Source organism: Corylus avellana, chromosome 5, assembly GCF_965113065.1.
Source record: "Corylus avellana chromosome 5, dhCorAvel1.hap1.2, whole genome shotgun sequence".
Classification (NCBI taxonomy): Eukaryota; Viridiplantae; Streptophyta; class Magnoliopsida; order Fagales; family Betulaceae; genus Corylus; species Corylus avellana.
Window position 1 is genome coordinate 17,976,346 of NC_142494.1, and position 144,179 is coordinate 18,120,524.

The window sequence follows — 144,179 nt, forward strand, 5'->3', positions numbered from 1 at the left end:
TCTACAGGTGAATAGACCTTTATTAATGGGATTGATAACTGCCTATCAATCAATCCTATCCAGTTCAGAGCCACGTTATGTAAATAAGACCAAGAGCACAACATTAAACCGAATCACAATCGACTAAACATAGAGGGTAAAATCCTTATGGGCATTTAAATTTGCATCAACCATCCGAAATAAATCATTTAGAGGGTTAAGGCCAAAAAAATTAGAAGGGCCCACATGTAATAAGGGCAAATCCTCAAAGTTGAGTTTACAGATAAACCATGGGGCCATAAAATTCATGGGGATTCAGCAGAACATGATATAAACTAAAAAGATTTGATGAATCCTTATACAAATCATCAAAATACAAACAATTAAACAACTAGATTTAAAACAATCAACAAATTAATTCCCTGCAGAAGAAACCCAAGTGATTTAAAACAATCAAGAAAATATTTCCAAATGGTGAATCCTTATATATGCTCTTTTTCTGCTTCTTCTTTTTTTCCGTTTTTATTTTTTGGGAGCAACTTATTTATCTTTTTTGTGAAAAAGGAAAGAACCTGAAGTGATACGATGGGTGTGTAGCCAATTAGATCCTTTGCTTTCGAACAATTGAAAGATCTGCTGCAAGAGAGGAGTTTTATTCTTGAAGGTGTCAACTGCGGAACCTTCATCCCATATGGACCTAACAGCCTATATGTACAATCCACCAAATGTGCAATTGGCATCATTACAAAGGCAGGGATCTTTATACTTGGCCTGCAAACCACATGGTTCAGATAAACAATTACGTAACTATATTTATTCCCTAGTTTTTGGGGAAAAAAATGAAAACTGACTATGCCATAAAAGAAATTGCAGGTTATTCATTTAAAAGAGGCTACATGCTATACAGCAAAACCCAATAACTCATGGACCAGTGCTCAGCCGATAAAAAAGGCTAACAAGCAATCCTCTTTTCCTCCAAAAGCGAGAGAAAAAGAAAATGTTCTCATCTTCTAGAAACAAAATGATCAAGTACAAGAATTTAGTTAGCAAGCATCTTACATTGTGCCAAAGGCCAATTGCATCATGACCTAAGACCAGAACAGATGAGGCATGTGCAGGAAGGGTCATAAAGCATGGAATATTATTTTAGATAAATAACTCAATCTTATTAAAAACGCAAAGGGGCGCAAGTATGCAACTTAAGTACGCAGAAAGTATACAAGAGAAACACCCACTAGGGAAAAGATAAGGAACATAAATCCAAAAATTCTACAAAATTAGCAAAGTGAAAACTATTGGTACAAACCATGCACCCATAGTCTTGAACAATGTCTTTTAACACTACTGCCATTCTCTCACAATCTTCAAAATTTTGAAAATTGCGTCCTCTCCAAATGCACCATATCATGAAATGGGGAGCCATCCTCCAGGTTTCCAAATTATGGTGACTACCAAACTAGCCAATCCAACTAGCCAATAACTCCACCGATTGGGCATTACCCACTCTACCCCGATGAGACAGAAAATTGAAACCCATAATTTTCTAAGAACTCCAAAATAAAGCAAAAGATGATCAATTGATTCTCCACTATTCTTGCACATGCAACACCGGTCCATCACTATTAAGTGTCTCTTTCTTAGAGTATCCAAGGTCAAGATTCTCCCTAACGCAATTGTCCAAACAAAGAAAGCCACTCACGTAGGCACCTTATTTTTTCATATGCTCTTCCAAAGGAAAGAAATACCAGCCGAGGGATTAACCCCACAATAAAAACTGACCTCGAAAGTTTCCCTTTTAGAGGGGATCCAACATATCCTATCCTTGCCTCCTCTATTCAACCTGATAGAGTACAAGAGAATGAAGAAAGAGATGACCATCTCTATCTCCAAATTATGCACGAATCTGATGAAGGTGATATTCCACTAATATGTGTTGTTCACAACCTACAAATGATCTGACACCAGGGCCTCCTTAAAACAAGTGATACTATACAACGTTGAGAAAGCTTCCTCTAGGGCCTGATCTCCACACCAGACATCATGCCAAAATCGAATCTCAAGCCCATCTCCCACCTCATATCTCACAAATCTCGAAAAATCCCCCTATCCTCTCATAATGTTTTTCCACACCCGCACCCTATAGGACCAAAAAAACCACAGTGGAGCACTAGTGCACCACCATCCCCACAAGCTCTCATATTTAGCTTCCACCACCAATCTCCTCAAAGCTCTCTTTGAGCCATAACACCAAAGCCATTTCCCAAGAGAGCTCAGTTAAACAGAATAAGTTCCTAACCCCCAAACCTCCTGAGGAAGTCAGAGTACAAATCTTGAACCAACTTACAAGATGGAATTTAAATTCATCATCTACTTCGCCCCACAAGAAATCCAGCTAAATTTTCTCGATACAATTAGCAACACCAACTGGGATGGAGAAAAGGGACAAAAAATACGTAGGCAAATTGAGGAGTGTGCTTTTAATGAGTAATTCTACTACCCTTTGACAGATAAAGCTGCTTTCATTCTGCCAAACGACATTCTATCTTTCAATTATGTGATCCCAAATAGATTTTGCCTTAAACGAAACTTCCAACGGCATGCCCAGGTATTTCATAAGCAAAGAGAACACCCTGCAACCAAGGATACAAGCTAAGCCTCCCACATCTTCCAAGGTGCCGACGGGAACTAATTCTAATTTGGCTCGGTTAATTCTCAACATAGAGCTTCAAAAACATAAGAAAAAGCAGCACAAAAAATTGGAGATTAGACAAAAAAAAAAAAAAAAATGTTTTCGCCTTGAATGGTGAAATAGTGGAATTCTAAGATGTAACACAACTAACAAAGTACTGGCTAAGTGGACACTAAGTAAGACAAAGATCAAAGAAGAAGAAGAAGAATAAAACCAACACACTAACAACTGGTTACATCTACTCAAAATGAAAGTATAAGAAAAAGAAATACCTTTCATAACCAAGACCTCCAAGAATAAGCGAGACAAACTCCCAAAATTTTATGGGTTCCATATTGGTAACAAAATATACCTGTGAAACCAACCTCCATTTAGCAAAGAAAGCAAAAACCCACGCATGAAATCCTAGCTTGACAACCTCTTTCTCCCATTCAAATACTAATCCAATGGAAATTAAAAAGGTACCTGCCCTGCAGCTTTTTCTGCAACCGTCCCTTTTGATGCAAGAGCTCGCTCCGCACATACGTGGGCATGTGCCACATTTTCAACATAAGTGAAGTCATAAATGTTGTTGCCATCACCAATAATGAACTGACCATTTGAAAAAGGAAAGGAATAAAAATCAATATTAGTTTATATTGAAGAAAGTCTGCACCACAAACACTATTAAGAAAAACCAATATATGTTGTTGCCATCACCAATATATATATATAGAGAGAGAGAGAGAGAAAGAGAGAGAGAGAGAGAGAGAGAGAGAGTAATGCTATATACCATCATTTTATCCCCCAAAGTTAATGTAACTTTTAAAATCACCGTAATTTTAAAAGCCACATCAACTTTAAGGAGATAAAATAATAGTATATAACATTACTCTATATATACAGAGTACATATTATTATGATCAATATTTTTAAGTACTCAAAACCTGTGCTAAATCATTTACTAAGCACTTCTGCATGACACTCACTCTTCGCATACTATGACAGATTATTCAAGATTAAGTGTAACATAGATGACTTGTGATGAGATATACTAGGTTCACGAAGGCAATGACACTTAGACTGATGAGTCGATGTCTGATTTTGCCTAACCACATGTGTAACACTCCGGTCCTATATTGGAAAAATGAGGAGTAGCCAACACAAAGTGGGTGATTTGTAAAGATAGTCATTAGTTCTAAGTCTCTCATTGCCTAGTTACTAGGTGAAACTAGAATTTATAAGTGATTCTAGGAAAGCTCTAAGTTGACTAATTCTTTTAGGAGTGATGGAGCAAATGTGCCTAGCGACTTTTCCTGTGTCATTTCAAATGGTATCAAGGCCACCCAGTAACGCCAAGCCATGTGGTACGGAGCACTGCATGACATGGCCCTAACGAAGATGTCAGGAATTTAAGAGAGAGAGTTTGTAAAAACCCAATCTCATATTGAAAAGATGAGGAGTAGCCCACAGAGAATGGGTGGTTTATAAAGATAGTCATGAGTACTAAATTTCTTATTGCCTAGTTACTAGATGAAATTGGGCTTTATAAGTGATTCTAGGTAAACTCCAAATTAACTAGTCCTTTTGAGGTGATGGCGCAGATGTGACTAACGTTTTTTCCAGTGTCATTTCAACATGAGTATACCTATATGTCTACAATGTGCCAAGAGAACAAAATGGTCAGGGATTACAAACCTAGGATAACTCTTCCTGTTATGCTATAGTAGTTTCAATAGGGGAGTACCCTAGCGCAATTGCGGGATACTCCTAACGGATAGGGGACTCAGCATTGTGAAATATTACTATAGTATTAACCTCAGATCTCAAACTAGATTTCCTCTTCACAAAAAAAAAATAACAAAAAAAAAGGCAAATACTCTTAAACATAAGAGCTATTTCATGGTTTGAAATGAAGGTTTATTACAGGTTCTAGTGATGTGAATAAGATAAGATGAGCATGTGAATAAGCCAAACATGGCTAATGTAGTTCAACAATAAACACATAAATCCACTGACACAGAAAGTATCCATCAATCAAAAAATGAAAAACTATATGAAAGCCCCTAACAAAACTATCAAGAATGCATTTTGGAAATAGAGCTAAACAAGCAGTTGTCCAAGTAATGAGAGAGAGAGAGAGAGAGAGAGAGAGAGAGAGAGAAAGGACTTGAGCTCCTCCAAAGTCCTCTCTTAGTTTTCAAAATTTTTGTCAACTCTCTGCTATAGCCTTGATTATTGCTTGAATTTATTCTTAACCCTTTGTAAGCATCAATTTTCTTGAAAGGTGGCATCTTTGGCTGGTTCATTTCAGATCTACTTTAGATCTAAGTTCTCCTCAAGGCATTAAGTGGTATCATAGCAACAAATCCTAGATCAAAGCAACAAAATTCAGATTTGAGTCAAAATTTGCAACTTTAAGCTATGGTTGGTTGTGGTAAAGAAGGTCATGGGGGTAGAGGAAATCAAGGCCGGCAAACAGAGATGGCTGAGATGAGGCATATGATTGAAGATTTGTCACAAGCTGTATAAACTCTTCAATGAGAGGAACTAGGGGGAGCCCATATGGAGACATCAGAAGGCGGCTCGATCCGTTGGACATACCAAAAGGTGGTCTTGAGGATGAGAGTGATGATATAGAAGATGAAAACCCCTTTCATAGCGCCGGACCCATAGAATATGCAGCACAACGCGGATTGGAGTATTGGTTTGTGTGTGCGCTTGACTTAAATAGTGAATGAATCAAAATAGAAGTTGTTGATTTTATTTGGCAAGACGCATACCAAGGATTATTTAGATTAGGATGCTAGTTTGGAGACTTATTTTGAGTGGAAGCCCATAAGTGAAGACAAAAAGGTGCTGCTTGTGAAGCTTGAATTGAAGAGTACTGCGCTTCAAAGGTGGAAGAGGGTTGAAGAGCAACGTACTTGACAAGGCAAGCCAAAAATTACCTCTTTTGAGTCATTGTAGGGTCCTTTAATTCTCTATCATATGAAATTTCATATCTGAGTTCTTGGACTCTTTGGAGCCTAGAAATTGATCTTATATTGTTCCAACTTCAGTCTTATCTTCTTCTCTTTGGTATAGCCTTGATTATTGCTTGAATTTCTTCTTAAAACCTTTGTAAGCGTCAATTTTCCTGAAAGGTGGCATCTTTGGCTGGTTCATTTCAAATCTACTTTAGATCCAAGTTCTCCTCACTGCATCAAAAACTTCTTGGAAGAGATGAACTGACAAGTGAACTTATTGTAATGGTTCATAGTCATGAACTTTATATTTCATTCTGTAAAAAAGTTTTTGAATTTCTTACAAGCCAGAAGAAGCCACTAGTCCATATTCATATAGAGAAACTTAACAAAAGAGGCTAAGCACTATGAACCTCATACCAATATGTAATTGGCAGTTGGCCCTGTAAAGTGGAACAGGAATTAAAAGTTTATGGTCGCACAGATTAATTCTAGGATGAAATGTTTTATGTTATGGACTTTAGTCATTAAAAAAAAAAAAAAAGGGCACGTTTTTCTAAGGCATCCAATCAATTGGTTGATCCTACGCCACTAAGATTTAGATCATGAAGCAGGAATTAAAAGTTTATGGTCGCACAGATTAATTCTAGGATGAAATGTTTTATGTTATGGACTTTAGTCATTAAAAAAAAAAAAAAAAAAAAAGGCACGTGTTTCTAAGGCATCCAATCGATTGGTTGATCCTACGCCACTGAGATTTAGATCATGGAGCACAACTGATAGATATCTCAGCCTTAAAAAATAATGTGCACGTATGTGTCATTCATGTACCCTACTATGGATGTGGAATTTGTATATCGTATGAATAACTAGAAACTGAAAAGGAGGCAAATTCAAAATTAAGCAGAACAATGAACATACTTGCCTTAGATTTCCCTACCCTGGCAGCAGAAACTAGAGATGGAACAAACAACTTATCGCCAGGGCCAAAAATGCCGCTAGGACGTATGCAGCATGTTAAGAGTCCTTTAATCCCATTCGATTTGATGACCAATGCCTCTCCTTCAGCTTTAGTTGCTGAATATGAATCTATGTGCTGAAACAGGTGATGACAATATAGGCATTGATTAAACATTCTAAGCAGTGGCAGGCCAAGAAAAAAAAAAAAAAACAGACAAGCAAAGATATTTTTCGAAATAAAACTGAATTTAAACTTGCTTTATATCTATCCACGCAAAAGAAAAGAAAAAAGAAGGTTGTAAAAATTATGTGTTACGATGCATAAAAATAGCACAAGGGCTGTATCGCAATCACGTTTTATAACTGGCGGTAAGCAGCAATAACAACAAACTTGACTCTGGAGCAATAATAAACTTGAGACTCAGTGAAGTGAGTACCTTAGCTGGGTACGCCAATGATTCATCCCCGTTGAAAATCCCATGAACCCCATCAAAGACCACACTAGAAGAGCCGGTATAAATCAATCTCTTTACCTTTACCTCAATACAAGCATCTATAACATTCTTTGTCCCTGCAGACCATAGTTGACTCATAACATAAAACAAACAAGTTCGAAAGCACATCAAAAGCAACAAAGTCAAACACCCATCACGCAATACCTTCCACATTTACCGAACGATGTAGCTGATAATTGTTAATAGACGAATTTGGCGCAGCCATGTGGAACACAGCCTCAGCTCCTTCACATGCTGTTAAAAAATAAAAAGAAGTCTTTAAAAGCTTTACAAATTTTCAGCTGGGCATTTTGTCAAGTAGTTGAAGTAGAATGATAGTTGAGACCTTTCACTACTTGCTCCTTGATTCGGAGATCAGTGGGAACATATAGTGCGCGGCCAGAGCGCAAGGCTTGGCCGAGGGGTCCCTTCTCCTCGACTGGTTGTAGGTCGATGGTGGGGCCCAAGTCGGCAATTCGGACGGAGAACATATCGTATGTGAGAAGCATTTCCACCAAATGCCGCGCAGCAAACCCTCTCCCTCCCGTCACCACACACCATCTCTCCTCACCCGCCATTCCTTTTTTTTCGGTGAGTGATTTTGGTCTTTGGTTTCTCTCTACCGCAGCTGTAACCGATGGGATCAGAGAGAGATTACAATTTAGGAAACAGTCGAGAGAGAGAGAGAGAGTGACGGAGCACACCATGGGTTAAGCTCACCCACATCTGGCCCGGTCCGAGATCGGGCCCAAATTTGGCAGACGCCGAGTTTTTTTTTTTTTTTTTTTTATGATTGCTGATTTTTTTTTTTCTAATTAAAAAGGTTAGGCGGAGAAAATCAATTGTAGCTATCTTATCTAGGCGTGATCATAATAGCACCTACTCGCAAAGAGTCGTCCAGGAGAGACCTAGGAGATAGGAACTGCAATCGCTCCCTTATTTTTTCACAATTGCTAATTCAAATGTTGATTTTTATTGCTATGTTATTCAATTATATGACAGATTATTAAAATAGCATTACTCTTTTGAGAAGTTTCCATAAGTCTACTATCATACAACTAAATGAAGTGGCAATAAAAATCAGTCATTTGATCAATAATTGGTTTTGCATTTTTTTTATAATTGTTGATATAATAGTTAATTTTTATTGTTATATCATCCAATTTTATGACACTTGCACATAAGTCTACTAAATAGTATTACTCATTTTTAAGTATTAAAAATATTAAAAATAATGTTACATACTCAACTCTTATTTCATTTGACTAATTTAACCGTGTCTATCCACCCTTAAATCAACGTTTATGTCCAGTATGATAGTAATATAATATAATATTTAAAATTACTCAAAAGATTATAGCTGGAATGGATACTTGGCTACTACTTTCGACAGTCGACCCTACTGTCTGCTTAAACTAGGAATTGCTTTTATTCTCACATTCAAGTTGAAAGTTTAAAACACCTAAAAAAAAACAAGTTGAGAGTTTAAAACTAGTGCTGTATAATATAGGTATAATTATCTAAGTGCAGCCTATTCAGTTAATGCATTTTTGGTATGCTTTTGCCCACTGGTCTTAGTTAAGTTCACGTGCTAAGAAAAGCTGGCAATCATCCATCCATTAGAAAATGTAGATCCAAGTCAAGAAGACTGGTGGGTTATAATAATAATCAAATCATAATGATAAATCCATGCGGTAGCAATGCACATGGTATGATATAAGCATCTCTTTCCAAACATGTTTTTCTTAAACCAAAGCTGGCAAACCCATGTGATTGTGACACTAGTTGTAACATTCCGCTTCAAGTGGTATAATATTATCTATTTTGGGCCAAGTTTGTACGGTTTTATTATTGAGTTTACCCCCAAAAAGCCTTGTACCGTTTAAAGATAGCATATTCCATATAAATACATCATTTTTTTCACACCCAGACAATGTGAAACGTCATACTAGTATATGCCTCCTTTGATCATATCCAACTTCAATGTCCTAATATGATCATCACAGCCTTATGACATCTTAAGCTAGCCTATTTGAGTTTTGTAGGAAGAAGGGGAGAATGATGTAGGATGAAAATTAAATAATCGGATCTTATTGTTTTATTAATTAATTAGGTTATTAAATTCAATAGTGGACTTGTTCTAAAGTCAGTCAAATTAACATTAAGATTTTTGTTAGTGTCTAATTAAGTGTTTTTTGTACTCCAATACACTTTTTTTTTTTTGTAAGTTGTGGTTACTCTCCTCTTGTGGTGAGACATCATTTCCCTTAAGCGAGTATTATAATATTTTATATTCTCTAATATTATGTTTCCTTCTAGGGTTTATTCCCTTTCCATTGTCATTCTAAGGTTACTTTCTCATTACTCATTGTCACTCTTTAAATTGAGGCCTATGTAATATTGTTTCACATAATTCAATACAATAAAGGTGTAGCCCACATATCTCTCTTCAATGCCGCTTTTTATTCTCTCTTTTCATATTATTTAATATGTCATATATTTCTACACTGTGCATGAGCAATGTTGGAGTTATATGCAAGTGTAGATTACACAGTTCTCTGTTTACTTTCGATCTACTAAGGCAGAATGGAGAAAAAAATATTAGTTTAGACTTTATAGTTAGTATGAAACAGTTCTATTTAATAACGGGCTTGGCCCAAAAGTCTCTCACATTAGGTTATTATTAAATACAAACCCTTAAAATATAAATGAAATATTAAAAACAATTACAAAATAATACTAACTCTAAAGCCTAAATTAATATTCTTTAAGCGGGTGTTTGCTAGTTGTTATGGTAGATTTTGAACCATGAACAAATGTTTTCAAACTATATATAGAGGAGGAGAAGGAGAAGAAGAATGTGGTTTTCTTTGTTCCAAATTCTTTGGTTACCAAAACGTAAGGCTTTGTTCTCCACCAAAGAAGCCTTACGCTTTTCAAATTGCAAGTTCTTTAAAGACCTAATGTCAAATAATTTATTTTTTTGTGATTTGGTTTAAAATCACACATTTTGTTTATAAAATTGCAATGTCAAATACTCTAATATGTTTTCCAAAAAATTATTAAAAATGTCATTTTTAATTATATAATATAGAGCTAAAGGATTGTTAAAATTAGTTCATATTAAAGGAACTGAATATTTATTAATTGATGTAAATAATTTATGTTTATTCTCTTACCACCATCCTCGTCATCAACTTCTCTCATGTAGCCTCAGACTAGGCCTCAGCCCCTATCTTAGCCGACATAAGCAAGCAGCTCCTTACTTTTCAGAATTTGACTGCATTGAAGACATCAAGATGTGTAAATTATTATGCACACTATGTTGCTAAATTGGCTGCTTCAAACTGTGTGTTTGGAAGCATTTCCTCTTACTCTCCCTTTCTCTCATCTTTAAGAATTTATAGCAAAAAAATCCCCTTTGTAAGAGCACTCCTTGCAGCCTCATTAAAACAATTTTTTGATTATTTTGGTGAGACAATTTAACAAAAGTAGCTTAAATCTCCACTTTTCAAACTCACTACTTTAATAAAAATAAAAAAATAAATAGTGAAGTGAATGGTACTCACCAAATATAAAAAGTACTGCTCACTCACCTATTGATTAAACAACTCATTTCTCTCTTCTTTTTTGCTTTTAGTTTCTCTCTTTTTTTTTTCTAAGAATAAACAAATATTTAAAAAATAATATTTAAATGAAATAAAAAAAGTGAATTATTGAAATAGTGAAGCTGATGTGGGTCCTGTAAAAATGTAAGTTGTTAAAATAATTAAAAGTGCACTTTTGGTTATTTTGATGAGTAAAATTTAGTAAAGCTGCTAGGAATGCTCTAACCCCATTTTTCCTCCTTTGCATAAAAAAAATAATAAAAATAATAAATAATAAATAATAAATAAAAATAAATAAAAGAAAAGAAAGAAGACTATTGATGTAAATAAACACGAGAAATGCTACACTGCAATCAAACCTCCACATTTTGCCCATTAAAACCTACGTGGCAAGCATTTTAAAATGAAAAGAAATATTTCTTCTCTCTCCCTTGTCGGCATCTAACAAAAATTTCAAATGAAAAGAAAGTCAGGCTGGTTAACCCAACCAACCAGCAGCTTAGTTAAAAGAGCAATATTAATTATATTTAGCTATTATTGCTCTTTTTTTAGCTCAAGATAGTAGCTTGTCATTAGTTAGAATAGCTATAGTGAATAGCAATTTGGTGCTATCCATTGTAGCACACTAGATGAATAAAATATTATTTACTTTTTAAAAAAATATATTATTTACTTTTATTTTGTGTATTTTTTCTTTATTTCACATATTTTCACCCAACATCTTTTATTTCTTATGAACACTTCTTCACATCTGTTACGTCTCTCTCTTCACCCAAAATTTCTTCACCTAAAATTTTTTCACACAAAATGATTCTTTATGGTTTTGTTCTGCAAATGATTCTTTGAGGTTTATTGGTTTTCTTCTGCAAATATTTTTTGGCTCCTCTGTACAATTTTTTTCTTTCGTGGGTATAGGTTGTCTTTGACTCTTTGTCAAGTTATCATTTTTTTTTTTTTTTTCGTTATGTTTGTTGAGTACAGAGGACACTCCATTTCATTTGTACAGATCAAAGCTTTTTCATTATGTTTTATTTGTTCGTTATGTCTTTGTACAGATCAAAGCTTTTTTTTTTAATGTTCATGTGTCCCTACTATATTGGGTTATTATCTAACCGTAATATGCCTATATTTATGTTTTTTTTAATATGAAATTAGTACCTGCATGTAAGATGAATGTTCATCATATGTGTTTATTTTTGTTTTTATAAATGATTGCTATATATGTGTTTGTTTTTCCTTTTAATTAAGTGTTGGCAATAATATAATAAAAAAAAGAATGCGAAATGATATTTTAAAGCAAATAGAGAATGGAATAGGGAATTTGTTGGAATATATAGTGAAAAAACAACAGTTAAAGTAAAGAGTTGTATTTTTTTCACTAAGTAAAATACCTAATGCTAATGGAGATGCTCTCGTTAGGGTTAACCCAAAATCCCAAATCTTCCAACCCTCTCTCTCTCTCAATTTCTCCCAACCCTCCCACCCACATCCGACCGCCACCACCATCCACCACTGCTGGCCACACCATCCAGTGGCTACGCCGCCGCCCACCACGAAGCATGAGCGCTGGCCACCACGAAGGAGAAGCAGAAGCAGCACCTACACGAACCAGTTTCTCTCTCTCCCAAACTGCTGTAACAATCCAATACATCAGCGCCGACCATCGAAAAACTGGCAGGCCAAACACTACCATAACCTGACATTTGAGGTAGGCTGAATGGGTATAGGTTTTGTTGGTCTGAAATCTTGATGAGTTTTCTTGTTAGGACCGATTATAGTAAGAATTGGTGGTTGTTTGTTTGATTTCGAAAATTGGTAAGAATTTTTGGGTATATTTTGTTTTTCACTAGGTAACCGATTATGGGTTTGGTTCTAATTTTGTGATTTTTTTACTATTTTGATGGAATTTGAATAATTGATTTTCGGATGGAAGGTTGATTTTTGTTGAGTCCTAATTTCCTTGGTCAATGTGTTGAAATTTTTTGGGAATTTCTCTATTTAAGCTCAATGGATTTGGGAGAAGCTTTCTTTGGTTATTCTTTGGTTTTGGTTTTATTTGCACAAGATCAATCTGCTTCACTTCTCAATGGGAATTTTAACTCTTGGTTATTGGGCTTAAATTTGATTTTTTTTTTTTTTTTTTTGTTATACCGTTGTAGTTGTTCAAACATACTATTAAAATAATTAGAGAATATAAGTATAAACTGAATATTGTATTTTTATGTGTATTAAACTGTATACAAAGAGACATATTTATAGTTGAATAAGGCCAGATAAAATAGGAAATACAATCAAGAATTAATTAACAATATTACAGAATCAAATCAATATATATAGGGAAAGGGAAATATAGATCAATTAGCAAATACGGTGAATATTAGAATATATTTTAACATCCCCCCTCAAACTCAAGGTGGTAAGGTAGATGTAACATCCCCAGCCTGTTAAGGCTGAGTTTGTCACTTTTCTTCTTTTATAACAAAATTTTTTGCAAAGATCTATAAAAGGTCTATCAGAGTACTTAATTTTAAAGGATACGATAAATGTATAAAACATTCTTCAAAAGATTTTATTACAAGCGAAAATAAAAAATAAAAAAATTAAAAATTAAAAAAAAAACATTAAACTTTAGTTGCGGAATATCATGTTATTACAATAACTGCTATGAAAAGACTTTGAAAGTTAATAATTATTCCCGTCCCCCATTTCGGCCTCCTATTCCAACGTCCTTTCTACTTGAAAACAATAAATAAAACTGAATGAGCCCAAAGGTGATGTGAACCTCAATCGACACGCTTTGAGACCCAACAAACAATATTGGAAATTAACCCAAGAAAGCTAAAAATCAGATTTTAGATAGAAAACCCCGACCCAACGTTTATAAATCAAACGCGAACCAAAGGTATAGAAAGTAACAACCTTCGACCCAACGTTTATAAACGAAACGCGAACCGAAGGTATAAAGTTTGAACGCCACAAGGAAGAATCCTTGATAAGTTCACAAGTTCTCTGAAGAACTAATAGAAGAAGCAAACCTCACTTTTGTATTTTCATTCATGATTTTCATTACAATGAGTGCTAGAGCATGGCTGAAAATATGACTACCTACTTGCTATGGAATGGAAATTAAATTGGTTCCAACATTGGAAAGTAAGTAAAGTAAAAAAGGACTAACTAATAAAAGCCTAAAATTAAGGTTGATTTGGTCTGAAATTTGCAGCTCCTCCATGCCAAAAATAGACTGAGATTGGCAATTAAATCACGCCTAAGGAAGGTCTTGAAATAGGTAAGTCAATCAACCAACTAATTGGCATGTAATTTGGCAAGTCAATCATCCAATTAATTGGTATGTAATTGGATAGTCAATTAGCCATAATCAACCATTAATCCATGTCATTGCTAAGGAAATTTTGTGCAATCTGCTCCATGAATAGCTTGGATCAAATTTATTACGCCTTCATCTCCCTTTGGGCCAAGCTTGGAATGCCCCATTTTAGAATCAGCCCAAATCTCTTGAATCAGCCCATTAAGTGCTTCTTTGATCTTCTTGGATCTTGCTCTAGTAATAGGCCCAACTGGAACATGCAACGGATCCTTTAATGGTGCTTGTTGAATCTCATCAAAAGGGGCCTAGCAAGTAAAGTCCACAACCATACATAGTTTTACTCATTGTCCTCAGTTTTGAAAAAAAAAAAGTTTTCACAAATATATATACAACCAACCACAATAATATATGTATGTACGGTTGCATCTCCTGTAGCATATACATACTATTACATCTAGTAATAAATCATCGTCATAAATCACCGTTATAAATCATCATCATAATGCATCGTTATACATCATCATTGTAAATCATTATAGTATATCATCGATGAAATTATATTATCATTTTCTTATATTAGGCCTCATGTACACTGTTACCCCTGTGTATGAGGGTTGCGGGTCCTTGTGACCATGGAACTGAACTGTGGCCTCAGCCATACCTGACCATCAATTAACTCTTTCTTGGTGCACTCAACGGCCATGTTGATGGAATACCACCTTCTTGCATAGCCTCCCTTAGTGGTTTCGCCTCCATCCGAGTATCGGTACTGAATTCCTCTCATCCTTACTTATTTTGGGGCCAAAAAACTCTCCTCCATACATTTGCCTTCATTTCATAAACAATTAACTCATTTCTTGTACTTTTTTTTGTACTTCTTTTGATGCATCTTAGGACAACATGAATGAAGGTTTATCATTATTCTTATTTCTTATAATCAACATCGTTTCACAAAATTCTTTTCTCAAATCTTTCATGCATGCCACATAACTTCATAATATGTAAATAAAAATAAATATTTACAAAAATACATAAATTGCATGACATGATAATTTTAGAAGAGGTAGTGAATTTACTTACCTCTAGACTAAAGCTGTGAGCAGTCTTTAAACTGCTAATTAATCATCTTGAAAAATATCTTGTTGTTCTATTCTGTTTATTCACAACTAAATTAATAACAATTCACGAAAATTAGTTAACTCCAGTCTACTCCTTTAGGGAAGTTAACCCATTAAAATTCAACCGAAAACATCTTATAACTTAGCCCAAAAATATAGAATCAACTCCCAAAACTAATTCAAAATTCTCAAGAGTTAAACCACCCAATATCATCCTGATTAAATTAAAAGGTTCTCATCTACGACCCATTACTCAACTTAAAATCAAATACCCATAGCTAAAGGAATAAGAATTTTACCTTTGAAGAACCCATTTTTATTATTTTGCAAATTTTTCTTTTGGCCATCCTCTAAATCTCTGTTTCTCCCCCTCAGCATCTCACCCGCTTTCTCTTTCTCATGCTTCTCTGTACATCTCTCACTCTATTGCAACATTCTCTCTCGCCCTGTCTTCTCTTTCTTACATCCGTAAAGCTCACTCTCTCTATCTTCTTGTTTCTTCCTCTCCGTTAAGTAATAAAGCAATGAGAGTAGGTGAAGTCAAGAAAATTAAAAGAAAAGTCCAAAAGTCGTGTGGTAAAAGAAGGAAGGAAGAAAAATGAAAGGAGTAATGAGCGGTAGTAAGTGACACTAGGGAAAGTGGGGGAAGAGAGGGGTTGGTGTGCTGGTAGAAAATAAGAAAGGAAGAAAAGAAAGTAGGTGGGGGCCTCATGGAAAAAGAGAGGGGAGTGTGGAAATAGAGAAATAAATAAAGGAAAAGAAAGAAAATGGTGTGAATTATGCATGAAGGGGTCCGGTCCTATATAATAAGAGATGAGCATTATTAACAACACCTTGGGCCCACTCCGTATTAAAATTATATTTAATCTCATCTAACCATTTTCACACCCTTCTTCGTTTGCTAACACCAAATCAACTATCCCTCAAAGCTAAGTCTGAAATTAGCAGCTCCTCCATGCCAAAAATAAACTGAAATAGGCAAAAAATCACGTCTAAGGAAGGTCTGAAATAGGCAAGTCAATCAACCAATTAATTGGTATGGAACAGAAAAGTCAATCAGCCATTTAATCATTCTAATTCTACGCCCACTCAAGCCATAATAAACCATTAATCTACGTCATTGCTAAGGAAATTATGCCAAATTAAGCAAGATCAACCCCATCAATAGCTTAGATTAAATTTATTACGCCTTCATCTTCCTTTGAGCCAAGTTTGGAATGCTCCATTTTAGAACCAACCCAAATCTCTTGAATCAGTCCATTAAGTGTTTCTTTGCTCTTCTTAGATCTTGCTCTAGTAATAGGCCAAACTAGAACATGCAATGGATCCTTTAATGGTGCTTGTTGATTCTCATTAGGTGATCTGCCACCACATTCTCACTATCCTTCTTATCTCTAATCTCAAGGTCAAACTCTTGCAGTAATAGTACCCATTTGATTAATCTAGGATTTTCATCTTTCTTAGCAAACAAATATCTCAAAGCAGCATGGTCAGTGAATACAATAACCTTAAAACCAATTAGGTATGATCAAAACTTCTCCAAAGCAAATATGACAGCTAGTAACTCTTTCTTAGTAGTAGAATAATTTAGCTGAGAGTCATTCAATGTTCAAGAAGCATAATAAATAGCATGAGGTATCTTATTGATTCTTTGACCTAAGACAGCTCCCAAGGCAAAGTCATTGGCATCACACATGAGCTCAAATGGAAGGTTCCAATTAGGTGCCATCATTATTGGTGCAGATGTGAGCATCTTCTATGCATTGGCATCCTTGGCTACCAATGCACAGAAGGGTCTAGAGATCTTGGAGAAATTCTTTATGAATCTTCTATAAAACCTAACATGTACAAGAAAACTTCTTACACCCTTTGTTGTTATAGGAGGAGGAAGTTTGGAGATGATGTCAGTCTTAGCCTTATCTACCTTAATACCCTTGCTGGAAATAGAATGACCCAACACACTGCCTTGTTGAACCATGAAGTGACATTTTTCCCAATTGAGCACTAAGTTGCATTCTTCACATCTCTTGAGGACACTCTTCCTATGATTGAGGCATTCATCAAAATTAGAACTAAAAACACTAAAATCATCTATAAATACCTCAATGAATTTCTCCATCATTTCTGAGAAAATGCTCATCATGCATCTTTGAAAGGTGGCTGGTGAATTGCATAATCCAAATGGCATCCTTCTGTAAGCAAATATGCCAAAAAGACATGTGAAGGTGGTCTTTCTTAGTCTTCTGGTGCTATTGCAATCTGGTTATAGCCACTGTATCCATCCAAGAAGCAGTAGTATCTATGACCAGCTAACCTCTCTAGCATTTGATCAATGAAGTGTAGAGGGAAATGATTTTTTCTGGTCACCTTGTTCAGCCTTCTATAGTCGATGCATACCCTCCAACCAGTGGTTATTCTTGTAGGTATCAGTTCATTGTCTTCATTCTTCACCATTGTGATCCCACTCTTCTTTGAAACTACTTGAACTGGACTTACCCACTTACTGTTTGAGATGGGGTAGATAATGCCAACATCCAATAGTTTCAATACCTCCGCTTTGACTACCTCCTTTATGAGTGGGTTGAGTCTTCTTTGTGCATCCCTAGTTGGCTTTGCTTCGTTCTCAAGGAAGATTTGATGCATGCACTTGGCTGGACTTATTCCCTTGATGTCAACAATAGTCCATCTCAAAGTAGTTTTATGCTCTCTAAGAACTATCAACAGCTTCTCTTCTTCCTCAAAACTTAGATTTGCAGTAACTATCACAGGTAGTGTCTTATTCTCTCCCAAGTAGGCATATGTCAGATTCTCTGGTAACTGCTTCAATTTCAATATTGGTGCTTTTCTGATAATCATATTGTGATGCTTAACTTGATTAATTCATGTTTTATTGAATTTCTCATATGAATGTGTGTGATCAGCATATGCATGTGGTATGTATTAGTTATTTAAGTCAATTTGGATGATCGAGTCTTGGGCTTAATAGAGTAACAAAAGAATTCATCACGGGTTCTTGGGTTAATTAACATGGAAAATCGGGAGTATACACCCATGCCCTAGGCTCCATGTGTTTGTCAATTTCCATAGATTTATACTTTCTGAAAGAACAACTTAGCATACACCCATGTTAAATCCTTTAAGAAAGAAAAGAATTAGAGTATACACTCATGCTTAATTCGTTGCTTAGGAAAATCTATAGCTTAAGGAGTATACATTCATGCCCTTAGGTTGGCAAACATTAGGTATTCATAATATGATTAAAGCATTGGCATATTGTTATATTATATGAGCATGATTAGTGGTGGATATCAAAGCCCTACCTTTATTTTTATTAACTAAAAAATCAATCTTTGTTTTGTTTTAATTATGAAATTTATTTTAAGCAAAATTTACGGCAATCCTCGTGGGAATGATCTCGTACTTGCGCCCTATACTAATATTTTGACCTTGTGTTCTTGCGAGTTAAACGTACATTTATTTGCCTATTAATTTAGGTGAATATTTGCACAACAAATTTATGGCGCCATTGCCGAGGATTGCGTCAAATTTTGTTTAGAATTATTTTTCTTTAGTTTTGTTATTTTTAATTCTATTGTTATTTTTTTTTTAAATCTAAAATTTTTTTCGTTCTTTTTCTCTTTTTTTTGTTCTATTTCAATTCTACGACATACTGCATTCTGTTACTGCGATCGAGCGTAGACCGAGTGTGATCGAGCGTAGTGCGATCGAGTGTACTAACCTGCGATCAAGCGCAGTTCCAGAGGGCATCCGGACAGTAGTACTGAAATTGTTGTGACTGTAGAGGCAAATCTTCTAATGCTAGGTCGTCGATCTCAGGCCTCAACCATCCTTCCACTCAATCCAAAAATTGAGAGGACCATTCGACAAAGGCCTAGAGACAACTCCAACACAGAAGAAGATGAAGAAGTTGAGGAAACAATGGAAGATCTGCTAGAGAACCCACCACCAGTGCGAAAACCATGAAACAGTCTTTCATCCCGCAAAACCTCAACCAGTCATCATGCATCGCCTATCAACCGGAGGTGAAAGGCAATTACTATATATCCCCGCAAATACTCAATGCTCTGACTCACTTCAAGGGCACAGCTACTGAGGATCCACACTTGCATCTTAAGGAGTTCTTTGATCCCTGCAAGCTTCAGCACATCCAAGGCCTGACTCCGGAGGGAATTAGGTTAGTCCTATTTCCTTTTTTCTTGAAAGATAATACTAAGTTGTGGTATAATTCCTTGCCTACAGATTCCATTCATACTTGGAAAGAGTTGTCTAGTAAGTTCTTAAAGAAGTTTTTTCCAGCTCAAAAGACAAGGCAGCTTAGAAGGGAGATTCAATCTTTTCAACAAAGAGATGGAGACCTTTTCTTCAAAGCATGGGGACACTTCAATGAGCTGCTTCTCAAGTGTCCACATCACAATCTACCTCAAGATGATCAGGTGCAAGCTTTTTATGAAGGTTTAAATGACATTAACAAGGGTATTGTTGATTTAGCTTGTGGAGGTGTGTTGATGGAAAAGAGAAGTGAGGAAGCCATAGAGCTCTTCGAGACATTGAGTGAGCACTCTCAACAATTCTCATCCAGAGGGAGGCAAGGAGTAAAGAGCAAGGGCATGTATGAAGTAAACACAAATAGCGGAGTGTAAAATCATATGGTTGTCATGTAGAAGACATTAAATATGCTTGTAAACGACATGACTACTCAGAACATCTCTCCCATTCAGCAAGTTGCCCAACTCCAGGTATGTGCCATATGTTCTCATTCTGATCACACTACTGAGACTTGTCCCTTGTATTCATTTGCAGATCAGGAGTAAGCAAACTATGTGGGACATAACAGTTATCCTCCCAAGAACAATCCATACTCCAACACCTACAATCCAGGGTGGCGAAACGACCCTAACTTCTTATGGTGTAACAATCAGAGTGCTCTGAACCCTCAAAGGCATCAAAGGAACTCCCAACAAGCAGTCCAACCAGTTCAAGAGTCAAAGAAGAATGACCTGGAGAGTATGATACTCACATTGGCGACTTCACAACAACGAATGAAGACTTCACAAGAAGAGTTTATGGCAGAGCAAAGACAATTCCAGACTGATCAAAGACAAGTCAATGCACAGACCAGCCAAGCTATGCAAAAACTGGAAGCACAAATGGGGCAAATGGCTAGGGAGCTGAGTGAAAGAAAGCAGGGTGAAATTCCAGCCTAAACAATACCTAATCTAGGGGGTCATCAGCAACTGAAAGCTATAACAACTCTCAGAAATGGCAAGATCATAGGAACTGAAGAGACAGCTCAAGCATCTCCAAAGGAAGTCTCAACATCCAAGGTAAGTAAAATGGAGAAGGTGAATGCATCATCCTTCCCTCAAAGGTTAGTAAAGCCAAAGAAAGAAAAACAACTTCTTGACATTTTTGAGACTTTGAGAAAAGTAGATATTAACATTCCTTTATTAGATGTAATTAAACAAATTCTCTCATATGCTAAATTTTTAAAGGATTGTTAGACTCATAATAGGGAGTTTTAGGAGCATGAAATAATGGCTTTAACAGAGGAGGTAAGTGCGGTGTTGTTAAGAAAACTACCACCAAAGCTAAAAGATTCAAGTAGTTTTACCATCCCTTGCAGGGTAGGAGACCATATTTTTGAGCGTGCATTGCTGGATCTAGGAGTAGGGGTCAATTTACTGCCATACACTGTATCTAAGACACTAGGTTTGGGGGAGCTTCAACCAACTTCTATCACCTTGCAATTGGCAGACAGAAGCCTCAAAAGACCAAAAGCTATACTTGAGGATGTCTTGGTAAAGGTAGGTGAATTTATTTTACCCGCTGATTTCATTGTATTAGATATGGAAGACTCCCCTATGCCATTGCCCTTGCCTATCATTTTAGGAAGACCCTTTATGAGAACCGCTGATACAAAAATTTGTATGAAAAATGGTACTATAAGTATGAAGGTAAATGGTAAGAAGATAGAATTTAAAATATTTGATGCATTGAAATTACTTCAAGATAATCTGGAACGCTTTAATGTCTGTATGATCCAAGGTATTGTTGAGAAAGTTTTTCAGGCCCATCACATAGATCCATTGGAGGCCACCCTCACTCACAGTTTCACAAAGCAGGACATTAAGCCATATTTTGAAGATGTTATTGATGACATCATTGAAGTTGTGCACCTCTTGGGGCCTCTCCACCACGTTCAAGTAAGTACATTCCTCCCTTTGAAACTCTTGTGCCTACTAATACTACTCTTGTCCCTTCTATTGTTCAGGCACCAAAATTGGAATTGAAGCAGTTGCCAGAGCATCTAACATATACCTACTTGGGAGTGAACAAGACACTACATGTGATAGTTGTTGCAAATCTAAGTTTTCGGGAAGAAGAGAAGCTGTTGAGAGTTCTTAGAGCATAAAACTGCTTTGGGATGGACTATTGCTGACATTAAGGGAATAAGTCCAGCCAAGTGCATGCATCAAATCTTTCTTGAGAACGAAGCAAAGCCAACTAGGGATGCACAAAGAAGACTCAACCCACACATGAAGGAGGTAGTCAAAGCGGAAGTATTGAAACTATTGGATTTTGGCATTATCTACCCCATCTCAGACAGTAAGTGGGCAAGTCCAGTTCAAGTAGTTCCAAAGAAGCCTGCGCTCGCTTCTTGACATTATCTGGTAGTGTGCTTGAGCGCAGGTCTACTGCGATCGATCGCACTATTAGAACCTCTAGCTTTTTCCAAATTTGTTCTTTAAGCCCAATACTTCCATAAATGCTTCATTTTCTTCCAAAAACCTATAAAACCAAGAAAATATAAAAAGAAAATAAAATTGCATAAACTAACACAACTAAGGAATTAACAAATATAAATTGAGGAACTAAAATACATATATTTTAGCACTTATTAGTATCACTAGCTAATCGAACGAGTTTCAACAATAATGAGCGAGCTTGTACAGTGTCGAGTTCGAGTTTAGGTCGAGCTTAACTGAGCGGGTATTGAGGGAGCTGTCGAGTATGTCGGCTCATTTACAATCCTATAAGTCAACAACTCCTTTCCTTTCAGAATTAGACTGCATTGAAGACATCACGATATACAAATTATTGTGCAAACTATGTTGCCCAATGTGCTGCTTCAAACCGCTTCAAATTATTCCCTCTTACTCTCTCATTCTCTTGTCTTTTAAGAATTTGTCATTCTCTTGTCTTTTAAGAATTTGTAGGAAAAGAAACACCCTTTTGTAACTCTCTTTTTCCTCCTTCCGAGAAGAAAAAAAAAAGGGTTAAATACCTCAAACCCCCCTAGGGTTTAGCAACTTTATTTTTTTTCCCTGGAGTTTCACTTTTATCACAGGACCCTCTGGAGTTTTAATAAAGACCAATTTAGTCTATCCGTTAGTTGACCGTTAAGATTGACACGTGGACCAATCAGATGTTGACACGTGGCACCTATTAAATTTTTTTTAAATTATTTTTTTTTAAAAAAAAAAAAAAAGAAAAAGAAAAGGAAAAAACTGGGGGTGGCTCGGGCCAAGAGCCACCCCCAGTTATTTCCTTTTTTTTTTTTTTTTAAATACATTTTTTTTGTTAATTTAAAAAAAAAAAAAAATTAAATAGGTGTCACGTGTCAACATCTGATTGGTCCACGTGTCAGTCTTAACGGTCAACTAATGGATGGACTAAATTGGTCATTTATCAAAACCTCAAGGAGGTCCTGTGATAAAAGTGAAACCCCATAGGGGAAAAAATAAAGTTGCTAAATCCTAGGGGGGGTTTGAGGTATTTAACCAAAAAAAAAAAAAAAAAAAACGGTGGTAATGTGGCTGGGTCCCAAAAAAAAAAAAAAAAAAAATTGAAATTACCGCCCAAAATTCCCTCATCTTTGTCAAAACGCACGCCCCCCTACCAAAGTTTAATTCTCGAAAGAGGAAACCCACCCCCAATTTTCCCTCCCAAAACTTCTCCAACCATGCGACGAGAGGCTCCACCACCGCCGGAAAACTGACGCAACTTGGCGGCCGCTCGTTCTGCTCCTCCGTGCGACGAGGCTCCATCCCAACCATTGGCTAAGCGATGCCGCCTCATTGCATTAAGAATTCTCTCAAAACCTAATTTTTTTACTTGGTCTATAAGGTTAAGACTTGAAGCATTGATGGAACCCGATTCAAGGTTGGTGATAGAGTGCTAGAAAACGACGGCGAGCATGGCTAGTCTTTTCGGTGGCTGGGTCCTCTCCACCGGCAATGGACTCCAAGGTTGGTTCTCTTCGCCGTAGCTTCCCCTATCACCTTGACCAGATTTGCTCTCTCCCCCGAATGACGACAGTGGGATTCTCCTAGTAGTTGCACTTTCGAGTGGGGACACCAGCTCATCTATGAGGAGTGGAAGTATACCTTTGCAAGGATCCACATGGCTTTGAGTATGGGTCTAGTAGGGATGAGCTCTGTTTTCTTTTCCCACTGTCACTGATATTCGTTTTGGATTTGAGTTTAGGCTTGAAGGCGCATGACGACGACGACCATGGTCCTGACTGTATAACTTAGAAAACGAAATTCAAGAAAAATCAGAAAGTCCTTAATTACGTGTAGTGTTCCAAGTCTAACAAACATTGCTTTTGCAAGTTTCTGAATTTTTTTCAACTACTTATGAGGATCAGATTGATAGGTAAGCAAGTAAGTCATGTGTTTAACCAGAATCTGAAGATTACCCGATTGGGGAAATCGGGGCGGATTGAAGAAGCCATTCACGTTTTTTCACAGTTGACACAGAAGAATGTTGTAAGCTACAACTCCATGATATCTGCTTATTGCAAGAATGGTAGAATAAGTGATGCACGCCGGCTGTTTGATGAAATGCCTCAGAGAAACTTGGTTTCTTGGAACTCTATCATTGCTGGGTATTCGCATAATGATAAGGTTCTGGAAGCCTCTGAACTCTTTGATAAAATGCCTAAAAGAGACCTCTTTTCCTGGGCTTTGATGATAACTTGCTATACACGTAATGGGGAGCTTGAAAAGGCTAGAAAATTATTTGATTTGCTTCCTGATAAGCGAGACACAGTTTGTTGGAATGCTATGATTGCTGGTTATGTGAAGAACAGGAGTTTTGATGATGCCAAGAAATTGTTTGGTGAAATGCCGGTCAAGGATTTAGTTTCTTGGAATTCAATGCTAGCAGGATATACTAAGAATGCGGAAATGCATTTGGGGTTGCAGTTATTTGAGGAAATGGAAAAGAGGGATGTGGTTTCGTGGAATCTGATGGTGGATGGGTTTGTTGAGGTGGGTGATTTGGATTCTGCTTGGCAGTTCTTTAAACAGATTCCAAACCCGAACGTTTTTTCATGGGTTACGATGTTATGTGGGTTTGCAAGAAATGGTAAGATTGTGGAGGCTAGGAGACTTTTTGATCAGATGCCACATAGAAACGTGGTTTCTTGGAATGCGATGATTGCGGCATATGTTCAAAACCGCCACTTTGATGAGGCGAATAGGCTATTTATGGACATGCCAGAGAGGGATTCTATATCATGGACTACAATGATCAATGGGTATGTTCGTGTTGGTAAGATTGGTGAAGCAAGGGGTTATCTAAACCGTATGCCTTTCAAAAACATTGCAGCCCAGACAGCAATGATGTCTGGATACGTACAAAATAAAAGGATGGATGAAGCTAGTCAACTATTCAGTCAGATTGGCATCCGTGATGCTGTTTGTTGGAACACGATGATTGCAGGCTATGCTCAGTGTGGGAGAATGGACGATGCTCTTCGTCTTTTTAGACAAATGGTCAATAAGGACTTGGTTTCATGGAATACGATGATTGTTGGTTATGCTCAAGCTGGGCAGATGGATGAAGCCCTTAAAATATTTGAGGAGATGGGTGAAAGGAATATAATTTCATGGAATTCTTTGATTACAGGCTTCTTGCAAAATGGGCTATATTTGGATGCACTGAAGAGTTTTGTGTTGATGCGGAAGGAAGGAAAGAAACCTGATCAGTCAACTTTTGCATGCGGACTAAGTGCATGTGCCAATCTTGCAGCTTTGCAACTTGGGAAGCAACTTCACCATCTGATTGTAAAGAGTGGTTATGTGAACGATTTATTTGTTAGCAATGCTCTGATCACCATGTATGCTAAAAGCGGAAGGGTCTTTGATGCTGAACTTCTGTTCAAAGATATGAATCATGCCGATGTGGTTTCTTGGAATTCCTTAATTGGTGGATTTGCTTTAAATGGGTATGGTCAAGAGGCTGTTAACCTCTTTGAAGCGATGCTCATTAATGGAGTGGTTCCTGACCAAGTCACTTTTATTGGAGTATTGTCCGCCTGTTGTCACGCTGGCCTGGTTGATTGTGGTTTAGAGTTGTTCAAAAGCATGAATGAAGTATACAGTGTTGAACCTTTGGTCGAGCACTATGCTTGCATGGTGGACTTGCTTTGTCGAGCAGGGAGGTTAGAAGAGGCCTTCAACATGGTGAGGGGGATGAAGATCAGGGCGAATGCCGGAATATGGGGTGCACTCCTAGGAGCTTCCCGGGTACACCAGAATCTAGAACTTGGTAGACATGCTGCTGAGAAGCTTTTAGAACTTGAACCTCATAAAACTTCGAATTATGTGCTCTTGTCGCATATGCATGCTGAGGTTGGTAGTTGGGAGGAGGTTGAGAGAGTCAGGGTATCAATGAAAAAGAGTAGAGCGGAGAAGCAGCCAGGCTGCAGCTGGATAGAACTCAGAAATCAAATACATGCTTTTCTTTCTGATAATCAATTGCAGCCTAGAACAGCAGAGGTATGCAATACATTAACGGCTTTAACTGCACAGATGAAAAATCCAGGTGACTTATCTGAGTTCAAATCTTTACTTGACAATGATTGTACCATCACCTAACATTTATATCAGAGCAATTTTAGCATCTTGTACATTAGGGATATGCCATTTCTCATGTACTAATTCTTTTTCAATTGTATATATGTACATGAACTGTTGGGGGCTGTTTAATACTACTATCTTCTGGCGTCGCATAGTGTTGATCAGTTTTCATGAGCTTAAACAGTGTCTTCACCCAGTTTCTGGCAGCCACCAGGCAACTCATGCCTTGTCGGGGGGTCCACAGCCGAGCAAAAAATAAAATAAAAATAAAAATGATTCAAACAATACTAAGTTTTCTTTCTTTCTTTTTTGGCTATGATATGAAAATAATACTTAAAAAATATGTTCTGTTGTTGGGAATCATTGGAATGGTTCTTTTTGCTTGAAGGTAAATATTAGAAAGAGAGTGGAAGGGTGAGGCATGTTTTACAGAAACGAGTATGTGGCCCCCACTCTTTACACTGATTATTTTATAAGTAGTTCAATAAAAGAGCATAAGGGGTGCAACTCAAATATATTGGGAGTATATAAGAGAAAATACCCAATATAGTCAAGAACGAGAAAGGAGAGCACAAAAGTCCACAAAGTTAGAGATGTTGAGAAAGGCGTTTGTAGAGATCTATTCAAACAAAGATTTGGGGAAACAAAGTTATAGGCGTGAACTTGTCTTTTCACAATCTTTGAAACTTTGAGCATTCATTTCTCTCCAAATGCACCACAGTAAATGTGAAGGGATTAAATTCCAAACAATTTTAAGATCTTTCCGACTGACTCTTTCTTTCCAATGGCCCAAAAGATCCACTACACGTTTACGCATAACTCACTTTAAACATCTGAAAAACTAAGTTACAGAAGTCTCTGGCGATATCCCAAAGAAGGAGGAGATAATCAGGAGTTTTCCCACTCGTTTTGCATATATACCACCATTTTATCACTATAATGTACTATAATATGACGTTTGCAAAGATTATTTAGAGTGACCATTTTTCATAAAATTGTTGTCTAAGATTCTGTTTGGGATTATGTTTGAAGAATAGAGCTTTTCAATCAAAAAGTATTTTTAGGCAAAAGCCTCATTTTTTAAGCTTTTACCAAAAATGTGTTTTGACAATTTTTAGACTTTTTTGACCCTTAAAAGTGCTTTTAAATTTTTTACTAAACGAATATATATATATTTTTTTCAAACGGACTTTTTGAATGTTAAAAGCACTTTTAGGCCCCTATAACGCAATCTCAAACATACCATAAGTGAAGAAAGTCACCTTCAAATGAGCCTTTCCAAGAAAATGAGGAGTTAGCGTTGGAAATGAGGACTTTGGAAAAAGTTTTAACTTCAAAGAATCATCTTTTCGAAGGAATTCAACAAAATTTATCTTCACCTCCTCGACACATCCTACAAGAACACAAAGTACTGAAGAAAGAAGTAATGGACTCCACCTCCTAGCCATTGACCAATCTGATATAATTTAAGAGTATCAATCCACCTCATCGGTGTAGGTACACATATTGTCAGACACCAGAGCATCTTTACCCCTTACGATGCAAAATATCCCCAGAAAAGAGTCCTTCAAAGAGCGACTCCCACACAAAACATAATGCCAAAAACTAGTTCGATAAGCATTTCTCACCTCAACTTTAACACAACTAGACAAAGCATCCCGATCTCTTGTAATATGTTTCCAAAGACTCATTTTATTAAAATGAGTGCCACGTGTAGTCAATATTTTGTTGAAATAATCTCATGAAAATAAGTTTTCCCTCATATTTGAAAATCTCAACTTTCCCTCTATTTGTGTCTTTCACTTTGTTCCACGTTGAAAAGCTAAAAGAATTTTTAGTGCTTTATAAGGAATTGTCTTTCACTTAATCTCAATTGTAGTATCAATAAGTACACTCTTTCCTTTCGGTTAGTTTTTGAGAGTACCAATCTAGACCATCTTTCATGGCCCAAATATGGAGTGAACATATAAAGGCTGAGAACCCCCATATGGCATAGTGACAACATTAATGCACCAATTACTCACCAAACTACCATATTTCATATGGAACAGGATCCTCTCTGATTCAAATGAATCGAAGAGGATCCAATTAGTTATATTTGAAGAGTATTTTTGCCTTTTCACTTTTAGAGGTGACAAAATACCGCTCAATTGTAACCAACTAAATATTTTCCAGTTCAAATGAAATGAAAATGATCCTAATTCATTTTCATATGCATCACCTGTCTCCAAAAAGCTTATCTCTTCATAGAATATTCATAGCTACTTTCCCAAGAGAGCTTTATTAAAAGTAAGCAGATTCCTAATCTCCAAACCTCTCAGATGAAGGGGAGAACAAACTGCTTGGATTAGTGCTACTTTAAAACCTTTTTTTTTTTTTTGGTATAACATTTTGGTTATAAATAAAGTTGTTGCATCGTCAAATGAATAACTTGAACCCACAACAACTTAGCATTGAGTCTCAATCCTGGGAGGAATGTGAACTTAAATGTGAAGTGTAGGACACTTTAATGTATTTAGGATTTTGAGATTCTCAATACGTTTAGTGATTGCATATAGCACTTTGAAAACACTACTTTTCAAGATAGAATCAATAATCTCTTTAATATGAATTAATGAGATAAGAAATATCTTCTTGAGATAAGTTTAATATGAATTGAATATTTTGAGTCTCAGACTTGAACATTTTTGTAAGGAGTTACTCAAATAAATATACTCAATAGAATTTGATTATAAGATTATAAGAATAATCGAGAGATTAAATCATAGACTCCAGAAATAAAGAGGTAGTGAAAATAAAGTGATAGTAAATTTTTTAATTTGACTTTATTTCACTACGGATATTTTGTGGAAGGGTCAAATGCAATTATAATTTATTAATAAGTTAAGAGAGCTCTTGTATAATCAAAATCCTAGATGCTTTAAGAGCATCCCCAGTAGACTGATCAAAATAGTTTTTTAATTATTTTGATGAGCCAAATCACTAAAAACCACCATAAAAAAAAAAAAAAAAAACCCACCCCATAGCCTCAGCAAAATAGTGATTCTTGTTTGTTGAGTGATTGGTGAGTATTATTCGCTCACCAAAAGAATAAAAAAAGAAAATTACCATCATTTTTATTCTTTTTCACGCTCAACCCAAACGTTAACGGTTAGGAAAAGACAAACATTAAAAAATATATATGTTAGAGAAATACTAAAAAACTTTTGAAAAATAATATTTAAATGAAATAATAAAAACAGATAACGAAAATAATGAGGCCGTTGGGAGTGCTTTAAAAAAATTAGTAGTTAAAATATAAAAAAAAAATGTAATTTTTAATTATTTTGACTAATAAAATTTGGTCGTTACTATAAGAATGCTCAATTTCAAACTCCACGGTTTACCGAGTAATGCTATAAATCCCTCTTGTGTCACTTTTGTGTCATTCCAATAATGATGTGGCTCTTAAAATCACTATTGGACTTGTGATTGATTATTATTGAATTTTGATCAAACGGTAATTTTAAGAGCCATATCATTCTTGTAGGGATACAAGAGAGACTTCTAAAATTAATTTTGTTTACCGCATGTTTGAATTCATTTGTACGGAAAAGTAGTGCTTTGTGGGTTTGTCACGTGGTTGCTCTTTTTATTTTGTTATTGTACGCTATATATTTACTATATATTGTTGCTACCATTACCAATGGTGTGCCTGCTATATTATTTTTTATATATCTTTGCTACCACTACCAATGGTGTGTAGACTCTTAGATTTGTTGAGGTCCGAAATGGAAATTGAATTTGAGGCTCTATCATGATAATGCTATTTAGTAAATTTTTATGGGATTGCTAATCTCTTACACAATTATGATAATATGACATTAAAAATCAACATTTAGATCAACAAAAACTTATAAAAATAAAAATTAATAGTTGATATTAACATCATCATAGTTATATGAATCTACGAAATATTATTTCTCATCATGATAAGACTATGGTTTTCTTTTTCTGGTAAGTGTATCCATAAAACTTGAGAAAAGTACCCTTTGCTTTTCTTTTTCCAGTAAGTGTATCCATTAAACTTGAGAAAAGTACCCTTTGCCCAATCTCTGTGTTTGATAGGAGCGATGAATCATGATGTCTAATCATCATATAACAAACCCAATTTTACATACCAAAAAAGTGCATTTATAAATCATGCCATTGCAGGGATTAAGCCTATGTTGGAAGAGCAATCTCCATACTTAAATAAAACTAGGAATCAAAGTGTTGATGCTTTTCATTCTCCATTTTTTTTTCTGTTTTAAAAAATAAACAATCCAAATAGTTAACCATATTCTAAGTCAAAATATTAACAAAGGGAGCCAAATTTTATGTTTTCTAGGACATTTAACAAAGGTCTACATGTAAAATATTCAAATAAATCAAGCAATTACAAGGAATTAAGAATTCAATGACTACCACTCGAGTTTAGCACCTATAAAATCCCCTAAAACCTAAGCTCTACCTCCAAATAGAAAGGATCGTTTTTGTTTCTCTATGTTTTTTCCCCTTTTTCCAAATACACAGGAACAAGTTCAAAGAATTAACAACAAAAGTGAACAAGGACTAGTTCACTTGATGATGCTTCCACCTTCAAATATCTCCATGGTATATCATTATTAAACACAAACAAAATTCTCTGAACTCCTCCTCTTCCACAACATTTAAATGCAGCAAAAGCATGATGATCCCCATGCTCTCCCACCACTTGTTCCTGATCCAAATTATACTCATCGGATTCCATCACAGCAATTCAATCCGACGGCTGCCACGCCGAGGCGGTGAGCAGAGACAGATCCTTCCACCCTAATTTCAAGCACCCGTTCTCCTCCACCAGAGTATAACCCTTCCATGGGAACATCCCAAGCAACAAGCTGGCCTGGGCCGCCGGGTTCCCTCCAAGCGAGACGGGTTGGAACCCGACCCGCCTCAGCTCGTCCCCCCACCTCTCTACCTTCTCCTCTCCGGTTCTCTTGGGCCCACCCACAGCGACGATGTTCCTAATTTCGCACCCAAACAGCTGCTGCTCCACCATATGCCTCTCCACGCTGTCTCCATCCAATCCGTCCCCCAGCGCGTCGAACAACGCGCTGTAGTAATGCAAAGCCTCCACGAACCGCGCCAAGAACCCGCCCCCGTGGCTCAGATCCTGTTCCACCATCGTCATCACCCTCGGTCTCAACAAAGTCAACAATCTCAACGCTCCCAAATCGCTCCCCGTTATGTCGTACAGGCAGTGGTGCATCCAGTGCACCACGATCGCCTCGCTCGGCCTCACCCCGAGTTGACTCGGATCTTTCAGATTCCCGATTTTGCCCTCGAACGAGTGGAACTCGAAAGGCAACCCCAGCGAAGTAGCAAAGTCTGCAAGTCTCTTGCCGGTCGACTCCAACAACTCTGAGGAGGATCCGAACCCGGTGACCCGCATAGATCGGATCTTTCTACTTCGGGATGCCAGGATGTGGAACAATCCTGGCCATTGGAGGCCCTGCATTATGTCGAGATCGATGACGTGGACGTCCAGTTGGCCGTCCAAGGCTTGAAAAATGGCTTGGTTGGCAGTGAAGTGAGAGAATTTCACCAAGGGGCTGATGGAATTGTAAGATTGGAGAGCGAGGAAGATTCTCTGGGACTGGGTTAGGGTTAGGCTTTTGGAGCTCAGCGGTGTGTAGGTGCCCAAGCAGGAGGTGATCACCCGAGCCTGGAGTGCGTGCGCGAAGTACGCCCCCACGCGCTGAGGCGACGAGCCATACGGGGACGAGAGCTCCACAATTTCGGGAAGGAGATCGGTGGCGTCGTCGAGGTTCTCCGTAGCGACGCTCTCGGCGCACTGTAGCAGAAGCCCTAGGAGTCTCAGCCCGCTCGACTCGCTCCCCTCCGCTTCCTCGACAGCCTTCTCGCCGGAGACCGACGCCTCGTTCAAGAAAGTCCTCCGCTTCATCGTCGTCTCGTCGCCGGAGCTATCATCCCGGTCCACGCGCTTCGTCCTCATGGCGGAGCTATTGCTAGAGCTAGGATTAGGGTTAGAATTCGATATTGGAGATTGCGGAACCAAGCTTTGAAGCATGATCGATCAGAGATAGAAAAGAGATAGAGCGAGAGAGAGAGAGAGAAAGAGAGAATAAAAAGTTGAATAGCTTTCGGGGGGAAAGGGACAAAGGCTTGAGAGAAAAACAAGGGGAGTGACAACAGAGGAGTTTGCAGAGAGGGTGGGTTGTGTCAGAAAGCGGTGTTTGGGGAGAGAGAAAACGAGGGAAAGTGAGAGAGAAAGTGGGAGGCCGTGGACTGAGACAGACGGAAAAAGGCGAAGAACTTTTGAGCCGAGAAATGGGGGTCTCCTCTCCTATCCTATCCAATCCAAAAGCTAATCCTCATTACCTACTCCGCTCTTGCGTCCTTTCGTTAAGTCCGTTTGTTCGTTTCTTTGTTTGTTTTTGTGTTGTAAACAATTGTAGGGGTTGGTTTGATTAGACTCAATTAATTGGCTTCTTTGGATTCTTGGGAATAATCTAGAAGGAGGAGGAGGGGTTGTCTTGTCTTTGTTTTGTCTTTCGGATTTTGATGTTTTATTGTTTATGATTTAATTATTTCTCATGACACAACAATAGGGGACAGTTGGCAAGTTGTTGTCCAAAGAGTCTTTCCAACAGTTTAGACACTTTTTAAAAACCTAGGATAAAATTGTAATTTATTATTTAAAATCGTAATTTAGTCTTTTAAAATACAACTTTTCAAAAAAATACTCCCTTAACATTCTATTTTCTGAAATTTGATTTAAAATCATATTTTTTATTTATGAAATCGCAATACCAAACACACTCTAAAAACATGTTTGAGATTGCGTTTGAGGAGCCTAAAAGTGCTTTTAACTCTCAAAAAGTCAATTTGAAGAAAAAAGTACTTGTTTGGTAAAAAAATTAATTATGCTTTTAAGGGTCTAAAAAGCCTAAAAATGAACAAAATGGACTTTTGGCAAAAGCTTAAAAATGAGGTTTTTGCCAAAAAACTCTTTTTGACTTAAAAACTTTATTTTTTAAATGCAATCCCAAACAAACTCTAAGAATTATTTTAGCTATTTAAAAAGTCATTTTTTTTTAATTTTTATTTTGTGTAGTATTCTTCCGCCTTATAATTATAATGATATAGCAATAAAAATTAATATTTAAATCAACCCACTCGTATGTAGTCAATCTACTAGGAATACTATACTTTTTTATGACTTGATTCGGGGTGTGACCCAAATTACCCACATGCCCCAGCCAAGCCCGAAAGCTCCGATTATAATAGCGACCAGCCCAAAGCCTTAGCCCGGTATATTGGGTCGGTGGTTGATATCCGGTTGGGTCGAATAAATATATGAATTAGGATTCGATGTGGCCCAAAGTATCCACATATGCCGAACCGGAAAGCCCCGATTGAGTGAGCAGCCCAAAACCTTAGTCCGGTTTTCCTTCTGTTCGGGGTTTATAGGCAATTCCGAGTTCCGACAAGGCTCTACTCTCCACTGCAGAGCCGCGAAACGTAAAACAAAACAAGTCGAACGAGAATCTGAGTGAGAAATGTCTACGCCGCGAGTAGGGGAGGAGGAGGATGAGGAGCGACGTCGTCAAAGGAAGCTTGAAGAAGTCCTGGAGGTCAAATCCCTTAGGCGCATCGTTAGCGCCTACCTCAAGTACGCCTATTTCTCTCACATATTCTCTTCTTCTTCTTCTTCGATTGTGTCATTTGTATTTTTAATTTTTAGATTTTTTTTTTGGTTTAAATTGAATTCTGAGTTAATACTCAAGTTATATGGAACGACGTCGTCAGCCGATTATATGCTCTCCTTGTGCTCTTGGAACTTTTAAGGCTAAGATCAAGTTGATTCTGGTAGTTGAGTCAATTTGAGTCGGATTGGTGATTGGGAAGTCTAGTAAAAGTAGCTGCTCTTTTATTTTATTTTTATTTTTTTGGAATTGAACTGCGAGTTATAGCATCTTTAATGTTACTTAGTACTTGGAATTGATTTAGTGTTGGGAGTTTATGTTTTGATGGCCCAATTGGACATTTTCAGTCGTATGTGGTGTTGAAGATTGTTTCCGACAGTTTTGGGTTTAGTGTTTTTTTTTTTTTTTTTTTTTTTTTTAAATAATTTTTCGCCATTGGTTTAAGAGTTGTGAGCCTGTTTTATGTGAATCTGCTTAGAATTTAAGGTAGTAGAGCTTTCTTGTAGTTTCTAAGAGAGTCCTGGGCGCTTTTTGTATAGTAGCGTAAAAGTCCGGAATGGGGATATACTGCATTCTGCTTGAACAAAATTTAGAGCTTATGAATGAAAATTTGAGTTTTGTGTATAGATAAAGCCACGATTATCCAACATATTTATGCTGTGTTCTATTACTTTTTGTTTAATCACAAACTGACCTGTTTCCTTTAGTTTTCCTTCACTAAACTCTTATCTTAATAGCCTTCATCTCTTCTACCCTAACCATCATCTCTAATTGTGGAAACACCTAAATACATCAGCTACCATAAGACTCTGGCAGTATTTGTTCCAATTTCCTTCAAGATTTCAACTCTTCAACCCTTCACTTAGGGAGTTACTGACCCATCCATAAATCCTAATAACCCTCCGCTACTGGTTAACTCTTCTAACGGTGTAACCTATGTACCTCTTACTTCGTAGACTATGGTCTTTTATGTACTTTTAAGTGGTTTATGTATTTTAATTTCTTTTCAAGTGGTTTATGTGTTTTCGTGAACAAGTTAATTTTTTAGTGCTAGCATTTTATGTGCTTTTAAGCTCTTTGATCATTTTATGATGTTTCTGTTGATGCTAATGTTTGATAATGATGGGTTCATCATGTTTGGTTTAGTGGTGTCAGTTTTGTTAATAGAGCGAGAAACCATGACGTAATGCCTTAAAATGGTTCTTTGAGACATCTAGCTGGCAATCTTGAGAACTGTTGGTTGGATTCTTGCTGCAAAAACCATGAGTGCCCTTGAAGAGCTTTACAAGATTGCAAGGGCTCAAACACTAATTGCTCTCAGTGGCACAGTTCCTGACTACTGATTGCTCTTTGGGGCACAAAAGGCCAACCACATTGGCTTTGTGGCCATGTATGACCTTCTTTTTCGCCAAATTTGGGCCTAATAGCACTACGTTCATTGTGCTCGTAGAGATTTTCCTTGCAAGGATTCGATCAAGTTGCCATGGTATTTATGCAGCTTCAGGAAAACCGATGCAATAGAGGGAGCTTTTGGGTTCTTGTATGCATCACAAAGCCAAGACAAAGGAAGTTGTGTTCACATTGCTTTTGTGTACTAGGTCGGCATTGTCATGAGAAAAGTAGAGACGCTTCTTTTCTTTGCAAAGATGCTTCAAGTGCAAACATTGCCAACGATTCCACACTTGGTCCACCACAAGGGGCTCCAAGGGTGGTGTGACCACCCCTGGAGTTTTGTTATGGGTGCTGAGTCGGCCACCTGCAGATTTCATTCCATTTTAATAATTTTCCTTCCATTCCAGTGAGACCATATGTGTTGTCACCAAACTAAGGAATATGAATAACTATTTTGTTCCTTCTTCTTCCATTCCTAGTAATAGTTATTTACTTTCCTAATGGAATAGCCATTTTGCATACCAAACGGGCCCTTAGTCTCATCTTGGTCCAACCTTCCTTTTCCTCCATTGTTACCCACCCTGAGGTTGATTGTTTGAGAAAGCTTTTAAGTGAGAACATTTACCCATGGATGACCATAAACCATGTGATAGCAACTGTGAGGGTTCTGTTAAGCCGGATGGGCCAGAAAATGCATGTAGGCAATTTCCATGACAACTTCACTTGTACCTAATCAGTTCCTCGTATCCAAGATCAAGAAAAATAGCTTTTGACACATCCTTGTTTGATTGAATTTCTATGCAGATTCTAGCAAAAGAAGACACTTTCATGGTGCTGATAGGCCTATCCTAGTATGGGTGATTCCCGATGATGCTTCCTAAGTATTCTATCCACTTCGGAGTCCTAACAATAGCAAGATATGATAGAATTTTATCCAAACTGCTATACTTGCAAAACTGTTCTTGGAGAGATGCATGCCTGATTGCCACTTCCTAATAATCTGGGTTTCTTGGCAATATGATAGGAACCGGCTTCTATAATGGCAAGACAATTTTTCTCCCTGTTCATCTTGAACGCATAAAAACCATTGTCTAGAAGCTGGATATCTTCAAGCCTTTGCTTTTAAGCATTGACTACCCAATGTTTCACTAGATGGAATGTAAGAGCTCTATCAAGGAAGTGTCCCACTAGAGCATTTTTCCATTGCTAGTCTTTATCAGTGATCTCTATCGGAATGCTAACTCCATCTAACCTAAGCTCTACATTTTGTTTTTTTAAGCCTAACCAGTAGGGAGGCTTTTGTGTTAGTCGGTTGGAGAATACTAGACAAAGAGATTGGGTGATTTGAATTGGGCTGAAAGGTAGGGTTTATACCTTTTCATGTTGATGGGCTCCTTGCTAGGCCACTGATCTTAGTTGTACCAAACATTCTTGGCTCATAGAGAGGGTTGTCTCAGGTCCATGAAAAGGCCCAAGACTTGTGTAGCTATGGTCCACATGCCCATTTCTCAAAGGACGGGAAAGGGGGGTGGGGAGGTGGTAGATTGCATGTAGCGGTGATTTCCTCTCAAGCTTTCGAGTGGGCTCTATCTTCAGGTTTGGGGTTGTCTCTTGGCCCTAGGAAGGTCCACCAGGATTCATGGTTATAGGGCCACTCATGGTGCAAGACAGACCTGACTTCATGTTGGGAGGGGAATCTCCTCTAGTCGCCTTCAGTCAACTTGGCCGTAACACCCCGCTACAAGTGACATGATATTGTTCACTTTGGGCCTTAGCTCACATGATTTTGTTATTGGGTTTACTTCAAAAGCCTCATACCAGTTAGAGAGAGCATGCTCTATATAAACATATTTCCTTTCTCACATGCAGGCAATGTGGAACGCCACAATTACCACCTTTTGGGACCTAACATCCTCGTTGGGGACCATCATAGGCTTGTGCACGTTCCCCCCATCTTAGACTGGGCTTCGTCTCTGATACCACATGTAATACCCCGCTCCACGTGATATGATATTGTCCACTTTGAGCCTCAGCTCGCACGGTTTTGTTATTGGGTATATCCCAAAAGACTTCATACCATTTAGAGAGAGCATGCTCTATATAAGCACATCCCCTTTCTCACACCCAGGCTGTGTCAGATTTTCTAGCTAGGCTGTCATCTCTTTTAGAGAGTATGCTGCAGACTGTGGATTGTCTACTTTAGAATTTTGACCTGAGGAATTGGAGTGGACATTTCCCTCCCTTAGCCTCTGGAGCCATTCCCCCTTCAGTCTCCTCATTTTCACCTTTTGCTACTCCTACTTGTTCACTTTTGGATTCAGTACTAATGGAGCATGTGACATCATTCTGATAGAAACATGCAGCATTGGATGTCTCTCCATCTGTTCCTTCTCCATTTACATTTTTTTTTTTCATTAGCTGGAGCATTTGAAGATTCCAGACTTTGTCCTCCATTCTCACTCTCTTGAATGGTTGGAACATCTGAATATTCCAAACTTGGAATGTGGCAGGCATCCTCTCCATTCTCTACTTCCTGGTTTCTATTATCAAGAGGAACGGTTTTTTGTAGAGGACTGGCTGAGTTGCGTATCAAATCTGGACAGTCCTCATCGTAGTTCACTGAAACATCCGATTTTAGCCTCTGTGCCCTTCTTCTTAGTTGACTCATTTTAGTGGCAGAAACTCCTAACCAGTGCAATATTCTGCTTTCCTTGGCAAAATGGATGCCTTTTCTTTACTGGATGACATGTCTTGCGACGCTCATCTCTTCTGTACAACTTTTGGATCCTAGAACAAAGTTACTCCTTGTTTTGTTCTCCTCCTGTAGTAAGTTAAGGACTCTGGCCTCAAGATTATTCATTGGGTTAGCATCATCCTTTCAAGTTTTCAGCCATTGGTGGGTGACCGGGTTAGTGCAAGTTTTGCCTTTGGTGGGCACCTGAAACAGCTTGTTCATCTGTTGGATCCAGCCTAATAACGATAATTTAGATTAATGTCATTGTCCTGGGATTGGTGCGTTGCCTAATCATGTACATTTAGCTTATATCTGCAAGTCCATAATATATCAGCTTAATTCAAATCGGCTACTTGTTTACGGTTATAAGCTTTTTTATTTTTTTATTTTATTTTTTATTTTTTAATTTTTAATTTTTATTTTTTTAAATTAACTGTAAACAAAAGAAAAAAAAAAAAAAGAACCAAGAGAAATTTTGTTACTTATCAAAAAATTTCTCTTGGTCTTTTTTTTTTTTTTTTTTAAATAAAAAATAAAAAATTGTTGACAGTTAGCAAAGAAAAAAAAAAAAGCTTATATTTGCAATTCTGTATTTGGTTGTCATTTTTTCTCCTCTGGTCAGCCTTTTGACTTGTTTGTTGTGCATATGCTCTCCAACTATTTTCTAATCACTGATCTTTCCTTATCATTTTTTTTAGTTGTTACCTTTGGATAGTGCATGTCATCTCTCTCCCTAGTATTAATGCTAGTACTTTTCTTGCATGGACTCCTCACAGCTACCCAGATGCTTCAGAAGAAGATGTCAAAAGATATGAAAGATCTTATAAAAAGCTTCCACCCACCCATAAGGTAGTTCCTCTTTTCTTCTTGGTTAGCAATTTCTTGATGCAAGTGAAACCCTAGAGGTTGCAGTTATAACTATCACACTGAATTCAGAAGAAATCAAATTCTTAGGTGGCTATGTTTTCTCTGTCCATGCTTGTTACTGCTCTATGCTTAATCTTTGATCAAACTAGCATTATTTACTCCATGTATTCATTATAAGTAGTTTTTTTTTTTTCTCTTATATAATTCCATAAGCAACGCTAGAGAAGTTTAGAGTGCACATTTATACATTATGACGGGCTTCCTTTTTGTTTCTTCTATTTTTTTTTTCTTTATATACTGGTCGTCTCTTTTCCTTGTAGGACAACTTGTCCTTCCTTATGTATTCTTTTGTTTTCTTAATATCTTCTCGTTATGGTCATCAAGGGAAAGAAATTATAATAAAGATGAAGGGCCGATGTATGTGGAGTACTGCTTGAGATAGTACTGCCTTTCCCCTTGCAGACTAAGGCCCTGTTTGGTTTGCGGAATAGGTATTCCATTAGGAAAATGAATAGGTATTATTGGGAATAGAAGATGTTGAAATGAAATAATTATTCAAATTCTTTAGTTTGGTAGTAACACATATTTCATAATTGGAATTGAACTAAAATTATTAAAAAGCTCATTTAATTTCTAATTTTTCCAAAACTCAAATTAAAAAAAAAAAAGGTTGAATGTGTGGTGGCTGACCACCACAATGGGTGGCCAGCCACCCACAACATGCACTAGGGGTGGTGCGGCCACCCCAGAGGACCTCATCATGGCCCTATAGGGGTGGTGTGGCCACCCCCAAGGGCCGTTACCACCCCGATGTGAATCGAGGTGGCTAGGCCACCTCGAAATCTCACCAGTGGTGGTCTTGGCCACCCCTGATGGCCCTGGGGTGGCTGGCCACCCATTGGGGTGGTCGGCCACCCACTTGATTTTTTGGAAAAATCTTGTTGTTTCCCTCAGGAATAGCTATTCCTGTGAGTAAGGGATTAGTGATTCTCACCGGAATAACTATTCGTAGGAATATATTTTTACCAAACAAAAGAATGACTGTTTCATAGGAATAATCATTCTATTCCAGGGGTCTATTCCGCAAACCAAACGGGCCCTAAGGGGTTCACAGGCATGGATGGATTTGAAGCAAGTTGCAGGTGGTCTTTAGCGTTTTTGCCTACACAATACATTGCCACGCATGACCAAAGTCAATTGTGATCGAGGAAATATTTGCAACATATTTGGTTTCTTTTTGTTTCCCACTATTGTACTATATAACATTGATATTGGTTGAAGATGTATCCTGTGAGTGTGCCGGTGAGCCGTATGGAGATGGGAGATGCTGGTGGGGGTTCGCCGGAGTGCTTTGTGGAGATAGGCGGTGCAGGTGAGGACATGGGCTCTGCCCCAGATCAGTCTCCGGTGGTTTTTGCACCTCGTCGGTGTTCTGGGATGTTGACAGGGGTATGTAGGGGGGAGACTACGAATTTGTTGCAATCAGTTTATAGTGGACAGAAAGAAATTGGAATTGGGACTGGGTCAAATAGGGAGGAGGATAGTATCTCAGCAACTATCGGTTTGGAGGAACTCGAATCAGTAAAGTGTTCTCCTAAATGGGTAGTAGAAAGCTGTCTCAATTTTTGTCCAAAAATAGGTGTTTCAGATGAGGGGAAGAAGGAGGAGTTGGCAGCTCTGTTCAAGTCTATTGAAGATGCCAGGAAGCAGTTTGACTCTGACTCGGGGGATTTTTCAGGGAGTGCACTTCTTGTTGACAGAAACCAAACGATCTCCATGCAAGGTAGGGGTCGTGGGAAGGGTCAAATTGGTGGATCATGAAGCTTAACATCGTAGCATGGAACGTGAGAGGGTTGAATGCCCTAAAAAAAAGGTTGCGTATTAGGGGTCTTTTGAAGGAATGGAAAGCAGATATAGTTTGTTTGATTGAGACCAAGATGGAGACTATCTCCCGGGAAGTGGTTCACAATCTTTGGGGTGGTCAACATGTGGGGTGGAAGTATAAAGGGTCTAATGGTTTGTCGGGGGGGTTGTTAATGATGTGGGATAGGAGGGTGGTGGAGTGTAAGGAGGAGTGTGTGGGGCAGTTCACCTTGGCATGCTCTTTTCAAAATGTGGAGGACAACTGGGTGTGGGCGTTGGGAGGGGTTTATGGTCCGAATGAGGATGTGGAGAGGAGGGTCCTTTGGGAAGAGTTGGCTGGTTTGATGAATGTGTGGGATGTTCCTTGGTGTTTTGGTGGGGATTTTAATATTGTTCGATTCCCTAGTGAGCGCTCTAGTGCTTCTTATTACTCTGCGGGCATGATGGACTTCTCGGACTTCATCTTGGAGAATAATTTGGTGGACTTTTCGATCGTGGGGGGACAATTTACTTGGTCCAATAATCAAGAAAATGAGGCCTGGTCCAGAATAGATCGGTTCTTGCTCTCCTCGGATTGGGAAGATCATTTCGCTGCAATGTCACAAAAAAGACTTCAACGCATGTTCTCCGATCATTTCCCTATTGCTTTGGATTGTGGGGCTCATTGCGGAGGTAAAAAGTATTTCAAATTTGAGAACATGTGGCTCAAAGCCGAAGGTTTTCTTTACAAGGTTAGCTCTTGGTGGGGATCTTATTCTTTCGAGGGTCTACCGAGCTATGTGTTAGCTAATAAATTGAAATCCCTCAAAATGGATTTGAAAAAATGGAATGAGGAGGAGTTTGGCGATATTGGGAGGAAAAAGGAGTTGATGGGAGGCATTCAAGAGCTGGATGAATTGGCAGAGTCGAGAGGGTTAGATCAAGAGGAGAAGACTAGAAAGGCAGATATGTTGAAAGTTTTGGAGAACACTTTGTTGTGTGAAGAGATTCATTGGCGCCAGAAATCAAGAACTTTATGGCTCAAGGAGGGGGACCGAAATACTCGCTTCTTTCACAAGATGGCGAATTCTCATCGCAGGTACAATCGTGTGGAAGTGCTTCGTATTAATGGCGTTTTATCCGATGATCCAGTTGTGGTTAAAGATCACATGGTGCAGTATTATCAAAATTTATACTCGGAGCAAAGTTCATGGCAGCCTAGAATGGACAACCAGCCTTTCTTGTCTATTGATGAGGAGGATTGTAGGTGGTTGGAAAGAGAGTTTGAGGAAAAGGAGGTTTGAGAGGTGATAAAAGGTATGGATGGTGATAAGGCACCGGGTGCAGATGGTTTCTCCATGGCTTTTTTTAAGCTTGTTGGGGTGTTGTTAAACAAGATGTTATGGCGGTTTTTGATGAGTTCCATCGCAGACGGCAGTTGGTGAACAGCTTGAATGCTACTTTCATTTCTTTGATTCCCAAAAAGGCGGATGCGGTGGAGATGAAGGATTTTCGGCCCATAAGCTTGGTGGGAGGGGTGTACAAAATTGTTTCTAAGGTTCTCGCCTTTAGGTTGAGAACTGTTTTGGGCAAGGTTATTTCCTACTCTCAAAATGCTTTCATAGGGGGACAACAAATCCTAGATTTGGTTCTTATTGCAAACGAATGTGTGGATAGTCGCATGAAGCAAGGGGTGCCAGGTGTTATTTGTAAGTTGGACCTAGAAAAGGCGTACGATTTGTAAATTGGGACTTTGTTTTGTACTTGCTGCATAGGTGTGGTTTTGGGGAAAGGTGGAAGGCTTGGATAGAATGGTGTATTACGTCAGTAAGATTTTCCATTCTAGTGAATGGCTCTCCGGAAGGGTTCTTTAGCAGTTCGAGGGGAATTCGGCAAGGGGATCCCCTTTCTTCGTTACTTTTTGTGCTTGTTATGGAGGCGTTGAGTAAGATGGTGAATGCTACGGTTGACCAAGGACTTTTGACAGGCTTCTCGGTGGGTGATAGGGTTGTCTCGGATTTGGAGGTCTCTCACTCCTTATTTGCTGATGATACCTTGATTTTTTGTGAAGCTTCTTTCGAGCAAATCCGGTATGTGCGCCTCATTCTTTTATGTTTTGAAGCTGTGTCGGGTTTGAGAGTTAATCTTGGAAAGTCTAAAATTGTGGCTATTGGAGAGGTGGAGAAGATTGGGGTATTAGCTAATATCCTTGGGTGTAGTGTTGCCGATTTGCCCATGAAGTATTTGGGTCTCCCTCTTGGGGCGTCATATAAGGACATGATTATGTGGAATGATGTGATTGAGAAGATGGAGCGTCAAATGGCAGATTGGAAGAGGATGTACCTCTCTAAAGGAGGCCGTTTAACTCTTATCAAGAGTACGTTGTCTAATCTTCAGACTTACTTTTTGTCTTTGTTTCCGATTCCCATGAGTGTAGCTAAAAGGCTTGAAAAGGTCCAAAGAGATTTCTTGTGGGGAGGAATGGGAGATGAGGCTAAGTTGCATCTTGTAAAGTGGGATCAAGTTTGCTGTCCCTTACATTACGGTGGTCTTGGTATTCGAAAGTTGCATCAGTTTAATCAAGCTCTCTTGGGGAAATGGCTTTGGAGATATGCGAACGAGAGTGAGGCTTTTTGGTGCAAGGTTATCAAAGCCAAGTACGAAGAACAGGAAGGCGAGTGGTGCACGAAGGAGGTTTCGGGTCCTCATGGTGTGGGTGTATGGAAGCATATTCGTTAAGGTTGGAGTTCCTTTGCCAAGGGTTGTCGGTTTGAGGTGGGGGTGGGTTTGAAAGTTCGTTTCTGGCATGATACTTGGTGTGGGGAAACTCCGTTGAAGCAAGTCTTCCCTTCTCTGTTTAGCATTGCTAGACACAAAGAAGCTTGGGTGAAGGACAATTTAACTTGGAGGAGTGGGGTTATAGAGTGGAATGTCACTTTTGTGCGACATGTTCAGGATTGGGAGATGGATTTGGTTGCTCCTTTTTTTGAGCGGTTGTACTCGTGCAAGATCTCTGTAGGTATGGTGGATCGTATTTGCTGGGCCTCGTCTAGGAAAGGTAAGTTCGAGGTTAAGTCGCTCTTCAAGGCCTTGTCTAATTTTGGCCATGAGATGTTACCTTGGAAGAGTATTTGGTGCACTAAGGTGCCTTTGAGAGTGGCTTTTTTTGGGTGGACCGCGGCCCTAGGCAAAATTTTGACTCCTGATAATCTGCGGAAGAGGAACCTTGTGGTGGTGGAGTGGTGTTGTATGTGCAAAAAGTCAGGAGAGTCAATAGATCATCTTCTTCTCCATTGCGAAACCGCAAGAGCTCTTTGGCACACTATTTTCAGTCGGTTTGGGTTGCATTGGGTTATGCCTTGCAGAGTAAGGGACTTGTTCTATTGCTGGTGGTTGGGAGGTCGTGCTCGAAGTGCGGTAGTTTGGAAGATGATCCCTCTATGTCTTATGTGGTGTATATGGATTGAAAGAAATGCTAGATGTTTTGAGAACTCTACTAGGACTATAGAGAAACTGACTCATCTTTTCTTCTTTATTCTTTACTCTTGGACAGCCGCTTGGCTAGCTCCTTTAGTAATTAATTTTTCTGATTTCCTCTTTCATTTCTCTCCGTCTTAGGCGCTCTCTTTTATACTTCCCGTGTATATGAGTTGCGCCCCTCTGCGCTTTTGATATAAATTTTTACTTATAAAAAAAAAAAGGAACCTTTTTAGATCCTTTGGATGATATGTGATTATATTTCAGTTAGTACTAACGTTTATGTCACCATGTACGGAAACTCTCTTTTATTATTACAACTCCTGTGAAAATGTATTTCAAAAATGTTAAATTGTCGCCACCAAAGATTTCTTGAAATCTGGTCACTTGCTCAAAGAGACCAATGCCATTGTCATAGCTCTAATTCCTAAGGTTCCAAACCCTTCTTACCTCAAAGACTTTAGATCGATCTTTTGTTGCAAAACAATATACAAAGGCATTGCCAAAATCCTAGCCAACAAGATCAAACCATTCCTTCCTCAACTTGTGGGGATGCAGCAAATAGCTTTTGTGGAGGGTCGAAAAATTGCTAATAACATTTTACTAGCTATATTGTTGGTCACTTGGGTTAATTTAGCTCAACTTTTTTCCCTTCGGTTGATGCTTAGGTCAAGAGATTAATATAGAAGAAACAATCAATGTGTTGAGAATATTGCTAAAACAGAGAATATAGAAGAAACAATCAATGGTGCATAGAATGGTTAAGTGTTTTGGCTCTTTTGAATGCTCTCTTCTCTCTCTTGCCTGTGTCGGCGCGTGAGGGGCGCGTGAGAGTTGGTTTGTGCTAGTTTAGGTTGTATCATGGCTGGTTCGAGGAGGTGGTCCGTGGAGTCAAAGGAGTTTGAGGTTTTGATTAAGGTGGGGGCAGCTGGGGTAAGGATTTTAGAGAGGAGTAAAAGGTTCAAGAGGTCCATTTTCTTGAAAAAGGAAGAATTAGCGTGGATGGTGAGAATAGGAGAGGCGCTGGTGGCTGTGGACAATTCAGAAGTTTTTTGGGATCAGTCTAGAGCTGGGTATCCTAGGATAATAGCTCAGAAATGTTCAAACAGGCATGGATGTTTTCTGACAGTGGAGGAATTTGATGGAAGAAGGAGGTGCGGCTCAATCATCATCCCTGAAGGACGTCGTGGTTTTGGGTGGGATCGTTTCGTCGAGGAAATGCGAGTGGCAAACTCGACCCTCTGTGACTCTCAAGGTGTAAGTGAGAAACGAGTGTTTAGGGAAGACAAGAGAGATAAGGAGGTGAAGGAAAGAAGGAGTTATGCGGAAACACTGAAAATGCCATTGAAGTCAACCAAGGATTGCTGCGATTCTTTCCAAGAACCGAAGAAGAGAGTGACTAGGAGGCAGAAAGATGGTTCTGACCACAGGAAACAGCAAGCTCAAGTTTATGGCAGCAAAGGGGTGGTTCTGTCGGAGACCCATGGTTCGACGTCGGCCTTTGGTGTTTCTGGGGTGGGTCCGACGAAGTTGCTCTTGCTGGCGAGGTCTAATACAGGTCAGGTTGGGTTTGGTAGCAACAACGTGAAGAATGGAGGATGCATGGGAGCGCCGATAGGAGCTCCGGCGAGTCGCAATTCTTTGCCGGCAGGGCAGAAGGTATCAACGTCAGCCTCTGGGCAATTGAAGGGACGGGAGGGAGTGGTGAACCATGCTGGGCAGACCTACTCTGCTGTACATCTCGAGCTCCTCAACGTCAGGGAGACTTTGAGTTGTCTGAAACGAGAATGTGACGTGGGATTGCTTAAACTTGATAGAGTACTCAAGCAGCTGGAGGGCAGTGGGCTTGGGCAGGGAGATAAGAAAGGTGTAGGCCAGCAAAATTCAGTTTGGAAAGAAAAGGGAAAGTGTGGGCTGAGCTCAAAGCCCAATAGCAAGATGAAGGTGAAAAAAAGAGTTGTTTTTAAGCCCAAAGGACTGCTGGGATCAGGAGTGGGCTGCTCCAGTAGAGAGGGACTGAATTTATGTCTCTCAGCTGAGGTGGCACTCAGGGAGGAGTTTGAGAAGAAAGCGTTGGAGCTCAGACCTCACGTGGTTCAATTGGAGAACTCGTCGTTGCTGGCCGAGAAGTTTCTACCTGTGGGTGGAAGGGCTGGATCAGCGGAAAGGGGTATCTTTACAAAGGTTGCCGGCACCGCGGCTCGGGATGGCGTTGGGTTTATGGTCGGTGAGAACCCAAGCAACAGAGTCTCCACCTCGCTGGTGCAGGGTCAGTCTACCGGAAAGGGAAAGGGCTTGTTGACTTATAGGAGAAGGATTTTTGGGCAGAAAACATGGAATGATGTGTCGGGAGGCACGATTGCGGTTTCTGGGCAGGGGAAAGGGCTTCTGGGGTTGAGGCCGGAATCAACCCAGAGGGTGCCGGAGACGCAAGCTTCGCCGGAAAATGCCCAGAGCTCGCCGATATGTTTGGTGGAGACCGGAACCTGTCCAGAGGGTGCCGGAGAAGCTGGGGAAAGTGTTGGGACGCATGGGCAGGGGAAAGGGCTTCTGGGGTCGAGACCGGAACCTGTCCAGAGGGTGCCGGAGACGCAGTTTTGGCCGGAAAATGCCCAGAGCTCGCCGATATGTTTGCTGGAGACCGGAATCTGTCCAGAGAGTGCCGGAGAAGCTGGGGAAAGTGTCGCGACGTATGGGCAGGGGCAAGGGAGACTGGGGTCGAAGCCGGTTTCAGCCCAGAGGATGCCGGAGATGCAATTATGGCGGGAAAACACTCAGAACATGCCGATGTGTATTGTGGAGACAAGAGATGGGGGGGCAAGTACGGGTGTGGGTAGTGATCAGTTCTGTGTGGAGATACCCTCTTGTCGGAATAAAGGGAAAGTAGAGGGGAGCTGTTCCCAGGAATTCTGTCGGGGGGAGGCAAGCAGTACGAGTCCGCAATTATTTGGGGGAAAAAAAGGAGTGGAATGTATGCAGGCAATGGAGCCTTTAGGGACTAGCTATAGCTTGGAAGAGGAAAGTATCTCAGATTCTGTTGGGTTGGAGGAGTTAGGGCCAGGTTTGATGCCTTCAAGTTGGGTAGTTAAAAATTGCCTCAAATTCTGCCCTAAAATTGGTATTTCAGATGAAGGGAAGACAGGGGAGTTGGAGCTGTTGTTCAACTCTATTGAAGCTTCTAGGATTCAGGGCGATGCAGATTTGGGAGGCCTCTTTGCCTATGTTCCAGCCCCAACAGGATTAAAGGAGCTCAAGGATGGTGAGAGGGGCACGTTGGTGGATCATGAAGCTTAATATAGTAGCATGGAATGTGAGAGGGTTGAATGCCCTCAAAAAAAGGTTGCGTATTAGGGGTTTATTGAAAGAGTGGAAAGTAGATGTAGTATGTTTGATTGAGACGAAGATGGAGGATATTTCCCGAGAGGTGGTTCATAGTCTTTGGGGAGGCCAACATGTAGGATGGAAGTTTAAAGGGTCGAATGGTTTGTCGGGGGGGATGTTATTGATGTGGGATAGGAGGGTGGTGGAGTGTAAGGAGGAGTGTGTGGGGCATTTCTCCTTGGCTTGCTCTTTTCAAAATGTGGAGGATAATTGGGAGTGGGCTTTTGGGGGGGTTTATGGTCCGAATGAGGATGGGGAGAGAAGGGCTCTTTGGGAAGAGTTGGCTGGTTTGATGAATGTGTGGGAGGTTCCTTGGTGCTTTGGAGGGGATTTTAATATCGTTCGGTTCCCTAGTGAGCGCTCCAGTGTTTCTTACTATTCCACTGGCATGATGGATTTCTCGGATTTCATATCAGAGAACAATTTGGTGGACATGCCCTTGATGGGGGGTCAATTTACGTGGTCTAATAATCAAGAAAATGAGAGCTGGTCTAGAGTTGACCGCTTCTTGATTTCCTCGGATTGGGAAGATCACTACCCTGCAGTGTCACAAAGAAGACTTCAGCGCTTGATATCCGATCACTTCCCTTTATTATTGGATTGTGGGGCCCCTTGTGGAGGTAATAAGAGCTTTAAATTTCAAAATATGTGGCTTAAAGCTGAAGGCTTTGTTGATAAGGTTAGTTCTTGGTGGGGAACTTATTCATTTGAGGGTTTACCTAGTTTTGTGCTTGCTAAAAAACTGAAATCTCTCAAATTGGATTTGAAAAAATGGAATGAGGAGGAGTTTGGGGACATTGGGAGAAAGAAAAAGGAGTTGTTGGGAGGTATTCAGGAGTTGGATGATTTGGCAGAGGAAAGAGGGTTAGCACAGGAGGAAAAGGTCCGAAAGGTGGATATGGTGAAAGAATTGGAGAACACCTTGCTTTGCGAAGAAATCCATTGGCGTCAAAAATCGAGAACTTTGTGGCTCAAGGAGGGGGACCGCAATACTCGTTTCTTTCACAAGATGGCAAACTCTCACCGCAGGTTCAATCGTGTGGAAGAGTTGTGTATTAATGGTGTTCTTTCCGATGATCCAGCTGAGGTAAAAGCTCACATTGTGAGTTATTATCAAAGCTTATACTCGGAACAAAGCACGTGGCGACCTAGAATGGACAACCAGCCTTTTTTGTCCATAGATGAGGAGGATAATAGGTGGTTGGAAAGAGATTTTGAGGAAAAGGAAGTTTGGGAGGTGGTTAAAGGCATGGATGGTGATAAGGCTCCGGGTCCAGATGGTTTCTCCATGGCTTTTTTTCAAGCCTGCTGGGGTGTTGTCAAACATGATGTCATGGCGGTTTTTGCCGAGTTCCATCGTAGACGGCAGTTGGTGAGGAGCTTGAATGCAACTTTTATTTCCTTGATCCCAAAAAAGGCAGATGCGGTGGAGATGAAGGATTTTCGGCCTATTAGTTTGGTGGGAGGGGTGTACAAAATTGTTTCTAAGGTTCTTGCTATCAGGATGAGAACTGTGTTGGGTAAGATCATATCATACTCTCAAAATGCTTTTATTGGGGGCCGCCAAATCCTAGATTCTGTCCTTATTGCAAATGAAAGTGTGGATAGTCGCATGAAATCAGGGGTGCCCGGTGTTCTTTGCAAATTAGATTTGGAGAAGGCCTACGATCATGTGAATTGGGACTTTGTGTTGTATTTGCTGCGTAGGTGTGGGTTTGGTGAGAGGTGGAGGGCGTGGATGGAGTGGTGTATTACTTCGGTAAGATTTTCCATTCTTGTGAATGGTTCTCCGGAAGGCTTCTTTAATAGCTCAAGGGGAATTCGGCAAGGGGATCCCCTTTCTCCGTTACTTTTTGTGCTGGTTATGGAGGCCTTGAGTAAGATGGTGAATGTGTCGGTTGACCAAGGCTTTTTGACTGGTTTCTCGGTGGGAAATAGGGGGTTATCGGAGTTAGTGGTCTCTCACTCTTTATTTGCTGATGACACTTTGATTTTCTGTAAAGATTCTATCGAGCAAATCCGGTATGTGCGTCTCATTCTTTTATGTTTTGAAGCTGTGTCGGGTTTGAGAGTGAATCTTGGTAAATCTAAAATTGTGGCTATTGGTGAGGTGGAGAACATAGGGGTTTTAGCTAATATTCTTGGGTGTAGTGTTGCCGACTTGCCGATGAAGTATTTGGGTCTCCCTCTTGGGGCGGGGCATAAGGATAAGGTTATGTGGAATGATGTGATCGAAAAAATGGAGCGTCAGATGGCAGGTTGGAAGAGAATGTATCTCTCTAAAGGAGGCCATTTAACTCTCATTAAGAGTACGCTCTCTAATCTTCCGACTTACTTTTTGTCTCTGTTTCCGATTCCTATAAGTGTAGCTAAAAGACTTGAGAAAGTACAAAGAGACTTCCTATGAGGAGGGATGGGAGAAGAGCATAAGCTACATCTTGTAAATTGGGATCAAGTCTGTCGTCCCCTTCGGTATGGTGGGCTTGGCATTCGTAAGTTGCATCATTTTAATCAAGCTCTTCTGGGTAAATGGCTTTGGAGATATGCTAATGAGAGTGAGGCTCTATGGTATAAGGTTATCACAGCTAAATATGAAGATCAGGAGGGTGGTTGGTGCACAAAGGAGGTTTCGGGTTCCCATGGTGTGGGCTTATGGAAGCACATTAGGCAAGGTTGGAATTTCTTTGCCAAAGGTATTCATTATGAGGTGGGGGTGGGTTCAAAAGTTCGTTTTTGGCATGATATTTGGTGTGGGGACTCCTCTTTGAAGCATGCTTTCCCGTCTTTGTACAGCATAGCCAGACATAAAGAAGCTTGGGTGAAGGATAACTTTATTTGGAGGAATGGGGTTGTCGAATGGAATGTCATTTTTGTGAGGTCGGTTCAGGATTGGGAGATGGATTTGATTTCCTCCTTTTTTGACCGGTTGTATTCGTACAAGATATCCTTAGGTTCTATGGATTGTATTCGATGGTCTTCGTCTAAGAAAGGCAATTTCGAGGTTAAGTCTCTCTTCAAGGCCTTGTCCAAGAGTCGAACTACGTAGGAGGAGCCCTATTGGTTACCCTTGTTCACAATTTGCTCCACCAACACTTTCCAATCTGAAGCGTTGAGTTTAGAGGAAATGAGAAGGACATCAAAATACCTAATAGGGAGTGTTAAGGAGTTGTGACTTGACATGGGGAGAAACTCCACTAGTGAATGAGTTGCTTTCATCTGAGTTAGGAACTGCACCGTAGAGAGCTCCTTAAAACGCTTGATACAATCAACAACAATGGAAATAGAACCCGCCTTAACCCTACAAAAAATCAGGAGATCATTCGCAAAACACAAGTGGGTTATTTGCTCCTTGTCATCAAACCTAAGAAGATTGCCATAGCTAAGACAAAAAGGTAGGGTGACATAAGGTCTCCTTGTCTAAGGCTTTCTCTACCGGCAAGAAACCATTTAATTCTCCATTAATGTTGATAGAGAACCTAGTAGTAGAAATGCACTTTGAGATCCATCTGATAACCTTCTTCGGGAATCCTACAACTCTTAGGACCTAGAGAAGGAAATCCCATCAAACCAAATCTTACATCTTCATGAGGTCTACTTTGTCACATCCCCCGGTCTTGCTCCCCATTAGAGGACTTGACACATAGTCTTCTACGTGAGTTAATGAGAGATCAACCGAGAAAATATTAATCCTTAAGCTCTCTAGGTCTTGGGATATATATATTTCCTATTGTTGTGACATACAATGGAAGCCAAAATCAATACATTTTCCCCCTGGGTTAGGGAGATGTGGTTCAATGCTTTTTTGAGCATGGTTGATTTAGGTTCTATTAAGTTGACCTCATTTGTCTATCAAACCTCTCTCTCCCTCGTAGAAGGGAGTGCATGAGGTGAGCGACGGAGCGTGAGTAGGTGCGGGGGTGGTTTCCCTGCCTGACTCTTGGCTAGTAGTAGTTGTATGGGAAGAAGAATGGGGTACCTGGGTTCTTTTTACGTGGAAAAGAAGTCATGTGAGTTCAGGTCAGATGTGTGAGGGGGTGTTCGCTATGATACCAAGTTAAATTACCATTTATCTAAAAAATTTAAACTAAAAGGATGGGGTGAATTAATCAATATTCTAACATTAAAATAACCCCTCAGAGATTAGTGAGCACATTGTTGAGTTCTATCAGAAACTTTTTTCGGAGCAAAGTCGATGGAGGCCTGTGGTGGATGGCATCGCCTTTGATTCTATTTCGGAGGTGGAGGCTAGTTGGTTGGAGAGAGAGTTCGAAGACGAGGAGGTTCGAAAGGTAGTGTTTAAAATGAATGGTAACAAGGTGTCAGGCCCCGATGGGTTTTCTATGGCTTTCTTCCAAGCTTGTTGGGAAGTTGTGAGGGAGGACGTTATGAAGGTTTTTAGCGTGTTTCATGCAGGAGGGCTGTTTGAGAAAAGTCTCAATTCTTCTTTCATCTCGCTTATTCTGAAGGTTCCCGGCGCTGTTAATCTCAAAGACTTTCGGCCTATTAGCCTTGTAGGAAGCATCTACAAAATCATAGCAAAGGTTCTAGCGAATAGATTGAAGGTAGTCGTGGAAAAGATTATTTCTCAATCCCAAAGTGCCTTTATCAAAGGTAGGCAGATTCTAGATCCTATCTTGATTTCTAATGAATGCCTTGATAGTCGGCTGAGATCTGGGGAGCCGGGGGTTATTTGCAAAATGGATTTAGAAAAAGCTTATGACCATGTGAATTGGGACTTCTTGTTATACATGCTTAAGAGATGTGGTTTTGGTGGGATTTGGTGCTCTTGGATAGAACATTGCATCTCCTCGGTGAGGTTCTCGATTTTGATTACTGGGTCTCCTAATGGCTTCTTTAGCAGTTCCAGGGGTTTGAGACAAGGGGACCATCTGTCTCCGTTGCTGTTTGTTTTAGTGATGGAAGCTTTAAGTAGGATGATTTCGGCAGCAGTTAATGGGGGGCTCTTAGAAGGTTTCCAAGTTGGCAACTTTACGCTCTCTCATCTTTTGTTTGCGGATGATACCTTGATTTTTTGCAAGGCATTGCCCACCTAGCTTCGTTATTTGCGGAGTGTATTCTTGCTCTTTGAAGCTGCCTCCGGGTTGAAGGTTAATTTGGCCAAGTCGGAGTTAATTCCAGTGGGGATCGTGGAGCAAGTGGATAGGTTAGCCGGTATTCTAGGGTGTGGGGTTGCTTCTTTGCCGGTAAAGTACCTTGGATTGCCGTTGGGGGCCTCGTGTAAGGCTAAGCATATTTGGGATGGAGTTATCGAGAAGATAGAACGTCGGTTGGCTGGGTGAAAAATGTTGTATTTGTCGAAGGGTGGAAGAGTCACGTTGATCAAGAGCACTCTCGCCAATTTGCCTACATACTTTTTGTCTCTCTTCCCCATTCCAGTGAGCGTTGCTAAGCGGATTGAGAAGCTGCAGCGGGATTTCCTTTGGGGAGGTTTAAACGATGAGTTCAAGTACCATCTGGTAAAGTGGTTGAAGATTTGTACCCCGATTAAGGAGGGAGGCCTGGGCATCAGGAACATTTTGGTGTTCAATCGCGCCCTATTAGGGAAATGGTTGTGGCGCTATGGAGTTGAGCGAGATTCTTGGTGGAGGACTGTGGTGCAGACGAAGTTTGGTAGTGTTTGGGGAGGTTGGTGCTCTTTGGAGGCGGGTGGATCTTTTGGGGTGGGGTTATGGAAGAACATTTGGAAAGGTTGGGACATCTTCAAAAGGTTTATTCGGTTTGAGGTGGGGGTTGGGACTAGGGTCAGATTCTGGCACGATTTGTGGTGTGGTAATACGGCTCTCAAGATAGCTTTCCCAGGCTTATTCAGCATTGCATGCACCAAGGACGCCTCAGTTGCGGATCACTTGGAGGTGCTGGGTGGGTCCATTCAGTGGAATGTTTGTTTTGCTAGAGAGGCTCATGATTGAGAGGTGGATGTATTGGCCTCTTTTTTCCAGGTGTTGCATTCTACTAGAGTGAGTCGAGGGTGTGAAGATAGGTTGTGGTGGAACTCTTCCAAAAGAGGCTGCTTTAAGGTCAAGCTCTTTTACACCTCATTGGCATGCACCGAAGGGAGGGGTTTTCCTTGGAAGAGTGTGTGGCGAACACAAGCGCCGCCACGGGCAAGTTTCTTTGTTTGGTCGGCGGCTTTGGGCAAAATTTTGACCCTAGATAACCTCAGGAAGTGACAAGTGATTGTAACAAATAGATGCTATATGTGCAAAAGGAGTGAGGAGACGGTGGATCATCTCCTCCTTCATTGCGAGGTTGCCTATGCCCTATGGTGTACTTTTTTTGGTCATTTTGGGTTGTCTTGGGTGATGCCGAGACGGGTTTTGGATCTACTAGCCTGTTGGTGGTCCTCGGGGAGGAGGGGGAGTGCCGCAGTTTGGAAGATGGTGCCCACTTGCTTTTTTTGGTGTTTATGGAAAGAAAGGAATAGTAGGTGTTTTGAGGATTCAGAGGGGACCTTGGAAGACATCTTAGCCTCTTTGGACTGTGGCGCATGTCTTTCCATTGTCGATTACTTATGATGATTTTTTTTTTCGCTTTTCTTCTCGTTAGGTGATTCTGTTGTATACTCCCAGTGTACTTTGGGGCGCCTATACACTTTTAATAAAACTTCTTATTACTTATCAAAAAAAAGGATACTTAAGCTAATTTAATGTGGATTATGTGGGTCTACAATAAATTAATCAGGCTTGATTTGGTAAACGCCTGCAAGAAGAATAGATTTCATTTATCTAGTTGCTATTTTGACCATGGAATTGTTATTATGAGCATAGTTGACATAATGTGAGAATGCATACACTATTTTAGTAATGTATCCCTACTTTGGCACTTAAAGATCACTATGCTAGTGTAGTTTTTGCAAAAACTGCATTATATGGTTTTTATTATATTTTTTTTTATGGGACATAGGTTCTAGGTATGATTGATAGTTACTATCTTAACCCTTTTCCCCATCCTAGCAAATTCCCATAATCACATATCTTTTTTTGTTTTTGTAGGCTTTACTGTCGCATTACCCTTTAAAGTTTCAAAGACTAAGATGGTAAATTCTCTCTACTTTATTTCTTTTTTCATTGATCAATAACCATGATTGTACTTTATATGAGCTTTTTTTTTTTTAATTTTTCTCAAATGCAAAAGGTGGATGTTGGATTCGAGACGTCAAGTTAAAACTTGATCTGGGAGGTTTTTGTTAAATAGTCGGGTTAATTTCCTTTTTAGTAACTAGGTTTTCACGTTTTTTTTTTTACCAAAATTTCAATTTGTATCACAAATAGTACTCGACTTATGGGTAAATATCAATTTAGTACCTCTGTCACCATTCCGTTAGCCAAACTAATAGATTGCTATGGGGTGGTTTCGGCCACCCCTTGCGGCTTGTCTGGGGGTGGCCGAACCACTCCTAAGGCCCTTCAATGCCAAAAAGGAGGTGGCCGAAACCACCCTCAAAGGCCTTGGGGGTGGTCGACCCACCCCCAGACCGGCTGCAGGAGGTAGCTAAAACCACCCTCATTGCAGTTCATTAGTTTGGCTGACAAAATGGTGACGAAGGTACTAAATTTGTATTTACCCATAAGTCAGGTACTATCTGTAACACGGATTAAAACCTAGGTGAGAAAAAATAAAAATATGAAAACGTAGGCACTAAAAAGGTAATTAACCCTGAATAGTAATCTAGTAAGGATCTTTTATGATTGGTTTATTTTTCAGGGATTGAATAGAAAATTTTAATTATGAGTTATAGGTATTGCGTTGAGATTAGGTATATGGATGGTCCTGATAATTTATCACGCTAGCTTATATTTCTATAATTCATGGTTCAAATAAGCTTGAATTTTATGCTTCTTCTTCTCTTTTCTAGTCTAAACTTTTTGAACGTATAGATGGACTACACATTTATTTCCCAAATTAAAAAGAGATTTATCTTGATTCATATTTGTAAGATTTAGCTTAGATTGGCCTTTTATAGGTCCATGTTCAAAGCTGTCAAATTCTTTCTTCTTTTTTGGATGAGTTAAATTTTATATCTAAATGGAAAACTATACAAATGCAGAGGGGCACACCCCAACAATTAAAATTCGGTCAACAGGGAATGCCCTTCTCACCTAAGTGCTAAGGAAACAAAATTACAATAACGTGGTGTTTGGTTCGGAGAATCTAAACATTTCCTCAAGCATCTACATTCCCAAAAATGTGATGTTTGGAAATCGGAATTTTCGGGAATGAAACTAACCCACGTTTGGGAATGATTAGGAATCTTGAGAATATGATATTTCCAAGTTTGGTTTACTCTTGGGCATCTTGTAGGAATTATTTATGTATCCAAGAGTATCCTTATGTTTTTCTTTTCAAGCGCACAAGGTTGTTTGATACAAAATTATTTAAAAATTAATCAAAAAATGACACGGAAGAAAAAAAAAAATATATATAAACTATGGGTTTTTTTGTTTTTTTTTTTTGATAATTAATGTGAATATTATTGAAAAAGTGTAGAGGGGCGCAACCTTAATGCAAAAATATATAAAATAGAAATCTCTACGGAATATACAGAGAGCACATATTCAAGAACTTATCTATAGTTGGGACAACACTACGGTGATGAGCCAACGCCCACAAGTGTAGCATAGAGATCATATTCTTCCTCATCCCATCCACCGAACACTCCTTATCCTCAAACGTTCGGGCATTCCTCTCCTGCCAAATACACCATGTGATGCACAAAGGAACCATCCTCCAAATGACTTTAGAGATATCCCTACCCCCCACTTGATTCCAGCAAGAAAGCAAGTCAAAGAAACTTTGCGGCATGACCCACTCAATACTGAACAAAGAAAAAACATAGTTCCATAACCGAGTAGCCACTTCACAATGAATCAACAAATGATCTACGGACTCCCTATTCTTTTTACAAATACAACACCATTCCACTACTACAATACTCCTCTTTCGCAAATTGTTATGTGTCCGAATTTTGCCGAGAGCCGCAGTCCACCCAAAAAATGCTACTCGCGAAGGCACTTTAGAGCGTCAAATACTCTTCCATGGAAACACCTCCCAATTTGGAATGGACAAGGCCTTATAGAACGACTTCACCTCAAGCGTACCCTTTTTAGATGAGGACCATTGAATACAGTCTGCATTACCATAAGAAACCTTACAAGAGTATAGCAGTTCAAAGAAAGATGAGACCACATCCAATTCCCAATCCTGGGCGGAACGCACAAAAATGATATTCCACTCAACCATCCCATTCCTCCAACTAAAATTATCCTTCACCCACGCTTCTTTGTACCTCGCAATACTAAACAAGGAAGGGAAAGCATGCTTCAACGGTTGATCGTCACACCAAATATCATGCCAGAAGCGAACTTCCGATCCCATCCCCACCTCAGACCTCACGCCTTTCGCAAGTATCCCAACCTCTTCTAATAGGCTTCCACAAACCCACACCATAAGAACCTGACACCGCCTTCGAACACCACCCACCATCCTGATCTTCATACTTGGCTTTGATTATCTTGTACCAAAGAGCCTCACTCTCTGTCGCATATCTCCATAACTATTTTCCCAAGAGAGCTTGATTAAACTTATGTACATTTCGAATGCCAATACCGCCGGCCCATAGGGGACTGCATATTTGGTTCCAATTAACAAGATGCAATTTTTGTTCGTCTCTCATTCCTCCCCACAGGAAATCTCTTTGAAGTTTCTCAATTCTTTTGACCACACTCATAAGAACAGGAAACAAAGATAAAAAATAAGTCGGAAAATTAGACAACGTACTCTTTATAAGAGTTAATTGACCTCCCTTTGATAGATACAATTTCTTCCATCCTGCCATATGACGCTCCATCTGCTCAAGCACACCATTCCACATAGACGTAGCCTTGTGCATAGCCCCTAATGGCAAACCCAAATACTTTATAGGCAAAGCCGCAACACTATACCCAAGAATATTAGCCAAAATCCCAATGTTGTCTGCTTCTCCTATAGCAACAAGTTTTGATTTACCAAGATTAACTCTCAGCCCCGAAACTGCCTCAAAGCACAAGAGAATAAGGCATATGTATCGGATTTGCTCAAATATGCTTCACAGAAAATCAAGGTATCATCAGCAAATAAAGAATGAGAAACCACCAAATCTGAAAAAGCCCTTTCTCCCATAGAGAAACCTGACAATAAACCTCCTTGCTCTATCGTCGCATTCACCATCCTGCTCAAAGCCTCCATAACCAACACAAAAAGTAACGGCGACATTGGGTCCCCTTGCCGAATCCCCCGCGAACTATTAAAGAAATCCTCTGGCGTTGCATTTACCAAAATGGAGAATCTGACCGACGAAATACACCACTCTATCCAACCCCTCCATCTCTCTCCGAACCCACATCTTTTCAGTAAGTACAACAAAAAGTCTCAGTTAACATGGTCATAAGCCTTTTCCAAGTCCAATTTGCAAATAACACCTGGCACCCCTAATCTCATACGACCATCCAAACATTCTTTAGCAATGAGCACATAATCTAATATTTGTCGCCCACCAATGAAAGCATTTTGAGAGTTAGAGATGATCTTTCCTAAAACAGTTTTCACTCTAGTGGCCAAGACCTTGGATAAAATTTTATACACCCCTCCCACCAAGCTAATGGGCAGAAAATCCTTCACCTCTATTGCATCCGCCTTTTCTTTGGAACCAAGGACACAAACGTTACATTCATACTCTTCACCAACTGGCGTCTTCGATGGAATTCAGAAAAAACGGCCATAACATCGTGTTTCACCACAGCCCAACAAGATTGGAAGAATGCCATGGTGAAACCATCCGGTCCCGGTGTCTTGTCACCCTCCATACCTTTTACCACCTCCCAAACCTCCTCCTCAAAGTCTCTTTCTAACCAATTCTTCTCCTCCTCATCAATGGACGAAAAAAATTGATTATCCATTTTAGGTCTCCAAGAACTTCGCTCAGAATATAAGCTTTGATAGAACTGCACAATATGTTCTTTTACCTCTGTAAGATTATAGGACAAAGCACCATTGATACGTAAAGCTTCCACACGATTATATCTGCAATGGGAATTAGCCACCTTATGAAAAAACCTAGTATTACTATCCCTCTCCTTCAGCCACAACTCTCTCGATTTTTGTCGCCAATGTATTTCCTCAACAATAAAGTATTCTCCAATTCCTTCGACAGATCAGCCAATTTAATCTTTTCTTCCTCTACTAAACCTCTAGTTTCTGCCATAACATCCAGCTCCTGGATCCCTTCCAACAACTCTTTTTTTTTTCCTCCCAATGTCACCAAACACCGCGTTGTTCCATTTTTTCAAATCCAGTTTAAAGGATATCAGCTTATTAACCAAAACAAAACTAGGTAAGCCTTCAAACATATACGAATTCCACCAAGACTTAACCTTGTCAACAAAGCCTTTAGACCTTAACCACATATTCTCAAATTTAAAATACTTACGACCTCCACTAGATTCCCCACAATCCAACAATAAGGGAAAGTGATTGGAAAGTAGACGTTGAAGCCTTCTTTGTGACACCGCCGGATAGTGATCCTCCCAATCTGGTGAGAATAAGAATCGATCCATTCTTGACCAGGTTTCATCTTCTTGATTATTGGACCATGTATGTAGACCCCCTGCCAATGGAATATCCACCAAACCTTGTTCGGATATAAAATCCAAAAAATCCATCATGCCTGTAGAATAGTTCGAATCACTAGACCTCTCACTAGGAAACTGAACTATATTAAAATCCCCACCAAAACACCATGGTACCTCCCACACATTCATCAAACCAGCCAACTCCTCCCAAAGGATCCTTCTCTCCACATCATCATTCGGGCCATACACCCCCCCAAACGCCCATTCAAAATGGTCCCCCACATTCTGAAAAGAACAGGCCATTGTGTAACTCCCCATACACTCCTCCTTTTTTTCAACCATCCTCCTATCCCACATCAACAACATGCCCCTCGATACCCCATTAGACCCCTTATACATCCAACCCACATGTTGGCCTCCCCATAAACTATGTACCACCTCCCGGAAAATAAACTCCATCTTTGTTTCGATCAAGCACACAATTTCTGCTTTCCACTCTTTTAAATGACTCCTAATCCTCAATCTTTTCTTGAAGGCATTCAACCCTCTCACATTCCACACAATGATTTTTGGCTTCATAGACCACCATGTCGACCCCTCCCTCTTCCCTTACCTTGCTGGATTTCCGACCGGCCCCTTTCATAATTGATGTAACAGTCTGGTCTCTTCAGCTCCCTATTTCCTCTGGAAGCAGGGACACTAGAGGAAGTACCCACCACATCGATAACTGGCTGCTTACAAGAATCTTCAATATCATTGAGTAAAGCCTCCATTTTATCCTTTTCCCCCTCACAAGTCAATCCAATTTTGGGATAAAAGTCTATACACCTATCAATAACCCAGCTATTGGTAACCTTTTCTAGTATTGTCTCCTCCAAACCAACTTCCCCATCATCACAACTACCCAAAACCAAATTCCCCTTGTTTTCAACCATACCTGGACCTGACCTATCATCAGAATACGACCCTGACCCCTCACTGAAGTCCATCGGCGAGGTCTGCACCACCCTAGAGAGCTGTCGCACGTCACAAGCATCCCCCACAGCTTCGTCAGGTTCAATTGGATGATAATCCTTCTTCGGATCCTCTCCATGTGACCCTTCCCCACCAGGCTTTGGTCCAACTCCTCCCGGGATTTCTGCCCCTCCGGCGAACAGCTCCGACGAACCTGTTTTTCGCTACTTCGACGAATCACAGAATTACTCTTCAAATTCTCCTTGGGACGTTGTTGCTCCGTTTGTGTCTCCACAGTCAACATCGCCAGTTTGGTCAGAATCACTTCTCCGGCCTATGCAACTTCTTCTTTCTCTGGTCCGACCCTTTCTTCGCCAAACCCATCCATATCTGTCACCATAGCCACCTTCGGTCTTCCTACCAGAAATTCTGTATTCATCAAAGCTTGACTATCCTCCTTTCCCACTGCATGTGTGGCTTTGTCTAGCTCCATCACCCTGTCTGCACCTAAAAGAAGTTCATGAGGACTGCTCCGGCTGGTCTCCGTTGACTTCTCTGGCGCCGGCTGGACGAGTTGCACCCACTGCTTCACCCGCCATCTTGCCCCTGTCTTGGGCTTCCTTCGATACTCAGTTTCTTTGTAATATTTGATGGGCTGATTGTAAGAAAGGCCCACTGTCACTAGGCCCCACTTGTATTTTATCATTCTTTTTTTTGGGCCCATTTGGCTTGTAATGCCACCCTTCCCACTATTAAAATCCACGCGATAATTTCCTTCTTCCACGTAATCTAGTCCATATTTCTGCACGTATCTTTCCATCTTGAATTTGAAAGATTCCAGAAGATCTCTCATTATTTTCATATTAACTACCCCTTCATCCATGAGCTCCACCATCTCATTCCATTTTGAAATTGCATGATTCTCGGCCTTGATCTTCTCCTTTCCTTTCTTAGTCCTTTCAACGTTTTCCTTTCTGGGCACCTCTTTTGAATTTCCCATCTTGCCCTTTCCCCTTTCCTCTGTTTCAGACTCTAACCTCTTCCCCTCCACCACATCAGCAAACGTCTGCCTAGGAACCACTGCTCGTGACTGTACTGGTGTAGCACTCTTCGTCTCCTTTGCATTCCTCACATAGTTCAGATGCTTCACAAGCCGCTCCATTTGCGATATACAATGCCTTCAACCCTGACCTTCATGCCCCTCCAGAATTACAACGAGATTGCATCTCCCTCCACGACCATATTAAGTTATCTCCATGAATTTCCCATACTTATTCACCCTTTTCTGTAGAAACATAACTGGGCCGCCCATTCGGTGATCTCTGGATGCACCCGTCTCCATCGCTTCCGACGCCAACTCTTTCATCATCTTGAGTAACCATACCAACCTCGTGACTCCCATGACAACCGTACTTAGATTCATTCTGCTCCATTCCGTCAACTTGATATTCGGACTCCCATTGGCTGAACGTGACTCGTATGGATTTGATTCCACGTAAAAATAACCCACGTAACCCATCGTATATTCAATAAGTTAGACTCTACAACCACTAGTGACTAAACAAAAAGAACAAATAAACCAGAGATACTTCCTGAAGTCTCTAACTAAATGACATGCTGTTCCATCTGAAAGCAGAAATTTGCCAATAGATAAATTGTGTATACTATTCTTCATTTTTCATCTATAATCAAATAAAACCCGTTCATTTCTGTTTTGTGGAGACATGTGCTATACTATATTTGTTTCCTCATTGCCACATCATATTTATGGTTCCAGTTACCATCAGATTGAATGGAAGCAATGACCAATAGATTGTTCCTTACATTTATATATAGATTATGATTTATTTTCTTTGTGGAATAAAATAGTTCCTCTCTTTTATATACGGATTTTACAAATGGTCACAATCAAACCCAAATAAGTAGCATTAAAAAAATAACTGTAACAAAATTATCACATATTTTGACTATAACCATGATAATATTCAATAAAAAAAAAAAAATCAAATAATAGCATCAATAAGTTCTAAAGTTTTTGTAAGGTATGGGGATTGAGAAAGCAAAATTTTTTAGTGCATACATGAGGTTTTTTTTTTTGCTCCTTATGAATAATAAATTTGGGCATTTTTGTCATTTAGAAGAAAAAAAAATTCCAAGGCCAAGGGAATGTGGATTCCCACTTCTTTAGAAAGGAATCCGCATTTCTTAAAAAAGACGGCAAAATCCAGATTCCCACAAGCATTTGGATTCCCTTTTGTAAAATGCAACCAAACAGGGTAACAGGCAAGTTTTGGTTGTGTTTCAGCCAATACAGGTCGATTTTCATCTGGTTCAGATGTTTTTTCAGTCATTTTTGTTGTGTTTTGTTTGGTTCAGCTTGGTTTTCAGCGAGCTGGGGATATTTCTGCTTGTTCAGCTTTGTTTTCAGCCGGTTGGTGATATTTCAGACTGTTCTGATTGTTTTTCGTTTGGTTTGTTGATATTTCGGTCAGTTTACATTGTTTTTTGTCTGGTTTGGTGATATTTCTGCCGGTTCAGTGTTGTTGCAGCCGGTTCCGAAGATTTTTTGGTCGGTTCAGTTTTTGACTGAACTGATTGTGTCAGCCATTCCTTTATTATTGCTATTGATATAATGGAATTCATTCTAGTCATTCCCTCCTACACCCTATAATTCATGTAATTAATAATTTGACTTCAGGGTGGTAACTCAGTTATTGCCAACAATGGGATTTACTCTTCTATTGGAATTGGAACTGAAACTCTTGGTTGCCCCAGCTTCCTCATATTCAACCAAGAACCTTAATAATGGTGGTTTGCAGCCAGTTTCATGGTGTTTTCGGTCGATTATTCTTGTTTTTCAACCAATTTGCTGGTATTTCAACATGCAGATGAGTCTTTGTGTCAATAAGAGTTTGTATGTTAAATGCTAGGCTTATATGATATATATAAGTTCCAGCTTGAGGGGGGAGTGTTAGAAAGAAAGGGACAAGTGTCCCTATTTTAGAAGGTAGTCAGGAGTCGTTATGTGTTGTCCTGTGGTGAGGTGTTCCCTATGAATTGTCATATGGTGAGGTGTCCATATTTCAAAATACTGTATTTGTTCCTATATATATATCAATAGATTGTGAGGGCTAGATATAGATCCTGAGCCTCTCTCTTTTTTAGAAAATACTAATCTTGACAGTTACTATATGCTGGATATTGTAGCTATAATATTCAAATTTGAATTTGATATAACAACATATTGGCAGATTGTAATTTGTTGTGCTTTTGATTTTGCAGGTGTATTTCTAGAAATGCATATTTCATATTTAACATGCTTCAGGTCTGTTTTGACTCCCACTCTTCTTGGTGACTAATCACCTTTGCGCTGTTTGTTTTACCCTTTTTTTTTTGAAATTTTCTACATTTTGATAATCTTTGGGGCCACAAATCTCATCCCTTCTCAAAGGGCTGATATTTAAGAAAAAGTTTTATTCCAAGGGGTTGGCTCAGTGGTTGGACAGCGTGGGACTTTGAGTATGCTCCTCAAGGTCTTAGGTTTGAAACCCACTAAGTGCAAACTGCTTCTTGGGGCCTTTGAACCGGGGTTCACCCCTTGAATTAACCGAGGTGCACTTGCGGGAAACTCCTTGCCGAGGGCCTGTGCACCCGGAGCGAAGCTCCTAATACCTGGTTCCAAATCGAAAAAAAAAAAAAAAAAAAAAAAGGTTTTATATCTTATTTGGGAAAATGAGTGTTGACTTTTTGGTATCATGAATTTTTCCTATTTCTTCTCTCTCTTGCCCATAAAAAATATATTGCTTGTCAGGCATTTGAACCCCCACTTGATATGAGCCAAGATGCGGATATTTTTGAAGACTCGCATCTTGAAAATCCCCCGAATGACCATTTCTTCTTGGGAGAGAGGAATGCTTGTTCTTGTCAATCGACAAGTGGAAGCTTGTGTTTCACCAAAAATGATCAAGCCTGTTGTGGGGAAGGGAGCAATGTGATCTGCAAGTCACCGAACGGGGCAAATATCAATGAGGTTTTTTTAGCATTTATATGACTGTATTAACTCTTTAAATAAATGAAAGTTCAATGTATGGTCAGTTCTATCTATGTCTTTTTCATTTAGAAATTTGACCTCTGTAGATAACAACAGGAGATGGAAATTGAAGGTCATCATGAGTCTATCACTAGGAGGTATCCTCCAGGCTTGCATCCTCCAGGCTTCAATTATAATGAAGAGATAAATAAATGTGGTGGAAATGAGGTCACTGATTCCAATGGAAAAGGAAATGTAATGTCTTTTGATTTTTCTTCCAAGTTGTCATGCGTATGTAAACTTGTTGGAGAGTGTTTAGATCTAGGATCATGAGATATATAATATTGGATTCTGGTGCACCACTCGATGATTGGGGCTATTTAGAATTTAAACCTTCACTTAGGGTGAGATGGTAGCATCTCGTGCTTTTTCACCACTTACATTATTTTTTGCTTTTAAATTATCTCTTCATATGTAGTTATAGTGTTAGATTCTGGCTAGATTGCCTCATCAGGTTATGTTTTTGAAAGGAGGCAGTTCTTTTTGTGGGTTGCATCTCTCAATGGATAGGGAAAATTATTGTGTGAACATCTTACTTTTTTCCAATTCTCCAAAATCACCTGCTAGACTGGCCTCCGAGCTCGATCAAGTTCTATGGCCTCATCTTTTTTCTTCTAAAAAGTTGTCATATATCTCTATCTCTTCCCCTTTCGCTGGTGCAAACACACACACACCCTAGGAGAGAATTGTGAATGGGAGGGAGTATTTGCTGAAAGTCAGAAACTAAAGAAACTAAGAGCGTTCTTTATACAAATGGATCAGAACTCTCTTTAACCATGAACATGCTGCTCCAGCATTGGTAGAGACTTCCGTCTATCCAATATTCATCCAATATTCATTTATGTATTTATTATGATTAGGGATTTCTAAGATATGTGTAGAATTTTCACTTGATTCCCCCCCTCCCTTTTGCTAGTTTGTTCAAGCATTGATTCATTTGTCACTATTACACTATTCATTTGTTTCATCATTAAATATCTTTCTCATTGTTACACTTTCAGGTGTCCTCATCGTTTCAAGAGTGGTTGGACCCCTCGTTTCAGTTGAATGTTCCTTTGGTCGATGTTGATAAGGTATGTTGGTTCTTTTGTTCGTAGGAACTGGTTCTCCTTTGCCATTAATATTTTGTATCTATGTCGTACAGATGATTTGAAATGCTTATTCGATATGATCGGAGTGGTGGTATCAAGTTCAATGGCTTGTATGAGAATGTACAGATTTATTTAGAATTCTTTTATTTGATGGAAAATGCAAGATTTTGGAATTATTTGGGTTCTGTTGTCTGACATGAAATAAAGTTTTTGAACTTGACCACATGATACCCTTATTCATGGACATGTTTGTGTATCTGTTGTGAAAAGTAAAATATTGAAAATAATGAAAGAAATTTATAAACAGTACTACCTGTGATGCATCTTGTAAGTTATGTATCTAGAATAACGTTTTTTTGTTTTTTTGTTTTTTTTTTTGGGTTAAGTAATGTTGTATATATCAAAAAGCGTAGAGTAGCACAAGCCTAATACACATGAAGTATATAAGAGAATGGCTAAGTAGAAGAAGAAAAGAAAACGAGAAAGTCAGAAAAGCTAATCACTAAAGGAGCTAAGTAAATAGAGAAAAATGTACTGGTTTGAAATTTCAGTTATTAACCTGCAACCATTGTCCGTATATGCTATGATTGAGCTTAGTTGCTTATCCAAATAAAAGCAATTTAGGTTTCCTTTAGAGTGTTTTTGACGTGATTGTGATTGTGTTTCGCAGCTGCCCAGCACTCAAGATTTTTAGTAGTGTTGAGCAAGGGGAAAATGTAGAAGTATAATATGATACTGATTGTGATGTAGGATACTGTCTGCAAGTATGCAATATATACTCTTCTTTTCTCAGTCTCTCACAACTTCGAAATTGCGTAGCTTTAATATATATTATTAATCCAATAAATACTGATGAAAACATACTTGACATCATATTGGTCTCAATTGGTACTAAAATAAGCACCTATGAGTTGCAATTATTAACACATAAATGATCTGTAACTTAGCTGAGATAAAATGGGTATGGTACTTATATTACCGTTTGGATACCTTAGAAGGAATTTGCCTTTTTTTTTTTTTCTTCTTTCCCTTGGTTTTTTTTCTCTTCTCCTTTGTTGCTAGTTGATAAGATTTTGATTCTTTAATCTTCTTCCTCTTCAGGTTCGTTGTATAATAAGGAATATAGTTAGAGACTGGGCAGCAGAGGTACTGCTTGATTTCTTGTCAATTTCTAAGTTCAACATTATCATCAAAGAATTTTGGTCCAACGTCTTTCGGTTCCTTCCTTACTTATTTTTATTACAGGGAAAGAAAGAACGTGATCAGTGCTACAAGCCTATTCTTGAAGAGCTCGATGCCCTCTTCCCTAATCGTGAAAAGGACAGGTAGCTAAACTTCCTCTTGTTTCTTTGGTTACACTCAAAGTAATCCTCTACCACATTTGCATCTTGTCTCGATCATTCTAATGATCAAATTGTCATTGCTGATTGGGTGGGAGTTGTGTTTTATTCAAGCAATGTACTTTGTTCTAAAAATAAAAGTTGAACAGCCCTCCTTCCTGTTTGGTTCCTGGTGCTGGACTTGGCCGGCTGGCTTTGGAGATTTCATGCCTCGGTATGTATTTCACTGAAGATGGTTGCAATTCTGGTTTCACATGTCTGCTTACTCACTGCCTGATATTCTCATATCATGAAACAGGTTTTATATGCCAAGGAAATGAGTTCTCATACTACATGATGATATGCTCAAGTTTTATTCTTAATCAGTAAGAATTCATGAAAACTTCTTTCTAGTCTTGATCTTATGCATCTTCCAACCATGATGGGAGGTTATATCCTATAACTAGAGATAGATCATTCTGACACCTTTTTCTTTTCCTCCTCTCTTTTTCACTTTCTGTATTAAACCTTTTCAAATGGGTTTGGTTGGTTTGTTAGAACACAAACTGCTGGAGAGTGGACGATATATCCGTGGATTCACAGTAATTGCAATTCACTTTCAGATGGTGACCAACTTCGTCCTGTTTCAGTACCAGATATTCATCCGGCTAGGTATCCATACTGCTTTTTACGTTATTTTGTCTTTCTGTTGTTTCTCCTTTCAAAAGCTTTTCAACTTGTAATATTTTTTATTATCTTTGAACATCATCCTGATTTTTCCCCATAATATGATCTTTTTGGAGGGAAACTTTGCTCAACTAAAAGCGAGTTTCCCATTTCAGTAGTAATTATCTATGAGACAAAAAGTTGGAAACCTATGGTCTATAACACAAAAGAAAGTTAAAATAGATATTCTCAATGATCTTCATATTATTATATTTGGAGCTTCACAATGTTAGGCATTTTTTCTTGTAAATGTTTTCCAACTTCCTGCATTTGTGGTGCCTCATATTGGTGATTGTGGAGGCCCAGTTCTTCAATCAATATCTCATAATCCATTCTAGTGGTGGGTTGGGGTTTTGCTGGTACCCCTATCATAATTTATGACTTGTCCCCCCTTTAACGTGGATGCTCAGTTTGAGCTGTGACTTTGAGATTGGAATATTAGCTGTTTCTCTTTCTCTTACTTGTAGTTAATGCAAAATAGCGCATGTATTAGAGAAACTCAAGTTAGACCTTCATATTGAGGTTGATTGTGACGGAGATAACATACTGAGGTTGATTGTCATTTTATTTGAGATAAGATACTTGGTGGAGATACATCTGCACCATTTGTGAAGTCTAGAGACCAGTTAGTTGACGTGTTTACAAAGTTCTTGTGTCAAAAGCGGTTAGAGTTTATTTGTTTCTAGCTTATATGATATAGTTGTTCTAGCTTGAGGGGGAGTGTTAAAAGAGTTTGCTAGGGTTACAAGAATATGTTGGTGGCAGTGATTTGTTACAGGGGTATTTGGTCATTGTATTGAATTTGACAATATGTATATTGTGAGGTGAGAGAGGCTATGTATGAGTGTAAAGCCTCCTCTTTCTCTATTTTCTTCCAGTGCCTTAGATCTAAATGCTGTGATTAATAATTGAAAGTGGAAAGTCTAACTCGCTTATAAAATGTTCTTTATTCTAAACTAGATATAGGCACAACTGTTAATGAGAATCTTGTTTACTTTTTTTATTGAAAATGATGAAATTAGTTTAAGTAAATGTTTATACTTTGGAAAGTAAACATTTATTTTGGGACGTCCTCAAAAGGAAAGCAAGACATTAAAATTTGGATGGAAGGAGTAAAAAATTAGAGTTACTGGTAATAGTATGTGGTTTGCTTTGTAGAAGCACTATAGTATCAATAGATCTCTATATTACCCGTAGTAGCAAAACTTGTGCACCATTTCTAGTATGATTCATACAATTGTAAAATGATGTGAACACTTTTCACAAATTTCTCCTTCATAATACAAAGGAATTGTGTGCGCAATTTGTTTATGTTCAAACAATATTCTCTTGTACCAAAGTATTATTTGTTTCTATGATTTTTACACATTTGTTTTTAAATTTCTTTGATGATGCTTCTTTTATTTGTTTTCGAATGATGCTTCTTCCCCCCATGAGAATAGAATGGAGGGTGTGGTCATGGGTGCAAGCCCCACTATGTGTGTAACTTACTCATAAAAAAACATAATAATGATCTTTAACTTTCCTTCCAAGCAGTGCAGGAATTACTGAAGGCTTTTCCATGTGTGGCGGCGACTTTGTTGAAGTTTATAGCGATCCGAGTCAAGTAGGTAAAGAATAGTATGACTTCTTATTATCTCTTTGTTTTGCATAATACTTTTTGTGTACTTGGGTTGCACCCCTCTGTCTGTTTTTTTTAATATACATTACTTATCAAAAAAATCTCTTTGTTTTGCATAATAAGTTCTAAAAAATGGAATAACTAATAGAAAAATTTACTATTCCAGACATCTGGTAGTAGTAAATATTACACGAGATCATTGTTCAAATATGATTGGTTTTGAAAACTAGGATCTTGAATTAACATTGGACAAGTTCTGCCAAAGCAAATCAGTTTGTAGCATATTGGAGCAAGCATTTTGAACTTGATACTGAAAAACTGTTGTAGCCAGAATTTTCCAAGTACTTACCAAATTTTTCAGTTAAGAGTTATTTTATATTGGTTTGAACTAAAGCATACTGATTGTTAGTTCCAAAGAAGTAAGCATGACACTTGGGGTTAGCCTGATCTTGCTTAGATGAATATTCTGTCCACAGCTATGAAATATGGTTTAGACAGATTATACTGTTATATTAGCCATTTAGAGGAGGTGAAGTTGACTTATGAAGTTTGGGAATATATCTCAAAGATACAACGGAAAAATCCAAGAACAAGTATCATGAAAGCAGAGCATAAGATCATGCAAAAAAAAATAAAAAAACAAAAATTTGCGCAGGCACAAAGACCATACCTGAAATCAGTTAGGCTTGGGATTTTTTTTTTTTTTTTTTTTTTTTTTTTGAAGTGAGTTAGGCTTGGTGTTGGGACTAATTTGATTCCTCTTGCGATCCACACTTGTAGGCTAGGGTTTTGAGACCGCTAAACCTTCTCATCAATTCAGATTATGAGACCAAAAGTGTGAGCTCTAGTAGTGAGTAATACTATGGGTGTATTGGGGGTTTTAGGTATTAAAAACCCACTGCAGCTTTTGAAATAGCAACATTCTTCCATAACTTTATGAGATCCACTTCTAACTATGCCCATAAAGTGGTTTGAGCATCTCTCACGACTATCATACACCATCTTTTCTTAGTGGAATTCCTTCATGAGCACTATTGTCTGTACCCGTGCAAATACTATTATTGTGTGATTAATATATTTTGTTCTCTTCTTTTATTGTTTGTCATCTAAACTCTTAATTTGTATAAAAAAAATTTATTTAAAGTCTATCCCTAGAATACATTTCATGTCAAAACTGGAGCCTCCTATCTCCATTTCCAAAGAATCTGGCCCCAATTGGTCCTAACTGTAACAAGTGACCATTCCATTGCTTTAACATTGACCAAAAAAAAAAAAGGGTCTTTAACTGTAGGTTGACAATTTTCACTTGGCAACATAGCCCAGGTGATTATTGTGTACTGTCTCTTTTTCGGGTGTGAGACACCAGCTGATTTGGCCCAATAAAAAAAGGTTTTAGTAATTATCCTATAGGTCCGGCTTAATTTTCAATTATACATTATCTATAATTATACATTATAACTTATCAAAAAAAAAAAAAAAAAATCAATTATACATCATCTAACTTTTATAATTTCAATTTTTTTCTTTCTTAAATCCTTGTGACCAGTATAGGGCAGCATATATTGCATCATTTTCTACCCACCTTAATATGCATTTTTCTGTATCACCAAACTAGAGAAAGCTTTAAATATTTTCAAAATCAATTTATGTTTTTTTGTCTCTTCAAGTGAATAGCGTGATATCTAGCATCCCACATTAGTATCTTCTGTATCTTAGACACGTGACCCTAAGGAATTGCTGACCAGGAGTTTAGCTAATAAGTACATGATAGATGGATGGCAATATTGTTAATTCACACTTGTTCCAAAAGCTTAAGCTAAAGGAAATGGTGAAATTAGTCATTCAATTAGTAATTTAACACTCCTTTACGTGTGGCTCAAACTGTCCGTCAATAAGTGAAGCCCAACACGTGGAATATTTAATTGAAATAGGGGATAAATTGTAGAGCCAAGATTCAAACTCACAATCTCTGCTTTGATATCATGATAAATTACTATTTATCTCAAAAACTTAAGTGGATAGGAAATGGTGATTTTAATCATTTAATTAATATTCTAATAAATAAATGCATGGAGACAAATTTGTTGTTCATTTAAAGTAAAGCACAGGTACTATTTAGCATGCCATCAAAATAAATTTTTTTTCGTTGGTGGTTGGTATGAACAGAGATGTATCTGCATGCAATGAAAGTATTCATTTGTAAAAACTTGTTTTGCTTATGATTGCAATTAGTTAGTTGGAGAATTTTTCCTTTTATATTCTTGCTTCTTTTTTTTTATTATTATTTTTTTTTATGGCAAAGATTATCTTGGAGAAATTGTCACTATGTTGTAACACCCAGTGTCAGATATTTAATAATAGGTGCACATGAATCCTACCAATACTGATAGTAATTTCTTATGGAGTATATTTGTGGTTCATGCAGGGGTTTGGGATGTGGTTGTAACCTGTTTCTTTATTGACACGGCTCACAACATCATTGAATACATTGAAATCATATCGAAAATATTGAAAGATGGTGGAGTAAGTTTCTCGGTCGATACCGAACAGAGGTTTCTTTTCTTTCTCATTGCTGCTTTGATTAATTAAGTGAATAACAGGTTTGGATAAATATGGGGCCCCTACTCTATCACTTTGCGGATATGTATGGGCAGGATGTAAGCTTCTCCTTAAGTTCATTTAATACGCACTCACTTTGCAATAGATGGATTGAGCGTCTAATAAGTTTCTATTGTCATTACGATTTAGGAAATGTCCGTTGAACTAAGTTTGGAAGATTTGAAAAAGGTAGCATTGCAGTATGGATTTCAGTTTGAGGTAATGTTGGTCCATATCTATTCCATTGCATTTTGTATTTTTGAATTACAGTAAATGTATTGACTTATTCATGGACTGCAGAAGGAAAACACCATTGAGACAACCTACACTACAAATCCGAGATCAATGATGCAAGTAAGTTTATTGATGCAAGCCAGTTTTACCCATTTCTATGAGTGATTTTCTATCCCTTTTGCCTTGATTTCTTGATAAAATCTTGGTTTAAGAAGAGTTGTGATTCTATTGTTGTTTGCTATTGCAAACTCACTACGCCCGCTCTTGCATCATTTATCATCTTGAGCAAAGGCTTTTTACTATCTTTTATAACTCGTAAATCCCAATGGTTGAGCCACATTTTTGCGCTTACTCGCAGCAATGATATCTTTGAACATTACTTGGTTCAAATCAACTGTACTAAAATTTTACCCTGGAAACTATGATTTTTCTGAAGCTGGTCGATAAAAAATGGTTCAATAGCCAATTGTTATTCCACATTTTCTCAATAAGCAAAATTATTTTGAGTTGAGTAAGATTAGATAGAAAAGAACTTATATTCAATTTGGGTTTGTGTTGTTTAAGGCCAGTGGAGACTTTTTTAAATCTAATAGTTTCGATGAACAATGCTATTTAGTAAATTGCTTTGCGACTGTCATACAATTAAGATCAGTATAAATCACTCATTAAATTTTACTTATTTTACTACTGCTAATCTTCATTGCCACATTATCAAGTTGTATGGTAGTTGTATAGAAGTATAATAAATATTATTACTCTTTTCTAAGAATTCCACCTGAGTGCATGGGTGCTTGTTGCATATCTTAAAAGCTTTGTTGGTATGAGCATCTAAGACTTCATCCACTTTGCAGAACCGATATTTTGCTGCTTTCTGGACGATGAGAAAGAAATCGGCAACAAGAGAGGAGCATACCACTTCGTAATTACTTGCTGGGGTTTGCATGGCTTCAAATTCTCTCGTGGATCATTGTAGCGATTTACTACTTTCTTTTCAAATTATGTTATACTTATATAAGTGGGGAAGGGTGTTGACATATAACATATATCAAGTCTGGTTTTTTTTTTTTTTTTTTTTTTTTTTTTTTTTTTTTTTTTTCATAATTACATGTTTTAAACAGTTTATTTATTTATGCATCAGTCAATTTGACATATTCAAAACCTTTTTGTTAATGCAGAGTAAAATTAAACTTTGTCTACATGCAAATATTTCTAGTGCTGAGGTTTCCTGTTGCTGAAAAGTTTTTATTTTTTATTTTTCTTTTATAAACAAGTTTTGAGTTGAATTGGAGGCCTCTAATAATCATTCCGAACCACTTGAGGAAACTGGCCTCAAATGTTTTCTTTTTTAGATTCTGCTTCTATGCTATAGTTCTTATTCTTCTTTTGGCCGGAGCTGGTACTTAGAATAAGCTTCTTTTCATTTATTAGTATGAAGGAGTGTTAATATCATCACTGATTAACTGAAAAATCTTTTACTCAGTTGAATTTTGCGAGACTTACCGAACATTCATCAACAGAGACCAGTTTTAAAACGTTATTTAAAACGTTTTAATTGATTTTGTGGTAATTTAAAACGTTAGGTTGTGGGTTCAATGTCATCACTTAAAAAAGTGAAAAATAAATTAAAAAATAAAATAAAAGGAATTATAAAATGCAGGTGATGAAAACTATTTATTTATAGTGTGTTTGGTATTGTGATTTGCAAACTATTATTTTTTTTGAAAAAATATATATATTTTTTAAATAGAAAATTTAATTAGGTGGCCATGTCATCAATGATGATGTGGCTATTTATGTTAGGTGTTGAATTTTAATTGGTCCACGTGTCAGTGACGTGGACTTTTATTAAGTCAATTAACGGTCAATGGACGAAATGACTAATTTAGTCTTTTATCAAAACCACATGTACCTGTAAATAAATAATTTGAGATGATCCTATGACGTTGATTTTAGTACATAACTAATTAAATCCTACTTGCAATCATTTATCTTGAAAATTTAATTAGTAAATTTATATTTCAAAAAGCTACAAGAATGATTTTTAAAATTAATTTTTTATATTTAATATAAAAATTTATTATATTAATATTTTAAAATTAAAAATGCCTCATTTTAACTTTTTTCCTTAGGCTTCATTTTTATTGAGCCTCTCTTGCTTTGGAGGCATGTTTTGCATTTTTTTTATTCTTAATTTAGTCACTTGAGAAATTTTAATAGTTATTTTTATAGATCTTCTCACATGTTAAGGGACATATGTCACTTTACAGGATGAGTTTGTATGAATTAACTACAAACTTTTGTAGCAATTTTTTATCCATTGCAAACGGTTTATATATAAAAGTTAAAGGACTTGAAAGCAAGCTTATGTCATCTTGCTACTATTCTCCTCCCTACTTGTGTCACTCTTTATCTTCTTAAAAAAAAAAAAAAAAACAAAACCTTTTAGGATCCATAATCCCCAGCAATCTCCATGTGGCTACACCATTGGAGCCTGTTCACGCATTATGATGCGTGACATAATCACCAAAACAAAAAAGTCACAGTTTAGACAATATCAATATCTTGTTCTATTTTATTTTTAGAGTAACATTAGAAACCATATTTTTATTACACAATTATTACACAATGCTAATGTGATAGTTCCAACCAAGCTTTTTATTTTTTATTTTTTTATTTTATATATATATATATATATATATATATATATATAATTAACAAGCACATTGAAATTTCCATATCAACATGGTGAGATGGATGTTGAATAAAAATACAGTTTTTAACATTGCTCTTCTTTTTATTTTATGGGTCAAGATGTGTTGTGTCAAGCAACATTGCTAATCCTAAGAGAAGATCTTTTTAATCATTTGAGCTCCTCAATACTGGCCATGAGGTCGGGCTGGATTCCCTAAAATTACCTATCAATCGGCCCAAACAATCGAGAGAGACCTCCAAAAGGGACTACGTAACAGGCAATTGAAAGAGTGCAAAAATTAGATGTACAAGAATTCACTTGCCAGAAAGTGGCTACAATACCTGAGTGCAAAAATTCCTCGCAATTATTAAAGTTAAAGAAGCTGAAGCAAATTGAATGACACATCTAACCTTCTGCCTTTTCGATTGACAGTTGCACTTTTCGTTCTTTAACCATGCATGAGAATTACTTGATCTACTTAACAAACCTGTCTCACCCACCCACCCACCCAAAAGAGGAACAAAGCCAGAGTAACAAATCTTTCCAAGTGAATTAGATGAAATGAAAAGAAATTTTTGAAGGCTCATCCAGATCACCCTGTACATTCTACGCCCTTCTATAGTTCTGTTCTGCACTTTTAAAACAGCTACAATACAAGCAAGAAAACAAAAAGAAGGGTACCAGAAGAAAATATCTTAAAGTGACAAACTTGCATCAAGAACTTCCATAATAATACACATTTATGCATGACTATAAATTCGTCAAAATGAGCATCATATGGAATTTTTTCTTTAGTAAACTAGAATAACACAGATTACACTGAGGCCTTGAACCGTGCCTACAACTGCACATGCTTGGCATCCACTCCCCCATGCCGCCCAAACTTCATTCCTAAGCAGATTCACTTTGTGAAATCATGGAAGGCACATCCCTACTTCAGATTCACTTCACAAAAGCATACAGAGGGGATATGCAGAGAAATCCCACTAAAGAATGGATTTCAAACACAACCTATAAAATGATCTCTTCTTATCCTCGGTTAACCCTTCACTGATTCTGAGCTTATCTGGCCACTACTCCCACCACGCACACTGAAACCAGCAATGGGCATGGATCGTTGACCAAAATCCAATAAGAGTTTCCGTTGGTGCTCATCAGTGTGAGGAAGACTGGCACGTAGAAGCTCCACAGGCATTTCCCTGCTGATGGCTCTGGCTGCCTCTGATCCAATGACTTCTGTGTTTGGCTGGGTCTGTGAACATATTGATTGCACTATAGTTTCATATTTACTCAGGCAATACTTGGTCAGAAGTGTAAAGAATTCATCAAACGAGGCTTGCCACAGGGCACGATTAGACGTGCTACAGTTGCCAGTGCCACGAGGATCCGTTAAGAGCTCAGTTGCCCTTTCAAGGACAGATTTCAAAATAATGGAGGCCCCATCTCCAGCAGAACTTCCAACAGGTCGGAGTGGCGGTTGCTCTGAGGAACAAACAACCGCAACAAGACAAGCACTCAGTGCCCGTAGATCCATGCCCTTAACACAAGAGGAAACTGTCCTTGCAAGAGTAGTAGTAGTCTCAGCTGCTCCTGTATCAGATGGAAGGCCACCAAACAAAAACCTTAAATGACGGAAAATAGCCATACAAACAATACGGGCAAGCTCACTACCAGAGAAGAGAAGCTGAAGGAACCTAGAAAGGAGTTTTCGGCCCTTCGGAAGAGAAACCAACCGTAGGAACACAAGGTCATCCTTGGAAGTCAGCCCAACAGTGTGGCTACTTTTTCCAAGTGGGTCTACAAGCTGGAGGGATGCTGCCAGACCTTCTAGCAGCATTTGCCGCCTTCGCCTGAGCTGAGTCCCACCATCCTGGGGCTGACTAAATTGTAAGAGCCGATCAATATCATCGATATCAAGAAGAAGACAAATGCCATCCTCAATGGTGATTCTAGCAGCAAGCAATGGTTCCTGTTCCAGAGGCTTCTCAGAGACTTTCTGTTCTGAGCTATCACCAGATGCAGAGGGCGGAGGATCAACTTCAAGGAGGGGTCGAGGCCTGCGTATAGAAGAGAAGGGAATCCTACCAAGAGCATCAATAGGTAGATGAGGATGTTGTTCTGTACTGTTACGGCCTCGAGAAGGGAGCTCCCTCAGATGAGATGGGCAGAAAGGGTGTTTCAACCTCGATCCAGCAGCTTTTTTGGCAAGACTTGCTTGGTGGTAATAGTCATCGATGTATGGATCATTGCTATGTGTAGCAGCAAGTTGCATTTTAAGAATACTCTCTATTTCCTCAGATGTCATATACTTGGATCTGATTTGGACCCACCCACTCTCACTTTTCTGGCTACCAGTATCAGAACCTTGATGAGAAAAACGCATATTATGTTTGCCCTTTTGTGATGATTTAGGTCTTTGGTCTCTCATATCAGCCATTCCAAGCATTGCCTTATGTGAGGATGATGGATGGACATTATACAGTTGGGACTGCATTGCTGCAAAATGGGCCAAAGAGGGTGTTGTAACCTGATGATGCAATCTCTGTTGTTGCAGCTGCTGCTGAGGTGACATTATTTGGGGGGACAAGAGCCCATTTTGTCGAGGTAACTGTTGTTGCAAAATGTTATTTAAAAGGCTAGAGTGATCCCCGTGCAGTAGACCAGCATGGTTGACCCAGTGATTCTGCGGCCTGCTATTAAAAGAAAGGCCAGGGCCAGCAGTGGTGAACTGGCGCATATTCCCACCATAATGCAACCCATGTGATAAACCAGCCAAATGAATATTAGAGTTAGATAGAGGAGAGAGGTTTGGTGCAGAGAAGGGCATCTGGGGACCACCACCAAGAGAAGATATATTCAGGTGGTGCGGTGAACCCTGTTCTGATCTGCTTCCAGGAGGAGGGAAAGACGTGAAAGTTGATTTGGGTACTAGAATTGGTTCACTGTTGTAGTGATGCAGCACTGGTTGCTCCTGGGGGTATGAGGATGTTCTGTACAAAGAGTTTGGTTCCGCATGACGAGCAGAAGGCTGAGGTTGTGACGACCACCGTTTCTCTTCTTGAGCAGTTTCTGAGTCATATATATGCTGATCTAACCAGTTGCCAAAATCTCCATCTTGTGCCCACTCAGCAGCAGATGAACCTACACAGAACTTTGCGTTAGCAAGAGGGAAGTTCCAAAGAAATTGGGGACCAGGGAGGGGACAGATAAGCAGAAATTATAAGGGCATCAAGTACTATCAACTTTATATTACTTAACAAACTGCAAAAATCAAGCAAGCCACAAATATCAGAAAAATAATTTATAAATGGCACTTGGAAAAACAAATGCACAGGGCTCAATAGTAAAGACAAACGAAAAAGAAAAGTCTATACTTGAAGAATGACCAGCACGAAGTCAAGCTCACAAAAAGAGAAAGAGAACATACTCCTTGAGACCATCAAGCTCACAGAAAGAACAGATGTAAGGAAAATTAAAGAAACACTTGAGTAACGCTAGAAAGATGCATGCGTTTGATGTTACTTGATACAGTTAATTGTTCACCTTCAAAACTATTTATATGACAATAAGTAACAAGCTAACTGTTAGAGAGAGAATGCTATGCCATGTTGTACTCTTCTAGAAAATAGCCTTGATGTGTCCCTGACCAGCTGTCCCTTTCCAGAATATTCTTTGTCATATTGAAAATGCTTCTCCTTTATATGTGGAATGAATTGAGCAAGGGCAGATATAGAAAACAGCTTTTGCTTTTCATACATTCTCTTCCTTTGCCTGCGCTAAGGACGCTTCAGTGGAGGAGCATTTGGAGGTGCTGGGTGGCACTAATCAGTGGAATGTGAGCTTTTCTAGAGAAGCTCATGATTGGGAGGTGGAGGTGTTGGCTTCTTTTTTCCAGGTATTACATGCTGCTCAAGTGAGGCAAGGGTGTGAAGATAGGTTGTGGTGGAATTCTTCCAAAAAAGGCCAGTTCAAGGTCAAGCTCATTTACGCTGCCTTGGCGAGTCTTGTTGGGGGAGGATTTCCGTGGAAGAGTGTGTGGCGTACCCAAGCTCCTCCGAGGGGAGTTTTTTTGTGTGGTCGGCGGCTTTGAGTAAAATTTTGACCCTAGACAATCTCAGAAAGCGACGGGTGATTGTGACAAATTGGTGTTGTATGTGCAAGAAGGCCGAGGAGATAGTGGACCATCTTCTCCTTCATTGCGAGGTAGCTTATGCTTTGTGGAGCACCTTTTTTGGTCGGTTTGGGTTGTTTTGGGTGATGCCGAATAGGGTTTCGGATTTGCTCGCTTGTTGGTGGTCTTCGGGTAGGAGGGAGAGTGCCGCGGTTTGGAAAACGGTGCCTACGTGCTTTTTTTGGTGTCTGTGGAGGGAAAGGAATAATAGGTGCTTTGAGGATTTGGAGGGGACTTGGGAAGACATACTACCCTCTTGCTTTCAAACTCTGTATCTTTGGACCGCTGCGCATGTCTTTCCAGTTTCGATTAGTTATGATGATTTTCTTTTTCGTTTTTCTCCTTCTAGTTAGGTGATCCTATTGTATACTCTCAGTGTACCTTGGGGCGCCTTTACGCTTTTTAATAAAACTTCTTATTACTTATCAAAAAAAAAAAAAAAAACATTCTCTTCCTATTTTCATTAACGTGGTATAAGAGCTTGGGATTTGTCCTTGCCTCTGGTTCTTCTCATTTCTGCCTTCCCTTTTGTTTTTTGTTTTTTATTTTTTTTCATTATTTCCATCTTTCATTTTCGGACTGCTCTTTTTTGGTTGATTTGGGTTGAACGTTGGTTTTTCTTTTGGCGTTTGAATGATGTTGGGGGTTGTATTAATACAATGGTGAGGATTGCTGTCTTCATCACCATCACCATCACCATCACCATCACCATCGTCCCCATCGGAGTCTGGTTGTACAACAGCAGAACCATGTCCTTGGCTGCTGCGATTGTTGCTTCCTGATAAGAACAGACTAGGGGTGTAAGATTGAAACAATTCTTACTGCAACACTTTCACACCATAGATCTTGGCAAACTTCGGTATTTCTTTTTTTAAAAAGTAAAGGAAAATTTTATAAAAAGCGTAAAGCACCCCTAAGTACACAAGACTTAACTAAAGCGAGCAAAAGAAAAAACCAAAGCCAACACCCAGCAGAGCCCAACCCAAAAAAACCACAAAACACCAATCCCTCAAACCCGAAACCCACACAAAGCGCTAAACCTTCAACCAGAATAACCTGGCCAGAGTAAACCTTCAGAGAAAACCCCTCGACGGAGGGGTTTTCCAAACATCACTCAAAATCTCTAGGACTTGGACTCTTAATAGACGGCAGATAAAGGGGAGATAAAGCGGGCCCAACGAACCCCAACACTTCTTTAACGATCAGGCTATCATCCATCTTCGAGAACCTACTATCCTTGGACTTACGGTTGTGGACCTTCAGGGCTTAGGTGCCGATGATAATGGGAAATCCAAAACAGCTAGGGGGCTCACCTCACAATGAAAACAACCTTTTGCCATCACCTCTGGCAACCTAACGTCACTCACTTTGGACTCAAGACGAGGACTCCGACCCTTGGAGGGAGCAAAGGGTACTCATCGGCTTCACTTGGGCACGCCTTACCAAACCCAACCTGTCAAGAATCTTCAGACCCAACCTCCAGCCTAGGAAGGAACAAAACGGGGACCTCAGCGTCATCTGAGGTCCCCTCCAGCCTGGGAAGGAACAAAACAGGGATCTTTTTTTTTTTTATGACGAGGAACCCCTCCAAGGCAGGGTTACTTTACGTACCTACCCTTATCGGGTAAACCTCGGACCCGTATAAAGCAACCCCTCCACACGAATCGGGTTAGCCCTAAGGAATTGTTTGCATCTAAGGGGATTCGAACCTTAGACCTAGTGGAATGCCACCAAGAACAAGGCCCTTACCACTTGAGCCAACTTCTTTTTCAGTTTTCCAATAATGTTGTTTCAAATTCCAACCAATATTGGATCTGATTTTCTCATATATTAGATACTTACAACAATGTGCATTATTAATAAAATCATATCTCATTTAAATTTTCATGAAAGGATTTATTTATTTTTTGATAAGTAATAAGAAGTTTTATCAAAGAAAAAAAAAAAGCATGTTGGGCCCCTAATTACACAGGGAGTATACAAAGGGAAGCCAAAGCTACGAAAGGATTTATTAATACTATATCTTTGCTTAGCATAACATTAACACATTATAAAACTTAATTTTTCATATTTTCGATAAATATCTTCACATCTAGAGATCTAGAGGGTGCAAATGCCCCCCCAATCCAGAAAAATAAATGACGACATTAGCAGTAAAGTCATTGTTCCAAAAATAGAAGATATTAAAAAATATATGCATGTGAATCTAATGCCCCCCCCCCCCCGGCAAAAAAAAAAAAGTGGCAAAATATATAATGACAAAATTTGCAATAGAACCATAAGACATAATTGGGGGAAAGAAGTTAAATTCAAATGCATAACCAACATGTTCACAATATATAAAAGATCCAATTTACAGCATCAGCTGGTTTGCATGGGGTAATACTTTGTGATTTTTCAGGCTAGTAACTTAGGAAAACCACATCCACACTATTTTCATTTGATATGCAAACTTTCTTTTTTTTTGATAAGTATTTGGTCTTATCAAAAAAAAAGAAAGTTTCTCAATGTTGATTTTACAAGAAATGCTAATCTTGACCGCGCATGTAGGTGTGTCCCGTCATTTCCTTTCTTACTTCTTGGTTTCCAGGCTCTTATATTAGGATTCTTCTTTTCTTCTTTTTTTTTTCTTTTTTTTTCTGGCCTAGTTGGTTATGGATTGATAGGGATAGTTACTTCAAGATGGGATGGTTACTTCAAGATGGTTCTTTGTCAAATCAAACGCCTTCGACTTTGTCTGTGAAGAGGGGGTCTCGATTTTTCAGGTGCATGAGAAAAGTAAAGGTTTTGTTCATTAAGGAAAAAATAAAAAAGGTTACGGTAGCAGTATCAGTTCAAGAGTAATTTAGCATGGAAGTGTAGCAGTACTATATTTTGGCCTATTTAAGGGTATTTGACCACTTTTTTTATATGCCTAAGGTTGAAGTATAATGAAGGTTATACCATGAATGGTTTGTTTGGTTTAGAATTTTTTGTTCTTCTAATAAAAAAAGTATTCACTCTAAGATCCTAAACCTCTTATGGAAATCTGAGATTTCCTTTGACTAATTCTCTTTTAAGAACTTTAGGATTTGCTTAATCAGCACCTAAGAAAAAGATTTTTCTCTGTTTCCTTAGAAGAAACTTGGGTCCGTTTGTAGACACTTATGTCTAAAGCACTTTTTAGATACCTAAGAGCAATTTTCGGAGAATTGGCACATTACCACTCCTACAGAATGGTTTTTGTCAAATAAATGAATCTCAAAATCATTTGTTGAAATGGATCACCAAACAAACCTCCCACATAAGGGCAGGACTCCACCAAAAATCGATTTTTTTTGGAGGCCAAAGAGTAGAAACAAACACCTACTTACACTTTGACATAGATTGTAGCATGTCTTATGTGACCGCACTTTTAATGTGTCAATAAGAGATCTAAAGACTGCAATAGAACATAGAAGATATTCACAATAAGGTTACTCACTTTCCCTTGAGAAAGATCCAGATCCTCTATCACCAATAACTCCCGGGTGTCTCAGTCCCGTTACAACTCTATTCAACTGCGTAACAGAACAACAATGTCAACCACCAAATAAATAGGAGCAAAAAGATAGGGGACAACTATACACTAGAAGAGGGAACTAAATGCCAATAGAATAACACTATGACAACACAACTTTAAGCATAATCAAGGATGTCAGGCATTCTACAAGAGGGGCATAAAAGTAAACTTCTAGTAAATAGCATTTCAATTTTCAAGGTTTTAATAGCCAAAAAGAATACGACCTTAGAATGAAATAAGTTGACAACTCATCAAGTAGTACTAAACAAAAATATATATACAGCAATGCCTGCACAACCATAAAATTCAAGGAAGCTGACCTTTGCAAAAGTAGTTGCCAGATCATCCACATCAGACAAAGATCCGATACCTACACCCTGAAACGAAAATAAGCAAAATTGAAGTCAGTATACTGGTGTTTCAGGCCCAATGAATTGAAGCGTTGATGATCAAACATAAGCTTATTACTCAACTTACAATCTTAAAAGAAAAAGGAGAAAGTGAGAGCTAAGGTTTTGATAATCAGTCTACTTTATTCTTAATGCCATTGCTCAATTTTTTTTATTTTTTTATTTTTTATGACGACCTCCTTCAAGGCATGGCCACTTCATGTAACCATCCATCAGGTAAACATGGGAGCCATGCCTCGCAGCCCTCTTTGCATTGACCGGTTAACTCGCAGGCTTCACTCGGGGGCTCGTCCCAAGAAACAGTTTGCACAACGGGTTTCGAACCTAAGACCATGAGCACTCAAAGTCCAAGGCTTCCACCAACTGAGTCAACCCCATTGCTCAGTTCTTAAAACTTCATTAAAAATCGAAAACCCAAATCAACATTTGCATATTCTGCATTTAAACCACAAAAGTGAAAACACTGAGAAGAGGTGATTCCCTCCTTTCCTTATTCTCCAGTTTGAAGGTTCTAATTATGTGTGCTTTTTTTTGGCAGTGAACTGATCAACAGAATTACCATGCCCACTGCCTATCTTGTTTTCCTCTTTTTTTATAAGCAATTGAAATTCATTAAAAAGTGAAAGAGCGTTACCCAAGTACACAGAAATGATACAAGAGAACTACATAACCAAAAATAAATAAAGATCAAGAAAAATGAAAACTACAAATATGAAAAACAATCATAGGTAGCTACCTAGTGGTAAAGGGTTTTGAAGAAGAAGGCAATCATAGGTAGCTGCCTAGTGGTAAAGGGTTTTGAAGAAGAAGGCCTTTAGCTCCACCACTATCCACTCACAATTATCAAAACTATGATCATTTTTTTTCTCCAAATATACCACATTAAGCAAGACAGGGATCATCATCGAGGCATGACCCATTTTAGCCCAAAAAGGCCGAAAATAGAACTCCATAAGGCACTACTAATCTCGCCTTGGAGTAAAAGGCGATCTACAATTTTCCCACTTTTCTTGCACATACAACATCAATCTACCACTATGAGGTGTCACTTCCTTTAGGTATTCACAGTGAGGATCTTCCCTAACGCAGCTGATGAAGCTAAAAAAATGCCCCTCTCAAGGGAAACTTATTCCGCCAAAAATTCCTCCAATGGAAAGGAGTATTGTCATGGGATATTAGGACATTACAAAACGATTTGACATAAAACAACCCTCTCCTAGAAGGGGCCCAACAAAGCTTGTCTTCACCCCGTCTCAATCTGATGGAATACCACAGAATGAAAAAACAAGGTGAAGAAATCCACCTCACAGCCATGCACCGATCGGTAAAATTAACATTCCACTAATGAGAGTCACTATAAAGCTGTAAATGATCTGCCACATAAGAATCCTTGGAGCAAGCAATACTGAATAACTTAAAAAAGATGCCTTGGGTCTGACCCCCACAATACACATCATACCAAAAAATCAAAATAATAAATGATAGCCAAAGCATCAGCAGGAATTCAGATGTCACAAACAAAGTAACAATGACTAAGACTTTGTTACTTTACCTTGCTGACTTCTGCATGTAATTAAACCAAACATTTGAAGATTCTATCAGTAAGAAAAGCTTGTTTATATAGTCAGATTTTGAAATAGAAGTTCAGGCTCTTCCACTAAGAGAGCTATACAACACATGTTAATCAAGGTAACTTTCACCTAGGACAAGTGGTCGTGGCACTAAAATGATCGAGGATACCACTAATGTGGTGGACATTAACAAAATTTTGATGCTAGGCTTTTAAAAGGTGGGAGAGAGGATTTAAGGATTATAGATTGAATATGGATAGTAAAGATCAACTAATCATGTTGATAATAAAAAAACAAAATAAAAAAATCAACTAATCAGGCTAGAAGGTCCTAGAAAATGAATAGGGTTCCTCAACTCACGCTCCAGATACTGAAACTCCTCCTATTTTGCATTATGTTCATTCATTCTCACTTCCCACCTACGCAACCTTCGATTCCCCTAATCTTTGCAGTGATCTGCCACAGGCTGTGACAGTTTTCAGGGCTGGCGTTTCCACCGCTCAGTGGTTCTGGCTATAGTGGATGTAGGGACAGCCGTCCCTCGTTGCTGCCAGCTTTTGGTGGTGGATTTCCCTTTTGTTTTTGATTTGTTCAGTTGTTTTCTTGTTGATTTTTTTTTGAGTTGGTTTGATGACTGAAAATTGGAGAGAAGTTTGGTGATTTTGGGGTTCATGGCCAATTAGGAGGGAGATTGTTGGCTGGCTTTTGGTTGAAGGGAAGTTGGGGTACTGATTTGGCCAGATCGATGGGAAGTACTCGCTCCAAGCCGAGTCCTCGAAAAGGCACTCGGCTCAAATAATGGGGGAGCTTGAGCTCGCACAAGGTTTTCTCCTTGGCAAGCTGAGGTGAGCTCAGCTTTTGATACTTGTCAGGCTCATTTACAGGCCTACATATATCTATTGGTATCCTTGAGATGAACAGTAGGGAAATGAAAATTAAAGCTTTAAAATGATAAGAGTTAACATTCAAAAGTAGGAGGGGACCAACCTGACAATGAAGTAGATTGTATAATATGAATTATGACAAGTAATGCCATATAAATTATAGTAAACATGGCCCGATAACATCAAATATGAAGAAAAAAAAAAAGTAAAAAATTCTTACCTCGTCTCTGTCAAACAAATGGTACTCATCATCAGCAGGTCCAAATGCGGGACCTTTACCTTCCTCTTCTAAACCCCCCAATTCCACTTCTCCCACAACATTTTGACCGAAAAACTCATATTGTGATGCATCAAAGATTGTAGTACCTGTGTGACAAACAAAACGATGTTATAGATGCATATCAGATCAGCGCAACGAGTTACTCCAGCTTCAAACCTTCAGAAATTACCATCAAGTTTCGGGGTACTAATCTCTAACATAGCATATTGCACACCAGAAAAAGAAGGAATTAAAGCTTTACGTAAAAAATATGAACCGTTTTCATTCTCAATCCCAGAGCATTTTCGTGTATTCCCAATTGGTAAGCATTTTTTCCAGATATCCATTCATCTCCACATCATTCAGGACAAACATTCGGACAACTCGGTTAAGAGAAATAACTGTAGGCAACCCTAAACTAAAACTAAACATACTCGGATTGGCATAAAGCTAACAAAATACTAATACAAATACATTTGCAGAGATTAAGCAGATCCCCAATTTTAAGAATTCGATAAGCTGAGAAGACAAAGGAAAAGAAAATAAAATGGGTAGTAAGAATCTCATGTTCTTTTCTTTTCTTTTTTTCTCGGCATCCAAACAAGCTCTCTAAGACCCTACAAACCCCTAGAAACCCAAAAACAGAACAAGAACCGAGTTGTTTAAAATTCAAAAAGAAAAAACAATGAATCTAGAAATATGACCTGAGGCATTCTCAGCCACGTCTTTACTGTCGGATCTCTCCATATTCAGGGAAGCAACATCCAAAAAGCCTATGAATCGAGACACGCCGAAGAAGATGCAAGCAAAGCTCAAAGCTACGTCGTTTCAGTGGGGAGTATGGGAATTGGTAATCAAGCAGAGAACTGGGGGTTACAGAGGGGGTTTCCGAGGAGGATAAGAGGCAAGGGCGTGTAAAATGAGAGAATTTCAAGGGACAGATTGGGGAACAAAGAGATAGAAGTGGATTAGGTTAGAGAAGTAAGAAGAACCCCTCTCAGAGAGAGAGAGGGATATAAACCTAACGGTGTTTAGGTCATTGCAGCTGGAGAAGGAGGAGAGAAGGAGACGACTTTTTTTGCATTAAAGCACGTGCACAGTCAGACAAAGACGGTGATGAGAGAGAGATTTCCGTCTGCCTCTCTTAATTTCGGGGGGTTGAGGAAAGTGAGAGGTGGCACTTTCTTATTGGCCACTTCGTTCTAATTGTTTGTGACATACGGTACCGCTTTGCGCTGAGAGCATATACTGCGGCCCAAAAAGCATCACATTCCCCTGTCTTTAAATAATTAACATTTTCAATTTTCTAAAAAAATATCTTCGTTTTTTTCAATAAATATTAGGTATTTTTCTAATGTTATTCTGATGTCCTCTTAACTGTGATATGTCTTTTAAAATTATCGTTTAATTTGAGATTATCATTATTGACTATTAATCTATTGATAATTTTAAAAGTTACATCACAATTAAAAAGACACCAGAAAAGCACTATAATAACATCTAACATTTTTTTTTCTAGCTTATTTTATAGTAGCTGAAATGATATATTTTTAAATAATTTTCTTAAATGACTCACATAAAAATATATTCAAAATAAACTAAGTTAATTTGTATAATAAATTAGTGTATCTTTGATAGAATTTTTACTCCAATCTCATATGAGAATTTCTTTGATAGAATTTTTTAAAAGACACCAAATTCTTTGGGATATCTCCACCCTTAATCTGCTTTTTTTTTTTTTTTTTTTTTTCCTTTTTGTGAAATGTTCGCACAAAAGGGAAGGAGGGATTCGAACTAGTGACTTCCGCTTCATAAGGCGTGGTCTCTATCCAATTGAGCTATCTCTTGGGGACCCCTTAATCTGCTCTTATCCAGCTAGTCAAATTCAGCTAGCCAAAATGCTAAGATAGATTAAAAATGTTTTTCTTCCGACCCACCAGATTACTGAAGTATTTGGTAAGTGTAAAGAGACAGAGTGCTTGCCAAATCTTTTTTTTGTTTCTCTTTTTAAGGAATGAATAAATAAATAATAAACAAATCTTTGAATTTTTTTTTAAAAAAATATATAAATAACTAAATGAGACAATTAAAACGCCAAATGTAAGTAATTTAAAAATGAATAATTAAAATAAAGAAAGCTTTTTACGTAAATTTGCTCAGCATTCTGTCGTAATCCCACCTCATCAAATTATCTTCAAAATCTACAAATCAACGCAAATTCTCTTCAAAATCTGTAAGACAACGTCGTATTGCTACTGAGCATTTTTTTTTTTTTTTTATGTCTTTAACCGTTGCTCTATCTGTGTCTCTCGCTCGTCTCTCTCCCCACCTCTCGACAACAACAACCCAATAGTATCAACCAAACCTCAAATCAATTTACATTACCACAAGTAGCAAAGAGCAACTCTCTCAATCTCCGCCTATATCAAAGAAATTTGCTTCTTTCTTGGATAATTGTTCAGATGTTTTCTCTAACTCCATGCTTGCATTTTCGCTAAGGGGCTCGGAGACAGTATTTTTCAGGGCTCTAAGCTCCTGAATTGCTGAGCAAATTTTGGTATTTTAACTGAATCTAGATGGGTATTCGAGAGAATTATAAGTAACAATCTGTCTCTTTGGAATTCAATCCTTGTCGGGTATTTCCAACTGATCAATTTGGTGAAGTTCTTAGGTCAGGTGACACTCGAATTTGAGAGAATGGAAGTTGTATTGAGCTGGGAAGTTTGGAATTTGGGAGAGGGGTTCACGTGGATGTTGAAAATAATTTTGGATGGTGCACAAATTCTCATTGATATAAAATAATTACAATATGAATATTAACAATAAAATAAATAAAATACAATAGATGAAAATAGAGTATGGAAAGATCTCACAATGCTATAGAATCACGCAAGAGCGTTGTCCTTAAAGGTTGATTCGTGCCTCCCGGAGTGAATAACTCGGTGTGATCGGATCATTTGACACGCAACCTCCCAGGATTAGACTATAGCGTCTACCTTCGTTAAGGACGCACTTCCAATAACGAAGAGTAATAGAACAACCCAAATCTTTTCTTGTAGAACAACAACTACATAATTGAAAACATAGAAATAATATATATATATATATATATATATCTCAAATGCTCTTTTGTGTATGTTATATTGACAAGAAGGTTGGCTTAATATATAGAAATGAAGCTCACGTTTTCCTTCTTAAAGAGAATCTTTTAATATCCAAAGCCTTGAATGACTTCATGACCAAACGGTAAAAAATGCTTGGAAACCATAAAAAATCATTAGACCTTGTTAATGTCAAAGGTCAAAACTGTTGAACAATTAAAACCATGGAATTGTTAATGGCCAACGGCTAGAAACAATAAAAGTGAAAATCAATAGAAACAATAAAAGTGAAAATCAACGTATGGAGAAACTCAATGCCCTTAATGACCAAACGGTCACAAAAAATTATTTCTCAAAGAAGCCACTAGCAAATATCAAACAAAGAATAAAAGGGCTTATGGAAAAAGAAAACAAGAAAACAATTTGTTTGTAACACACATATATTACAACAATCCCCCACATGTTACAAACAATAAAATAAAGGAGATTGAAAGCATGCATCGATGTGGTACCCGAAGGTTTTAACCGCACCTAGGATAAATAAGTAGGAACTTAATGAATCATGGTAGAGTTAAACTCTTTTAACCAAATCCACAAGTTAAACAAACTTATCATCCACATAACTTTCTCCAAAAACAAAAAATTAAATCAAATCAAATAAACAAAAAGTCAAATCAAATCAAATCAAGAAAATTGGGTTGTTCTATAGCGGGTTGGCGCCTTATACAGGCCATGCGCCTCTGGGCTTCATGAGTGCTCTAAAGACTTGCCAAAGTCTCATAGGAGGCGGCACCACCTCCACACTCACATAGGTGGCGTCCATCAAGAATGTGTGCAGAGAACATCCCATCCCAAGAAGTAGGGACTATGGACCCATTAAGAGTTTTAAACTCATCCTTACTCACTCTGCATCTTTTGTTATTACACCATAAAATGGCTTTCATGAGCGCTCTAGAGACCTACCCAAGTCTCATAGGAGATAGCAACTCCACACTCATATAGGTGGTATCCATCAAGAGTGTGTGCAGGGAACACCCCATCCCAACAGGTAGAGACTATGGATCCATTAAGAGCTTTAAGCTCATCCTTAATCACTCTGCATCTTGTACTGTCTTACACCATAGGGATGGACTCATAACTAATCTTTTCAACAAGATAGTTAATAAACATAAATTGACAGTACCATATCTCATTTCACTTGTGACTTCGTTTCCCATTAAACCTCATTCATGGGATCTCCAATCGCAGAGGTTGGGTATCAATCACAGTGTCATGATTTGGGTATCAGTCCTATCCCCCTCGATGCTTCTCTCACTAGCCTTCTTGCTAGTGGCTTGGTCAAAGAATCTGCAGAATTCTTTTATGACCTCACAAAGTCCATGGACATATACCGGTCTCAATAAGCTGCCTCACAATATTGTGCACTTTCTTATTATAAATTATTTGCTCGAGCTTTGGCAGCCTGAAAATCACAATAAACACATAGGTGGAACTGTGTTAGCTTATAAAGACAAATAAATTAACCAATAGGTTCTTAGCCATTCATCTTCAGTTTCTGCTTTCTCCAAGGCAATTAACTCTGACTCCATAGTAAACCTTGCTATGCAATTCTTTTTTAAGGACTTCCAAGAGATAACTCTTTTAGCCAAAGTAAACACATAGCCACTAGTAGGCTTTGCTTATCTGAATCAAAAATCCAGTTAGCATCACAATATCCTTTCAAAATAACAGGATAATCACAACATGACAAACCAAAATTAATTGTGCCTTTAAAGTATCTCAACAATTTAGAGATAGCATCTCAATGCTCAATACCATGATTATGAGTATATCTACTCAATCTACTAACAATATATGTAATATATATCAAGGCATATACAGTTTGTCAAAACATCAAGCTATTAATGATTTGTGCATATTTTTCTTGCAAAACACAATCACCGTGATTCTTAACCAAATATATTTTTGAATCATATGGTGTAAACATAGGCGGATAATCAAAGTGCTCATATCTTTTAAGCATCTTTCGAGCATAATATATCTGAGATAAAATAATGTAATAATTATCTCTAATAACCTTAATGTCCAACATGACATTCGCTTTACCTATGTCTTACCTATCAAAATTAGATGCAAGAAATCTTTTAACTTCATGCACAACATCAATGTTAGTTCACAAAATAAGCAAGTCATAAATATAAACAAATAATGACACATTCATTATTGTAAAACTTGCTATGCATTTACTTGCATCATTAATCAAATATAAATTAAACAATATCACCTTGTCAAACTTTTCATGCCATTGTTTAGGAGCTTGTTTTAATCCATACCGGGGATTACTAGTCCCTTGGGCAGCTCCATATAAATCTCTTCATTGTTTAGAAAAATAACTTTGACATCCATTTGATGTCCAACAAGTTTATAAATATAAGCAATGGCAAATAACATTCTAATACATGCAATTTTAGTAACCGGAAAATAAGTATCAAATAATCAACATATGCATTTACTTGTAGCTTTTAGCTACCAAGTCTACCATATGCTTATCTATTGTATCATCCGGTTTAAGCTTATTCTTAACCACCTATTTATAACCAATTGATTTGGTCTTAGAAGGTAACTCAACGAGTTCCCAAACATGGTTAGACATAATTTATTCCAATTTATTATTTATAGTTTCTAACCAAAAAATGCATCAACTAGAGATTTAATTGTTTCATCATAACATGTTAGATCATCATCAATAATATAAACAATAAAATCATTACCGAGATTCCTTCCGTTCTAGCTCCTTTGCTTCTTCTCAATTCTTATACATCATCAACAATTTATTAGAAGCAACAGAAAATTTATGAAATAATTTTTCCTTATTTTTCAAAGGAAACACATGCTCAAGAAAAATAGCATTTTTAGATTCAATAATAGTATTTTAATCTAAAACATCACTTTTGATAATAAGGAATCTATAGCATGAACTATTACATACAAAACCAATAAAATCACAATCATAGGTTTTTAAAACCAAGTTTCTACATTTTAAGTTTGAGTAACATAACATTTGACAAACACCCCCACACTTCGAGGTACTCCAAACAATGCTTATAAATGTGACAAACAAAATAATGGCTTCCCCCCACACTTTGGTGAATAGCCCAAAAATGACAATCATAGCATTCATCATTTATTCTAATATTCTAATTTCTTTTCATTCCCTTAATGTAGCCAAGATTTACATGTATTAATCTATCATGCTAAATATTAATGGAATAAACCAAATAGTCACAATAAAATAGATTTTCATTAATAGCACACAAATGCTTTAAGAGATGACTTCCATGAGCTCATTTTTCTCTAAGTGTGATATGTCATTTACTCTTATTTCTTTTCTATCAATTGACAGTTTTTTAAAGCTATTTAAAAAAATAGTAATCACCACTTGTGATTTTTAGACATGAGTCTTATAAATAGAAGTTGCATATTACAAGCTCTATCAAGATATTAAAAGAAAATCTTTTTAACTAAAGCTCCAATAAATATGCAAAGTATCAAGCCCAACCAAATAATAATCAACTATTATTGGCTCATTGTCATAAATATGTTATTGGTATCATTCTTATGACATGATAAATTTCTCAAATACCAAATGAACCTTAATAAGAACATCAATAATCACATATATTTTATTTTGAATCATCATATCAGAGAAATTTGAAAGCTAAATGATATATATGAGGAATTACCAAATAACTTATAGTGTTTATGCTAATATAGCATGTCATAGCTAACATAAATGCTAGATACTATTTCTTTTTTAAAATAGATGAATCAATAGAAGCCACCGCTTATCATATACAAATTCATGTAATTATAAAATTTTGCACCAGCTTTAATTCAATCAAGGAGGACCATCATAACTTCAAATTTTTTTTTTTTTTTTTTATTTAATAAATGAAATTGTATATTATGTCTTGAAAAAAATAAATCAAAATCTATGAATCATAATTTAAGAACTCACAGCGGAGCCAACTATTTTACCAATATCCTCCAAAATAGATTGTCACCACTACACACCAATTAGGTGTCGTGAGAACCGATCAACTCAATACGCGCACCATATCTCATTTTCCTATCATATGCTTTCCTGCAAGAATCTTTAGCAATGTAGTATTCTCTGCACACAACTAGCAACGTCTATGTATTTTCTCCATCACGAAAATGAATAATCACTCACAGTTATTATTATTAATTTACATTGATGTTTTCTAGCCAAGCTTAGCACAACATAACAAAAAATGCTAAGTTCTAAAAAATCCATAGAAGGCTTAACTCTTTTTATTGTAAGAATAGTAACCCAACAACAAAAGATTATTTGACAATCAATGAATTGAGTTCAAATAATTGAAAACTCTTACAATCAAAATATTTTCATTTTCAACAACTACACAAGAAATTAAATTCTTTTTTTTTGATAAATGAATACAAAATCTTTCCACTCAAATATTTGATTTCATCTTTCTCATATGCGAATTGCATACTACAAACTCTTATAGTATTTGCCTTCTTATAAGTTTAAATACTATTGTTATGATACTAATCAAAATATTTGTGCAACCATCATGGTCAACCTTTAAGATTGTTGAAAATAATTTTGGATGGTGCACAAATTCTCATTGATATAAAATAATTACAATATGAATATTAACAATAAAATAAATAAAATACAATAGATGAAAATAGAGTATGGAAAGATCTCACAATGCTATAGAATCACGCAAGAGCGTTGTCCTTAAAGGTTGATTCGTGCCTCCCGGAGTGAATAACTCGGTGCGATCGGATCATTTGACACGCAACCTCCCAGGATTAGACTATAGCGTCTACCTTCGTTAAGGACGCACTTCCAATAACGAAGAGTAATAGAACAACCCAAATCTTTTTTTGTAGAACAACAACTACATAATTGAAAACATAGAAATAATATATATATATATCTCAAATGCTCTTTTGTGTATGTTATATTGACAAGAAGGTTGGCTTAATATATAGAAATGAAGCTCACGTTTTCCTTCTTAAAGAGAATCTTTTAATATCCAAAGCCTTGAATGACTTCATGACCAAACGGTAAAAAATGCTTGGAAACCATAAAAAATCATTAGACCTTGTTAATGTCAAAGGTCAAAACTGTTGAACAATTAAAACCATGGAATTGTTAATGGCCAACGGCTAGAAACAATAAAAGTGAAAATCAATAGAAACAATAAAAGTGAAAATCAACGTATGGAGAAACTCAATGCCCTTAATGACCAAACGGTCACAAAAAATTATTTCTCAAAGAAGCCACTAGCAAATATCAAACAAAGAATAAAAGGGCTTATGGAAAAAGAAAACAAGAAAACAATTTGTTTGTAACATACATATATTACAACAGTGGATGCTTTCAAGTCTGGGTTAGATGAGAATAGGTTTGTGGGTTCGTCGGGCATAGGTTTGTATTCTAGAAATGGAGATATTGAAGACGCATATAGAGTGTTTGATGAAATAGCTGACAAAGATGTCGTTTATGCATCGATGATCACTGGGTATGCTCAGTGCAGCGATCATCGTGGGTGTGAGGCTGTGTGTGTCGCTCACAATATGCAGAAGCAACAGCTGGATCAACCGTTGGAGAAGGTGAATGTTTGAAAATATGATTGTTTTAAAAAAGATAATTAAAAATGAGAAATAATATTTAAAACGAGTAAAAAATCTTCTAGAATTTATTAAAAAAATAAGTAATTAAAGTAGAGAATGTTTTGCTTTTTGAATAACTAGAATAGAGAACATTGCTAGAGATGATGCTTAGCCTTCGCAATTTGACTTTAAATTTTGCCATTCGTGTTAACAACAATATATCTTTATATGAGTTGAGTGCAATGCGTTGAGGGCTAATCCACGTAGCACAGGCTAGTGGTGGAGCTATGAGGGTAGTGGTGGAGCTATGAGGGGCACTCCAGTGGTGAAGCTACGAGGGGCTCTCTCACGTATTTAATTATTAATTTAATTTTAAAAAACATTATTTCAATATTGCAGCTACTACTTTTTTAAATTTTATTTGGAAGTATAAGCATTAAATTTTGGCCATTTGCAACTTAATGTTTAGTTTACGTTGTTTTGGAGAAAATCAAATACAAAGTACACGGAATTTTTTTTTCAAAAAAAGAAGATTATTATTGCCAAAGCTTTGTAACGGTACGAAAGTAAATGTCTATAGGCGAAAGCTTATTATTGTCTTTCTATACAAATATAATATTATTTTATATTATTAATTATTAGTCCCCTCGTATAAAATTAAAAATTTATTAGTCTTGCCCCTATATGAGCCAGATCCTAGCTTTGCCACTAGGCAAGCTCATCTAATCGAAAAGGGTTGGCCTGAATGGAGTCACAATTTTGGGCCAAAATGTAGAAAATCTTTGCCAATTGGCTTAGCGAGTACTTTATGATGGGTGTCAAGGGTAAGTCTCAATATAATCTCTAAGTTCTAGTTCAAGATAAAGCTTCTCATGATAATCCTCAAGATAAATATCACAAAGCTACAACTGATAAGCATCAAAGGAGTTAGAGTCTAAGTGCATGCGTTTATCTATTTTAGAATTCAAATGTATTTTCATATCTATAAAATATTATCTCATGTAACAATTTCTATTATAAATACAAAGTCTATACCAGTGTTATGGTAAGATAGCACAATACAAAAACATCTAATTGTTAAGTTCTTTATAGTATCAAGAGCCTTCCTTCCACATAGGTCAGTCTTTTTTTTCTTGCTCTCCATCCCCTTTTCGGAAAAAATATATATTTTTCCTCTCTCAGTTTTTCGTTCCCTACTCCCCATCCCTTGCATAAAATTTTTTACTTACCTCTCTACCTCTTCTCAGCGGCAATGACTGATGCATCCTCTTCACTCGTGGTTCCCTCCCCAACTGCCTTCACTGCCACAATCACCACTGCAGTTGTTACCCTCCACAACTCTGTCACACACAAGCTTACCAAAGACAATTATCATTTGTGGAAGGCTACGATTGTGCCCATTCTCAAAGGCCACTCCATCTATGGCTTCATCAGCGGCTCTCTCACTCTCCCACCTCCAACCGTGACCACTACCACTGATGGAGTTGCTACTATCACACCAAATCCAGATTACTCAGGCCTTGTTTGGGAAGCAAGATTTTCCAACTCAAACTGAAATTTTTTCTAAATTCATGTTTGTCAATTTTTTAAACTCAACTCAAAAAATTTCAACTTAACTCAACAAATTTTCATCCCAATTAATAAAAATTATAAATAAAGATTGAAAAAATAAATAAATAAATTTAGGGTAGCCGAAACACCCCAGGTGGTGGCTGGGCCACCCCAAGCCCAACTGGGGTGGTCCGACCACCCCTTAATATTTTATTATTTTTTTAAACTTCTTATTATTATTATTTTAATTAAATTTTAAATATATAGAATATTTTATTATTATTTCTATCAATGGGACATATGTTTCATTTATGGCCTTAGGATCTCTCTAGAGAGATCCTAATTATTAATTGGATATTCTCCAATCCAAAATGGACGGGAGAAAATCCTCTACCGTGTTTGACCCACATTCTTTCGCGGGCCATAGGTCGAATAATGAAGGTTGTTGATAGAGGACAATTTTCAATCATATTTGCTTTAACAAAAGGGACATATATAGCGATTCTGACATCATATTAGGACATAATTAATGGCGTTGGAAAGCTCATTTAGAGGGTTACAAAGTCATATTTCATTAAGTTTTTCTAATTCAAATGTTTACTAAGTTAAAATAGACCGTAAAAAGAAAATTGAAAAGCCGTACAAAATTGCTCATCTGTTGTTTATGATTGAACAAGCTTTAAAACGAGTTGACAAAATAGCTCGTTCAATAACTCATATGAAGTTGGGTTCGAATGAGTTATTCATAGATGCACTCGTTTAAAGTTGGGTTAGAACGAGCTGCTGTGTGAATTGAGAATTCATGTAAGAATACGAGGAAACCATAGTTAGGTTCGAAAGAGCCTCTTACACATTCAGACAAGCTCTAATAAATTTTTGTAAACAAACTTTTATTTGAGCGTTTTCTTAGGTTCAGGAGTCTAGGTAGTCTAAATATATGTAATGGCTGTCTATAGCCTTAATTTATTATGTTATTTTGACCAGTTATCAATGAAAAACACTTTTAAGAGTAGTTTTCTTTTCTATCCACATTAAATCCTTGATATATTTGCCGATAGTTAAGAGTAGTAATTACTAACGTTCCTGCTCTGCTAGTTAACGCTCTTTGGACGAATTTTTTTGTTGTTTAGCCCACAAGATCTCCATCAACAATTAAATAATTGATGCAGTGCAACTTGACTTTGATATCAATTAATGCAGCGTGTAGTGATTAGTTTGCCAAGACAAACAAGATAAGAATCACAACTCTTCTTAAAACTAATACTCAATCAAGGATTTAATGTGGATAGAAAAGAAAACCACTCTTAAAAGTGTTTTTCATTGATCACTGGTCAAAATAACATAATAAATTAAGGCTATAGAAAGCCATTACATATATTTATACTACCTAGACTCCTGAACCTAAGAAAACGCTCAAATAAAAGTTTGTTTACAAAAATTTATTGAAGCTTGTCTGAACGTGTAAGAGGCTCTTTCGAACCTAACTATGGTTTTCTCGTATTCTTACATGAATTGTCAATTCACACAGCAACTCGTTCTAACCCAACTTTAAAAGAGTGCATCTATGAATAACTCATTCGAACCCAACTTCATATGAGTTATTGAACGAGCTATTTTGTCAACTCGTTTTAAAGCTTGTTCAAACATAAACAACATACGAGCAATTTTGTACGGCTTTTCAATTTTCTTTTTACGGTCTATTTTAACTCAGTAAACATTTGAATTAGAAAAACTTAATGAAATATGACTTTGTAACCCTCTAAATGAGCATTCCAACGCCATTAATTATGTCTTCATATGATGTCAGAATCGCTATATATGTCCCTTTTGTTAAAGCAAATATGATTGAAAATTGTCCTCTATCAACAACCTTCATTATTCGACCTATGGCCCACGAAGGAATGTGGGTCAAACACGGTTAAGGATTTTCTCCGATCCATTTTGGATTGGAAAATATCCAATTAATAATTAGGATCTCTCTAAGGTCATAAATGAAACATATGTTCCATTGATAGAAATAATAATAAAATATTACATATATTTTAAATTTATTAAAAAAATAATAATAAGAAGTTTTAAAAAATAATAAAATATTAAGGGGTGGTCGGACCACCCCAGTTGGGCTTGGGGTGGCCCAGCCACCACCTGGGGTGTTTCGGCTACCCTAAATTTATTTATTTATTTTATTTATTTATTTTTTCAATCTTTATTTATAATTTTTATTAATTGGGTTGAAAATTTTTGAGTTAAGTTGAAATTTTTTGAGTTGAGTTGAATTGAGTTTAAAAAATTGCCAAACTTGAATTTAGAAAAAAATTGAGATTGAGTTGGAAAATCTTGCTTCCCAAACAAGGCCTCAACATGGCATTAGCAGGACCAACTAATCCTGGTTGCACTTACCTCCTCCTTAACGAAGTCCATTCTGACTTATGTGCTCAAGTGTACCACGTCCCATGAAGTCTAGTTCACACTTGAACGATTGTTCACCTCTCATTCACAGGCCCGCCTTATGCAAGTCCATCTCCAACTTGCAACTCTCAAGAAGGGTGATTCCTCCATCTCTGATTATTTTCATAAATTCAAGAGCCTCGTGGACACTCTTGTTGTCGTTGATCAGGCACTCAATAATTTCGAGCTAACCACTTTTCTCCTTACAGGTCTTGGGTCAGACTATGACTCCTTTGTCACATCCGTTACGACCCGTGTGGACCCTATCACAATTGAAAACCTATATGGGCACCTTCTTGCCCATGAGCAACGCCTCTCTCACAATGCTACAACCCTACATGTTGCCTCTGCAGGTGCAAATTTTGTGGCTAAAAATAGGCCTACCTGTGGACGTGGTGGCTGCTACTCTTCATCCAATTTTGTCTCTGGCCGTAGTGGGCGATACCATCATCATTATCGTCAACCCAACCAATTTGGAAACTGGCGTGGAAGGGTGCGTGGTGGATGTCCCCCTCACTTTCAACCCTGCCTCTTTTGTCAAGTATGCCAAAAACCTGGCCATGCAGCTCTCACCTGCCACCACCGCTTTGATGAGTCCTTTCAACAAGAGAATACCTCCAACGCTTAGGCCTACGTTGCTACACCTCATTATCTTGAGGATCATAATTGGTACCCAGACTCCTGGACTTCACACCACATCACATCGGATCTTGCCAATCTCAACTTAAAGGCTGAGGAGTATGGTGGCTCTGACCAAATCCGTGTTGGTAATGGTACTAGGCTCTCTATCAAGCATATTGGGACTGCCCAAATTTCTACTCCATCCTTTCAATTTAAATTACATAATGTTTTCCATGTTCCTTAAATTAAGAAAAAGTTACTATCTGTGCATCAATTTACCAAAGCTACAAAAACTTATTTTGAGTTTAACCCATATCATTTTTTTAAGGACCAAGTTATAGGGAACTCTCTTCTGCACAAGCGGAGTAATCAAGGGCTCTATATCATCCCTTCTCTTTCATTTGTTAATAAATCGCGTGAACCAACTACCTTGGTGGGTGAATGCGTGTCTATGTCAAGCTGGCATTCCTGCTTGGGTCATCATTCAAGTTTCCTTTCCTGCAAAATAAGAAGGATTTCACGTCTTGCACTGCTTGTCTTGGATCCAAGAGTCATCAACTAGCTTTCTCCAAATCTCTACATCGTAGCAAATTTCCTTTAGAATTATTGAACACAGATGTTTGGGGTCCTTCCCCCATCTGTTCAAAATCTGGTTTTAGATATTATGTTTCATATACAGATGATTTTAGTCGATATTCCTGGCTTTTTCCAATTATGCACAAAAGTGATGTCTATGATATTTTTATTCAATTTCAATCCTATATTGAACGCTTTTTCAACACAAAAATCAAGTGTGTTCAATTTGATTTACCGCTCCCTCCATAAATATTTTAAACAAAATGGCATCTCTCATAGACTATCTTGTCCTCATACCCATCAACAAAATGGGGCTATTGAGAGAAGACACTGACACATTGTCGAAACAACCATCCTATCTCATGCGTCTGTTCCTCTAAGCTTTTGGGAAGATGCCTTTGTCACTGTCTGTTATCTTATAAATCCCATGCCGACAAATGCACTGCAAAAAAAATCTTCATTCGAAGTTTTTTTCAAAATCCAACCCGACTTCAAATTTTTGAAAGTCTTTGGTTTAACTTGCTAGCCAAACTTGCAACCATACAATGTCAATAAGTTGCAACCTCGGTCTATCCAGTGTCTCTTTCTTGGGTATAGTCTTCTACCCAAAGGTTACAAATGTCTTCATCTTTCAACAGGTAGATTCTACTTGCCCAAGCTGTAATTTTCTCTCCTCCCACTGTCCCTATCACATGAGTCAATCTTGGGTCCAATTCCCTTTCAAATCTTACTCCTCTAGCCCGTGAGGTCTTCATTTGCAGTAAGAGTGCAACTGACAGCCCCTTCACCAATGCCCAGCCTCACCAACGTCATTCATCACATGCCTAACAACACACCTACACCTGCACACATGTCCTCACTTGCGCCCATACCAACCCAAGCAGTGACTAGTCCCTCTCACATGTTCGTAGCTCACCCAGCCCTTGCCATATTTGTAGACCATCCAGCTGCTACAATATCCATAGATCACCCAGCTACAAGCGAGCCTACCACTACGCCTCTCTCTCACACTCACCCCAACACAACCAATGATATGTCCCTTTCTCACCTAGCTACATCTCAGCTCACACCTTTGCCTTTCACTTCTACCAACAACACTCACTCCATGATTATACGAGCAAAACATGGTATTTCAAAACCAAAAATACCCTTTCATAGTACCATAAGATATCCCCTCTCTCATGTGCTCCTAATCGAAGCTATCTTGGATTTAGTGGAACCAACTTGTTATTCCTCTACCATCAAGCACCCAAAATGGAGGAAAGCAATGAACTGTGAATTTGATGCCCTATTACAGAATCAGACATGAAAATTAGTTTCCTCTTCATAGGCTCAAAATGTTGTAGGCTGCAAATGGGTCTTCTGCATCAAATGACGGGCTAATGACTCGAGGTGAAAGATACGAAGCACATCTTGTTGCCAAGGGCTTCCATCAACAACCTGGGACGGATTTTGGTGAAACTTTCAGCCCTGTAATAAAACCCATTACAGTACGCACAGTTCTTTCTCTTGCAATTTCTAATGGTTGGGCAATTCGTCAAATTGACGTTAACAATGCCTTTCTACATGGGGTATTATCTAAAGAAGTCTACATGACTCAACCCCTCGGATTCACTCATCCCCAATTTCCCATGCATATATGCAAGCTGCAAAAAGCTCAATACGGGCTTAAACAAGCCCCCCGAGCATGGTTTTCACAGTTAAGCACTCGTTTAATTGCTCTTGGTTTTCATGGCTCAAAATCTGATACGTCATTGTTCATATACAAATCTGCTTCATTGATCATGTATGTTCTTATTTATGTGGATGACATAATTATTACTTGCTCCTTAGCATTTGCCATTATTGATTTGATCTCACAGCTACACTCTGATTTTGCTATCAAAGATCTTGGAAGTCTGAATTTTTTTCTAGGCATTGAGGTCCTCCATCATTCGGGCATCACATTTTTGTGTCAGCAGCGGTATATCTCAGACCTACTAAACTGCACACAAATGTGTGATGCGAAGCCAATTGCCTCACCAATGGCTACATCCACCAGTCTCTCGGCCTTTGAAAGGACGAATTTTGACCCCACCCTCTACCAAAGCACAATTGGAGCTCTCCAATATTTGTGCATCACAAAACCAGAAATTGCTTCCACGGTCAACAAGCTGTCACAATTCATGCACAAACCTCTTGTTCCCCATTGGTAGGCTGCTAAGCGTCTACTACGATATCTTAAATAGACAATGTCGTTTGGCCTACAATTTCGATGCTCTTCTTCCACATTAATTTAAGCCTTCTTTGACGCAGATTGTGTAGGCTCTCGGGATGATCATCATTCTACAAGAGGATTTTTTATTTTTCTTGGTCCCAATCTTATCTCCTAGAGCTGTCGTAAGCAACCAACGGTTGCTCACTCTAGCACTGAGGCTGAATATAAAGTCCTTGCAAACGCTGCTACTAACATCTAATGGCTGAAATCATTATTGAATGAACTCGGTGTCCATTCAGACAAATCTCCAATTTTGTGGTGTGACAACATTGGTGCGACTTATCTTTCATCTAATCCAGTTTATCATATACGTATGAAGCACATAGAGATAGATTTTCATTTTGTCTGCGATATGGTCAATAAGAAGATGCTTGACATTTGATTTCCATCCACAAAAGATCAGCTTGCAGACGTATTTACCAAGTCTCTATCATCTACTCGGTTTGCCTCTCTTTGGTCCAAGCTTAACGTTGTTACTTTACCGTTGAACATGAGGGGGCGTATTAAGGATACATCTCAATATATTCTCCAAGTTCAAGTACAAGATAAAGCTCCTCAAGATAATCCTTAAGATAAATATCACACAACTACAACTTATAAGCACCAAAGGAGTTAGAGTCTAAGTACATGTGTTTATCTATTTTAAAATTCAAATGTATTTTCATATCTGTAAAATATTACCTCATGTAACAATTTCTATTATAAATACAAAGTCTATGCCAGTTTTATGGTAAGGCAGTACAATACAGAAACATCTAATTATTAAGTTCTTTAATGGGGAGCCAACTTGTTCTATCATGGCCATGGAGGGCGCACAACCCATCCTATGCTCCACCACGGAGAACCCATAGCCGATGCTCTACATGAATGGCTCACAACCTAGTTGATATTGTACTTGGGAGGATTGACAACCTAGCCTATTCATACCTTGGTTGATCACCCATCAGGTACTCTATTCAAAAGGGTTGACGATCCAACCTATTTGGGCCCTGGTCGATCACACATCTCATACTCTACTCAAGATTATATTCTTGTTCCTACTGAGTGATTGATCACTCCAACAAACTAATTGATCACAGGGTTAAGTAACCCTAGTGTGATCGATCACAACCATTTTAGTTATTGATATTGGCTAGTCAGAAAGCGATTTGAATACATCAAAGAGTTTCGGATGTAAGGATTTTGTTGTGCAAATTTATTTAACTCGCAAGTGCACGAATCAATTGTAGTTTAATGGATTGCAAGTGCGAGGTCGATCCCACAGAGAATTGTATTTTTGAAAGAACAATTTATATCTAAACTAATTAAATCCTAATCTAGTTCCAAAAGGGTTTTGATTTTTGAGTTTTGAAAATTAAAGGATAAACATAAACTAAATAAAATAAGTAAATCTAAGGATAAAGGTACTAAGGTTTGGGAATTCACACTCACCAAATCATAACAACATACTTTATGTTCATCAATATTAATCCGAAGTTCTCACAAATTAAATCATAGATATGTTTTACTATATTTCAAAGAATTAATCAAAACCATCCCATGTATCCATTCATTGACCAAATCACAAAAGGAATCCAAATTCAATTGAAACACCAGATGTATCCGTAGAACAAATCACAAGGGATATCCAATTTTTATGAGTTAAAAGCCAAGCAATCAATCATATGAAATTATCTCAAATCATCACATGTATCCTTGAATCACAAGAGATATCCAAGAATTACTCCACACAATTGATTAGAAGTAAAACAATTGAAATATAAAACCCAATAAAATCAGAATAATAAAAACTTACATAAAAGTGATGTTGTTCTTCATCGGTGAGGCTTCATCCCCACCCTTAGTTGGGAATTTAGCTCCACATAAAAATAAAATCTAAACCTAAAGAAAAACTAAACAAAAGAATTTTGCTCTCTGGTATTGTGTCTCTTTTCTTGAATGCAAAGAAGTCTATTTATAGGCTTTGGAAAGTCCTAGAAGCCCAAGTAAACCTAGATAATTCGGAAGTCTGTCTCCCAGTCAAAATAGAAGTCTGAAATCGGACTAGGATTCGTCCAAATTTGTGTCTCTTAATTGCGGGGCGATTTTGACATAGAAACCGTCCGAATTACGAAAATTCTATTTCACAACAAATTGTATTATTTTGAGCTAGCTTTCTAATGCCGTTTGAATCACTTCAATCGGATATTTGACCGTAGAGTTATGGTCAAAATACTAAGACGTGTGCAGAATCTGAATTTGAATCTGATCCGAAATCTTATCAAATCTGAACTTTAATCTGATTTAACCCTTTCTTGGATTTGGTTAGACTTAACCACATCATCTAGGTCTTCTCAAAGTATGCTTTCTTCCAAACTTCGCATTTTTCCCTTTAAAGCTGTAGTTTTTCTTCAATGACCTACAAAATACTAAAAACACAAAACTAACACAAAATATTAAATAACGACACAGCTAAAGGATTAACTAATGTAAATAAAGGGGTCTAAATATGCAATATTTGGCACTTATCAAACACCCCCAAACTTACATTTTGCTAGTCCCTTAGCAAAACAAAACAAAAAATAAAATGAAAGCAAGAAACATAAATCCTCTTTCGTGGGAGAGACGATTGCATTTAGCATATGCAATAAGCCTTTTAAACCCCTAGGCATCCTTAGTGGACGAGTGAAGTCTCGTGAGGGCTTAACAGGAATGATACCCACAAACATTGTGCACTATGTTGTTAACAAGAAAGAAGTTTCACATGAACCATGGTTCTTATTCATGAGCAAACTTAAAAAGACAAACACCATCATAATAGTCAAAAGGAAATCCAGAATCAAATCACTCATAAATGGACAATTTAGACTTCATATGTTCTGAAATGTGTAAAGTGTAATTAGCATATAATCATGAAGCTTTCAGCTTAAACTCAAGACAAGTTCCATAAAATTTGTAAGAATCCCTAACAAATGAAACAACCAAGGCAAGATATGCATTTTTTTCCTTTTTTTTTTTTTTTTTTTTTTTAAAGAGGTTCTGCAATGACTAACTCCCTTAAGCTTTCTAATTGACTCATGTAACAAGTGTTAGGCCAATGACTCCCAAGCCAGGTAGCTTTAGGGCACTAGATGTAGAATATCCCTAAGGGCTTATTAACTTAAGTCAAAAAGGCTACGAAGCCAGACTAGCCATATCTTAAATCAATATTGAATTTCACACCTTTTGACACGAACACTCAATGCTTAATGAGGCAAGAGGTCCGGTTACTCAGCGAAAAACTCAACATGATCTTTCTTTTCTTTTTCCTTATCTTTTTATTTATTTATTTACTTTTTTATTTTTTTATATCTTGCAAGCCAATGGTTATTCATCAATAGGTCATCCAACAAATCTCAAAGAGAACAAGCTTAAGCTCAAACATCATACCTCACAGAAAACATGCTAATGTGCTCATAAAAATTCATCTCAAAACAAGTGAAATCCCTTTTACCCAAAAATAAGTCAAAGGACTCAGACTCCAAATGACATAATGATGTGTTCAACCCTTTAAGAAAGCTAATGAAATGCAAACCACAGTCACAGTTTAACTCAAACTTGACAAAAACATAGCATAATTTTTTTTTTCAATTTTTTTTTCTTTTTTTTTTTTTTTGTTGACACAAAAAGACAAATAAAACTAAACAAATAAAAACAAAAATAAATAGACAAAGATAGACAAAGTGTTTTTCCATACCCCCAAACTTGAATCACACATTGTCCTCAATGTAGGCAGAAACACAATACCAAGAGGTATAAGGAACCAGAGTGAGCAAAGAGACGACCCCCAAACTTACTCATAATAACACCTGTCCTGAAAAACACAAAAAAATAAAACAAAAATGAAGATAGACGAAACAACACAAAAAATGACTAAAAATACCAAAGAAAAAGGAATGCCTCCCATAAGCGCTAAGTTTACAGTCTTCAGCCAGACTTTTCACCGCTGATGATTAAGTAGACGACGTAGGATCTTCCAAAGGCAATTCCTCACTCTCCAAAATTTCCAGTTCCAAGAATGGCTCCAACCGCTGACCATTGACCTTGAGAGCACTTCCATTCTTAGGATCCTGGATTTCGATGGCTCCATGAGTAGAAACTGCACGCACTATGAATGGTCCAGTCCATCGGGATTTGAGCTTTCCTGGAAACAGATGCAGACGTGAGTTGTAAAGGAGGACTTTCTGACCAACTTCAAATGATCTTCTCAAAATGTTTTGGTCATGGATCTTCTTCATCTGATCTTTGTATAGCTTGGCACAGTTGTAGGCATCATTCCTCAATTCTTCTAATTCATCTAGCTGTAACTTCCTTTGCTCACCAGCCTTGGTGAGGTTGAAATTTAGCTGCTTTATAGCCCAATAAGCCCGGTGCTCCAATTCCACAGGGAGGTGACAAGCCTTGTCATACACGAGTCGGTAGGGAGACATGCCAATTGGAGTCTTGAATGCAGTCCGGTATGCCCACAGAGCGTCATTGAGTCGAAGAGACCAGTCCTTCCTTGTCGGGTTCACCGTCTTTTCTAATATCCTCTTGATTTCTCTGTTGGATATCTCAACTTGCCCACTTGTCTGAGGATGGTAGGGAGTTGCAACTTTATGAGTAATACCATACTTCTTCATGAGTTGCTCAAAATATCGATTGCAGAAATGCTTCCCCCCATCACTGATGATGGCACGTGGTGTCCCAAAACGTACGAACACATTTTCCTTCAAAAATTGCAACACGACTCTGTGATCATTAGTCTTGCAGGCAATAGCCTCCGCCCACTTGGAAACATAATCCACCGCCACAAGGATGAAAAGATACCCATAAGAATTAGGGAAGGGACCCATGAAATCAATGCCCCAAACATCAAACAACTCCACAATAAGGATCGGGTTCAGCGGCATCATATTCCTTCCTCCAATGCTCCCCAACTTCTGGCATCTATCACAGGCTGAACAGTAGGCATGGGCATCACGAAAAATAGAGGGCCAATAGAATCCACTTTGAAGAATCTTCGCCGCGGTCTTTTTAGAACTGAAGTGGCCTCCACATGCATGATCATGGCAAAAAGATAGGACATTTTGCTGGTCATTTTCAGGAATGCATCTCCTTATAATCTGATCTGGGCAGTATTTGAATAGGTAAGGATCATCCCAAAAGAAGTACTTCACCCCAGCCAAGAATTTTGATTTGTCTTGCCTGGTCCAATGTGATGGCATCTGGGCAGTGACAAGGTAGTTCACTATGTCTGCGAACCATGGTGCAGAATTTTGAGAGATGTACATAAGTTGTTCATCAGGAAATGTCTCAGCAATCGGCACAGTATTTTCATTAAAGTCCACAACCAGCCTGGATAGATGGTCAGCTACCACATTCTCGGAACCCTTCTTGTCTCGAATTTCAATATCAAACTCTTGCAGCAATAGAATCCACCGGATGAGACGAGATTTAGCATCTTTCTTTGACAATAGATATTTCAGTGCAGCATGATCCGAGTAGACTAAGACTTTAGACCCTAGCAAGTAAGATCTAAACTTATCCAGAGCAAACACTACAGCTAACAACTCCTTTTCAGTAGTGGAGTAGTTAAGTTGTGCATCATTCAGAGTCTTGCTGGCATAGTATATGACATGCGGAATCTTCTCTACTCGCTGACCCAAAACGGCTCCCACAGCATAATCAGAGGCATCACACATTATCTCGAACGGAACCCCCCAATTAGGTGGCTGAATGATTGGTGTAGAAGTTAAGGTCTTTTTCAGAATCTCAAAGGCTGTCTGGCACTTGTCATTAAAGTCAAAAGGAACATCTTTTGCCAATAGATTACATAGAGGTCTTGCTATCTTGTTGAAGTCCTTGATGAATCTTCTGTAGAACCCAGCATGTCCCAGAAATGACCGAATCTCCTTAACTGTCCGCGGGGGCGGAAGGTTAGATATCAAATCAACCTTAGCTCTGTCAACCTCGATACCTTTGTGGGAAATTACATGCCCCAAAACAATTCCTTGTTTCACCATGAAGTGGCATTTTTCCCAATTCAGAACCAAATTCTTCTCCTTGCACCGTACCAGCACCAATGTGAGATGATGTAGACATTCCCCAAATGATGAACCAAAGACTGAGAAGTCATCCATGAAGATCTCCAGGTGACGTTCAACCATATCTGAAAAGATGCTGATCATGCATCGCTGAAAAGTGGCTGGTGCATTGCACAATCCAAACGGCATACGGCGATAAGCAAACGTACCGAACGGACAAGTGAAAGTAGTCTTCTCTTGATCTTCGGGGTCCAGTGGAATTTGGTTGTAGCCAGAGTAACCATCAAGGAAACAGTAGTACTCATGGCCTGCCAATCTCTCCAACATCTGATCGATGAAAGGTAGAGGAAAATGGTCTTTTCTTGTCACGGCATTTAACTTCCTGTAGTCAATGCACACTCTCCATCCTGACCGCACACGAGTGGGGACCAACTCATTTTCCTTGTTCTTGATAACTGTAATCCCTGCCTTCTTTGGCACCACATGAATGGGACTCACCCATTTGCTGTCAGAGATTGGGTATATGATTCCCGCATCCAGAAGTTTAATTACCTCTGCTCGAACTACCTCTTGCATGGCCGGATTCAACCGTCTCTGTGGCTCGCGAGAAGTTTTAGCATTTTCTTCCAGATGAATCTTATGCATCACTACTGTAGGGCTGATTCCTTTGATATCTTCTATTGACCACCCGATTGCTTCTTTATGCTCTCTCAAAACTTCTAGCAGCTCATGTTCCTGATCACTATCCAAATCGGCAGCAATGATCACAGGCAGAGATTCTATAGGATCCAGATACTTGTACTTCAGGGTGTCTGGTAGAGGCTTCAACTCCCGCTTGACAGGCTCAGCTGCTAATGAAGATGGATCAGGGGACGATGTCAAAGAAATTTCTGTAGTCTCCGTCTTTATCTCAGGCGTTGAGTCTAACAAGGTGCCAGCTTGTTCCAATAAAGTGTCCAGTGCCATGTCACTTCCCAGTGCAATCAGGCATTCTCCCAAGGGGTCTTCAATATCTGGTTCATTGACAGTTTTCTCTACTATCTCCTCAATTAAGCATGTGCTTCTGACCTCCTCATACTCAAATGGTTGCTTGCTGATATCAAAGATGTTCAGTTCCACTGTCATGTTTCCAAATGATATCTTCATGACTCCAGTTCTACAGTTGATTAGGGCATTAGCCGTAGCTAAAAAGGGACGCCCTAATATGATTGGAACTTGAATTTCTGCATTTTCCGTCTCTGTATCTAAGACAATGAAGTCCACAGGGTAGTAGAACTTATCAACTTTGATCAGGACGTCTTCAATAATTCCCCTTGGAACCTTGACAGATCTGTCAGCCAACTGAAGTGTAATTGAAGTGGATTTCAACTCTCCCAATCCCAACTGAACAAATACTGAATATGGCAGTAGATTTACACTGGCCCCCAAATCCAACAGAGCTTTCTCAACTCGATTGTCACCAATCTTGCAAGCAATGGTAGGACATCCAGGGTCCTTATACTTTACAGGCATCTTGTATTGCAAGATAGAGCTGACCTGCTCAGTCAGGAAAGCTTTCTTGGGGACGTTCGTCTTTCTCTTGATGGTGACCAAATCCTTCAGAAATTTGGCATAAGAAGGCACTTGCTGGATGGCATCTAGGAATGGAATGTTTATCTGCACTTGCTTGAACACTTCCAAAATATCATCGAACTTCGAGCTCTTCTTTGGCGGTTTCAGTCTTTCTGGATACGGAGCTTTGGGTATATACTTTTTGGAAGGATCCTCAGTAATCGGAATGGCAATGTCCGGTCTTGTGTCTTCCGCAGGCTTGTCCAGGTTTTCCTTCTCTTCTGCAGCCTTAGTGGCCTCTTCAGGCATGACCACTTGATTATCCACCTGTTTGCCTGACCTCAGAGTGGTGATGGCTTGTACATGCTCCTGACCATGCATAGAGGCAGAGGAACTTCCAATCACAAATTGCCCTTTTGGGTTAGGCACGGGTTGACTAGGGAACTTCCCTCTTTCTCTTTCCCCCACCTGATTTGCTATCTGGCCAACTTGCCCTTCTACCTTGATCATGGCCTGCTTAAGTTCTTGTATGTCTCTGCTATTAGCCATGTTGGAATTCCTCAGCTCCTGTATGGCTTGATTGGTGAAACCTTTTAGCTCTTGTACAGATTGGGAGTTGGAATTCTTGAGCTCTTGTATAGCTTGGGAGTTGGACCGGTCGACTTTTTCTATTAATGTTTTCATCATGTCTTCCAGTGATGACTGTGGTGCAGGCACTTGAGTGGTAGACTGATAAACAGGCGGTTGAGCTTGTTGAGATGACCTGAACTGATTCTGAGCTTGAGTGGTATCTCTTTGGTTCAATGGCTGATTCTGCTTCCAAGAGAAATTGGGGTGATTCCGCCACCCTGGATTGTAAGTTTCGGAAAACAACCCAGTGGTGGGTTTTTTGTACTCATTGAAGGCATTGACTTGCTCAATTGGGTACTTTGTTGACAGAGTTGGGCAGTTTTGAGTGAAGTGCGTTTGACTATCACATAACCCGCATGCATCAACGTGGTAAGTATCTGCTGCATTCACTGGTTTGTTTAGGACCATAGTGTCAAACTGACGCCTGAGAACCTTGAACTCCTCCCTTAATTCAGCATCGTTCCTCACCTCATAGATGCTTCCTGTCTTGGGAGCGGGTTGTTGTCTGTCCCAACTATCTTGAAAATCCCATTGTTGCGCTCGTTCAGCCATTTCATCCAAAGTTTTATAAGCTTCATCCCCAGTAAGACTTAAGAATTCTCTACCATTCATTGTCTCAAGCGAGTTTCGCTCATTTGGTGTTAGTCCCCTGTAGAAAATTTGAACTAGCACCTCATTCTCAAACCCGTGGGGTGGGCATTTTATAGTAAGCTCTTTAAACTTCTCCCAGCTATCGGTGAATCTTTCCCCTTCTTTTTGTCTGAAATTGGTGATCTGTAGACGGAGGGCATTGATTTTGGAAATTGGGAAGAACTTGTGGTAAAACTTGCTTTGCAACATATCCCAAGAAGTGATAGATCCAGGTCTATTGTTGAGTAGCCAGGATTTCGCCCTATCATGTAGGGACAGAGGGAATAACCGAAGGCGCACCGCTTCTGCTGGGGCATTTTGTGTATTAACAATGTCGCAAATTTCCAAAAAAATCCTCACATGAACATATGGATCCTCATTCTCTAATCCTCTAAATGCAGGAAGGTGGCCTATTGTACTCGGCTTCAGCTCGAAGCGAGTAGCTGGCAACACTATACACGATGGTGTGTTGGTAATATTGGGTACGAACAGCTCCCTGAGGGATCTAGGTTGATTTCGTTCTCCCATCTTAACAGACTTTTCCGAATCAGACTCGGAACTTTGAGAATTGGTGGGTGAGTTTGATGGCTGTCTTAAATTCTCTCTCGCCGTTCTTTCAATTTCGGGATCAAAAGTGTTTAACTCCAGATTTAAAGATCTACGACCGAACATGCAAAAAGGAACTAACAACCTAACAAACTAACAAACTAAAAACTGAAATGAATTGAACTAAATTAAATTATATTAAACTAACTAAACACAATTGCAAGCAGAAATTAATTTAAACAAAAACTAAAAACTCACAAAAAAGGACCAAAAGATTTTGGCAAAAATCTATTGAACTGTTGCGGTTGCTGTCTTGGCCACAAGTGTGCTCGATCGTAGCAGGGCTGTAACACAAACAAAACAACAACAAAAAACAAAAAGAAAAATCTTTTTTTTTTTTTTTTTGGTGTATTAGTAACACAAATAAAACAAATTGCAGAAAAATAAAATCCTAATTATAACTAGTAGAAGAATAAAACCGATCTAGAAATAAATTGGTTTCAAAAAATAAACAATTCCCCGGCAACGGCGCCAAAAACTTGTTGTGCAAATTTATTTAACTCGCAAGTGCACGAATCAATTGTAGTTTAATGGATTGCAAGTGCGAGGTCGATCCCACAGAGAATTGTATTTTTAGAAGAACAATTTATATCTAAACTAATTAAATCCTAATCTAGTTCCAAAAGGGTTTTGATTTTTGAGTTTTGAAAATTAAAGGATAAACATAAACTAAATAAAATAAGTAAATCTAAGGATAAAGGTACTAAGGTTTGGGAATTAACACTCACCAAATCATAACAACATACTTTATGTTCATCAATATTAATCCGAAGTTCTCACAAATTAAATCATAGATATGTTTTACTATACTTCAAAGAATTAATCAAAACCATCCCATGTATCCATTCATTGACCAAATCACAAAAGGAATCCAAATTCAATTGAAACACCAGATGTATCCGTAGAACAAATCACAAGGGATATCCAATTTTTATGAGTTAAAAGCCAAGCAATCAATCATATGAAATTATCTCAAATCATCACATGTATCCTTGAATCACAAGAGATATCCAATAATTACTCCACACAATTGATTAGAAGTAAAACAATTGAAATATAAAACCCAATAAAATCAGAATAATAAAAACTTACATAAAAGTGATGTTGTTCTTCATCGGTGAGGCTTCATCCCCAACCTTAGTTGGGAATTTAGCTCCACATAAAAATAAAATCTAAACCTAAATCTAAACCTAAAGAAAAACTAAACAAAAGAATTTTGCTCTCTGGTATTGTGTCTCTTTTCTTGAATGCAAAGAAGTCTATTTATAGGCTTTGGGAAGTCCTAGAAGCCCAAGTAAACCTAGATAATTCGGAAGTCTGTCTCCCAGTCAAAATAGAAGTCTGAAATCGGACTAGGATTCGTCCAAATTTGTGTCTCTTAATTGCGGGGCGATTTTGACATAGAAACCGTCCGAATTACGAAAATTCTATTTCACAACAAATTGTAGTATTTTGAGCTAGCTTTCTAATGCCGTTTGAATCACTTCAATCCGATATTTGACCGTAGAGTTATGGTCAAAATACTAAGACGTGTGCAGAATCTGAATTTGAATCCGATCCGAAATCTTATCCAATCTGAACTTTAATCTGATTTAACCCTTTCTTGGATTTGGTTAGACTTAACCACATCATCTAGGTCTTCTCAAAGTATGCTTTCTTCCAAACTTCGCATTTTTCCCTTTAAAGCTGTAGTTTTTCTTCAATGACCTACAAAATACTAAAAACACAAAACTAACACAAAATATTAAATAACGACACAGCTAAAGGATTAACTAATGTAAATAAAGGGGTCTAAATATGCAATATTTGGCACTTATCAGATTTTTTTATAAAGTCATCTTTAGGCCAACCCCTATCAATCATTTGGTCTGCTAGGGCTTCCAAGGTGCTTAGGAGAGAGAGAGAGAGAGAAAGATGGTAGCTTTGAGTGGGTTTCAGAGATTAAGGCCCCACAATGTGAGAATCATTGTTCTTGCTTGTGTTTCACGTGTTATTCACTATCTTCCTTGTAGTTGGGGTGTGTGTGTGTGTTGTGTTCATTTTACATGTTCTAAGCATGAGATCTAACCAAAGGTTTAAGCTTTTTAAAGAAGAACCTACCTTTAAGTTGTTTGTTTTTTTAATTGGACCAAATAGGTTTAAATATGAGCTTTAGGCTTTATGGGTGGATGAGGACTGTCCATCGAAGCTTTTTGATGGCTGATATTGGCGAGTTTGTAAATTTGATGAATTTTTGGTTTTGCTGCGCAAATTTCGGTCTTCAGGTGTTTGATGGTCTTAGATGAGTTAAATGGGTGGCCTTTTTGAGTCTTACGGCCTTTAGAGGCCTTACAAGATCTTTTAAAAAAAAAAGTGATTTTTCAAATGTAGAAGATGATAAACAATATCGTAATTGATCTCCCTTGAGCAGTGGTTGATCACCCTCAGTGTGATTGATCAACCTTAAAATGTGAACGATAATCACCCCTAAGATGTGTGTAATGCCCCCAAATTAAATAATTACATTTACTTAATTTGAAGTGTTACTTGTAGTGTCTTTAAATTAATTAATTGGTAAATAACTAAATTCACTACACAACACTAATTACCAAAGTATACTACAGTGAAATGCGAGAATTAATGATTTGAGTCAACTAACATAAATCCATAAACATCAACATGTATCATCAATATAGACTCAGAGCTTCCAAACAAACATTACTGACAAGTTAACAACTAAATTCTGCAAACCTAAATGTTCGAGCCATTTGCCCGACTTCTTCATCCCAACGAATTTCACACTCTACATTCTGCTAACTTATTAATGTGCAAAACACCGAGTAGTTCTATAGGTAAAAGTTACTATGTAACTAGGGGTGTAAACGAGTAGAGTTTGGGCGAAGTTACTGTGTAACCCTAAAACATCACGTGACCTACACGTGATTTTTTACCCCTTCCATACCCGTTATACCCTCACCCTCAACCTTACAAGCTTAAATGTACAACACGACCCACATGAAGCTAAGGACCCACTCGAAGCTGAGGAACTACCCATGCTGAAGAACAAAAGTCAAAGTTGAGGAACTAGCTTCCACCCATTCGAAGTCGAAGAACGAAAGTCTCACCAACACATGTTCCCCTCTACCCGCGATGAGGTCACGATGGTGAAGGAGTCCCACACGACGGCTCGGTGGGACGTCTAAAAGGGCATAAGCAAGACCAAGTACCCACTATCCACTATCGGTGAGGTTACGACGGTGAAAGACGCAGCACTCTGTGGGTGAGGTAAGCGATTCAGGATCGAGCTATCTGATTTGCAAATGTGGGAGCAAAAGAGTGATCAAAATAGCTTGCACAACTAAAAATCATGGGAAAAGGTTTTTTGCTTGTGTAAATTATATAGTAAGATGTGTTTGATAATTTAATTTTTCACAGAAATTTAATTTTTTTCCATTATGCCTAAATAATTTAGTAATGGGTTAAACCCAAATTTGTGTGATTATGCAGAATGAAATAAAAAAAAATAAAAATTTGTGGTTGCAATTTTTTTAAATGAGTTGAACCAGAAATTTGTGTGTAATGATCAAGTGATGTCGATGTTGATGGAGTGGCAGCAGGATTTGAAGTCTGAAAGTGCAATGATTGAAACCACAATCTTGAAATGCAAGATTGGACTTGCTAAGTACAAGTCAAAAATGGAAGTTGATGTTGCTAATTTTGTACTTAAACTTGAAAGTCAGAAGAATAAGTATCGTTCGATGCAATTGAAGTTTTGAGTTGCACTTGCATGTTGTTGGTGTCTTGTTGCTGTATTGATGTTTTTCCCTTCTTCTAATGGACTTGCATCAAGGCTGATGTTGAGCAGCTAAAGAAGACATTTGAAGTTGCATCTTTTTTTTTATTGTCTTTATTTGTTAATCCAACTACTATCAAACTTGTGTCAATTAACGATTTTGCAATGTTTTTTGGTACCCAACTATCGTACAAAATTTTGAATGCTTTGTATGAATTTTGTTGGTACAATTTAACAAGTCTACAAATGAAATTTGTTCACTAAATTTATGGTATTTGAATTTGATGTTATCTTATTGCTTGCTGTTGTGATACCTTAATATGAAGAAATAAAAAAAAAAAAAAAAAAAAAAAAAGGCTAAATGTTGTTATCCACACGTATTCAATTTAACCAAAATAACACCACAATAACACTATATTGTTTTAAAATGTATAAGCATGTCTAAAGTAATCCAACTAGTCAACAATTACATTCAGCAACTACTCAATCATCCCTATCAATACGAGTGTTAAAAATTACCGGAGAACCGGAAACCGGAACAAGAAAACTGGGAAACCGGGGACCCATTTCCAGTTCTTGAAAAAACCAAAAACTGAGTACCCCGGTCCCGATACCCGATTTTTACCGAGTTACCGGAATCAAGTGCATATATATATATATATAAAAGCCGGTAACCGAAACCCCGGTTAACCAGGGTCCCAGTTCCCGGTTCCGGTTTCCCAAAATCAAGAACCGAGTACCCCGGTTCCGGTCCCCGATTTTGGCCAAAAACTGGAAAACCGGACCGAGTTGACACCCCTATCAACAATTTCAACAAATACATAATTCATAGTCCCAAACACTAAACAAATTACATAGATAATCTAATCCAAATCACCCAACTTAATAGTGAATCCAAAATGTAGCATAATAGCGAATCCACAAATTACATTGTTTCTAAATGTTCCCAAAAATATACATGACCACCATTTTTCCTTCATCCATTACAATGTTTACAAAATATGACATTTACAACTATTAAGCGGTCAAACACAAAAAAGTTGACACAAAATGTTATAGTTCCCATATATTTTTTCTTCCCTTTGTTCTTCACTGATGTAGTGAACTTCTCTTTCCCCTTATCCATTGTTCGAACATGCTTCTAAAAACCTCGTGGATGCTTGTCAGCAGCTGTCTCCTAACCCTTTTGTATGTCAAAATTAGGTGGGGTAGCTCGAAATGTTATAACACCAACTCAGGGAGAACCCTAAGAGCATACTAATCCACCACCTGGAAATGTGAGTAATTACTAAATATGAAAAAATACTCACATTTGGTATACATGCAGAAGGTGTTGCTGCTACCCCTTTTGTTGTTCTGACTAGCTAGGTTGCAGAATGTGCATTTGTTGTAGAAGGTGTTGTAGTAGTTGCTATTCTGGCAAGCAGTGATAGAGGCTATAATGCATACTGGGATGCAAGAAGCATACTAGTCCACCACCTGGAAATGTGAGTAATTACCAAATATGAAAAATTACTCACATTTGGTATGTATGCATAGGGCTGGCAATTTTGACACGACCCGACAACCCGACACGAACACGACACGAAATTAGTGGGTTTGGGTTTACCTTAAACGGGTTTGGGTCATAAATGGGTCGACCCGTTTATGAGTGCCTGGCGGGTCGTGTCACGGGTCGACCTGCGGGTGACCCGCCAGACCAGTTTTTTTTTTTTTTTTTTTTTTTTTAAACCTAAAAGAATTAAAGAAATTAGAAAAAGACTAAAACTAAAAAACGCATCCTCCAGAAGAGTCCAGGCGCTAAAACGGTGAAACCCATTCGGCCATTCCTCCCTCTCGGCCTCACTGAGCTCACCGGACCTCACGCCACACCACCACCCACGCCCACGCCACGGCCACGCCACTGCCGGTCTCTCTCTCTTGCCGCTCCTCCACTTGTCAGTCATTAGACTCCTCACGCAGCCACATCCCAACTCCCACGCCACGCCACCGCCACTCCTCGCCTCCTCTACCGCCGCTCTCTCTCTTCCGCCGATGTCGCATCTGGTATGTATCTCTCTCTTCAGTCTCTTGCTCTCTCAAATCTGCATATCTGATGCTCTGATTTTGTGGATTGTTGGGTTTTGCTTCATTTTAGGCTTTTGTGTTGTGGAAATTTTGAAGTGATTTTGTGATTTTGTGTCTAGTGAAGAACAAAATGGGGAGGGGATTTTAGTCTCTTGCTCTCTCAAATCTGAATATCTGATGCTCTTATTTTGTGGATTGTTGGGTTTTGCTTCATTTTAGGCTTTTGTGTTTGTTGAGGAAATTTTGAAGTGATTTTGTGATTTTGTGTCTGGTGAAGAACGAAATGGGGAGGGGATTTCAGTCTCTTGCTCTCTCAAATCTGAATATCTGATGCTCTGATTTTGTGGATTGTTGGGTTTTGCTTCATTTTAGGCTTTTGTGTTTGTTGTGGAAATTTTGAAGTGATTTTGTGATTTTGTGTCTGGTGAAGAACGAAATGGGGAGGGGATTTCAGTCTCTTGCTCTCTCAAATCTGAATATCTGATGCTCTGATTTTGTGGATTGTTGGGTTTTGCTTCATTTTAGGCTTTTGTGTTTGTTGTGGAAATTTTGAAGTGATTTTGTGATTTTGTGTCTGGTGAAGAACGAAATGGGGAGGGGATTTCAGTCTCTTGCTCTCTCAAATCTGAATATCTGATGCTCTGATTTTGTGGATTGTTGGGTTTTACTTCATTTTAGGCTTTTGTGTTTGTTGTGGAAATTTTGAAGTGATTTTGTGATTTTGTGTCTGGTGAAGAATGAAATGGGGAGGGGATTTCAGTCTCTTGCTCTCTCAAATCTGAATATCTGATGCTCTGATTTTGTGGATTGTTGGGTTTTGCTTCATTTTAGGCTTTTGTGTTTGTTGTGGAAATTTTGAAGTGATTTTGTGTCTGGTGAAAAACGAAATGGGGAGGGGATTTTAAATGTGAATCCATGCTTTTGGTAATCCATCCTTCTTGGCTGGATGGGGCAAAGCCGGTAGGCAAAAGGGGTTTGATTTGGAACTGCTTGGGCAATTGCGTTGGTGGACTTTCCCGGGACATAGGGCTCCGAAATAGGCTAGATTCCATAGGCTATAGCCAAACCATTTTCATTCATTTCATATAAGAAGTGGATTTTTTTTTTCTTTTTAAATTGAGTAGAAAAATATATTTTTGGTCGTTGTGATTTGGGGTTGTAACAAAAAGGCCTCCAATATATATATATATATATATATATATATATATATATATATATATATATATATTAAGTGATTAAAGCTCCAATATCTCATCCTAGAATACTTATCAAAAAAAAAAATCTCATCCTAGAACATGCTAGGGGGCCAACAATTTATACATATATAAAATTGCTAAACACAATTTGACAATAAACAATGTGTTTGATGAATGACAAAGAATTAATGCCTACTTAATTCTAGTTTCGTGATAGCATTACTAAATTTGGTTTGATTCTTACTTTTGAACTTATCTTTAACTAACTTACTAACGATTATGTGTGTAGGTGATTAACGAAGATTCGGTTGTATTCGATGATGATGTGGTTGAAATAAATACAATAGGAGATGAAGATCCTTCTGTTCATACGAATCCGATGACGAAGAAAAGGGTCCAGAAGAAGCGTAAGAAGACCTCAATAGTTTGGACCCATTTTGATGAAGTTCGTTATAAAGATCCAAATGACTCAAGGATATGGGCAAAATGCAAGTTTTGTGATCACAAATATATAGCTAACAGTTCACATGGAACTGGAAATCTGCAGAAGCATATGAAGGCTTGTGGTGGGAAAAATGATCATGCTATTCAGCAATTGCTCCTATCTAGAGATCAATGAACTCTGTCAGTAAGTACCTCAAAATTTGATCCTAAAAGATATAGAGAATTGTTGGTTACTACGATTATTAAGCATGACTTGCCATTTTCATATGTTGAATATGATGGTGTAAGAGAGATGCATAGATACTTGCGTAGTGATGTACCATTAATCTCTAGAAATACTGCTAAGGCAGAATTGGTTAAGATGCATATGTTGGAGAAACAAAAGATTAAGTCTTTGTTAACTGTTTGTCCTGGGAGGATTAGTTTTACATCTGATTTGTGGACTTCTTTGAAAACTGATGGATATATTTGCCTCACTGCTCATTTTATTGAAAAAAATTGGGTATTATCTAAAAGGGTGATAAGTTTTTCATTTATGCCCCCACCACATAATGGTGATTCTTTGGCTGACAAAATAGATAGTTTGCTACAAGAGTGGGGGATTGATAAAAAGGTTTTCTCTATAACATTAGATAATGCTTTTGCAAATGATGGTTGTGTTGAGAAACAGAAACAAAAATTAAACATGAGGAAAGCCCTTCTTTGTGAAGGTGAGTTGTTTCATATGCGTTATTGTGCCCATATTCTTAATTTGATTGTGCAAGATGGATTGAAAGAGATCACTGATGCTATCCAAAATATTCGAGATAGTGTTAAGTATTTTAGAGGATCATAAGTGAGAAAACAAAGTTTTCTTCATGCTGTCAATCAAATGTCATTGGACAGTAACAAGGGGTTAAGACAAGATGTGCCAACCAGATGGAATTCGACATATCTTATGCTTGAGAGTGCTATTCACTATAGGCGTGCTTTTGCTTATTTGGAGATGACTGATAAAAATTATAAATTTTGTCCTAGTTCACTTGAGTGGGAAAGGGTGATTGATATCAGTACTTTTTTGGGCTGCTTTTATTGTGCTACATGTGCTTTTTCTGATACCAAATATCCCACAGCCAATTTATACTTTCCTGTAGTTGCATTGATTTATGTGAACTTGAGGCAAGAAGTGGGCGAAGATGGGTATAAGAGATTAATGGCAAATCAAACGCTCGCCAAATTTGAGAAATATTGGTCAGAATTTAATGTAGCGTTGGCCATTGCAGTTGTCTTGGATCCTCGTTACAAGCTTCGCCTTGTAAAGTACTACTATACGAAGATTTATGGAGCTGATTCTGAAGAGTATAATAATGTTTTTAACAAGTTAATCAAACTTTTTATGGAGTATAGTACTCCTACAACTTCAAGCTCCATAGTCGTTTGGCCACAAGAAGACCCAGATTGGGAAAATGTGAATAATATCATAAGTTTCTTAGCTCGTTAGTAACTTACTAACTTAGTATATTATATATATACTCATTATCATTTACTAATTTTATGTTTATATTCTCTCTGTTCATGTAGGAATTTCTAGCATTTGATGGAGTCGATTCTGATGCAAACTAGACTCAATTAGAACTTTATTTGGATGAGCCCAAGTATGTGGAAAAGAATGCGACATTTGATATCCTTTCATTTTGGAAAAGAAATGAATTTCGTTATCCTGAAGTAGCTGCCATGGCTCGTGATATTTTGAGTATTCCTATTTCGACTATTGCTTCAGAATCCACTTTTAGTGTTGGTGGACGTGTGATCGATCAGTATAGGAGTTCACTTAAACTTGATATTGTTGAGGTATTAATTTGTACTAGAGATTGGTTATATGGAGAGCAATGTAATATTAGTTATTTGCATATTTAATTTTTTTCATTTACTTGTATTTTTTTTTTTATCTTACTTTAATGACATTAATTTCTCTTATCTTTTGATATAGAACAAGCTTTAATGATGGTGGATAACGAAGAAGAGGATGTTCTGACATTGGATAGTATCAGTTCCTGTGAGATTCCAAGTTCATCTGGACTTGGAGCATGTTAAAATGAGCATATTTGTGGATCATTCAACTATTCAAGAGTGGACAACAAATGGCAAAAATGAGAACCCATTTTGTATTTGTAAATTTGTAATGATGTAGTTTTTTTTTTTTTGATTAGACAATTAAGCATATTAACTTATAACTATTAAGTGATTTGGTGTGGCTAGCCTGCTAGGAGTTTAATTTTAAGAGATAATTGCTAAAAATATTATTATTTTATTTAAAAACAAAAAAAAAAAATCATTTTTTAAGTTAAACGGGTAAACGGGTCGTGTCGACCCGGCACGACCCGTTATTTTAAACGGGTCTCACGGGTCGTGTCGGGTGACCCGTGAAATACTCGGGTTCGTGTCGTGTCGGGGGGTCCGACCCGTTTAATAAATGAGTCGTGTTTGGGTTTTGGTTAAACGGGTCGCAAGTACCCACAGGTCGACCCGCGGACCCGTTTTGCCAGCCCTATGTATGCAGAAGGTGTTGCTGCTACCCCTTTTGTTGTTCTGACTTGCTGGATTGCAGAAGGTGCATTTGTTGTAGAAGGTGTTGTAGCAGTTGCTATTCTGGCAAGTTGTGATACAGGCTATAATGCATACTGGGATGCAAGAGATTATGATTCCTTTGCTCTTTTTGAACCTTGTACCCTTGTTCTTTTTGCACCTGTTGATGGTGTGTTCACTCTTCCCCTTTTTCTGGCAATGGTTGAAGTGGCAATAAATTAAACACGAAGTACAAAACACTAAACATTAAATATTAAATATAGTAAATTAACAAATCACTTACTATGTCCAAATTCCAGTCATTTGATGCATTCTCTCTGTAGTATTGTCTCACACGTTCCTTTCTTTCATCACGTCTCTGTCTGGCAGTGCATGATCTCTTATTATGACCAAACTTCATACAGTGCCCACATTGATTCTTATTGCCCCCCTTCTCATTGCATTAGGGTTTCTGGGTTCGTCAACACCCTTTTGTCTAAGTTTTTTAAGTCTGCCAAGAGTTGACCTCAATTTGGGTGGCTCAATTTTAGGTTAGTTGCTTCTAGGCCATTGGTCTTCACTTGGCACAGGCTAGACAATATAGTCATATGCCTTCAAGTAATTCTCCTTGCTATAGTACTCACTCAGATATTCAATAGGGTCTCCACATTGGTGTAAAATGGCAGAAATGATGTGAGAACATGAGATATCAATTACATCCCATTTCCTGTAGCCACAAGTTCTACAACAAACCTTTTCCTGAGGCACTCAACTTCAAACGTACCCTCACCAGCATATGTACACCAACAGTGACTTGCTTCATTCTCTTCTTTTTCTAGCTTCCTCCTAATCTTTGGCCCTAAGGCCCTCCTCCATTGAATTGATCAACTCCTTCTTCCTCACATACCTTCTTATTAACTTAAATCTGATCCCTTCCAACATGCTCAAGATTGTCTGGTCACGAAACTTTTTGATCCAAAAATTGAAACTCTTACATGTATTGTTGTGTAAATGGCCAGACATGGCATTTGTTTTGAACCAGCCCCTACACTATGTGTTAGGGACAATCTTCTCTAGGTAGGCATGAGCATCCTTACTAATCATCTTTATCTCATCCATTACCCTGTAAAACTCTGTCTTTGTGTAAGACGTGGCAGCTTGCCTAAGAAGATCCTTCAGTAGCACTCCCGAATGACCTTTACTGAAATTAGCGTACAAGTGCCTAACACATGTACAATGCTCAGACTGCGGACTTACTTGTTCTAGGCTTGAAATGAGGCCCTGCACAATAGTTGAAAACTGTATTAATTATGTTACACTAAACATTCAATTTATATAAATAGTCAATAACTGTTATTTTACCTTCTGTCGATCTAAAATAAAAGTCCACCCATGTCAACTTGGGCCAGGATCTGTAACAAGCACCTATAAGAACCATGTCCAGCTATCTTTTGTCTCTGCCTCTACTACAGTCATTGCAATTGGGTACATATTGTTGTTGGCATTTCTACCAACATCAACCATTAGCTGCCCCTTATACATACCCTTCATGGCTGCCAATTAAATGTAAAGCTTTTAAAATCTGTATGGTACCTCAGACATTGGTCTCTCAACCATCAAAATCAAACAACTACCCACATTAGTGCTCCTAACCATAGAACAATAATCCCACAAATGATGGTACTGCTCATCCAATTTCCCATAGATTGTTTCTCTTACTTTTTTCCTTACCCTATATAGAGAACTCACACGGACATCCACATTCTATTTGGCTTTCTCCTTTTTCTGCAACACCTCTATGGGCATGTTTGGTTGCTCCCTAAAAGAATCCATGCATCAATTAGCAATCCAACTTGAGGTGACCATATGATTTTGGTACCTCCTAGTGCAAGTGTGCTTTGGCCTTAGGGATACTAAAATGAATGTCAACTCATTTTTCAACTGTCTCCTATATACCCTATACTTGCACACTGAGTCTTTGCAAACAATTACAATCCCTTTATTTTCATTTCTCTTGAATTTCAAATCCTTCCCTCTCATAATATTGTATTGTCTCACGGCTTTTCTAAATTCAACTGCATTGTGAAATGTATTCTCTACAATCAATGTTGGATTACTTAAGTTAGTAGCATTAAACTGCACCCTTTTGGTTACATCACTACGGGTTGAGTACACTATACTATCATCACCACTAGAATATGATGACCTTAACTGATCACTGTCATCCATGTCTAACCTACCATCACTCTCTTCCCCACCTCTATGTTCTCCATCATCCTCCCCAACATTTTCAGCAACATCCTCATCATTTACCCCACTCTCACCAACATTCCAGCAGTGTCATCCCCTTCTACCTTTGCCCCCTCATCAATGTCCCCATAACCATGAGTAGTATCCTCATCCAAATCAAGACAATCTGTATCGTTACTAAAAACTTCATCCCAGAAAGGATCCTTCCTAAACACAACTCTCCTTTCATACTCTGAATCCTCTTCATCATCTCCTTCAACTACTACATCTACTACACCATATATTAGTATATACAATACTACAAGATCATGACCTACATGGTTTGCCACCATTTCAATTACACTGTGGTCAGAGGACATAAGTGTTAACCCTTCGTCTAAAGGCAATCCTGATAAACTATAATAAACAAGGTCCCCAAACATAAACCCATATGTCTTACATGTGTCCTCTATATCATACAAATTCAAATTATCATATGAGTCTAAGTAATTACTAACATTGCCCCCAACTTAATTAATCCTATGTAGCCTATTAAAAGTACTCCCATGGAGCACATTAAACATCATAGAGTGTGTACCCATCACATGTCCTACCACATTAATTACATTGAAATGTTTAAATGTGCAATAAAATATCCCAAACAGTTCCAAACACTAAAAACTAATGCAATGAGAAAGTTGTAAATGTGCAAGACAATACCCCTATTTAGGTGTCAAGGCAGTTGACACAAACATTTATAAAAAAAAAAAAAAAATTACACTTACAACTTATTTAATTGTTGGAACATAATGCAAATTGGTCACATACACAAATAGCAAAGGACTACATTACCATATACTCAGACCAGCCATGAACCAACCAACAACTTTACAAAAAAAGTTTGTCTCCTGCTAATATGCATTTGCATTTGTCCATTTTAAAGTCAACAACCAAACAATGAAAAGTAATGGAAGGACTACTTTATTCAATGTATAATATTCATAGTGCTAATCACATGTCCAACACAAGCACCAACTAGGGGACCACACTTAGATCCAAAAAACAAAAATAAAATTAGGGGGCCACACTTTAGTAATAAACAAGGACTACCAACAACAAGATGACCAAAAAATAAGAACTTTTAACAACATTATCAGAAAACAACAACTTTCAATGCAAAAAAACGACAAGATGACCCACTGCAAATAAATAATAGGCAAACTAAAAACTCCACAAAATCCCTTCCAGAAGCGTTACATACAAAACCCCCAAATATCCAATACAAATTTAAGATCAAACACAACTTTCAGAAAATGTCAACTACAAACCCTAAAATATAAATTTTGGGATAACGTTATACTTACTTGATTATCGTAGTCAGGAACTGATTTAGATACAATTTGTGACTAAACCGCTGCAAATCGGCACCCAAACTTCCGCTATTATGGTTCACCGACAACGAAGAGTAGGGTTTGCAAGAGGACTTTTTCGAAGTGTTTAGCAAAAGGTGCTCGAACGATTTTTCACATTTAGGTTAAATTTGGGCTTTTTCGAAGGAGGGTAGTATGGACATTTCAATTAGTAAGTTGATGGTATAACAGGTATGGATGGAGTAAAAAACCACGTGCAGGTCACATGGAGACAATTCCATTTGAGGTTAACGACTCAATTTGACGAAGGGGTTCAAGTTGACTGCAATTAAAAGTTAAGGGGTCCAAATTGAGAGGTTTTGGAGTTTGGGGAGCTTGTCAAATCGGGTGGTAATTCAGGAGTTTAAACTGAAGTTACCAAAAAAAAAAAAAAAATTATAAAAAGTGAAATTGTGTTGTTCCATCACATAGCCCATTCTTCCTTCTTCATTTATAGATGTTTATACAAGAATATTCTAACAAATAGAGGAAGACACGTCGATAGGACACATAGCCTTTTTCTAGTAGGTTTACATACCACTCCTTATCCTTTTAGAAATATTACACATCATTCCACAAACCATCCATACATTCACTCTAGCATATCAAAATAATCCATCTTCCTCCACACACGTTCACATTTTCTTTTTCACTCTTAACATATTAAAATAAGAGATAAAATGTAAAATTGGTTATTGTGGTTGGCCTAAATTACAAATCACTATTTGTGATATACAAATAATGTATAGGTCCCAATAGTTAGCCTAAATTACAAATCACTACTTGTGGTATAAAAAATAATTTATAGGTCCTTAGGGTAGGCCAAAATAACAGTTTACTACCTTAAATCAATTTACGTTGATTAACTTAACATAATTCATTACTTTGTCACGTCATACCCAATAAAAATGCGACACGTGTTATTATGAATTTCTAACTTTAAAAGATGACAACTAGGATTTTGTACATCATTTTAGAACACTAGCTAAAATTACACATTAGCCATCACATGGCAAAGTAACGGATTTTGTTAAGTTAGTTAACAAAAATTGATTTCAGGGAGTAAACTGTTATTTTAGCATACCCTAAGGACTTATAAATTATTTTTTATACCGCATGGAGTTATTTGTAATTTAGGCCAAGTACAATGACTTATAAATTATTTTTTTATACTACATGGAGTAATTTGTTATTTAAGCCACCTACAAGGACCAATTTTACATTTATCTCTTAAAATAATCTATCTTCCTCGAACAAGTCTCTCCCCTATGAACTCAGGTGCACACACAATCATATACAACCTATCATCACAATAAACGCTATCAATCATCACAATAATACTAATAACAACGTGTTTCTTCCTAAAAAAACTCTCTCTAGGTTCTAGAGAGAGGCTCTCCTCTTTTTCTCGAAAAAGAGTAAGGCTTAGCCACCTCCATTTGTGAGGTTTTTCCACCACTTCCTATGGCTTTCCAAGGGAGGAGGAATGGAATTTTGTCCCTTCCTCCTCCTTTTCCCCCTTGTTTCTTTTCTTCCCTTTTTTCCCGTTGTTTTTGTGTTCCTCTGTAGTTTTTGTTTTTGGTTCCTCCAAAGTAGTCCATTATTGGCTGACCTCCGTCCCTAGCCCGCTGTCCACCGCCGCCGTGCTGATCTCCGCCACATCCCCGATCCTCTTTGCTGGCCATTTGTCGAATTTGTAGAGGTTCACAGTTCTGGGTTTTTCAAAGCTAGATCTATAAACCCCCACCATGTCCGTCCTCAGACGCGCCCCACCACTGTGCTCCTGGGCCTCCCCGCCTCCTGCCGATCATCACCTCGTCACTATCCGGGCACCACGCGCTGGTGCATGGCTATCATGCGGATCTCACTTGCTTGCAAGTGTCCTCCATGTGCCGGCGCTTGGACGCTCCTCACTAGTGTGTGGCCTCTCCGGATCGTGGTTCCATGATCCTCCACTACTACTGCAGCTATTTTTCGGTGTTCTGTTGTTTTTACGTAGCTCTTTTTGTGTTTTGCTGCCTTTTTTGTGTTGTTTGGGTTATTGTCTCTCAACCTTTTTGTGGACCGATTTGAAAGTGGAGACTCTTGTAACTAGTGTGTTTTCCTCGTCGACAGATCTTGTTTGGTTCTTGGCAATGCTCCCCTTGCAACAACCATTTAACGGTGGTTATTGCCTTTATCGCATGGGGCTCCTAGCGAAGCCCTTTTGCCTTTGTATATTGCTTCGTGCGGGCCTTAGAGAGGCCCAGATCCTTTTAGGTTCCATTCCCTACCGTTTGTTTTCATTACCATATTTTTATTGTCTTTTCCATTTGGATTTTGTTGTTGGGGAGCCCAACCCGTTTCATTTGTGTTTGTCCTTGTAACCCTGTCCCATTATTGAAAAAAAAAAAAAAAAAAAAAAAAAAAAGGAAGAAGAAGAAAAAAACACAAAATTATATCACATAAATAACTACCATTTCCATTTAAACTATTGGACTGTATCCTTTAGTTTCCCACTTTTGGTGTAGGTGGATTTCAAATCTAACTTCTCAATGTTCTCATATGGGGACAAAAATATTGTACCAATTGATTAATGCTATATATATATAGTTATTTATTTATTTTATAGAGCTAATGTGGTAGTGCTCATCAACTTTTGAATCGGTCCTTATTTAAAAATAAAAAATAAATCCAATACTGATGAACATTACCATATTAGCCTAATGAAAGATAGCATTTCTCTTACCGGTTAAATAATTGAACCCCCTTAATAAGTTTTCTTACATTAGAACTTAGCATTAATTTTTGTAATTAGATAAAAGAAAATGTGCTCGGGAAAAAAAAATAGAGACAATATTGTTGGGAAAATTGATAATTAATTGGCTACCGATTTTCCACCAGCCCTTTATGCGAAAGATAAGTTTGGAAAGAAAACACATGAGAACGCACACCAATCACACACGTACACAAAGAGTTTACGTGGTTCGACAATATGCCTACATCCACGGGGCGTGATCTGGTCTCCTTCTTTACTATTGAGAAATATTGAGTACAATGGTACAAGCTTGAACAGCTCAAGTTTAATATCCCAAACCCAAGCCCTTAACCCCTTGTACACCCCACTCAACTGTCCTTCTCAATTACCCAGTAAAGAAAAACTTTCTACACTTTGTAAATGCTACAAAGTGCTCTCACCAATTTGGATTTTCCGGATCCCTACTTAACTAAGGATTGCATGTCCTTTTATAGAGGCTTAATCACGAAAAAAAGAGGAAAAACAATTCTAATCCAATTGCTGCTGGGAAAACGAAACCATCATGAATACAAAGTCTTTTCTATGATGAAGTTAAGCATTGCAGCCCACATTTTTATCCACACACGTTTTCTCTAAAAAAATCCAATTCCAAGTAATTCTTGGACTCATTTTAAAACTAACCTTATCCTCTTATAGATAAATAGAACTTGAGCCCACCAACTTGAATATTGATATTTTTCAGCAATTATCTTCACACTTGTTGACAATTTGAGCCATTATCAACAAATATGATGTATGCCGAACCCCTAGACCTTTTTTTATTTGTAAATAATTAAGGCCTAGTATGGGAAATTAATTTTTATCTATTTAAATTATGTAATCTCAAGTAGTAAGCCAATATACCTTTTTTTGAGCAGGATCCAAAGCTAAGTAACAACCACTCTACTATCAACACAAACATGAACAAACAACACCTACACAAAGATTAAACCAAAATCCCCATATCAATCGCCCATCTGCAACAAATTCTCTCATTACCTAAAGTCCTCTTAAACTTTCCCTTCCTAACAAATCTCCCATTTACTTTGCTTTAGAATCTGATCTTTTGCCATTGGATGAAAGCCATATTTTAGCTCATTCCTGTTTAGCCAAAGATTGTAGACGGTGGAACCAAATCCCATCTGGATACCACTAGTCAGCCCACAAATGAATATTTCTACAATCACCAACCTCAAATTTCAAGAACTATCTTGCTTCCTTTCTTAAAAATTCAAAAGCTTCCTCCCACTCCAAGTACACGATTGAGGGAATTTTAATAACCAAAAGCTTATCTCCTATAATAAATTTTCATGCATCCATGCAACCCAAAGTGAACTGGATTTAGCAAAAAGAAGCCAAATATGTCTCATGATAGAAGCTCTATTCCCCTCTACTAACTTATTTATACCCAATCCACCTTCTTTTTTTGGAGGACACAAGTTCTGCAAAGCAACTGTAGCCCTTGCAATACCATCATCCATACCATTCTAAATGAACCTATTCAATTTTTGCTCAACTACTCATAGCATGCTTGTGTTTATTGAGGAATACAGTCAAGAAGATTTTCTTAAGAAATTTTCTTTTGAAGGGTGGTGAGATTCCAAGAATCCTTTAGTTCTATATTGATTCCACACTGATTCTTCAACATCATGCTGCAGTGTGATGGCAAAGAATGTGAAGCATTATTTTCTTACTTGCAAATGACATCCACAACTTTAGGAAAAGCTTTATAAGCTTTCGCAAAAAGGCTTTTACCAGCCGCTGAAACCTCCAAAATATTCTGAAGTGATTAATCCAATTCACACTATTTTTTATATGTAAATAAAACTCAGTCATGATTGAAAGTGAAACCTCGCTCACCATCTCTAATATATCCAAAGACCATTAGCATGTAATTAAGCACTTCACAGAATCATAAAAGCCAAGAAATTGGAAGTATTCCTATCCAATTAACAAATTAAATACAGACTTGAATAATACATGAACTGTGACTTCTTTTTTTTTTTTTTTTTTGCTTATGGACAAGGGATAAAAATGAAAACAAATTCCCTGACCAACCTCAAGACCTAAGCTTGAAAGCATATAAACAGAGCTTTCAAACTTTCTGTGCATAATTTATATTGAAAGGAAAAGTAAAAGCAAGAGCAAAAACCTCACAAAATGAGAAACAAGAAGATCAAAATCAAAATCCACAATACTAAACTAATATCGCTTCCCAAGAATTACACCAATGATCACAGAGACAAGAGCTACTCCGAGGATGAACTTAAAGGTCATGAGAGGAGAACCCTCAGCAGATTGAGCATGCGTCTCCGAAGAAGTTGGGGTTTGAACAGAAGTTGCTTCTGACTTTCTTTTGCTCTTCCTTTTTGTTGTAGTGGAAATGGTTGATCCAATGTCCCTGGATTTGACCTCCATTCCTTCCTTGTGTTCAGCTGGACCGCCCCCATCTCTCTGCAACATAACTAAATGTGAGCAACTGTTCAATATTTACTGCAAGAGTTAAGTAAATTGTTGTTCACTTGGAATGTTATTGGACTAATAGCTAACAATGGATGTTTTTCCATTTTGAGAAATTGGACAAACAAATATCACAATTGAGTTTGTGTTAAACTAATATTTATCCCAAAAGCTTAAGCTGAAAGGAATAGGTAAATTTAATCAATATATTTTAACACTCTCCTTCTCGTGTAGGCTTAAACTCTACCTTAATAAGTGAGACCCAACACATGGAAGATTTAATTGAAAATTGGTGGGGAGGAGGTGAATTGTGGAGTCAAGGTTCAAACTCATGATCTCTAACTGTGATACATATTAAATCACCACTTATCTCAAAAGCTTAAGTTTATAGGAAATGGTAAATTTAATCATTTAATTAATAATCTAATAGTTTGAACACTAAAGCTGAATATTATAGCTACAAGTTTGAGCACAATGTTAACTTGAAACATGAAATAAATAAAAATGGAAGCCACCAAAAGAAAAAGGAGGACAAAAAAAATTGGTGGAAGAAAGGGGATTTCTTCCTATTGATGATAAAATATTCTGTTTTCTTAAGTGGCTAATGAGAGGGGTTCCAATCTTGAACAATATTTGTTTCCACGAGAATTAATTCATCTTGATACAACCCATAAGAATTTAGTCTTGAAGAATGGCTAATAGAATGCAGTATAAATAGACATGTTTGCTATGATACATATGACATTTCAATGTAGTATAAGCAACATGTTTTAGTCTCTTCAGTCGCATCCTTTCTCTTACTAATAAAAGTATTATTGTGTGCGAGAAGGTGGGTGAAATAAAAATGACCTTTTGTGAAAGAGTAGCATTGGCTAGCTGCAATTTCTCCTCAAGCTCTTTCACTCGCTTCTCTAGAAGCATGAGTTTTTGGTTCTTTGCTTCAAGCTCTTCAAGAGAATGCTTCTGTGCTGCTTCGCTTTCCAACTCCTTTTGAGAATACTTTTCTTTCTGGTTGGTTGGAAATTTGGACAAAGAAAAGTTCAAGAACAAGTGTTTTTAAAATCCTTATATTGAATTTCCATATAGAATAAGTGATTAAAGATCTACAAATAGAGAATTGGGATTCAGGCCACAAAAATAATAATATATCTACAAGCAGGAAAACTGCAATTATGCTCCTAGAAATGGCTAATTATTGCATTAGGTTTTATGTCAAAGATAGAAATGAAACCTTGATTTGAAATTATTTGGCAGTGTGGTAATTTGTTTAAATAATGAATAGCGTGTAACCTGTTCAGCAGTGCTGTCCTGAGCAAGTTGTAACTCTTTCTGAAGTTCTAGCACCTTTTCATGTAAGAAATCTCTATCATGGACTTTATGAGCATGATCCTCCAATTTTGAAAGCAATTCTGCCTCTTTTTCAGTGGCCGCCACCTGAATGCTTTGAACCTACAGCCATCATATCAGTCAGCAATGATACCGCAAGTTCAATTAAATTTTCAACTGAAAAAGTGAAATACTTGAATTGAATTGCTGAGCTTTTTCTTGAGATCCTGGTTCTAGCAATAATTGAGAATCTACATGAATACCTCTTGTTTCAGTCGATCTTCGCTTTTCACCAATTGTTCCTCAAGTTCCTTGAGATGAGTTTGCAACAAAGTTTCCTCAGTAAGCTCAGTCTTGAGCTTTTCAATCTCGGATCTTAGAGCATCTTGTTCTGCATTCTGTTCCTTCAATTGTTCTTCAAGCTGCAATATCACTGTCTGAAGTTCCTTCTTGCCATTTTGATATGTTTCAGTCAGAAGGTTGTTCTCTTCCATAACAGAAGATATCTGCATTTTCAAAACATACTTAGAACATCATAGGGCAAAGAAATGTCCATATAATTTCACCAAGATAGCTAAAAAAAATTTCTCCAAACCTGAGATTGTAGTTTCTGCCCTTCAGAAGCAAGCTGGTGTGCCAAATCCTCTATGGCCTTCTTTGAAGAGTTGAGCTCTTCAACGGTTTTGTCCTTCTCAGCAAGGGCAGCAGACAGTTGTGCCTGTAAATTGCTCAGTTCGGACTCGTATGTGGCCACTTCCTGAGTAAGCTTCATATTTGCCTCAGCCAGCCCCCCGCTCTCTTTTTCAAAGTCACTTGACTTGGCTTGCAGTTCCTCAACAATGCTTTCCAGATGCTTTAATTTTGAGAGAGTCTGTTCCAGCTCAATTTGTCGAGCTTCAGCCGTAGTACTTGCACCTTGAGCCTGTTCTTCATACAATTTTATCTGGCTGTCTAAAGCACTTAGCTTCTCACTCAGGTCTTTGGCTTCTGAATCTCTGTGAGTGAATCTGTGAATGGCTTCTTGTAACTGTCTTTCTGCTTCCGCAATGCGATCCTCAGCTACAGAATGTAGTTCAGAGGCTCTTGAGTGCTGGTCAGTTAACTCTGCAATTGTGTTCCTGTGAGAAACAAGTTGTTGAGAAGTGGCTTCCTTTTCGGAAAGAGCAGAGTTTAGAAATTCCTGAAGTTCATCAATCTTGCTTTTGAGCTGAATATTGGTCTCAACTAACAGCTGATTCTCTGAGAAAGATTGAGAAGCTTTATTTTCAGCTGTCAAAATCTGTCCTTTGAGTTCTTCATTTATGCTTTCTAAAGAAGCCAATTTCAATAATGTCTGATCCAATTCATCCTTTGAAGATGCAGATTTTCCTACTGCTGCAGCTACCTGCTCTTCATAAATCTTTCCTTGGTCTTCAAGAATCTTCAATTTCTCAAACAAAGATTTTGCCTCAGAATCCTTGTTGGTGAAGTTTGCAAAAGCTTCCTGGAGTTTACTCTCAGAATCCCTTGCTAGGGATTCATGTAAAAGTTCAAGCTCCGAGTTTCTTGCAGTAGTTTGCTCGATCACTTTTCCATGTTGCTCTAGTTGCTCCTCTGCATATTTAAGCTTCTCCATAACTTCACTCTCTCTCATTCCAGCAGCCTTAAGATCATTTTCAATGCTTGCCAACCTCTCTTGTGTCAGATTCAACTCATTTCTCAGAACCTCTAATAGATTTTCTGCCTCAGCAAGCTTCTTGACAGAACTGACTGATGCATCTTCTAGCCTTCCTTTCTCATCCGTTGCTACATTCAAGGACTCAGTCAACTCTCTTTCCTTTTCATTGGCCGTCTGCAGTGCAACTTCAAGGCTTGATGCTCTAACTTGGAATGCCTCAAGTTCTGATGCGAGTTCCGATACCTTGTCAGAGTATTTATTGGAATCTGTTTCTGCATCCCCACATTTCTTTTCTAATGTGCTTATCTGTTCTTCAAGTTCACGAATTGTATACTTCTCTGCTTGGAGTAACAATTCTAACTCGCTCACCTTTTTACCAGCATCCTCCATTTTTGAATGAGATACCTGGATCAAATCTTCTAGTTCAAGGCTGCGCTGATGTTTCATATTGGCTTGATCCTCATGTTCAGCACATTTTCCCAAAGCAGTCTTCAACTCCTTCTCAAGCTCCGAATTCGATAGTGTGGACTGGTTTAGAGATGATTCCAGCTGGTTTATCTTTTCCTGGTATTCCTCTGTTTGGCCTTTCAGCATAACTTTTTCCTCCTCGACTACTCTCAATGTAGCATTTAATTCAGATATCTTCTCAGAAAGTTCTTTCAATTCTCTTTCAGCATCACTGCTTTTTAGTTCTGCAAAATTTAACTGTTGCTCAAGCTCCACATTCTTCTGTTCTACTGCTATAAATCTTGTCTCAAACTCTCTCAATTGTGATTTTGCCTCATCTGCTGCTGCATTTGAAGCCTGAATTATATCCTCAAGCTCAAGATTCTTTTGAGTTGCATTTGCTGCTGCAGCTCCAGATTCATTATGAAGCTCTTCCAGAGACCTCAACTTCTGTTCAAGATCTGCATTGTTTGACAAAGCTTGAGACAAAAGAGAATCTGTTTTAGAGAAATTCTCATCTGAAAGCCTCAATTTTTCCTCAAGATTGCTGTGCAACTCCGCCATTTGCTTTTCATTTTGAGTGATATCTGCCATAGCTGCTTCAAGAGCTGCTTTTTCTTTGATCACATTAGCCAATTCCTCCTTTTCAGCTAAGACTTGTGCTTCCTGGGTTTTTAACGCAGTCTCAACCAATTCCCTAGCGTTCACTTCCTCCTGCAGCTTCCACTTGATTTCTTCCAATTCAGAAGCCTTTACTTGAAGATCTTCCTTAGTTGAGGCTAAAAGGTTTTCAAGCGATGAGATATCCTCCTTCACCTTAGATTCTGCAGCCTTTCTCGATTCCAGTTCCTGGTTCAGTTCATTTATAAGAGCTTCTTTTGAAGAAAGTCTCTGCTCCGTATCCAGCACTTGGGACTTTGAAAGCACCAATTCCTCTTGGATGGTAGAAAGCTCTGCTGTAGTAATTTTAAGTGCTTCTTCAACCTTCTGATTTTCAGCAATCTTGTCATACAGGCCCTTGAGTTCTTCTTGTAGGGAAGCCATTTGATGTTCCACTTCTATTGCACTCAGTTTTGCCATTTCAAGCAATCTCTCAAATTCCAAGGCCTTCTTTGTCTCCAATTCAGCATGCGATCCACTTTGTTTGTGCAGATCCTCAAACTTCTGCGCCTCACCTGCCGAACAATGCAGCTCATCCTCCAACTCCTTTATCCTCTTTCCTGAGCTTTCTAGCTCAAGGCTGAGACCATCAAATGCCTCCTTCACCTCAGTCAGCTCCTTGGTTTTTGCTTCTTGAGCTTGCAGTGCTTCTTGCAAAGTGTTTAGCTGCACACTGTGTTTCTCCTCGGCTTCCACAATATGCTCTTGCAGTTTCTTGTGACTGAGTTCAAGCTCTTCATACTTCTGTCCACTTTCTGCCAACTTCTCCTTTGTCAGTGAGACATCATCCTCCAGCTGAGAGTTCTCAGATTCAAAATGCTTTAATTTTCCAGCTAGTCTTTCCAATTCAAACTCAAGTTCTCTCATCTTCTCTTGGGCTTCTAGTAATTCTCTGCTCTGGTTGCTTGAACTTCTCTCAGTGACAGATGGCTTGCTATCCTCTGCAGATTCTGTTACAACGATATCTGAGGCATCCTTCACATCTATAGATTCCTTCTCAACTTTTATGAATTCCCCATCAGTTTCTTCCTCTTCTTTTTTTCCCTCTTTCCCTAATTGAGGCAAGTCTCCATTTGTTACCTGTTACAAGATCATTGGCACGTTGTGATTGTTGAAACTACGTAAGTTGGTGAAAACTAAAAGAAAAGAGAGAGAAAACAACACACAGAATTTTATGTGGTTCGACTTTCTGTCTACGTCCACACGAGTGAGCGGCTTTTTTACTATATTACCGGCATGATTTAAAATCATCGCCTGATATATTAAAGTCTCCAATATATCCTTACACTACCACAGGGGGCTTCGGTCTCCACACCTCCCAACCTATTATTCGACCCGACATAACAAACTTAAGAAAAGCTGCAATGGGCCTCATGAGCGGAGCATAGCAGAACCCATGAAGCCTACAAACTAAAGAATAGTGTGAACTCCTCATCCTGAATATGAGCCACCATCTTTAACGTATGAAATAATTGATTGTGCAGAAAAAATTCATGACCACTTAATTTTTTAGACAATGAAGCATTTTGAAATTTTATTGAGCAACCTCCTTTCTATCACAATAGTTTCAGGTGAGGCTGCAGTTGTTAATTGTGACAGCTCCAGTAAAATTGAGATAGACTAATTCAAATTCATCAGTTTCCCATAGACCCCTCTCCCTTTGTTTGATATATATATATATATATATCATGACAATTTTCTTTTCTGTGTACAACACAGGAAGAAGTTCACAATAATAATGGAAGTCGCATAATTATCTGGTGTAGCTTGGAGGTAAATACATAAAGCTGTAAATACCTACTTATTTTAAAAGGTTAAGTTGATAGAAAGGGAGAGGGGTCAAGTTGTTAATTGTGTCGCATACTTATTTTAAAAGGTTAAGTTGATAGAAAGAGATAAATTTAATCATTTAATCAACATTTAACACTTACGTGTAGGTTGAAATTCATTTTTAATAGGTGAGACCCAATACGTTAAATATTTTAGTTAAATGGAGGGTAAATTGACGAATTCAAAATTCGAACTCAAGACTCCTGACTCTGATACCATATTAAATTACAATTTTTTCTAAAAGCTTAAACTAATAGAAATTGATGAATTTAAACATTTAATCAACACTTTAACAACATGTAACGCATAGACAAGAAATTTCAACATTTATAGTCATAACAAATATAAGATTGCAGTTACCTCGGCATTACTCGCAGCATCCTCAGCAGCCTTCTTAACAGGAACTTCTGAGCTCAGTAGTGTGTCGTCTTCCATATTAAAACCAAGATGCAAATAAAAGACTTGCTTCTCTGTGATTTTCATAAGATCAAATTTACTTAAGAGTTAGATTAAGCAAAAGAAACACAGCAGGAATGTAAGTGTGCTCACTTAAATATATCATTTTCTAGAGCACAAAGCAAAACTCAAAAACAAAAATATTGAACTGCATTTATTGTGAAATCACAGAGCACAAGGCAGTTCTGTACTTTCATTTGCAAAAATTGCTAATCAGTTTCACATTTTAAATTCATTATGGGAAGACACATGATGCAAAAGTCCTTAATTTGCAGTAAAACTAAATAGTACATGTTGGGCCTGTGGACCCACTGCCCTATCCATTAGCGTATCAACCCAAGAACATCTAAATAGCTCTACACTGAATCCCTTCATAAGCCATGTCAATAACCGTCTCCATGATTCTCGGCATGAGGCAATACGCATAATGAGGGTCATGGGGTGTAGCGAATATTCACAGCAGAGAAATCTCCAATGAAGGTGTAACACATGACGAATGGTTATAGCAAAATTCGTCATAAAAAGTGGCAAACATTAAGTAAAAGGGGACTTTTGTCTCATTTCTTTTGTCGCGTACCTTGCTTTCCCTGCTCTTATTGTCTTTGATTCATACTGAATTAAGTATTAGAGTTATTCCTGCCAACAAACTCTTTTGTTAATTTATTCACTCATTACAGACACTTCCTATCAATACCTCAACACGCAATCAACTGTTCTAACAAAACAAAATGTTCAATTGTCTTTTAGTTGAATTTGACATGAAATATTTTGTCTTAAATTATGTTCAGTGCATAAAGGAGATATAAGATACCCAACCAAGCTTCGTCCCTTATCACTAACCATAGTTAAGTTGCTTATGTGGGCTACCATTAACTTTGTAACACAAATGATGCAGCTTTACTTTATTCTATCGGGTGACTCGCAAACGAAGGTTATCCTACTATAGGCATCGAATCCAAAAATTAAATGAGACAAAATATATACGTGAAAAAAAAATTCACAAAAAAAAAAAGAAAAAAAAAGAAAACCAAGACAGAAGACCTTAAATTGAATTAGACAAATTATTTACGGGAAAAAAAAAGAAAAAAAAAAAAAGAAAAGAGATAGAAAAAAGTGGTAAATGTCAAGCAAAATTGTCATAAGGGTGCTTCAGTAGTTTCATATCACTGTAAGGGTAAAAAAGTCTTTCTGAAGATTCCGACAAACCACCTGAGCTGTGACCCACAGAAAAGAGCTTACCACGTCATTATGATGGCACTGGTGGCCCACTAGCACACAGATTGTAATTGTATTGTTATTTCTCAAATTCTCCGTGTCAGCGTTGTCGCAAAGATTAATACGATAAGAAAGACTTTCTTTAAAACAAAAAACAAAAAAACAAAATACATTTATTTTATTTTATATATAAATTTTTTACATAAATAATTTTTAAAACTATCATTAAATAAAAATCTAATAAAAATTCATTTCATATTTAATAGTAAATTTTTTATTCAATTGAAGTTTTAAAAGTTACTTATGAGTGTGAAAAAAATTGTATAAAGAAGTGGGAGTAAGCCTTCGCGTCATTAGACGTAATTCTAACCGATTAGAGACAAAATTGACGAGACTTTTAAAGTCATTATTAGATCAAAATCAAATAAGCATACATCACAAATTCAATTATAATTTTATAAAATTACATTAATTTTAAAACGACACAAGAAAGACATGACTCGTTCCTTCTAACATTACTTGATAGTTCTCATTTGCTTTTGATAATTTTTTTAAAAACAAGAATTAATTAAGAGCTAAAGGATAAAAGTGGACCGAGAGGATACTATTTAGCATTTTTATTTTTTTTTCCTTTCACGAAAGTACAAGATAGAAGTGAAACAGATAGGTATGGTGATGAGAGAGGGCAGTGATCGCAGTAAAATTATACAACACTCATTTGTTTTACACTCATTTGACACTTGGACCCGAATTTTCATTGTAAATTTAATGATTGAGTAACTGAATTTACAAATATCTAACATTTTCGTCTATTTTTCTTTAAAATAAATAACAAATATTACATGAAAATACTATTATGTCTCTCCTATTAAAAAATTTTATAAAGTAAACAACCAACCCCTAAAGACAAGCCTGGGTCGCGGCCACCCCGATCTAGTATTTTTTTGGCCTTTTTTAAATTCTGTAATGGAAATGCCTAACTGTATTTTTATGTTATTTTTGTTATTTATATTTAAAAAACGAATATAATTTTAGATTTAAAAATTTTAAATCGCCTATAACACAAAGGGGTCTTATATATATATATATATATATATATATATAGAGAGAGAGAGAGAGAGAGAGAGAGAGATGCCATTTAAAAAAAAAAAAAAAAAATTGAAATCTGAATTTCTTGGCCCGCTAATCATGTATTGGCGAACATCCGACTGGATTATAAATTTATATGTATGAGTTATAAAATCAAAAGGCTTAATTTACATTTAATTCCCCACAACTGTCGCTCATTTATACATTGTTCATGTGAATGGCCACATGTCACACTCAGCATGCTTAAATTAGTGATCGTTAAAAAAATAGAACTTAAGATAGTTAAAACAGAAGGAATATTGATGACAAAAATATACTGAATTTAGTAACTAAATTTACTTAAAATACCATCAAAGTTAAAAAATAAATAAATAAATAAAAAGAATAAAATAAAAAACCTCAAAAAATTTTAATTTTTGGAAAAATGCAAAATTAGTCCCTGAAATTTACTTGATTTGCAATTAGCTCCTTATGATATCAAAATGAACTCAAAAGTCTCTGAAATATGCCCAAAAAATAATTTAGCCCCTAGAGCCAAATTTCGTCCACTGACTTAAAGGTAATAAATTATTTTTTTGACATCTCTAAGTTTATTTTGATACCACATAAAGCTAATTGTAAATCAAATAAGTCACAATGACTGATTTTGAATTTTTTTCCTTATTTACAAAAAAAACAAAAAAACAAAAACAAAAATAGAGTGACCAAACCACCTGAGGGAGTTCAATGACTACCCCTCTTAGCTTTTTTATTTTATTTATTTTTTAAAAAAGGTTTAAAGGTTTTTTTTTTTTTTTTTTTTAACTTAATATTATTATTATTATTATTTATTTGAGGCCAGAAGAGTCAGACTGGGGGCACATGATAGAGATTCCATCCATTTTAACGATCTAGCCTAACAAAGGAGATTTGTTTGCCAACTATTAGTTGTTTAACATATAACAATTCGTAAGAACAATGTGTAAATAAGTGGCAATTAAAGGGAGATAAAGTATATATATAAGCCATAACAGGTGGGCTAAAGATTCAAGAGAATATAAGATTGGCTCCCAAAGCCAAAAAAATAAAAATAAAATAAACAGACAGCTAAAGAATGTATACTTTAGAACTATTTTTTATTTATTTATTCATATAAGTACTTTATAACTTTTATAGGTACAAGAGCAAATAGATACTTTAACAAAATACTTTGCAAAATCAAATCCACATCATACAAAATAAACCTGATCTTGCACCATCCTTCATGTGACCTATCATGTGGAACCACTAACTCTTGTGGGTCCCCTAAATTCTTTTGTTTTACCCAAGAATTAAGTACACGTCCAATACAATTAAGCTTTCATCACTACTAGCTTTTTCCTTCCTTTTTATCGATTCAATCTGGGCCGTTGGTTTGCAACTGGGACCCACTAAATGCAAAACTTTCAATGATTTCATCAAACCACAATTTTATTTTTACCCGAATAATAAAATGCTTTTATTATTATTCTTATTATTAGCTTAGAAAAATTAGACGGAAGCGAAAGCATTGCGGGTGGGACCCACAAGCAAGGCTAGCATCCCGTCGCTTTCGCTCTCTCTGTATTCAAATCATGTCTGGACTGATAAATCTACGCCCCACCATTGCTAATCACCTTTTTCTATGTTTTTTACAAATTCCTAACTATTTTCTAATCTCCCAATCCCTCTCATTTGGAGAAAAAGAAGGGGCAGCTCTGCAAATCTAGCAAATTATCAACCTTTGACCCAACAATTAAAATAAATCTAGCATCTTTAATACATTTATTAGCCCTCAAACTTTTATTTTTACAATATTAACCCTCAACTCTTTGGTTATTCCCTTCAATATATGTATATTTTTTTTACCCTTACTATTGGATTGTAAAATGAAAGTAATAAAATGAAAGAAAAAAAAAAAAAAAAAAAACAACTAGAGTTAAAATTTGCACAGAAGTTTAGACAGTAAAAATCACATATACTTCTTTAAGTTCGATTGAACCATAATCATTGCATCGAAATTTTCTTAAGACTGCAGACCTACCACCTAAACGGCTTTATTTATGTATTCTTTCTTAGGACTACTGACCAACCATCCTAGCACCCTAGTCCCTAGTAAGGGAAAATAGCTTTTTTTTTTTCTTTTTTTTTTCAAATAAGGAGAAAAAGGAAAGGGGGTAAGTAAACAGGTTTATTTGTTTATGTATTCTTTCGTTTGGAAGCAATAGAGCATAAGATGCATGTAGTGAAACCTTAAATATTCTAATAAATTTGAAATTAAGCATAAATAATCTTTTTAAGATCTAAACAGCTCTCAAGTCATTACATTTCCACCTAGCAAACCCAAAAAAAGCAATTAAAAGAGATCTCTTTCATCTTTTATAAAGATGAAAGATCTCATTGACTAGAAAATTTTCCCTGCTAATCATATATATATATATATAAAGAAAAAAAAAAGGTTTTTTCCTGGATTATACAATAACAAATTGACCTCGTAGATGATCAATTATCAGAAACGAACTAGTCCGTTCATCTTTTTTCATGCTAAATTTCATCGTAGAAACCAAGCAAAACAGAACACAGAATTGATGATCAGATGTAATTAAGCAGATGGAAGATGAACTGATCTTGATCATAACGAAAGGAATCTGATCACAACACATGAATTACATCGGATTCTTACAAGTAACCGATCACCAAAGATAGGTAGGAATCAAAACAGAGAAACATACAGACAAACAAAGAAAGAACTACACGAGATTCATCGCCATCAACGAACAAAGATCACAGGTTTATAAACATCATTACAGATTCACAGCCCAAGAATCAGATTAAAAAACGCTAAAAAAAAATAAAATAAAATAAAAAAACAGAGGAAAACCAGAATTGAATTTTCACGTCATATCATCATGATACATGTAAAAGCGAAAATAAAAGGGAAAAAAAGAACTTGCCTGAGATGAGATTTGCTTTCGCACAAGGTTTTTCTCTGTTTGCACAAGGTTTTTCTCTGTTTTCCCCAAACAGGAAATTGGAATTGCGGATGATGGGAGGATGAAAATTGAAAATGGCGATGGAGGTGGAAAAAAATTTGAAGAGAAGAGAGAGAGGTTGGTGGTATATAAGTTGAGAGAGTAGGCGTCCACTTCTGAGTGCCGTGGGGCCGTAGGTGGGGCCCTTTAGCAGCCAACCGGACAACGGCTGGGTCGGAACGCTGCCGCCTTTGCACGCCCTCAACGTTTGCCACTGGATTTGTTCTAAACTACCATGTTAACCAAAGACAGATTGTTTTTTTTTTTTTTTTTTTTAATTTTTTTTTTTTGGGATGGATGAATAACCAGAGACAGAATTAACAACGAGGAAAACCGAAAAAACAAATGCTCTAATTCGTAATGGATTTTTTTTTTTTCGGTGGTTGTTTCTTATTTTTAGAAATTGAGAGACAACATAAAAGCTTAATTGGAATTTGGTCTAAAAAAAAAATAAAAAAAACAAAACAAAAACAAAAAGCAGAGGCAACGCGTTTTGGTATGTTTTAATATAATAATTCTAAAAGTTACTTTTTTGTCACTCTAAGAATGAGGTAAATTTTAAAATTATTATTTTATCAAAATTTAATAATAATTAATCATAAGGCCAATGATGATTTTAGAAGTCACGTAATTTTTTTCAGTGACACAAAATGGACATAAGAGTGACTTTTAACATTACTCGTTTTAATAGGATCCTTCTAGCATTTTTGTACATAAATTTATTTCAATACAGTCTCTCTTGAAAATGTGCTTCTGTTTTTTTATTAATGTGTTATATTATTTTACGAAGTTATCTAGATATCTTCATTATATGGGTCATTTAGTATTTATTTTTTAGTTGTTGTCTTTTAGTGATAATGTGTTAACCCCTAGTGGTAGGAGTAAATAGTGTATGTTTGCATGTCCATAAGATGTCTAAAAGTAGTTATCTAGTTATTTAATTTAGAGTTAATATTGTGAAATAGTTATATGTGTTACACTTGGAATATGTTTGTGATTGTGTTTGAAAAATAGAGCTTTTAAGTTAAAAAAAATATTTTTTTTTTTTAGCAAAAGTTTTATTTTTAAGCTTTTGTCAAATGTGTTTTTGGCTATTTTTGGGATTTTTAAATCTTTAAAAGCACTTTCAATTTTTTTACCGAACGGGTTTTTTTTTTTATGCCAACGAACTTTTTTAATGTTAAATATACTTTTAGGTTTCTCAAACGCACACCTAAACATGTCCTTAGTGTTGTGTAGCATTATGGTGCACTTGTTTGAGCAGGAGTTTATCTCCAATGATTGTAGGAGTTTTACTCTAAGTCCAAGTCATTGTATGTTTTTTATTTAAAGGATGGTCAATTAATAATAAGAATAAGAATTTAGTCTTCAAACCTCATGTTTGTAAAAAGGTTTAGGTTCCAACTATAAAGGGTTTAGATTCCCTTAAAACCTAACAATTTATGTAGTTGCATGTTTGTAAAATCATTTACATAACATAATGTTATTCAAGCAACATTTGAGAAGTATATGTTATTACAAAAAAAGGTATATTACATGCATTTGAAACTCCACCTAGCATTTCTCATTAAAAAAATATTTTCAAACCTAATTTTTTTTTTTCTTTCAACATTTGGTTGGTAGAGAAATAAGCAATGAAAAGCAAATTCCGGCGAGCTCACCTAATATATTTTTTTTTTCAACACTAGGTTGGTAGAGAAATAAGCAACGAAAAGCAAATTCCAGCGAGCTCCATGGAGGATTTCGGGGACTTCGTGAACTCCAGCGGAGGATTCTAGTGAACTCAAGCGACTGTGAGTTGCGGATAATGAACTGCGAGAATGAGTGTATGGGAGAAGGAAAAGCTCAAATTCGGAAAACGGTTAACAATTATAAAAAATAGCATCATTTTATAAAAATTAAAGAAAGTTTTTCTAGCCAACCAAAAAAAAAAAAAAAACACTTTATTTCGAAATAAGGGAAGTCTTAAAAACTTGGTTAGAAGATTACTGTATAATCTAAAAATGGTCAAATTGTATATATTTTCCTTCTTAGTGACCTACCCACAGATTCAGATTTGGCCTCCAATTAATTTTTTAATGATAGGACGGCACCCGTCCAAATGTGTCTCCCTTTTCACCTCCCCATGTATAGGTGGTCCAGAATCACATCGGCATCGGCTAAAACCTAGAATTCAAAGCATGTTACATCCGAAATTTGAGACACAAGGAAGGATTAATGGGTCATTCAACAGATTATAAGAAAAATGTTTTTCCTTTTTGGTCTCAAAGTGGCCGCCCTCAGTCGACCGACCAAACCGCCCTTCCATGCGTGCAAACATGAGGGAAGACTGTGTCTTTTTTGGCAGATTATGACATTTCTTCTTTCGTTTTTTGGTACCAGTTGTTGTCATTCTCTTTGGGGGTTTCAAGATTGAGTCCCAATCTTTTGTGCATTTGCCCATCTCCCTCTTGCTCCAAGAATACATGCTTATTCGACCCCTTTGTTTGTTTAATTGTACCAAAATGGTGATCAACTTGTACGCAAACTTTATTTATTTATTTTAAAATTTTTTTTTTTTTTAAAAAAAAAAAAAAAGAGAAAAAGAAAAGAGATTGACCACTTTAAGGGCGACGCCTCCACAAATTACTTATAGCAATTAATTGAAAATTCTTTTTCAGATGAATA

General features: G+C 37.7%; 7 protein-coding genes and 1 non-coding gene across 10 annotated transcripts in view; 3 read left to right on the forward strand and 5 right to left on the reverse strand.

Annotated features, from left to right (window-relative positions):
• Nucleotides 1–7,750, reverse strand: part of LOC132181271 (3beta-hydroxysteroid-dehydrogenase/decarboxylase) — a 19,313-nt gene extending 11,563 nt beyond the window's left edge. Inside the window, exons 1-7 of the mRNA XM_059594410.2 lie at nucleotides 7,414–7,750; nucleotides 7,233–7,322; nucleotides 7,011–7,144; nucleotides 6,539–6,709; nucleotides 3,134–3,259; nucleotides 2,941–3,020; nucleotides 552–750 (exon numbers count right to left, since the gene is read on the reverse strand). Of these exons, the coding sequence (XP_059450393.2) occupies nucleotides 552–750; nucleotides 2,941–3,020; nucleotides 3,134–3,259; nucleotides 6,539–6,709; nucleotides 7,011–7,144; nucleotides 7,233–7,322; nucleotides 7,414–7,645 (1,032 nt within the window). The 5' untranslated portion in view covers nucleotides 7,646–7,750. The remainder of the gene's footprint in view (nucleotides 1–551; nucleotides 751–2,940; nucleotides 3,021–3,133; nucleotides 3,260–6,538; nucleotides 6,710–7,010; nucleotides 7,145–7,232; nucleotides 7,323–7,413) is intronic.
• A 15,321-nt stretch (nucleotides 7,751–23,071) lies between these two features.
• LOC132181393 (uncharacterized) lies at nucleotides 23,072–26,136 on the forward strand. The gene has a single exon (XM_059594596.2). The coding sequence runs from the start codon at nucleotides 23,779–23,781 to the stop codon at nucleotides 26,023–26,025; it is 2,247 nt and encodes a 748-aa protein (XP_059450579.2). The 5' UTR covers nucleotides 23,072–23,778; the 3' UTR covers nucleotides 26,026–26,136.
• Nucleotides 26,137–30,424: 4,288 nt separating this feature from the next.
• Nucleotides 30,425–32,570, reverse strand: LOC132181054 (GRAS family transcription factor). The gene has a single exon (XM_059594099.2). It carries the CDS (start codon nucleotides 32,099–32,101, stop codon nucleotides 30,788–30,790), a length of 1,314 nt encoding a protein of 437 aa, XP_059450082.2. The 5' UTR covers nucleotides 32,102–32,570; the 3' UTR covers nucleotides 30,425–30,787.
• Nucleotides 32,571–33,482: 912 nt separating this feature from the next.
• LOC132182667 (uncharacterized) lies at nucleotides 33,483–72,883 on the forward strand. Of its 3 annotated transcripts, XM_059595973.2 has the most exons (18): nucleotides 33,505–33,706; nucleotides 38,643–38,715; nucleotides 54,447–54,490; nucleotides 63,297–63,339; nucleotides 63,826–64,044; nucleotides 64,162–64,299; nucleotides 65,106–65,177; nucleotides 66,297–66,341; nucleotides 66,441–66,520; nucleotides 66,685–66,749; nucleotides 66,834–66,900; nucleotides 67,073–67,186; nucleotides 68,777–68,850; nucleotides 71,287–71,384; nucleotides 71,462–71,518; nucleotides 71,610–71,678; nucleotides 71,760–71,813; nucleotides 72,545–72,883. In XM_059595973.2, exons 1-18 carry the CDS (start codon nucleotides 33,594–33,596, stop codon nucleotides 72,614–72,616), a joined length of 1,497 nt encoding a protein of 498 aa, XP_059451956.2. In that variant the 5' UTR covers nucleotides 33,505–33,593; the 3' UTR covers nucleotides 72,617–72,883. The 3 variants fall into 3 exon arrangements, 2 of the variants coding, with proteins under 2 accessions (XP_059451956.2, XP_059451957.2); XM_059595974.2 differs by lacking the exon at nucleotides 64,162–64,299 and having other exon boundaries at nucleotides 33,507–33,706; XR_009440320.2 differs by lacking the exons at nucleotides 71,462–71,518; nucleotides 72,545–72,883 and having other exon boundaries at nucleotides 33,483–33,706; nucleotides 71,287–71,413.
• A 2,193-nt stretch (nucleotides 72,884–75,076) lies between these two features.
• LOC132180670 (Topoisomerase II-associated protein PAT1) lies at nucleotides 75,077–86,331 on the reverse strand. Its single transcript, XM_059593572.2, has 5 exons — nucleotides 85,926–86,331; nucleotides 85,183–85,328; nucleotides 82,418–82,474; nucleotides 82,020–82,095; nucleotides 75,077–77,526 (listed from the first exon to the last, which is right to left on the reverse strand). Exons 1-5 carry the CDS (start codon nucleotides 85,966–85,968, stop codon nucleotides 75,425–75,427), a joined length of 2,424 nt encoding a protein of 807 aa, XP_059449555.2. The 5' UTR covers nucleotides 85,969–86,331; the 3' UTR covers nucleotides 75,077–75,424.
• Nucleotides 86,332–105,416: 19,085 nt separating this feature from the next.
• Nucleotides 105,417–110,828, reverse strand: LOC132167210 (uncharacterized). Its single transcript, XM_088516804.1, has 6 exons — nucleotides 110,590–110,828; nucleotides 109,779–110,319; nucleotides 109,338–109,553; nucleotides 109,026–109,154; nucleotides 106,530–108,125; nucleotides 105,417–106,034 (listed from the first exon to the last, which is right to left on the reverse strand). The coding sequence occupies exons 1-6, from the start codon at nucleotides 110,826–110,828 to the stop codon at nucleotides 105,417–105,419; spliced, it is 3,339 nt and encodes a 1,112-aa protein (XP_088372930.1).
• Nucleotides 110,353–110,459, forward strand: LOC132186005 (small nucleolar RNA R71). The gene has a single exon (XR_009440688.1). It is a non-coding gene; the product is annotated as a small nucleolar RNA R71 (small nucleolar RNA).
• Nucleotides 110,829–129,237: 18,409 nt separating the features above from the next.
• LOC132181363 (early endosome antigen) lies at nucleotides 129,238–141,577 on the reverse strand. Its single transcript, XM_059594553.2, has 7 exons — nucleotides 141,435–141,577; nucleotides 136,084–136,193; nucleotides 131,725–134,973; nucleotides 131,393–131,635; nucleotides 131,094–131,252; nucleotides 130,653–130,811; nucleotides 129,238–129,797 (listed from the first exon to the last, which is right to left on the reverse strand). The coding sequence occupies exons 2-7, from the start codon at nucleotides 136,156–136,158 to the stop codon at nucleotides 129,546–129,548; spliced, it is 4,137 nt and encodes a 1,378-aa protein (XP_059450536.2). The 5' UTR covers nucleotides 136,159–136,193; nucleotides 141,435–141,577; the 3' UTR covers nucleotides 129,238–129,545.
• Between the last annotated feature and the right edge of the window lie 2,602 nt (nucleotides 141,578–144,179).

Coding starts and splice junctions, on each gene's coding strand:
- LOC132181393 (XM_059594596.2), top strand. CDS start 23,779: ATGAGGATCAGATTGATAGGTAAGCAAGTAAGTCATGTGTTTAACCAG.
- LOC132181054 (XM_059594099.2), bottom strand. CDS start 32,101: ATGCTTCAAAGCTTGGTTCCGCAATCTCCAATATCGAATTCTAACCCT.
- LOC132182667 (XM_059595973.2), top strand. CDS start 33,594: ATGTCTACGCCGCGAGTAGGGGAGGAGGAGGATGAGGAGCGACGTCGT. Junction 67,187..68,776: donor CCAGATATTCATCCGGCTAG/GTATCCATACTG, acceptor CCTTCCAAGCAG/TGCAGGAATTACTGAAGGCT. Junction 68,851..71,286: donor TAGCGATCCGAGTCAAGTAG/GTAAAGAATAGT, acceptor TGGTTCATGCAG/GGGTTTGGGATGTGGTTGTA.
- LOC132180670 (XM_059593572.2), bottom strand. CDS start 85,968: ATGGAGAGATCCGACAGTAAAGACGTGGCTGAGAATGCCTCAG. Junction 82,475..85,182: donor ATTTGTTTGACAGAGACGAG/GTAAGAATTTTT, acceptor TTTTCGTTTCAG/GGTGTAGGTATCGGATCTTT. Junction 82,096..82,417: donor TGGCAACTACTTTTGCAAAG/GTCAGCTTCCTT, acceptor TCTGTTACGCAG/TTGAATAGAGTTGTAACGGG.
- LOC132167210 (XM_088516804.1), bottom strand. CDS start 110,828: ATGGGAGAACGAAATCAACCTAGATCCCTCAGGGAGCTGTTCGTACCC. Junction 109,155..109,337: donor AAGTGGTCATGCCTGAAGAG/GCCACTAAGGCT, acceptor GAAGTGTTCAAG/CAAGTGCAGATAAACATTCC. Junction 106,035..106,529: donor CTGAAAATGACCAGCAAAAT/GTCCTATCTTTT, acceptor TACCATCCTCAG/ACAAGTGGGCAAGTTGAGAT.
- LOC132181363 (XM_059594553.2), bottom strand. CDS start 136,158: ATGGAAGACGACACACTACTGAGCTCAGAAGTTCCTGTTAAGAAGGCT. Junction 131,636..131,724: donor GGCAGAAACTACAATCTCAG/GTTTGGAGAAAT, acceptor TTGAAAATGCAG/ATATCTTCTGTTATGGAAGA. Junction 131,253..131,392: donor AAGATCGACTGAAACAAGAG/GTATTCATGTAG, acceptor TGATGGCTGTAG/GTTCAAAGCATTCAGGTGGC.